At 38.5% G+C, this 137,173-nt stretch overlaps 2 protein-coding genes across 4 annotated transcripts; one reads left to right on the top strand and one right to left on the bottom strand.

The window, feature by feature from the left end:
* Positions 1-65,962: 65,962 nt before the first annotated feature.
* PDCD10 (programmed cell death 10) lies at positions 65,963-78,490 on the bottom strand. 3 transcript variants are annotated; one of them, XM_069864483.1, is made up of 8 exons: positions 78,404-78,490; positions 71,769-71,989; positions 71,089-71,142; positions 69,644-69,761; positions 68,874-69,000; positions 68,425-68,503; positions 68,094-68,176; positions 65,963-66,447 (listed from the first exon to the last, which is right to left on the bottom strand). In XM_069864483.1, exons 2-8 carry the CDS (start codon positions 71,862-71,864, stop codon positions 66,366-66,368), a joined length of 639 nt encoding a protein of 212 aa, XP_069720584.1. In that variant the 5' UTR covers positions 71,865-71,989; positions 78,404-78,490; the 3' UTR covers positions 65,963-66,365. The 3 variants fall into 3 exon arrangements, with proteins under 3 accessions (XP_069720584.1, XP_069720586.1, XP_069720585.1); XM_069864485.1 differs by lacking the exon at positions 78,404-78,490 and adding an exon at positions 78,217-78,316 and having other exon boundaries at positions 71,769-71,983; XM_069864484.1 differs by lacking the exon at positions 78,404-78,490 and adding an exon at positions 78,217-78,301.
* Positions 78,491-78,672: 182 nt separating this feature from the next.
* Positions 78,673-127,682, top strand: LOC138724959 (neuroserpin). The gene is made up of 9 exons (XM_069865400.1): positions 78,673-78,777; positions 104,646-104,913; positions 106,651-106,881; positions 109,875-110,069; positions 110,909-111,113; positions 117,536-117,633; positions 122,413-122,499; positions 123,528-123,617; positions 124,928-127,682. The coding sequence occupies exons 2-9, from the start codon at positions 104,664-104,666 to the stop codon at positions 125,002-125,004; spliced, it is 1,233 nt and encodes a 410-aa protein (XP_069721501.1). The 5' UTR covers positions 78,673-78,777; positions 104,646-104,663; the 3' UTR covers positions 125,005-127,682.
* The last annotated feature ends 9,491 nt before the right edge of the window (positions 127,683-137,173 follow it).

Genomic DNA, 137,173 nt, shown 5'->3' with positions numbered 1-137,173 from the left:
AGATTCCTCTGCGCTGCTAATGGATAAACAGTGCAACTGAATAAAGCAAAAAAAATGGTATTTCTGCTAAATGAAATTTTAATTCAATTTAATTTTAAAGTCTGCATAGCAAAATGAACAAAAATCCCATATACTCTATATCTCAGCTTAGCTCAGATTTCTTCCTAATCAAAGAGATAGCTTTGTAACTTAGAGACAGCTGACGATGGCTGAAGTTTATTTCAAACTACAGGAGTTTAACTACAGTGGACTAAATTCCAACAGATTCTCACATCAATAAATCCATAAACTCCAAAGGGATACTACTGTATATGTAACAGCTTACATCCTATTATCATAACCATGAACACAGATTTCATGCTAGACTGACTCCTATCCACTAACTAATAATTCAAACCAAACTGTTTCTTTTGAAGAATTCTTAATGTAATGAAGAATTTGCCAGCCATTACTCCCCATCCATTTTCTGTTAATTATATCAACTGAGACTTCTGGTCCTTCCAAACAATGCCTTTTATCATTTCACTGATTAGCTTAAAAACAACACAAAACAAAAACCCAAACCATCAAACTTTAATTGCCTTGTAAATCTGCTCTTAACAGTCCCTCTAAATCCAGCAGTCAGGTATATTGCTGTAATCTCAGTCTCCCAGGATGAATTTGTATTCTTCATGCCCCTATGTGTGTGACATCAACCACTTCAAACTTCACTTTCTATTTTTAAATAAATTATCCATTTCTGTGTTTAATGCCATACAACATGTGTAAAAATAAGATCATGAAAACCACATTAAAACAGCTAAATTATACTTCTGCTAAATTATTTTCCTATATTTTGACAGACACTGGAAAGATGTATTGTCACAAGTCAACACCTATTTCTACCAGGTGTGCATCTTCATTGTTTAACCAAGAACTATGAATTCAACTACATTTTAAGTAACTTGAAAACACAAAAGACTCTAGCAGTCTAGTCTCTGTCTCTCTAAGCAGCTTACTCAAAAAATCCCTCACATTATCAGGTATGTTTCATGAGATGAATACATAATTTTCCACTTATCATAGAATCATAGAATAACCAGGTTGGAAGAGACCCACCGCATCATCGAGTCCAACCATTCCTATCAAACACTAAACCATGCCCCTTAGCACCTCGTCCACCCGTGCCTTAAACACCTCCAGGGAAGGTGACTCAACCCCCTCCCTGGGCAGCCTGTTCCAGTTCCCAATGACCCTTTCTGTGAAGAATTTTTTCCTAATGTCCAGAAACTTTATACAGCTGCAGGAGTTGCCCCATGAGCTCCTGCAGCAGCATTGCCCAGAAGTCAGCAGAACAAATGCAGCAGCATGTGGGATAAGAACAGGTGGATAAACAGAGCAAAGTCAGCACTTGCCTTTATTACTTCTATCAAACTCTAGTCTCGGCTAAGTCAGGCTCACGGATTTCAAATGGTCAACAACAGTCCTAGAAAACAAAGGGCAATGCACAAGGGCAGACAAGAAAGGTATTAAGAACCTTGGTGTTAAAGCAGTAGGTTTGCTGTTGTTTAGTTACTGCTGGCTGGTTTTTGAGAAGACTGATGAGAGGTAGGAAGGACAGGGAAGAAGGAAACCGCCTGGAACTGTAACCCAAAACCAGACAGCCTTATGGAGGAGATGAAAAGCGCAGAGAACAAACACAAATTCAGTTCTAAGGGCACATAAAGAGCATTCCTGGGCAGAATTCAGGGCTACCTGCACCTGCCCCCAGATGCCCTCTCAACCTGATACCAAAAACACCGGCAAATAAACTCTCCAAGCCTCGTTCTGCAGTTTTAGAAAGCAAGCCTCCTTTATCAGGGCTGGGCATCACGAGGGAGTGATCTCCATCAGTCATGGGCAGCGAGACAAAAAGCTGGTTACATAATGTATTTCCCACTTAGATGAATATGTATAAATATTCCCAGAAATCTTATGTACGTTCTATTACTTTCCAAGGACTAATTTTAGTATCACTATGAACTTCACAATAGTCAAAACGTTTGCTAATTTGGAGCTGGCTCCAGCTCTCTGCCTGTCCTTGCATTAGAAGAGATAGGGCAAGACTGAAAACTGAGGTTATTCCAGAAGAAGAGACATCTGTTCAGCACAGATCAGACCAAACACAAGGTATTATCAGCTCCAAAGAGTCAACAGCGGAAACAAATGCTGCCTGAAAGAAAACATGATATCAGAATCATAGAATCGCCAGCTTGGAAAAGACTCATCGGATCATCAAGTCCAAGCATTCCTATCAAACACTAAACTAGATAAAGAAAACATGCTATCAGAGGGACATTCTCAGTTTAAAAAAACACAATTACTTCGACAAAACTTAACTCTACTTGAGCTTAAATGAAAAATATTCCATTTTTTGTAATAGCACCTCCTTCTTGTCAGGCTCACAGATTTCAAGTGATCCAGACAACAGCTCTAGAAAACACAGGGCAATGCACAAGGGCAGAGTAGAAAGGTATTAAGAACCTTGGTGTTAGAGCAGTAGGTTTGCTGTTGTTTGGTTACCAGTTGCTGCTTTTCCAGAAGACTGATGAGAGATGGGAAGGACAGGGAAGGAGGAAACCGCCTGGAACTGTAACCCAAAACCAGACAGCCGTGAGGGGGAGATGAAAAGCGCAGAGAACGCAAATTCAGTCGTAAGGCCACGAAACAGAAGCATTCCTGGGCAGAATTCGAGGCCACCTCCACCTGCCCCCAGACGCCCCGGCGTCACGGCCCGCCGTTCCCATGGCAACGGCGACGCCGTGCGGGGGCCGGGGGGGAGAGTCCATTGGAGGCAATAGGGTGGGAGAGACCACTCCATGCGGCGGGGGGGGAGAGTCCATTGGAGGCAATGGGGTGGGAGAGACCACTCCGTGCGGCGGGGGGGGAGAGTCCATTGGAGGCAATGGGGTGGGAGAGACCACTCCGTGCGGCGGGGGGGAAGAGTCCATTGGAGGCAATGGGGTGGGAGAGACCACTGCGTGCGGCGGGTGGGGGGAGAGTCCATTGGAGGCAATGGGGTGGGAGAGACCACTCCGTGTTGCCGGGGGGAGCCGGGCTGTGTGAGGAGCAAGATCATAGAATCACCAGGTTGAATCATAGAATCATAGAATCACCAGGTTGGAAGAGACCCACCGCATCATCGAGTCCAACCATTCCTATCAAACACTAAACCATGCCCCTTAGCACCTCGTCCACCCGTGCCTTAAACACCTCCAGGGAAGGTGAATCAACCCCCTCCCTGGGCAGCCTCTGCCAGTGCCCAATGACCCTTTCCGTGAAGAATTTTCTCCTAATGTCCAGCCTAAACCTCCCCTGGTGGAGCTTGAGGCCATTCCCTCTTGTCCTGTCCACTGTCACTTGGGAGAAGAGCCCAGCTCCCTCCTCTCCACAACCTCCTTTCAGGTAGTTGTAGAGAGCAATGAGGTCTCCCCTCAGCCTCCTCTTCTCCAGGCTAAACACCCCCAGCTCTCTCAGCCGCTCCTTGTAAGACCTGCTCTCCAGCCCTTTCACCAGCTTTGTTGCTCTTCTCTGGACTCACTCCAGAGCCTCAAAATCCTTCTTGTGGTGAGGGGCCCAGAACTGAACACAGGATTCGAGGAGCGGTCTCACCAGTGCCGAGTACAGAAGGAGAATAACCTCCCTGGACCTGCTGGTCACGCCGTTTCTGATCCAAGCCAAGATGCCATTGGCCTTCTTGGCCACCTGGGCCACTGCTCGCTTATGTTCAGCTGGCTGTCAACCAACACCCCCAGGTCCCTCTCCTCCAGGCAGCTTTCTAGACAGACTTCTCCTAGTCTGTAGCACTGCATAGGGTTGTTGTGCTCCAAGTGCAGGACCCGGCATTTGGCCTTGTTAAACCTCATGCCATTGGACTCTGCCCAGCGGTCCAGCCTGTTCAGATCCCTTTGCAGAGCCTCCCTACCCTCCAGCAGATCGACACTTCTTTGGAAAATGTCCACCGGATCCCTCATCCCCAAACACTACCAACCTCTCACTCTCTGGTTTTAAATGTCTACCCCACAAGAGAGATTTTATCCAGACCATGTAGAATCTCGTAGGCGCTGCCTGACCGAAACCGAATCCTGTGTCCACATAACAGGATATTGTCCTGTGGTACGGGATGCAACAATTAACACCTCACAGATTTGGTTGTGTCTCTTAAGTAATGAAGCCAAAAAGAAATACGGTGTGTTTGCAGAACCAGCCATGGAGACCAAAGCAATGAATTATACAAACCAGATTTGATAATAGTTACAGGAGATGCCACGATTGTTATAGATATGGAAGTTAAATAACGTCTCTAAAGGAAGTGGCTAGTGAAAAAAGTCAAAAAATATGAGCACCTAAAGGAACTAATTTGAGAATTAATAAATAAGTCATCTGTCAAATTTGTTGGCTTTCCCCTAGATACACGTGGAAAGTGGTATGCAGGAAATTTTGAGTTATTATTGGAAATGGGAATCTCTCTTTCCCAACAAGAAAAGGTCGCAAAACACCTGTCAAATAAAGCATTGCTTTCATCAGTAGATACCATACACATCTTTGCTGGCAAATCACGTGTATTGCAGAAATAATTGTTTTCCCGCTATATTTGTAATTCACCTTGTTTCACTAAAGATAACTTAGTTTTAATTTGGACATTGATGGAAAAGAGCGTGGAACTCATAATGATTACTAGCCATGATGTCATCACACCAGACTTGGCACATGTGGACGGGCCACCTTAGCTTAACTCGGAAGGGGATCACGTATTTTGTATGTGTTCTATAAATGGCTCTCTAAGCCCCCTTCCCATCAAGTAGACCGAGTGCTGCTGCCACCACACACCCTCCACCACCATCCAGCCCAAAAGGCAGGAGCGAGGGTCTCCAAAGATCCTGAGGTACAATAACACTTTTACAGCACTTCCCTCACTTTTAAGTTTTCACAGTGTTGTCACTTTCCCATCTCCCCCTTGATCAGGGACAGTCCTCCCAGGCCAGCAGAGTTGGAGGCAGCTTGGATCCCCTCTCAGCAGACAAACCCAGGTGTTTGTGGCTGTGCTGCAGAAGGAAGCCATGTCCTCATCCCAGCACCCATCCCAGTTCCCAGTTCCTTTCAGCCTTTATTCCAGAAGCTACAGCAAAACGTCCTTGTTTGTTTCCATATCTGGGTTCTTCTATGTTTTAATTCTAGCTTATTATTTATTTAGAATTTCATCTCTGGTGGCACCAATATATATACCCTTCCTGCTCGTTTAGTGCCATGCTTTAAGCAGCTAAATCAACTTAGCTGGTTGCAAGGCACCTTCACATGGCTTTTCATACAAGTCATCCCATTATTTACTGCTAACACTAACTTGTAGTTAGTGCTTAGGACCCAGAGAGCCACTGGCTTCCTTGTAATATTTAATTTTTCAGAAAAGCTCTGTGCCCACTGTAGCTATGTGCAGTTGTAGATCCGTGCATCGTTTCTTGGCTATTCCAGACCAGGTGTTTATGTGTCTTCCTCAAAGGATACCTAGAGAGTATTGCAAGATAACAATTTTTTAATCAATCATATTTTTTCAGTATATTTGCTTCAAGACTAGCCTTTCCAATTTTGACAGGTAGACCATTATTTATAATTGATTCTCCTTCAGGGGAAAAACAGTCTTTACAGAAAAGCTGGTGTTTCAAGAATAAGCACTCTGTTTATGATCCAAGCCAAGCTTTAATAAGTGCAAACTATTATCTGTTGGAAATTTATGTGCTCTAAGATGTATTTCATTTGGAAAATTTGCATTTGTCCCATATGTATTCAAGCTAGGAGGCACAAAATAACTTACAGTTTTTCTTGACTATATAATCTGTCTGGCAGTAATTTTCCATCATCATCCTGGTTGCAGTACAGTTTTAGAGATTTTACCCTGACAGGCAATTTGTGCTGAGAGACTGCAAAAACACATGTGTATTTTTTGATCTTGAGAAGGAATCATAGTTTGCATAATGAGTATCAATGTAAAAATACATCCTAGTACTCTTCTCTTTGAAACAAATTTCGACTTGTTTTCTGTTTGACCAAAACTGTTTTGGCGAAAAAGCAGAAATAAATGTCATCTCTTTTAACAAAATAATTACAAAGACCATGCAAAGTGGAGCCAGCTTAGGCTCTCCTGGAAGTAAACAGGTGCTTCAGAATGAAAAGTGGTATCGGCATCAGGAAAAACATATTATTTTTAGAAGATGTTTACACAAAACTCACCTTTTGAAACAACAAATACCTGAATATGGAAGAGGGTCTATAATCCTAAAACCTGGTGTCCGTATCCTTCTGTCCTGTTTTTGTTGTGACTGGAACAGAGCAGTGTCTGCTGTGTAACCGTGCCATTACCAACAGCTGATGCATATTCTGAACCTTTTTTAATGCATCATTTTGTAGCATTTAAACATATTCTTTCCTGTAGAAAAACGTGTTGTTAGTAGCCGTGTAAATACAGTGCTTAATATTACATATTAAACAATAATGCTTTACTGAAAGGCATTGTACATGGGATAATTACCTGCTGTCTTTAAAGAATGAAAAACTAATACATTATTCTAGATAAATTATGTCCTGATCATTGTTACAGTACTCAAGCCTACTTTTAATTAGAAAGTTTCCTCTGGGAAAAATGCCAGACTTTCCTTTTAGTTTATATGTAAGGTAATTTTCTGCAGAAAAATTGGCATTCAGCTTCCAAAATTCATACTGACTTTGTGAGCTTTGGATCAAGTACTTTAGCTGGAAAAATATAAAGAGACTGTTTTGTATGAGGTTTGGACCATTAGAAATACATACACGGGAGATGAAGTAATGCAGAATTTGGTGCTGGCTTTCTATACGTCACCATATTTTCTTAAGTTTCAGACATTTTATGTGTCTTCTTTGGTGTTCAGTTCTATTTGTTGTTTCTTTTACTTAAATCTGATTTTTGAACATAATTTTATATTTTTGCAATCAACTTTCAAAAATGTAGATCATACAAAATCGAGGAGTGCGTGCCTAATTTCTCCCAGAGACACTTTTCTTGAAAGTAAACATAAAGTTTATAAGGAAAAAAACAACTGAAATTCAACTAAAATCCATCTGGTGGAGTTGTGCTATAAGTTATAAACCTTCTGTGTTTCTAAAGGCTGTTGCTGTTGCCATTACCTACCTTTGTTCTCATATTGTTCTTGGCAACAAGAGAAAACAGAGTTGCTAACTTTTATGGGTTTTGTCTATTCACTTGTGGAATAATTGGAAGCAGTTTTTGCTGCATCAGGACTGAGGAACTCTAAAATTCTACAAAGTTTTCAAAAGATTTCCTCTGTAACTTTAGGTAAGGGGTACAGGATTCAGCCTCCTCATTGCCGAGTTGAAAGATGGAGAGCTGAAAGATGCACGGGGAAATAGGGGAAGTCTGTTGTGTTTAGTACTGGGCAATTTACAGGTTCATGAAGGTCAGTCATTTGGACCTTCCTAAGTCACCTACCTGTATCGCATTCCCTGATCCCATTTCCATACTGTAAGGCTCAGCCCTTGAGACAGATGAACATCATGGTGTTTGTGGTCCTCAGGCTTGATTTGGCCAATTTTGCTTCCACCCAGTCTCCTGCCATTCCCAGAGCAGATGAGTCACTAAGTACAGCTGAGAAGCTGATTGAGGACGAAAGCTGCCAGAGAAGGAGAGGAAGGTCCTTCAGAAGAGTCACAGAGTCACTCTCTGCAACCTTCTTTTGTCTGTGGTGGGCGGTAGCACCAACATACCTACAGCAGAGACTGATGAACTCATAGGGAGACACCACTTCCTGTGAATGTGAGGTCCCAAACACAAAACTAATTTTATTTTTTTGTCAAGCTCCTTTTGTTGACTTTCCGCAAATATTCATGTAGTTGAGATTCCACTTTCATGAACATTTGCCAGTTTTTAAATCTCATAAACCAGTGTTTGCCGGAAATGTATTTCAAATTTGCTCTGGAACAGCTTGTTCTTATGACCAGGCAACAAATGGAAATAACATTATTTTACTTACCCAACCATGCACTGCTAACACACTTTCAATAAAAGCAAAGTTGAGGAGACTGTGTTAGTTGGTCATTGTCAATTATTTTCTCCGTTTTGTCATACAGCAAGAAACTTGTTTCCCCCTTCTTCGACCATTTTTTTTTGCAGATACATATATGGAATGAAAGCTCACAAGCAATCAGCTGTGAAGCAACTTATACTTTTAGTCACATCAGATCCCATTTAAGATGGTTTGGAGTCTTAAAGCTATTTAAATGCAGGCCAACCCCTGAATAGCATAATCCCCTTTACTTGATAGGAGAGGGCTGGTTAAGTCTGGTGGGAAGACAAACACAAGCAGGGTGCACGTTCAAGGAAGACGGTGCTGGAAACACGACAGTTATCCAAGGACCTTACATGACCTTTTTGGTCACTGAGCTGAATGTCATGCTCTATGGCATAAAATACTTCAGCTTTTCAACCAGCCAGTCAGTAAAAACCCTGAGATCAAAGTCTCTATTACATGTTTGGTTTACTGTCAAAACTGTCCTTCACGCTTCCCAGAACTCCAGGGCTACATGGCCACATTCAGTAATTTTTTAGCACTTTTCATAAATAGGGATTTCCTTGGTCAGCCAGAGCTCCTTGTCTGATTAAAAACCTTGGGCTCAACCTTGGGCTCAGCTAAACACATGCAGAAATGATCTCCAAACTGCATGGAGGAACGCACATCAAGGCATCAGATTTTACCTGACAAAAAGAGATATTGTTTACCTTGAGGAGTGATGCAAAGAGTAGGTAATTAATTTGTGCTTACAAATGCCTTGAAGAAAAAACAGTAGTGCCTTTATTCACCCTGCTTCACCCCAAATTCAATCCAAAGTATCAAAAAGTGGATCCAAGTTTCAGGTTTATTGTGAGACCAGGTAAGTTACAGGTTCCATTACAAAGTTTAGGGCAGCTCTGTAATCTGCAGCCTATACACTTGAAGGTAAAGCAGGCTGATAACTACACAGAAAAGCACTTTGCAGTAATAAATGGAAGGGATTATTCTCAGTGCTTCCAACGAATACAGCTGCTGGATAGTGTTTTATTTGTTCACTTTGTAAAGATAAAAAAAATGAACTTGTCTTAAGCCGTTCATGTTTAAGACAGGCTTTATCTCCCTGGTTGGAGGGAAAGATTAACGCTTATTAAAGCCTAATCTTAATCAGAACCATTTATAAACAGGGCCTCAAATTGTCCAAAATATTTAAACATGATTAAATGGAAAGACTTAAGAGACCTGAAGTCTTAAGAGGAAACAAACCCGGAAGATTTATCGACTAAGATTAAAGTAGCTTTCATGGCAAAGCCTTAAGAAAATAAAAGGACATAAAAGATCAGAAGAAGGAAAATAGCAGCCTTTGCTGGTGTCTGTGCAATTAAGTTGTATATGTACTAACGTAGCTTAAGAAATTATAAAGACTTAACTGTTTGGTTGCTGTTTCATTGCCAAAGATAACACAACCATTTTCCTTTGTCTAATCTAATTTGCTTGTCTGGGTGGTTAAACAGTCTTTGCTTTTCATATGAAAAAGTGTTAAAGCATTCAGGCTTATTCAAAGTATTAAAAGCAGGAATAGCACCTTTTCCCAGATTTCAGGAAAGAGAAAACATAACTTCTTGTTTATATGTAGAAATTATGAAAGAAGCTGATCACGGGGTGAGAACAGGTGGCAACCATTGCCTTGAAGGCATTCCACATTTTAGCCCCATGACATTTCCACATCTGCCCAAGATCATCCTTCCCTTTTGCTCTAAATTTTCACCACCATAAGTGAAAATGATCTCTTATGCCCAAACCTATTAGGAGATTGGACATGAAAGGTCTTTCCTGCAAGGCTTTTCAGTAGAGAATCGGTGTGAAGAGAAGGATGGCAAGATAGGCACTGGTATATCCATTGCTGAGAGATGCTTGCTATCATATTTCATACCAACAATGGCTTTTCCAGATGCGTGCATCATGAGATGTAGCCAAGAAGCCTGAAGATTACCATATCAGTGCTATGTTCAAACAGATAGCAATTTTTTCAGGGTAGACCGGAAATTGACAGTTGGGTTTTTATGAAAGGATAGGCTGAATTTGGTTTGCTGCTTCTTCTCCCCGGTTACTGATATATAATGCATTTTTAAATGCTCAGGGTTATACAGATGTAAGTCTAAACTCACCTACATCCATTCCTTGCTTCCTCAGAATGACACCACTACTTTTCTTACCTGATATCCCAAGCCTCTCAGTGTTGATTCTCATACAGCCATTTGTAAGACTCTTCCTGCCTTTCCATGTCTTGCTGTTAACGTAAGTCTCATACAGGTCTCAGCTTTTTTGAGGCAGCATTTATCTAAACTGTACTGGATGTCTGAGGTGGTTAATAAACTTTTCCTTCAACATTCACAACTGCAATGTCTCAGATTCTCTGCATTCTGGAACAAGAAAAAACAAGATTTGGAAGATAATATGTCTAAGATTATTTTTGTTTTCAAAAACATGCACAAACTTCCTAGATAGACTGAAACTACAAAATTCTCATTTGAACTTTATGTATTGACATTCACTTGACATAGTTATTGAGTGCACCATTTTTGCAGTTTATTTCGGTAATAGCTTTGTAAAGCTTTTTCAAAGCTTTGCCAAGGTATTTCTGTGTCATCATCAATATTTTCTTAAAAAACTGGATATGAGAAACAGTAAATGGGCAGTTTATATGTGAATAAAGATTGGCTTTAAAGCAATACCAAATTATTTCTCATAGTAGAAATAGTTTGTCTATTTCACATATCTAAAAAAGTGAAAGTAGAAGACACAAAAAGGGATGCAGATCACAGTCAAATTTTACAGCCAGAATGCCAAGATGCCTTCTTTTAAAGAACTTTCACTGGATTTGCTTACAAATATGAGGAAATATTGCTTATTTAGCATGTTTATAGGGGAAAAAGAGAAATGCTTCTCTAGAGAAGGTTTTTAATATGATCATTAAAACCATTCCATCCAGCAGAAGTTTGCACTTTTGCTTTTGCTAGGCTTTGCAAGGCTGCAGTCTTGCCAAATTTTGCTGGACTTTTCCTGTTCATTTGTTTCAACTCCTAGATATTTAGTAAACTGTGCAAAATGTGATAAGGATCGTTTGCTCCTCTTGTATTAAAAGCTTTTCTTTGCTAAACCACTGCAATGGCATGTTAGAATAACAAATATCCAAAGCTCAGACTCCTCTTTTCCTGGGCTTTAGGGATATCAGCTCTTAGAAACAAATATCATATTGCTATCATTTCTAACTTGCTGAATAACTTTTAACAAGCTGTGCAGAAAGCACCATGATCAGAGAGACTTACTGGAGTCATTGACATTGAAATCAGTGCTTAGTGGGTCAGAAGAGGTGATGATGCAAAACTGATTTGTTCATCTTCAAAGTCTTTATTATGTTAAAAAAGAATTGCTGATATGCCAGAGTTACAGACTAAAACATTAGTCCTGCAAATATATACAAGTGAAGATTTCGCAGTTAGAAAATTATTGTAAAAATTATTCCAGCAGAGGAACAAGATCAGATATTTTCTTCCAATTCCAGCAAGCTGGCAAAAGAAAGAATTAGATATCAAGTCACAGTGTGAATGAATTAATCAATATGGATTTCAAATACATCTTGGTAATAGTTGTACTAAGATGAACAGACAATTATTGAATGGGCAAAGAACAGAATTTTTATTCTGAAATTCAAATTATCTCATCTTTTTAACATTTAACATATAAAAACAATACTTGGACTACTAAAAATTAGATTTTAATTTTAGAAAATTACATCTTTCTTTCTTTATGTGATTATTTCATGCCTCTTCCACTTAGTGATCTAACAGGCTTTTTTCAGCTTTTCCCCAAAAAAAGCCTGAAATCTACTCATTCAAAGCAAAGGGAAAAACTACTTAATGCTAATTGTTACTGTGAACTTTGTTTTTTCATCACCTACTAAATATCCTAAGCATTAGAAAATACCACAGTGAAACATAATGTCACAGAAAATTAACAATTCCATTTTCTTTACCAATTAAGCTGAACTTACCTACCTTTACTATTTATTTCAACACAGAAAATCTAAACGTATAATGTATAGGTAAACTACTGCTGCACATCCCTCAAGCTGACATAAAGTTGACTGCTTTTGTGCTACATGTTGGGGCTTATTCTGCTTTTGTTCAGTGGCAAACTAATACTTAAGGTGCAATTACTGATTTTGCGTTCTACATGTAGTTACTTACTTTCATAGAGACCTAAATAGTTCTCTAAATGCCAGTCATTATGCAAGACTCTCCATGATTCATTTCTGAAAGCACTCCAATAAAAATACCGATTGTGAAATCATTAAAAACAGGAATTTCTCTTCTTTTTATGGCATCCATTTGCTTTCTTCTACAAATGATCTGTCATTGATTCAGACTCATAATTTAAGAAGTATCTTAGTTTTTTAGATCCAACACAGATCATAAAACAATAGATTTTTTTTTTCATTAAAGGCATACTGTTAAACATCGCATTATAAAAGGGCGTTGGAAATTTCCTTTCTGCCCCTTAGCACCCATTTGCTGATTGACATCATCTGGTGCTGTAATGAAGTCCAAAAAATGCTGCCTCATTGTAGCGAAATAAAGAAATTAAATGTGATTACAATTCTCCAGTACAAACGCTACTACAGTGGTACTAAGGTTCTTTCTTGAACTCTGGATGAAGAACAAGGAAAGCTGGGGGGAAAGCTGAGGGGAAAGCCAGGATTCTTTCTGGAAAAAGTATTCCAATATAAATATTTGTTTTAATGCTTAATTATATTCATAAACAGTGAAAAATCTTAGCAGAAGGACTGCTGTGAGAGGAAGAGTAGCTGAAGATTATTCAAATCTCATACAATAAAGAAAATAACCTAGTAGGCTCCTGCTGTACTCTAATAATTAGAGGAGTCTATGACTTTTTCCTTTATAAGAACAAGTCACTTCTCCACTGAATGAAGAAATAATTTTTATTTTCCCTTTTTTTAAATCAGCTACCCAACATCCACTTTTAGGTCACAAAGACCACGCTGTGATTCTCCATTGTAAGTTGTAAATATTGTCAAGAGTCAGAATCTGCCACCACTGGCCACTGTTTCATCACTCTTGTGTAGTTCATCGTGCAGCAAAGAATAGTGACACTGCTTAGAGAAATACTTTGTTAAATCACAAGTTAAACACAATTGAGCAATTACAAGGATGAAAATTTGTCTCAGTCTTCATATGGATGTTGTGTAATATGCATTCTCTTTAAGGACCTAGCACAAATGATTATGGATAGTAATTGAAATAGCAGGAAGTTTTAATTTGTTCCACTCAAGACATGGCATTTCATTTTAAAACTTATGCAGAGGGCATATTGTAACTATATTTTGTTTTAATTGTAATTATTACTTCCCCTGTAGGCATTTGGCAAATGAAGGGCTTAAAATGGCCCATTTAAGTGACAACAGATATGCTCAAAACCAGTGGTTTACAACTGAAAATGTGCTTGCTGGTTAAGAATTAAAATTTGATACTAGCAAACTTCATCATAAAAATAAAGTCAATTTATCTCCAGCTCCCTATTAGCATCCTAACTAGATGTAATAACTCACTTTTCCTGCATTAAAACAAGTTCACAAGTGCCTTAAGGACCAGAGTACTAGAGCAGAAATTAACTTAAAGGCAAAATTAACATTCTTAAGGTGTAACACAAAAGCAGTGCCAACTGTCAGGACCCAGCAGCCCTGGGTTTACTGGTGCTGTGCACTGAAGCACTACTCACATTCTTTGCTCCCAGACTACAATATTCAGAAGTCAAGCAAACAGGGCTCTCAGTTTGTGCAAAGCAGGGGTTCTTGTCTTCACTGGGGTGGGTGGCAATGAGTCTAGAAGGAACTGGATCTTCTGCTTAGCAAAACCAATGGAAAAGTCCCCATGAAATCATAAGATGCAAGATGAGAGCTTGAAACCATGAACATCCTCATAATTTCTTTATGTTAATACTTCAATTTTTAGATCATAAAAAACAATGCAAAGAAGCAAAACACTAAAAATTTATTACATGATTGAAGATTTACTTCTACCTCTCCCTCCTGAATTTCAGTAAACCAATCTCAAGTCAGCTGAACTGTTGTACTTTTTTTCCACCCCTGCTACAGCTATACATTATGCAGAAGGGTTAAGACTAAATTGGACTCCTTTTTTGTGGCTGTTGCAAAATACAATAGTCCTCATGATTGTCAGATATGACATGATGGCTAGAATAAAGGTAAAAAAAGTTATGTCAAGTAATTGGTAAGTGATTATGGCAATAATTAATGTTTCATATACATGGAGAAGGCCACTTATATTAAAATATCAGTTCTCATTCTCTGGGAAGAAATGCTACATTGATACCTGAGTCATGGAGAACTCTTTCTTACTAAAGCTGCTTATGAGCTGCCTCTGGGCTGACACTATTTCACTCCCTCAGACAGTGGAACTCACTAGAATAAGCCTAAATGGACCAAAGTTTGCACTTAGAATGATTTATTATTATTATTGTTGTTGTTGTTGTTGTTATTTGCCCAGAAGAGTTGTAACAAAATTTGCAAACATTTCCTATGAAAAAATTACAGCAGTGTCAGCCATTACCTTTTAAATAAAATTAAAATCTAAAGCAGGTATCACATGGAGTCTGTCTACAGACGTCTGTCACTCCTATCAGAGTAAAAGATTTCTTTGCTTGTGTGAGCAGAAGCATTGACAAATGTGAAAATAATTTGTGTTCCTGGCAAGAATTTGTAAAACATGGCAGTACATGTCCTTTTGGAGAAGCTGATTATTATTTTTAAGTTAGCAGCACACCATCCTTCAGTTTAAAGTCCTTTCTATTAAAAATTTCCCTGCTAAGACTCACATTTCAGGTTGCAGTAATGGCCAGGTGCATCTTCAGAAGTCATTTACAAGACAGGGACTTTTTTCATGGTGAGTTCCCAATATCACAACTCCCTAAGCTTCACAAAATATCATTTTGTATAATGGTATTAAGAAATGCTTCTGACGGCTGGGAATCTAAAGAAGATCACTGATGTTTTCAGAGCAGCTTAGCAGCTTTCCTGTCCTTTACAGATTAGCAGTTCATGTGAACAGGCTACAGTGGTGCTGACTTCCAGTTTCACTAAGCTAAATCCTGAATCTGTCACGGATCACAAATCCATGGTAAAACAAATGTTTAGGACACAGGGGAAAGTGAAGAATAACTGGCAAAAAAATGATTCTGCAAAAGCTGTAGAGAATTTACCATCTGTTTTGTTTTCTATCCAGGTACTTCTGGGCTCTGAATAAGCTTTTGTGTCTTGGAAATTCACCAGTTTTCTAGCCATCTGAAAAAATTCCTCGTTGCTATGGCAATACCGTTCTTTCACAATGAATCCGTCTTGAAGGTAGAGGACATTGGCAAGATTAAATGTAAATCTGTTTGGTGTTTTTTTTTTTTGGTGGTGTGACAGAAAAAAGTGGCTGGAACGGGAAGAATTCCTTATCCCCCAAATAAATGTTACTAGCATCATCTTCATTTGAACAACATAAAGCAGCTGTGTAATAGTCCTGTTAGCTATCCACAAAATGCATCCATAATCCCCCAGAACTTGTGGTACAGTGACCAACACTGCTTTTTGAATGAGTTGCAATGTTCTGAATGTTGCTTTTATGCCTGAAGGTCTGTTTTAATGAAACAGAAAGTTAAGAGAGATCAATAGTCATCTCCGCTACCAAACAGCCCGTTAGTGCAATCTTTGTAAAGGTGATAGCTAAGAAAATTAAATGTCTTGAAAACTGGCAACATTCTTGTCAGGTTCACACAAAAGAGGATGGCTTGTCATTTTATGGCAAACCACAGCAGGTAGAAGCTACCTGCGGATACAGGCAACGGAAAAGAAGGCTGAACAGTGTGTGAAAAGAATGTGATAGCAAAGCACATTCCTTTTATTCCCTGTCTCTTTCTATTCCTCCCCCCCTCTCCTTTTTTTTCATGTCCTCTCTGCCTGCATACGAACATACCTCCAGCTAAAAGTAGCCTAGATCCTACCCACAAGATGAGCAGCAGGACAGAAAGACAGATATGGCAACACTTCACATCCTGCCCCCACTCAGGACCCTCCTATAAATATAATCTGATGGCAACCGAAGCTGCTATCAACCCTGCTTGTGTAGAGTGGAAAATAAAATGAAGCCACCCCTTCAGCATTAAGACCTAATCTATCCTTCTGCAACTCAGACATGTGCAGTGATTTATGGCCAAATTCATTCCACCCCTAAAATGCCCTTAACATCACAAACAGGCTCAGGAACTACTCAAAAAAATTAAAACACAGCTCAGCATAAGTATGGCAAATCTGTTAACCTTATGAGTTTCTTCAAAGGATAATACTGAATAAAATTAATTTCAAAAACAAAACACTAAAGAAAGCAATTTAAAGATAGTGCACAAATGAGATCTTTGGTTCTCTAATAAATTGATGCCAGGAGCTGAAAATATAAAGTGTTTAACCGATTGCTTCTCAGCATGAGTAGCAAGTTAGAGATAAAAGTGATTTTTTAAATGCCTTATGTGCTTTGGCTGTCATTATTGAGAGGACTCATATTTTGAAGTCTTCAACTTATCGATTATGTATTTGATTCTAATTCCATTTTTTAAGCCGGAACCAGCTGCAGTTCCAAAGTATCTCTACTGATGTCACTAGCATTACAGCTCAGCTGCTTTATTCTAGTCAATCAGCTGCTTATTACAGTCTATTTTTTCCCCTCTTAAGTTCCACAGTCATCTTACTCTATTTTTCTGATGTTGTCATTTTTACAACCTTTGCAGGAGATGAAATTCATTTAGTGTTGTGACCACCTACTGCCAGTGCTCTGCTCGTGCCATGTTCTATCAATAGGCGGCCTGAACAGAGACCTTTCCACCAGAGACTCACTGCAGGATGCTTGGCAGCAGTCAGAGAGACAGTATTTAACACAACTCGTCTGTTTTAGTATTTCTAATAGTGGGGGAACAAAACGTAATAGCTAGTTATCACCTGTCTGAATGAATATCGCATCATAGACCGAGGTTTTGTGAATACATGATAAAAGCCAGTTTATTTTAGCAAGTTAGTATTTCGTTGACTCTAGAAAGGGCTCTGGTAGAAATCAGTGGTTCAAAAAAGCATGAAATATGCTGCAGACCTTTTATTTCAAGTGCAAATCAGTGACTGTACATATTAATATTGTATTAAAATGATAAAAAGTAATTAAAAAAGACTTACTGCCTTTCAAAGTTTTAAGATACAAATTTTCCTGCTTTTAAAAATGTGAATTAATCTTTTCCATACAGGCTGCCTGCTTTCAAGAAGTATTATCAAAAACTGTGGAATTACACCGCAGTTCCACAAAGATACTGGTATAAATCTGACCTTAGGTGACATTTAAGGCCTAAGACTTTTTTTTCACTGAAGCTTGGAAACCCAAGTCAAACTTTTGAAATGCTACTTTCTGATATTGACTTAGAAATACACTTCAAAAGGATCACCAAGACCCACACAACACCTTTTTCCTCCATTCAAAGTACTGCCACAGCATATTTATTTTCTTTTATGGGAATCTTATTTATGACTGGACAAGCACTGTACAAAGAAATAGGATATGTCTAATGTGTTAACCCTAGAGTATAAACTTCAATCACATTGGGGAGCTGAAGGCAGGGATTTTAAAAGCATCTCACTTCAGCTCTTTCAAGAATTCTCCACCAAACCCATATTTCTGTTTATCACCTGCACTGTCCTAAAGGCATCATCTGAAAAAGGAATAAAACCAATGAGACTCTTCCCATTTACTTTAACGGGCTTTGGATCAGTGCCCAAACATGTTAAGCTTCAGAGATAAATACATATATTTAATTCAGTCAAGTTTTCCACAACAGCTTCTGTTGAGATCAATAACAAACTTACTGAGTTTCGGGGAAAAGAGATGATGTCCATGCTCACAGCTCTGCTGTGCTGCTGAAAGCTTAAGCAAAAGTACCCTGGATTTAGATAGTGGTAATAACAAACACAATTTAAAATATTTAGCCTTGTGTTAATAGCTGTCACTAACTGCTGTTGCAACACTGTCTCATGTGGATAACAATCACTAATACATTAACTGTTCCCAAAAGCCATTTAAAGGATTAACATGTACAACAACCTGGAGAACGGTATCACACCTCCCCAGAGTTCATTTTTAAAGTAGGTTTGCCTTGAAAAATAAAGACTAGAACAAGGACACAGCTAAGCTTATCACAAAAAAACAATTTGATTAATGCACCAAAGCCCACAACAGGCATAAACCTGCTTTGTACCAAGAGGCTGGTGCCCTGGAACAAACAGTGTTAGCTGGGCCGTTGGGTCTGCCTTTGGTAGGAAATTAATGGAGGGAACAATGTTTCAATTTAATGGGATGATGAGACCTTAAGAAATATTCGCTTCTATTCCAATTTACCTGACATTTGTGTTTACCTTGCAACCACTTTGAAACAGTGTCCAGAGCTCTGTGTTTGAACCAATATATCACACAGCATTCGCGATTATCTTGTCTTGTGTGGCTACATGAAGAATTGCTCTGTCCCTCATCCCTTTTCTTTCTTCCTATAGAAAAGGAAATCAGCAGAGATTGCTGTAATCCTCCTCAGTCAGCACAGGGGTTGCAATTCAGACCAGCCTTTATCCAGGGCACACTGTACAAATGCAAAAAAACCTCCTTCATCCATCACTAGCTGAGCAGGCATATGTGAACAGAACAGCTTTAGCCTAAAAGCAATCCAGTCTAAACCAAAGAAATATTGTGACATTAAAAGTGCTGGAAATATATTATAGAACATCTAGAAAGCTTTTAATCTGAATGAGTTTGAGATAAGACTGTTGTCACTTATGGGAATCGTCACAAGCATGTTTCAACCCAGTAATGTATTATGCAGTCTGTGTATGGTGTACCTATACCAAAAACATTATTTGTGGATGTTTTACAAACAGTCATTGTCACTCTGCATTTTTAAATTCAAGCTTGCTCAGGCTTTAAAGGAAAGATGTAGATAATGTTTTAGAAACTACTGTGAATGAAAAAAAAACCCAAACAAACAACAAAAAAACAGATAAAGGGGACAGTAGTTTAAAGTCTAATATATTACCATCTCCGAAGACTAGAAGCAGGTGTTGTGGGATAGCAGGAATCTTCTTTGTTCAAGAATACAGAGATTTAATTTCAAAAGGACAGAAATAATTAAGCTTAAGTCGCTGTTGCCCATTTGCACCTCAGACCTGCATAGCTCTGATCTGGGGCAGATGTGCAACAATTGCTTTCCATTTCTGGGAGGCAAGAAAGGGCATTGCTACAACAGATCCATTTTTTTAAAATTGGCCTCTGCTTGAAACTCCTCAAGTTTGAAATTAATTTTAACTGATATGAAGAAGAAAATGCTTTGTGTGAACATGGAGCAGTCAAAAGGGAAAGTACCCTCTGCTCCCACTGTGCTGGCAGATACATCTTCCTGTCACCCTTCATAATAATCATCTTTCTGCCTTTTCACACCCTCTAACCATACAGCGGTCAGGCAGAGTCTATCTGCTTCCACCCTGCAGTTAAAATCCTCCTGTTGATCCTTGCTGTACCCTTTACAAACCTACCTACATCCTGATGTGTAAGAACTGCTTGTTCCATTTCACTAAGCTATTTGATTATTTTAATTATCTAACTTAGAATTAGACTTTCTCAGAGCAAGGATAATTTTTCACCACTTAGAAAGCATCAGGAATCTAGTGTGTGTGTAATTGAGGTCCCAAAGTCAAGGACATTATGACAATAATATAGGAGAGCTGTAAAAAATAAGAGAAGTCACAGACAGACGATATGAGATACAGTTCTGGGAAAAAAAATAATGAGAATTTAAAGTTCTATTCTTCAAGTCTTTGGTTTAATTATTTAACTCTCCCCAGATTGCTTAACTTCATGAAGTTGTCCACTGATTCTTAAACCCATGGCATTAGGTGCTAAAATGGCTCTGAATTGCTTCACACATTTGATAATTACCCATTATCATGTTACTATGACACTATGTTCTCATGGGAGATATTATTTGCTTTGAAGTTTACATGATACTGGAGTAAAACAAGTTTTGCCCTTGTAAACAGCTGTGCTCTAAAGATTTATTTTTTCAAAAGCATACATAAACCTGAATAGCCCTACTGAATTCAGTGTGACTAACATCTCAAATCTTAGCAGAATTTGGTCTGGAAAATTACACATGCAAATTGTTCCACAGCAGAATATTTTTCAGATTGAGTTAAACTTGAGGATGAGCCAAAATGCTAATATTATTTCAGTAAGATATGTAAATTGGTTTGAATAAAGTCCATTTTCTAGTGTGAAAATATTTTCCAGTAGAAATGATAAGACAAACACTCAACCATATACTGCAGAGAGCAATGTTCCCTGAGCAGAAGCTGCATCTGAGGTTGAAAACTAGCTCACTGTTTTCTTCCTACAATCTTGACCTTGCTCCTTAAGGAATAGCAAAGCTCCCAGCAGAGAAAGAATTAAGGTTTGAGTTTTCAGAAAAAGTACTTCTTAAAACATTTCCATCAGCTCAGGCAAGGACTTGAATAGTCAATTACTTTCCCCAAATTTATCTGGAACAAGTATTAAACTATAAAATGTAGGAAATTAAATTGTCTACAGAGATTTCTTGTACTTCAGATTCATAAAGGAGACTAGAGTAAAACAGAGTCAGAATATTTTGGGGGGGAGTTCATATCCAAAGAAACATGAAATATTTTTCATTTTTCAGTCCAAGGGAAAAAGAGCCATGATTGCAATGATTTATGTTTTGACACCACCTAATCCAATCAAGCATCCAGCTCAGCTGCTAATTGTCATTCGCATACAGCTTCACAGATACAAAGAAATGTCTGACAGAAGTCTGAGATCAAGTTTGGGGTCAGTTCTCATTTAATCTGAATTAATGAATATCAAACCTCTGGGAAGGAGGAAGGAAGAAAATCCCTGCAATATGTGATTCGTCTCTGGCCTCGCATTTGCATTTCTCTTTTTAGGGTTAGAAAAGGAAACTCTTACAGAAAACCTTAAGTTGAAATAAGATAAATAACTGACAAATAACTTCACTGGACTCAGACATGATTTGATGAAATCTGGATTTGATCACTCCAAGAACATTCAAATTCCTGGAAACTTCTGCTAGACTTCATCAGAGCAATTATTCAGAACAGATAACCCCCACCCACCCACCTACCCCCCATAAAAATAGCCTTATTGATGTAAATTACTTTGATGGAAAACACGGGACAAGCTAGATAGATGGGACCCCAGTTAAGACCCCAGAGCTGTACAAGGATGAGATCCCAAGTAATGACTGAAAATGTTGCCACTAAGAGAAAAGGTAGCACATTGTAAAAAGTAATAGCATGTAGCACAGACAGTTTCAATCTGCGTATGACATTCTTTATATACACCTGACTTTGTAAGAGGAAGTTTATTTTTCTTCCAGCTTTGCTGGCTTCTTATTTCTTTTTATCGTGCCTTCACCGCACACTTGTTCACTGAGTTGCCTTGCGTTTTGTTCACAATCCTGAATTTCTTTTGGGAACAGGCTCTTCTCATCAAATACAGCTTCCAAGACTACAAAACAGGAGTGAATTCTACATTAAAATCAGTTTTACATTGGTGAGGTATATGGTTAAAATCAAGCTGCTGGAAGGAGTTGAAAAATAAAAGAGACAGACTTCAAGCACTGTAGTTAACAGAAAACAACACTGAATTTTCTGATTCCCGCTCTGCTGACAAGTTTAGCTTTTCATATTTTTCTCTCAGTTAGGAAACCAAGGCTTATTCTGTCTTGAGGACCACGTTGTATCCATCTCTCCCTCACACCCTTTGAGTTCATTGGCAAAGTCTAACAAAACTGATGGAGGAGTGAAGATCTCTGAGAATTTTTACAAAAGAGGAAAACAGATGGACCAGATGGAGGAGAAAAAGCCTTTCCCTTGGAGAAGTACAGCAAGGTAACCTTGATGCCTGTCAAAGAACAGGGGACTACTCTCCTTATTTGGCCCCCATCCCTGGGAAACCCTCAGCCAGAGCCAACACCTTATCGGGCACTGAAGTCAAACCCAGTCAATCTCAAGGGAGAAATCCCTGGGAACACGCCTTCACTGGTGCTTCTGTAAGTGTTTTATTTTATTTTATTTTATTTTATTTCTTCCTTACTTAAATCTCTATTGAAAATCAGCTAGAGATCCAAAACAACCAAAGTGAGAGGCTTCCCACCCTGTACATGTTGCCCATATTAAAACCCTTCCAGTGTTGAGCAGAACTTCACTTTTTACTTTTCATAGAGGCAGTTAATCCCCTGCTTGACTCAGGGAGATAGACTGGCCTTTTTTTTTCCTTTTTCAAATCTCCATTCTTTTAATTTACTGTAAATTCTATCCTGCCATTCAGGACTCAAAAACCCTCCATCAAATTATCCTGTATTGAAACAAGAACAATACGACCGTTCACTGAACAACTGCATGACTGAGAAGGTTTACCCTGCAACCATTGCTTAAATATATACAGCAGGCTGATCTTCAAGGATTCCTCCAGTCTTTAAGGACAAGAATTTTTCTTCTCATGTGCATATATCCCTCCAACTAAAGTCAGACTAGTTCATAGAATTAAAATATAATCTCTGAGCTGTTACAATGACACCTGGTTGTATCTCATTTGAGTGGTGTAGGCTGGAAGTCTGTTCTACTTCCTTTAGAAAAGAGGCTTGAGGAATTAACTTGTTAAGAATTTCATACCCTTGTACACTGTTAATAATCTGATGAGTGTGAGCTGCAAAGATCAGAATTGCTGCAACCATTTAGGCTGAAAGTTCACTTGTGTTTAAGAAGCTATGAATCCAGTACAGGAATAAAATTCAATCTTCACAAGTGATTGTTAACAGTGTAGAGACCATAAAAAATAAAATAAAATCAAAGGTGCACAATACTCACTGAGCCCGGCTCATTACTGCTTAGGCAGGAAACTAAACCCTTCATGCAGAGTAGGAAACCAAGCAGCAAAAAAGTCGAGACAAGCTTTTGTTCAAATCGTGGAATCTCACCTTACAGCTATAATTACAGATACTTAGCTCTTGGGAAAGCTACAGGAGTTTATCTGATGGTTTCAGTAAGCTTAGGATGAAACTCGCAGTGATTTAAAGGATTAGAATTTAGATACCGCGTTTCTGGCTTCAGGTAATTAAAAGGTAGATTAAACTCAAAAAAAGCCAGCAACCTAATGAATACATTAACAGTGGTTAATACTTAATTGGTGTATTTCAGATACAACAAAGCAATTTAAAGACACACTTAAATGTGAACATTTTTTACTAGAAATTGCTGTTTAAGTTAGCTGTGAAAAGAATCTGATACTATTTTACTGATACCCTGATGCAAAAGGCAGCAGAGTGCTGCTCTTGGCTTTAATGAGAGATGGTTCAAAGCCTCAAACAACAAATCAGTTTACAGTGCCTGAGTCTACAGAACAGCCACTGCAGGAACAATCTCAGTAATCAGCGTGCTTGAGGCAGGACTGTGTCCAGAATACATTAAAAATATTCAGTGGCACAAAATGGATTTCTAGTAACTATCCAGCTGTTTCCTCTATATAGTGGACACAGATAAGCCAAGTCCACTTAGAAATAAAATACAGGTTTACTAAAAGCTGTGCTTAATTTAGTTTGATAATGGTGGTATTCACACATAGCAATTGCACTTTATTCATGTTTTGCTTTTAAAATTGCACTGCCCACACTATTTTTATGATGATATCTCTCATTCTGAGCAATTCACAGTGATGGGAGAAGTGCAAGACTTATTCTTCTGTTGCTTGATGAGGACATTTTTTGCATAGTTAAAGCTAAAATAGCAGAAAAGTTCTGGATTGCAGGAACTGTCTATATTAAGAGCACAGTATTTCACACCTTGCCTTTCACAGGAAAAGCAGAGACAGGTGGGAGAGAGACAGGGGGTGGAGAGAGACAGCTAATGAAAATCTTACTGAGAAATAACATCCCTTGGCCAGATGAAAACAGGCACCTGATTAAAAAAAATTAAAGCTCATATGACAATTAATTCAGCTTCAAAGTATTTAATTTAAAGATCGCACATTCGGCCTTGTTGAGTCAGCAGCAAAGCATCTAATACAATCAGGTTCTTTCACCTCATTTCTTTCCACGAGCTTAGCTATCGACCTTCACTATCCATCTCACTGAAAGCTGATAGTGTCTCACAGAAGAGCACCAAACAACGACCTTCAAATAGCTGATATTTGTATCTACAAACCATGATCAATTGAACTGTGTAACGTGCATGGTAAGTGTCATACACCCTTCATACCAGGGTCAGCCTGCTACCTGTTATGTTTTGAAAGGAGGTTTTCTAAAGAATAAACTGCAAAGCAAATTGCAAAGCCATCAAAAAGCCTCATCAAGGATGCAAAGACACTAATGAATTCACAGCTCAACTTCTTTAATGAATCAAAGTAAGCAGTTATGCAAGCCTTGCCAGGAGCTAGCTTGACTTGAAGAGTAGATAGATGTCTCAGAACCAAGACAACACCTACACAGCAAATATCTATTATAATGAGGCTGATACTGGCAGCATTTTATTGGGGCTTTGTTTGCTTGTTTAACAGGAAAACTAAAGCAGAAAGTTGTGTCTGAAGGCACTTGGTAAAGGCAGAGCACAGAAGTAATTAGGTTTTTCCAGCCTTCTTTCTAGTACTATGTTTATTTTCAAAACATTTCTAACTTTGTTCCATTTAATCAAAAATTCCTTTTTAATGAGCAATTAAGTTATCACCAGGCACTTACACATTCAGCATTGGTCAGGGAAATAAGGAGTTCTCTGATGCTGCTGGCTTTTGACTGTAACTACACTAAGGAGAAAATTATTTCTCAAGTTAGCTGAAGCAGCATCTTGCCCAGCTGTCATTCTCCCATCTTCAGTTGCTGACAGTTGAATGAAGCTTATGTTTTCCAAACAGATTGAGGGAAGTATCTCATCTTATTAAACATCAGAAATTATCCCAGTGCAATATCCAAGTATCCCTCTCAGGCTCTTGTATGTATTTTAAAAAAAAAAGTTGTTCACAATTTAAAATCCTTTTGCTTTGTTCAAATTCAGAAATCAGTATTTCATACACATTTTTCAATTAACCTGTAAAGCCTGATCCAGTGCCTGATGAAAACAGTTCTGATTTTTCCAATCAAATCCAGTGGGTTATGGTACATGCCCTTACAAAGTAAGAAGCTGAGACAGGATTATATGTTCTACTACTTACTTGAAGCCTCAAATCAGCCACTAAGCAATAAATCTTAGAGTTCTCTATTACCTTCATCTCATTTTAGCACAGATGGTAAAAGCTAGTGACCTTTATTTTTCGCCTTTCTGTGCTGAGAGCTGAAGTAATGAGAATATAATGAAGGTCGTCTTATTTTCCAATAGGCTAGGAAGACTTAAGATTTTCAGTGCACCACTCCTCTGTCTTTTCCCTAAAGAGTTTCTCAGGGAGAAGAGCAAAGTTAGACTCATTCATGTTATCAATCTCCTTGAGACTCCAACATTCAATGACTTAAATGCACCTTAAAAATCCAGGTTTACTGAAAACCCAAATGTAATTTTGCTTCTATGATAAGTTAAATTATGTAATCTTCATAACATTACTCTACCAGATAGACAATATGATTACAGGCAAAAATGTTCAGAACCTCTGACCAGATGTATGAGATAAAATTGACTGTTGTTTTCTCCTTAAGACACAGTCAATTCTTTGCTATCTTTTGGGGGGGCGGGGGCGGAGGGGGAAGTTACCTTTCTTTCCTAAATCTAACTTCCACTTCAGTTAAAAACCCAAAACTCTTCCTGCTCTAGATGGATTCCTTCCTAAATGAGATTAATGCACCTAGTACAGTAAGTGATGGGAAACTGAGCCAGCTTCGTGAAGATAAATAATAGTGTTAATTACTACTTCCTTTTGTGAAAACAAGTCTGTACAGAGAGCAATGCAGGTGCTATGTTTCATTTGTTGCTGAAATGTTTAGATGTCATTAGAAACAACGATGCTAAGAGAGTCAGTTGGGCCCATATCAAAAGCTAAAACGTCCATTGTGCAGCTGAAATCAATCTGTACCTCGCTGCCAGTCACATCACTCACAGACTCCCCAAACACAGCAAATTGAATGCAAGCATCTCCCTCAAGGTCAGGCACACAGAGAGAATCTGTATCTATTGATCCAGGGAGAGGTTATCCACCTTTTGCTTGTGAATATCTACATTTAGATGTTCCACATGCTGTCGCCTTCAGTCTTTTCCTTATCTAGAGAGCGGTGAGATTCATCTGTATTTGAAAAGCACTTGGAGAAGGAAATATTGTATATATATAAATAAGCATTTTATATATATATATAAATAAGCATGAAGCAGACCTTTAAGGAAGATTGAAGAATAGAATTGTTACTGCCTGCCTGCTAAGTAATAAGCTTTAAACACAAAAACTCTTCACTGCTCTGCTTTTAGAAAGATATTTTTTACAACATGGCTGAAGAAAGAGGTTTGAAACTATGACTGTCCTATAGTAGGAAGGCTCTTACTCTTTTGTTTTATCCATCCTGAAAAAAACCACAAGATAAAAACCAGCCCCGGACTATTCTGTGCTTAGATGTACATGTAACTTGGGAAATTATGTCAAAACGGTTGTTTGCTACTTCACTGGTTCGTGTCATTTGGGCATTAAAGTTCCTTTCCTCTGTGAATTTTTCCCAGAAAAATGAAATACTTTTTGGCTAAAGTATAAATAGAAAATCCAAAGGGTAACATGAACCCTATCCTTTCCCTGAGATGGCCTTTCCTTTCAGAAGCAGCAGCTGTTTCCGCAATAGGATGAGTGGATGGGACACATAAATGTGCTTGCAAGTCTACGCAGTTTCTGTTTCAGCAAGCAGAAGTGACAGAACTAGCTGTAGCAATTTACGGTCAGATCAAAGCCCTTTAATTCTAAGAGAAAGTTTCATCACAATTTTGGAGGTCTTCAGTGCAGGCCGATAGTGATTTCAAATCATACATGTGACAACCCACTCATTGTGCAAATAGAAGCTGGATGTTTAGCAAGTGAGCCAGAAAGGCAGCTGACAGTAAAGTTCCTGATCATCTTTTATTTAATGAAGTTTTAATTGTGTAAAAATTAGTGACTGGTCTTGAGGTTTATACATTACCATAAACGTCTGAGGGTATGCATTTTTTCAAGAAATGCCTCACATCGCTGCAGATTTGGAAACTAGGACATGTTGATGTGTTCCCAAAGCAATTTTTACTAAAAGCACTGTTTCTGAGGAATCTGGCTCTAACAAAAGAGAGAATCCCTCACGAGGCCGCTTTCTAGTAAAATATTTACAAGAACACCCAAAAGCCATATAAAAATGTACCAAAAGCAGAACAACTTGATCTATTTATCCTTAGATACCTCTAAAAGTAAGAGAGAAAAAAAACTCTGCCATCCCCTCTCTAAAGTGGTTCACCAAAGCACCAGTTGGGCTGGAAGTCAGAAAAAGTGGCTGGCACCTCGCAATATTCTCTACCTTTATTGAGAAGAGGCAAAAATTGGCAATACCTTAGGAAAATACAGACCTCACAAAATGGCATTTATTTAGTAATTTGCTACTTTCCTACCAGAATATTAAAAACTATGATGCTGGAACCGTTTCAGATTTGATTTCTAACTGCTTTGTAGAGTGAAATCCAGGGAGAATACTCTGAAATTAGAGTCTAGATTTAAAGTATATTAAAAATGTTTTGTTTTTTTAACTCAGTGTTCTTTTTATTTGCTGTTCAGTCTTCAACAAATAAACACTAAATTTGCGAATGTTAACAAAAAAGTATTTCCATACCATAAATGTTTCAAGATTTTATGTTCAGGAAATGTAATGCAAGGAAATATTCTAGTACAATTGCATTTTACTCTGATTGTATTTTGTATAGTCCGTGCTACAGAAAATTATTGAAGAATGAAATGCCCAAAAGCATACCAAAGCAATAAAGATTAATACATCATATTTTCATCGGGACAAAACATTATCTTCTGCAATAGCATCTAACAAAACACAAATCAATTTTGAGAAAACAGAGTCTGTAAATGCAATAATAAACCTACGTACTCTGTATCAGCAAACAGGCACCGCTCTATACTATTACCTTTCCATTTGAAGTAGACACTTCCTAGCACATGGACAAGATGCACCCAGCACCTGGCATTGAGGCGATGCCAGTTAATTCCATTTTCTCTTTGCATTTGTGCGAATCCATGTTGCTAACTAGAGGAATGGGAAAGAAAAGCATGAAAAACTTGAGAAAGTACACAGATTTACTTAAAATGTAATTTCTGTTAGGTTAACAAAGGAGTAGCTCAAACTGGAGCCAATGTCAATGTTTTATTTGAACATGAAATCTTCCAACATCCGACAAAAAATTGGGTTAAAGGTGTCCTATGCTTTTGGCTTTTTCTCCAGTTTTGACATAATAGATCAAAGCATACCACTGTATAAACCCACCTTTTATAATTTACTTGAAAGTAAAATTACTGTTTATCCTCCACATCAGAATTAGGAGATTTCGCTCCAAGAAAAGGAATTGCTTTTCTTTCTGTGTTCATCCTTATCAGCCTTTTTTCTTGCACTTGTTTTGCAACATTCTTGGTAAAAGCAAGTAGTTCTTCAATTTGCTGATTTTTTTTACCCGAAAAGCATGGAGCAAAGAGTTGCTTGAAGCTTGAATAATTTCTTGTAGTCTTCAAATAAAATAGGCAGACTCTCCTATATATAAATATATCAGTTGTCATCCTTTTCCCAAAAGGAAAGAGAGAATGCAAGCACGCATCTCCTTTGAGACATTCTTAGAGTTATCGTATTTATTTCTACCGTGGCAGTTCTTAAAAGTGTTGTTTTTAAAAGTCAGAATAACTACCGTACCACAGCTACTTTTTATTTGAATTTCATATTTCTACCCTAGTATCGTCTAAAGAAGGAAAATGTTCTTAAGATATTCCAGCCTTCCACAGAATGAGCTAGTACAGCTGAATAGAAAGTGGGCTGGGTACCTTCTCACCTGGACCCAGGCAGCAGTCCTGGGCAAAAAAGAAAATACTTGGATACCTGAATAGGAGAAGTCAGGAAGCTACCCAGGGACCATTGCTTACTGGTTGTAATCCTGGAGGACTGATAAGGAAAAGTCTCCTGCTAAACCCTTTTTGTGGTGGGTGGGAAGTGGAAATGGTTTTATTTAGCTGCCTGGTTGAACGTTCCTTAAAGCCAGTTAAAGGGCTTCTGTGGACTCGACTCAATAGCTTAGACCTGAAGTTTAAACCTTGCTCCATTTTTTCCTTTGCTAAAAAAAAGGAAGAAAAGAAAAAAAAAATCTAAAAAGTGCCACAATTAAAACCCAATTCTTTTGCACCTGTACTATCAAATTAGAGAACAAAAAAGTGGACTGGCTTCCTTGCACTCTACTTTTATATTTGATACTTTCATCTGCTGCACCCATCAGGAGATACTGACTCGCTTCATCAGTAGCCATGACAAGGGATCCAGCTCCAGCATGAGCATCACCCCCTGCCATCAGCTGCCTCCCCAGGGCATTGCAAAGCTTCCATGGGAAATAAAGTTTGCTCCACATTCCTTGAAAACACAAGGATGCCCAAATGGACAGTCTGAGCAATTCCACATAGAAGCAGCCTCTGTTGTGCCTTGTTTCATTGTTCCAGTTACTTTTCAAATATCAAATGGCACAAATCTGCAATTAAATTTAATCCACAGGAAATATATATTGCAAGTTGGTTGCTAGACGCATTCAGTTCCCCGAGCAATGCAAAATGCAAAAGAGGTACAGCACAGAAAAATGCTCTTTCAGAAATTTAACCTTTATTTGCTGTTCATGAATATTGTAATCCAAAGTATATCTCTGTGTAAAAAGTTTTCTTTATAGGAGTGAAAGTAACAGGTGAAACAGCATATAGATGCAGTGGAAAAAGAATCATTAGCCTTATGAACAGATTTCTTCAAACACAGGAAATGTTTCCAGAGCTTTTCAAATCATTTTGTAGAAATATGGTGCAGATTTGGAGAGCGCCCAGCAAAAAGCAGAGTATATTTTTTTGCATTCTCAAGACAGAAAACAGCAGAAGATAGCAATACAAAACTAAAATGTGCCATGACGTATATTCTGTGCAACCTCATTGAATTTAGAGTGATTTCATGGTCTATAAATCTCAACATATTATAATTCCACCTTTGTTGCCAGACTGGGTTAAGACTATTTAAATTCCCTGTCAGTACCAGTTATGATTAAATCATTTCCCATAAAATGTAAAAAGGATCCATAACAAGACTTACTGCTTTGTTATTTGAAAAACTAGTCCAACATGCAATTAAAAACTCCAAGGTCTCCAAGTGAACCAGGTTTTTTTTTAGGAAGAGAAAATTAAAGATTGTTACATGCTTAATAAATCAGGGCCATTAATACCCCCTCTTTTTCCCTAAAAATAATTTTATTCATTATAGACAAATTGAGCCAAGCCAGAGTACAGAAAATACTTTAAAATCCCTGTCCATGAAATATTCCTTCTACTGTCTAGAAAGAAAAGCCTCATAAAAGCTTGCTGAAAACAATGTCAGACATTAAAATTGCCTGCAGACATTCTGTGCCTTCTAGAAGTCCTTTTTAAGCATAACCCATTGCTGTTTTACTCACCAGATATCTACAAGAGATATACCCAGCTTTTATCAAGGAGTTTGTGTTTGTAAATAGGCATCAAAAAACCTCACAGCTAATTTTCCCATTTTTTGCACTTAACTGCTTTATGAATCCCAATCTCTTTTGAAGAGAATTTGCACATTCGTACATTTTATTATAATGAGCTAAATTCTGCCACCCTTCATCACGATAAAGAGAATCATATCCCGGAGATTAATCACTGACTTTCAGTAGAACCATTCATTGACTAATGATCAAACTCAACAAACAAGGCTGCAGATGGTGGCCATATGAGATTCCTGGTGCCTTCTTTAATGAGCACAAAACACAGTCTCTACCTCATTTGCACATCCCAGCCACATCAATGAATTGTCTACACACAAGCAGCTGTCTGAACAGAAAAAGTTTTGCCTAATTACAGGGCCAGATCCTCAGCTAACATAAACTGTCCCCACTCCTTTTAGATCAGCAGAGAGGGATATATCACCTAAATATTTGGTTCACGACTTCTGGACAGGGTCTGTGGGACTGCAGAATTGTCAGCAGGCACCTTTTCCACCAAGCCGAGGCTTGCAACAACCAGCTCCCCAGCAGCATTAGCAATAATTCTGCACCATCTTACTCAGGATACCAGCAGCAGACTAGAGAATAGACCCTTAAAAGCTCAATAAGCTTATTGTTCCTTTGACATATCAGTGACATTCACAGTATTGTAAACCTTCCTCATCTAAAATATTTAGCTCCTTAGAGGCAGTCAGATATGCATCCTAGCTGGCGTGTACACGCAATAGATCACTAATTTGTTTCTTACAGCCCTCCTGGGTGCTGTATGTGCTGAGACAACTGCATTCCTGGAAACAGGCATAAATAGCTGTATTTATTTTCCCATCATACTAACTGGGGAGTTGGAGAGAGGGAGCCAGAATAAGAATCATGTAGAGAAAATGGCTTGACAAATACTCTCAGCACACTTCCTTCAATGGAGCACTCAGCATTATTTCTTATCTACTGCGCTACAATGTGGCGTGGGCCATAATTACGGATTTCCAACTGGCATGATGATTATTATATATTAGATGTTAGTCTGTAAAGACTGTCAAACCAATGAAATTTTCAGGTTTTGAGTAGCCTCCAGGGCAGGGCTCTGCAAGACTCAGTTTCGTGAGCAGTTAGTGTTATTTATAGTCTAGAACTAAACAAGGCAGAAATTAAGGGAATGCTCCTCGCTGAAGGTAATAATATGAAAATGCTGATGTAGATCTGTGCCACTAGACAGAAGCAATATTGAGATTATATTGAAAATGTGAAGGTGAACAGAGTGAGCACCACCTCAAGGCTGCTTTTTGTCACTCCGACAGGATAAAGTCATAAATAAACTCCCCCAGTCTACACTCAATTAGCAGTAACTCAGTAGCACCCAGGATACTATATGCACAGGGAGATACATGTCACCTCCAGCTCTCAACAAAATCTCTCTGATAAGTTGCTTTTCCAATTAATCTGGATCACAGAAGCTTTGGAGGATTGAAGTGAAGTTCAATGTAGGCATTGCCCATACCGCTATTCCAAACAGTTTTGCTACCATAGCTCCCTGGACTGAACAATGCTAACTTAAAAGGAATCAGCCAAACTTACAGGAAAAAGAAAATCTTACCAAACCTATACATACATGTGTTATATGAAAGATCACCACAAAAAGGTTTACAGAACTTATATTCCCATATGTGTGCAATACTGGTCACTGAAAAGGAAAAAAAAGGTGTTTTTTATAAAGATCAGACTATTAAGATATTAGAAGCAATTTTCCAAGGAAGTGAGAAATGGGTCTTAAGTTTTTTGGTGTTCTGTATATTGCTAGCAACTCGCACTCCTTTACTGCTTAACACCTATCCTTCGAAGGGACAGGGGTTGATTTCAGGTTCTCATCTCAGAACAAGACTGACTTGTGTCATCTAAGGGTAATGGAGAGTTGTGGCATGACCGCAAAGCTCTGCACTACAACCTTTACATTTGGGACCATCTTGGAAATGCTCAGTACTGTTTGCCTGTAGACTTTAAACTAGTCTACTGCCTGGATTTATTGCTTCAGTCTTTGAGATGGGAAGATGGGGAGAAGGGAAGCGTTTCTCACTGCCCCTATTAGGCAGTAATAAGGTACATTCTCAAGGGCTTTCAGTCCTGCCTTCTTGAAGTCAAGACACGAGGCTTTGGCTCGTATCTTTTTTCAGTGCTTGTGTTTTTGCCAATTCTAATAGCAAAAATTGAACTTGCAATCTTCAGTATCAAAAAGCATCTAAATAAATGGCTGGAATGCTTTTCCTGCTATCTCTGCTACAACAAGCTGCTAAGGAACGCACACTGACTAAGCCAGAGACTTATTTAAACAGCTAAAACCATACTGATTCAAATGAAACCAATGAGGAGTAAAGATTACATATAGCACTATATTTGATATCTTTTTCAATTTCTTTGTGTGTGCATTGTACTTTCATGCAATATTTGCTACACAAAAAATATTATTTTGGTGCCTGTATGATGATAGGAACCCAACTGCCCCTTCAGTCCCTCCACTGTAAATCACACACATCCCTACACGTGTCTGGGGAAAAACAATGCTTATATTTGAAACAAGATTGTCCACAGTACACAAACTCAATATAAACATACATGTGTCCTTGACTCTTAAAATGATCCAATTTGGTCATGCCATACAACTTGGCCACCAGCCAGTGCCTGAGCCCTCCCACACAGAGATAGAGCCAGCTTTGTGTGATAACAGTGGCACCTTCTTAGCTGATCTATGAGGCAATAAACATCCTGCTATCTGTAACTAGGGTAGATGGCAGTAAAATGCAGCATGGAGGATTCGATACTGATAGCGACCCCCCCCTCCCCTCCTTCAGCATTAGCTAGAAAATTGCTTCACATTGTTCAGGTGGAAGGCAGTAATTACCCTCATAAAAGAGGCACAAATAAACCAGTCACAAACAAATTAATCTAGTCACACCTTACTACTACAGAGAAGCATTTCATCAGCATTGTCTTCAACATGATTATTATTTCTAATAGGTTGAGCAGAATTTTGAACTGAATTGCCATAAAAATGCTGTCTGCTCACAAATCAAAGCATTAACCACTAACTACCACGAATACTCTTTCCCTACCAGCATTGAACATTGCTCTCAGCTTGTAGCTGTACCAGCCTAATGGAGTATGTGTTCTTATCAGCAGACATATCAGTGATGGTACTAATAGCATGGCTAAGAATGACCCAAACAGATAATCATATGAGTATGTCATAACATCTGTTACCAACAAAGTACAATGACATCCTAACCTCAAATGATATTCAGATCTACAAGTTGGTTATGTAGATGTTACCACCTGAAGAAGTGGTATCAATGATTTTCCAATGATCAGTGCTTAGAAAGATTTCAGTATTTACACAAAATTGTATGAAAGTTAAAGAAATTTCCATTAAGCATTTCACTGATTAAGTTATTTCCATTTGTTTATTGACTGATTGGAAAGAGAGAAACAGAACCAGATAGCAAAATTTATATCTCCCCAGGGGATAACAATATCAAGATGATACAGGTGGACATAGCAAAGTGACAATTAGGGAATAGATAACTTTCTTTGTACCTATGGTAATTTAATGAGATTGCAAGGTAGAAATAGCAGGTAGAAATAATCAGTAATTTTTTTTTTTTTTTTTTTTAATTTTAGGAAGAAAAACCGGCAAGTCATTCAAGTGATCCCAGCTGATAAATGGTAAGCTCAAGAGCCTAGCAGGAAGAAAAATAGCCTGATCTTCACCAAAATAGAGGCCTTCAGTCTAATGAGCAGATTACAAATAGAATTTAGTCTGTCTGCAACAATGTTTTGCATAGTACAACAATGTTTTATTGTCTGTAGATTGACTTTCTACTCACCGTGCCAAATAAAACTTAACTTTATTTAAAAGAATTAAAGCTATATCTACAACTGGAAAAAACCAAACTCATTAAAAGGACACTGCAGAAATGAAAACGAACTCCATCACTCTTATTAGAACCTTAAGTGCCTATGCAAGAAGGCAGATAAGTTATTCTTAAGTAGAAGAACATCACCTAGGATGTTGGTCCTATAGTGGACCATAAAGCCTAGGAGGACTGTCTGGCTTCAGAAAGCTCAGGCAGGATCTCAGTACTCGAGTAGATCCAGAAAATGTGCTGAGAGCTAATTCATGTTGTTTATAGTCACCTGTATTTTGACTGTACGTGAACCAGTTCGCAAGTCTCCTACTATGGTCAATGGCACTTCAGAGAGCAGTTCACCCCACTCATGTAAGCAGGCTAAGAACACAGCCTGTGCTGGTTGGAAACAAAACCTATATTTGCTGGAGACAAAAAAAAAAAAAAAGTCAAGAAAAAAAATCAAGACATTTAGATGACTGATTTTGGGTGAGATGAAGTTTAGACCCAGGTGTCAATTGAAAACCATCTAATAATGAATATTCTCAATCCATTGCAAATGTCATGGGTTCAAAGGGAATTTTAGCTACTTACTAGCCACGATTACTTTGCAGGCATGTGTGAGCAATGACAGTATGTTCCCACCTTGGACCTGGGAGTTATTACATAAAAGCTGTAGTACTATAAATACACAATACAAAACATATATAGGGGCAACATGCACCCTTGGTACTAAAAGGCATTTTTCCCCATTTTCCAGTGCTTTGCCAATACATCGAGCATGCTTTTGGCCATAACTGGGTTATTTTCCTTGCTGAATTTTTATCCTAAAAGGCACAAAAAGATATTTGTTTTGAAAGTTTCAAAGTAGACAAAAACACAAAAGCAATTTATCCCATTTTATTCCTCATCTCACAGTGTATGTGTATGCTCTCTGTGTGTCATCTTTTCAGATAAAGCAACATCCGTATTCTTTGAAATTCTAAGTTCACAAATGAAATGTTTGCAAATTATATCCCAGTATTTTTCATAATACTGGTATAAAAAAATTCAGCAGGGAAGTGCTTTTTATAATTTCATTTCTTTGAAGATCATAAACAATTTTAAAGTGCACTTTCTCCCCTATTATAAAGCCAAGAGAACAAAGCATTAGGAAGTCAATATTGCAGCAACTCTGTGCCGTAAACACCAATCTTGCGATAGTCTGAATATGGACAGACTGATGGCTTGAAACAAGATTTGTTGCACAGAATTGGTGCCTTGGTTTGCAAGAGGTATGGTAAGGAACTTCAACTGTGCTGCAGCCTTCAAAGCAATATTAAGTGCTGTGCAGCCAGACCTAAATCTTTTTCCTGAACTGAGTTGCCAACCAGCCAGTGAGTTACTAAGCTTTAAGAAAATTAGACTTTGATAGATTTTTATCTTAAAAAAAATGAAGCAAACAATACGTTTCAACAATATATCTTTTCCTGCTTTTTCTTATAACATATATGATACCTGTCCCAACATGTACCATTATCATCCTCTTTATCATAGAATCATAGGATCACCAGGTTGGAAGAGACCCACCGCATCATCAAGTCCAACCATTCCTATCAAACACTAAACCATGCCCCTTAGCACCTCGTCCACCCGTGCCTTAAACACCTCCAGGGAAGGTGACTCAACCCCCTCCCTGGGCAGCCTGTTCCAGTGCCCAATGACCCTTTCTGTGAAAAATCTTCTCCTAATGTCCAGCCTAAACCTCCCCTATTGGAGCTTGAGGCCATTTCCTCTTGTCCTGTCCCCTGTCACTTGGAAGAAGAGGCCAGCACCCTCCTCTCTACAACCTCCTTTCAGGTAGTTGTAGAGAGCAATGAATACCAGAATATGGGAGATGTCAACTCCTCTGTCCCTTCAAGTTTGAAATGACAGTGAAATCAAACCTCTAAGAATAAAAAAGAACTTACTATAGGAAAATGTTCCAATAATTTCAGAGCCAATAAAGCAATAAAGGTATATAGTAAAACCAAATATGATATAAGCTAAAAATATTAGGTGCCAGGTATTACTAAGTCAAATGCTACTATAGCTAAATCACATATCTCCCATTACGGATTTTTTTCTATTGAGAAACAGAAGAAAGGACCACTGACAGCATCCCTCATTTAATGGGCAGAGGAAACATTTTAAATTAAATGTTGCAGGTCATGAAGTAAGACAGCAAAAGAAGCTTGTATCAGAGGCAGGTTATGAGCCAACAGTATGACAGAAGTAAATTTTATCCAAATCCCCATTGCATCCATTTGCACAACTCAGTGTTTTGAAGGAAACTCCTGTTTTTCAGGTAATCCTATGCATATTTAGCAATTCTGATGTCTCCAGAACATGGCAGACTTGCTGGTCTTACACAGAGGCATCTGTTTCACGTGCAATAAGACTCAGGTACTGGGGCATTTGAGATTCAGCAAGTGTTATGTAGATTGCTTTGGCTATGCACACTGTCTAAGTACTAAGCAATGGTATAGTAATTAGTACTCTATTACCTAAGTAGTGTCATAGGTAGGTACATGTGTCCTCTGTTTCCTATCGGAGGGCTGTAGATGCCCCTCCAGCTTAATATCTCGTTGTTTGCTCAGCCACTGCTTACATGGCTTTAGAGGTCACTACCCATCTCCACTGAGTAGACTAAGGACTGAGGGAATATTCAGGTCACTGACATGCCCCCTCCACAATCAATGTACATTTATGTACATCTGAGTTTTCCCTGCACTAGCCCAACGTTGTGCTAAAACCCAATAAAATATTTGTCTATACATTGCTGCACACCAAGATGTGCTTTTCCTAGGCTAATATTCATTAATTTACAGTCTGGCTTCCACAGATCAAAATAGCTTTTCAAAAGATGCGGTATGGGAAAATATTAGTAGTACATCTAATTTTAAATGTAATATAATTAGTGCAGTGATGATTTATATTGACAGTAATTTCAAATAAGATGTATTTGATGTCAAAGCTGAAATGCCTTTCATCTATTGGTATTCCAACTATGCATATTTCATGGCAGGAATCTATTTCAAAGGTGCTGCATACATTTATTTTATGTAAATGAGATTCAGGGAGTCTTCATCGTCAAATTTCAAGACAGAAAAAATGAAATAGGGAATTCCCTTGATATATCATCCCTGCTGGAAACACTTGACCTCAGCTTCATGACACTAATTTAACACTCTAACTGTACTTAAAATTTGGACTTCCCCTTATTTATTGTTTTAAGAGCACCACCATTGCATCTGCTTATTTCTTATTATAACTATTTAAAATAGGACTATGGTATGGTAATGCTTTTTCAAAGTCGAAATGGAAGACAGGTAAAATACATAGATAACCTAATGGACCTAAGGATCTAAGATAGAACTTTTGTATTTAGACAAGACCTAATGTAGCATGAGAAGAAGCCTCTTTTCCAGGAAATGCATATTATTATGACTATTTATTAGGGCTTCCCATTTCTCTGAAGTAGTCTTCCGCTAAGAGCACTTATTAGACAAAGCCAAGAGTTTAATTCATGTTAACCTCAGTATCAGCATTCTGCAAAAATGGGGAAGGTGTAAGGGCACGAGCTTGATCTTTGTTACAAGACAGAGATCAAGGGAGCAAGAATGAAACATTTTTAAAAGAATTTGCCATTATAATGAGAAGCTTCTGCCTGTGAGGTACGATCAGATACCAGAAATACTTTGAACTGATACATTCAATTTAGACTGTCCTATTTCCCACAGCTACACAGGCTACACTCAACTTTCAGTGAGTTTGCGATGGACATAAAGCAAGTTCTCTTGTCCAGTCCTCAGGATAAGCCAGATATACAATGTTTTTGAAACCAAATCTAGTGACTTTACTTTCTAAAGCATCTCCAGAACAGTTAAGCAACGGCATGGACTAGTGAGAAGGCACCATGCTGGGAACCAAAAGACTGATTCCTTGGCCAGCTGAGCTGCTGAGTTTGTGCATTACTTTTATTAAGCCAGCAATCTTTCCACTACCACCCTTTGCTCTGCAGCACCGTGAACTCTCCGCATATGGATTTTCTGCTAGCATCTGCTGATATATCTAATATAGCTTAATATAGAGCTAGTAAATGAAATTGGATGTGTCAGAGCCAGCCCACTCTGAATAAGCCAGTTTGATCAGTAAGTTCAAGAGAGTTTAGCATGCATTCAGGTTAAAAATTAACAGTGCTTTATGCTGGTCAGTTCTTTGGGAAGCTGGTATTTCCACCTCAAATGTGAACGCCAAGGCTCAAGTCGTCTTAGCTCATATGACGGTTTGCAATACGAACCAACGTTTGAGAACATTATAAAGCTATTTACCGGTTATTGCCTTTTAACACACGAACATTCGAATATTCACTGCCGGTGTAGAAAGTAGCAGGTTATGATCTTTACCAACATAGCTCCCATTTCAAAATCTTGATCTTGCAATGACAAATGTACCACTTGAAGATACATCTCTAACTGATGAGTGCTCCAATTAAATGTCCTGCTTCAATTTTCAAGGGTCTCGTGCTACATAGGGCAAGGCATCATGGAGGCTTTCTAGGGACTGCTAGAAAGCTGTGCAAAAGGGCACAAAAATCCATTGAAGTCAGATCCTCGCATGGCTTCCGATATGGCCTCTCTCATTTAGCTGAGTGGAAATAATTGAGTAAGAAAAGCAGAATTTCTACCATAGGTTGCAAAGTCCTCAAAGTAAGGATTAAATGTCATGATTTATGTGTATATCTAGGGTTATAGACAATCAATGAAATCAAGCTCCATTTTCCCAATAGCATTAAGGCTCCAAGATCTTTCTCAGCAAGGCAGTGGAAAACAATATGCTATTGAGATTTTTTATTTGGGTAAAACTATTAAAAAAGCCAATACTTTGAAAGGCTAAAGGAGTAGGATGGGCTTTACTAAACCTTTACAGTTCCTGTATTCCCAGTTAAAATTCTCATCTCACTTGCATCCAGTGCCACAATGCTAGAACTCAGCATTCCCATGACAACCAGTAAGCAGTTTGATTTTCTCCCCACTGTCAGTCAGCAAGAAGATAACAGTAGATCCTGTGTTTGAGCTAATTACCTAGGGAAAAGCAGAAACTGCGATGAAATATAAAGTCTTGCTATATACATCTTCATTATAATAATCTCATACATATGTGCAGTGAACTTAGGAAATACTAAAATCTGAAATGCAAATCACAGAGTAGTTGGCATTGGTTTTTATTCCCCCTCCTCCCCTTTTCAATTCATTAAAAGCTTGTCTGATCTCACACTATTAAAGCTCCCAGGAAGACTTCCTCCTTTGGAATTATCAGCAGGGGTGAAGTAGGGCATCATCACAAATACAGCCACACGCCAATTACAATTCAGGGAATGTCTAACAGAAGCTGTTTGGTGGTTAGGTAGATCTTCCTTATTTCTCTCGGATAACCAACACCTTGAGTAATGAATCACCAGCCCTGAAAAGTGAAATTCAAGGAGACTGCAGCTCCACTTCAGAATTCATTGTTAAGATCAGATTTACAAGTTAGGAGAAATTTCATTTAAAATCCACTCTGATTGTCTCTTTTCTGTTTTTTTGATCAGTGGACATGAACTTGCTCAAAGACACCAAACTCCTACTATTGTTTACTGTAAACTTACATCAGAGTCACATCTGATCACCTTACTTCAATCCAAAGTGAAGAAATCGTCTTGTGATGCATCAGAAAGGGTAATTTCTAATTGCACTATGAAGGTTATAGCCCTGTTTTTATAAAACAACTCTGTCAGGCACATGGTAGTTAAAAGACATCATAGTGAGTCTTCTACACATCAGCTCATGACTGAGCCATTGTTTGTGTCAAGATTCTTCGTACTCACCCAGTGTTATTTTCCTCTCACATGTAAGACATGCACACTGCACCATCCTTTGCAAAGATATCACAAGAATTTTTCCTGGAAGCAAATGCATAACACTTTCCAAATCCTTTTCACAAAAGTTTCTCACTATTTCTCTGAATTTTTAGAAGACAGCTTTAAAAGTTGTATTTACTCTTAAAGCAACTCAAACCTAAGAATATTTCTCCTGGGTTCTTCAGACGATGAATACAACTAAACTTGCAAAACCTTATCACGTAAATTAATATTTGATCTTAACAGTTAAGGCCATAAACATAATACTAGTCTGTCCTAGCAACAATTGGTCAAAACTATCAGAAATATTTTCTCGTGTACTTATCAAAAATTTCATTGAAATGAGACAGTGCAAAAGCTGCCTTTCAGGTCTTACACAATTACTTAAACCTATTTGAGAAGCAATAACCTTCATAGTTACCAAATTACAAAGACTGCTTCTGCCCTTAAAAAAACCTCAAACAGAGCAATAACTAAACTCTTACTATAAGCAAATTTCCTTTCAACATGAATGCTAGTATTTTCTTACACATTCTAAGCTCTCTGCTGGTTATTGAAGGATACTGAGGGGGTAGAGGTTATTCAGGAAGGAAAGGAATGGAGAAAAAAGATACTATCTTGTATACTAAGAAATCATGCACTTTCTCAAAAATATACTAGGAAAATTAAAGGGAAAACAGATCATGAGAGCTATCATGCTTCACCAATATCACTGATTTCAGAAGGTTTTATACCTACATGCAATTTTATATATATATATTGCTTTATGACCAGCTGGCAGAATCAAGAGCACTGATCAGTACAATCACACAAAAAATGAAAGGATAGAAGTTAAAAGAAAACTTAAAAAATTAAAATATATATATATCCAAGGTACACTATAGTGAAAAGCAACTTTCAAGTGTCAAAGATAATTAGAGGAATAAGAGAGGAAAAAAAACAAGGAAAAATGTTGGTTCATTAGAGAGTATAGTTTTAGCAATGCCAAGAAAGCCAAAGTGTTCAATGCATTATTTAATTCACATTATTAAAGATGTCAAGCAGGAGGTTAACACCAATGACAGAAGGGTAAAAGCTCTCCCTGAATTAGCTCAGATCATAATCAGACAAGACGGGTGTTTTCAAAGTCCAACCAGTGAACCTAAAAATCTTAATCCTTATTGAGGAACCATGAAAAAAAAGCACAAAGCAGGAAACTATTGCTGAACAATTGCTCTCCCTGTCTGTTAGGACAGTGAGAAAAGAGATGACAAAAGCAAAAGCAGACAGAATTACTTCTGACCCAGAAAAAAAAACCATAATCAGGAATAACATAATCACACTACTGGTAAGCAGCAAAGGGCAACAAGAGGTGAGCAGTGGCCATCACTCACTCATTCAGAACAAAGCGTATCTCATCTCCTTTCACAGCATCACAGTAGAAAGAAGCAGTTAATTTAATGTATCTTAGTATTAGGCAGGCACTCTCCTAATTAGCTGTCAAGATGGAACTATTACAGGAGAGAAGCAGAGCAGGTGAATAGTCATCGTGATTTACCACCAAAGGGTGAGGGCACGCGACGTCACCGTGTGTCAGCAGGCGGGCAGAGGTCCAGCTCCCCTTGGTGACTTCATTTGCCATCTGGGTGATGGAAAAGATCTGGTGACATGGGTCTGGGAGGTACTACCTGCCAGAGGAGAAAGAATTAGAAGTCGTTATTATTGTAGCTGATATTCTTTTGCAAAACCAGGCAGTTAATGATATATTTACACATCTGCAAGGCTTGTGAAATATTAGAACTTGTAAGCCTTCCACTGCAACGTCAGTACAGTGCTGGACAGAGGTCCAGAGAAGATGTGGATTGAGGAGAGCAGAAAGGAATAAGTATGCGATTATTTTAGCAGAGAGGGGACTGAGTAAAGATACAATAATGAGCCCAAATTACCTGAAGGCTGTTGCGCTGTGAGAAGAGAATCACCTGTTGTCCATGACCACGGGAGGACAGGCAAGCATGGGAGACCTGAAATTGCTGGAAGGAAAATCTAGTTAGACATCAAAAAAGGCTTTTTAGAAAGCTTTTTCTTTCTTTTTTTTTCTTTTAGGAGAACATTGGTCTAAAATAAATTATTCAAGGAATTAATGGAGACTACATTACCCTAACTTTTTAATAGAACAGCTTTTAATGGCACAGGACTGCCTCATCAGACCCCACATCTCTGTGGTTGGCATCTGGTAGGCAGAGGCTTATGATCAGCTCATCTGAGGTAATTTAAACAAGTAGTGTGAGAGAGTAGTTCACATCTAGTGATAAAGAAATAGAAGGAAAAAAAATTAAAAGCATAAATTAAAAGAACTGACACCAAGAAATAGAAGATCTGCTGCTGACTATGTCATGATTGTCAGATAAAAGGCACAACAGATACAGAAAATGCAGTTGTAACACAGTATGAGAGAAAGTCAGAAAGGTAGGGAAAACAGTTTAGGACTGGGCAGTTATGGTTACCACTCCAGACAACTTCTAAAAACTAAAGAATGAAATTTTGTTATGGGTCTTGCAAGAGTTGATTACCAAAGCAGAAAAATACAAGATCTGTTTGACTTGACAAGGATTTCACAAAGTTAGCAGACTGTTATTTCTGTGAGGGCTTGCCTATTCAATCTTGCCCATGGTCAGTGCGCAAGCAGCTCAGGATATGATCACTCAGGATGGTGAAGGTAGCATTAAATTTAGCATTAAATCCTATGCTTTGCTTCCTAGCTTTTGCAGAGACCACTTTTCTGGATGAGAGGTTAAAAGAGGGGTTTTTTTCCGCCCTTTAAACAATTTCTTTAAATTTTTATTAATTGCAAACAATTTTCAGCGTATAGCTGCATAGTTAAATCTTGGTTTTAAGCCAGGCAGACAGTATCCTAACTGAATAACCTGTCTTTTGCAAGATGTGCTGGTGGAAATGGAGCCAATGGCTGGCCCTCCACATGTCCCAGTGCGATAAGAAATGAACTTCTATATTTTACAATTCTGTATCTATCAATAGATAATGTCGAATATGTCAAACTCAATAGACATACTTACTGGAACACTGACACTGATCAGTTTGAGAAAATCAGCATCTAAAATTGAATGAACAGAAGATGAAATAGCAGAGGGGGCAATAAAACACAGGGCAGGGAATATCAAAGGCCCATACCTCAGTGTAAGTGAAGATGTAAATTTACAGCCCCAAACCCACAGTTTTCACAGGCACCTGCCCTAGATGTACTTATCTTCACATCCAAGCATGACTCCAGATACTAAAAGGCAAAATTGGCTTTGGCAATAAAAACCACAATCCACAGGTCAACAAATGAGGTTTAAATCTTACTTACTACCTTAAATATCTGAGAGAATTAAATCTGTAATCTAGATCACATCCATTTATAGACACAAGACAGATAAGCTTTATGGAAGAGGCTGATTCATCTAAATAGACTACCAGACTTGTATTTTAAGCTTTTCTGAGATGATTTGTTCTCTTTTGCATAGGTATTATTTCATTACAAGCTGTCTTGAAGAAACGTTTAATTTCAGAAAAATGAACTAAAAATGCAACATTTCTTAGTAAAACCATGATGTTCACTGCAGCCAGAATTAGCTGTGATATTAAGCATTTTTTTTCCCAAATCACTACACCTTACCTTGTTCCTCTGAGCCTCTCCAGTAGTTACATGAAATGTTGTAAGAAGAATTAAGAAAGATGGATAAGTGGTACACAGCGAGCAAAAAATATATGCAACAATCAATAACCACTATTTCCCCCCAACTTAAAACAGAGATTTTTTTAAAAAAAATTTTAAATTTAGACTTAATTTCACAATGTAATAGTCCTGATAGAAAGCCCAGCCTGTTTCAGCAGTAGGTGTTTCCACTTGGCCAATGCTGGATTTTTTTTCCATGAGTTTTTATACGGCAATATTTTAGAAACCTGAAGGAAAAATTACCCTTTCTCCCCTTCACAGAATGCAACTTATCCACTACTCCTGCTGTAAGCATGACAAATATGCAGCAAGAGGCCCAAAGAAGTGTGTAGCCTAAGGAAACTAAGATGAAGAACTGACACAGGTCTCCAAGTCCGGGGCTTCTCAGTGGTGCTGCTTGGGTATTGCCCTCTTGGCAGCATTTTGTATTGCAAATTACTGTCTGTGCTTTGGGTGTTTATCTTTTCAGTGTTACATCAGACCAAATCAAATATCTAAATAAGACATACATTGTGCTTTTGAATACTACCACCAAAAAATCTTTATAGATGATTTTGTCCCCAAAATAAAACATCCAGTGATGCTGCTGTCTTAAGAGGATTAGTCATCCGTTCCTTTTAAACAGATTTTGTGGCTCACAGAGCCTTCAATTTCAAGACCTAAACTGAAAGCATATATACCTTGAAAACCATGTTCCTCTTGCTGAGTAAAACTTTATAAATAACAAAATTAATTTTATACTTACTATTCCAAATTGCTTTGAAGTCTTAAACAGAAAACATACAGAAATTGGCCCATTGCCCAGGGAACTTCTGCTACTCTCACAGTAAATGGGTATGTGTGTTTTATAGGAAGAATAAAGGAAGAACTCTTAGTCATTTATAAATGGGAGAGGATCTGCACTGGCAAAATACAGCAGTCATAGATGAAAGCCAGGTAGGATGGCAGGGATTAAAGATTCAGATTTTTCTGTAGCTTCTTCAGCCACTGCACAGAGTTAGGCTTACCTGCCATAGCTGAAAATAATTCCCTTCAGTAGCCCATTTACCCCAACATCACGACCAAGTCCTCTATCTCCTTATCTGCTCACTAACTTAGTCCATACGCGTGTACCTGGAGGATCTCTGAGAAGGTTGCTGTTCCCTCTTCTGGCTCTAAGCCTGCGCTGCTGTTTTTTTGTTATAGCAGGATACACCTATACTGAGCTAGAGACAAGCAATTTTCCACTTACATGCTGGCAAGTGGCATTTTGATTCTGCTTCCCGAGACAGAAAAACTCTCAAATACTGATCGTTCCTTTAGAGCCTGATCCAAATACAAACTATGTTTGAATATCATGATGGATTTAAAGTGCACGAAAAGCGATTTAGGAAAAAAAAATTCAGCCTACAATTTACCAGCATAAGCTCCAAAGATTCTAAAAGCTGTTTCAGCACCAAGTGATGGCTGATAAAAAATTTGCAAAGGGATAACTGCTAATCGTACAGGCTCCTATGAAGAGGTTGCATTAGCATCCCAATTAAGGAAACAGCAAAGTATCTTGTAAATAGAGTTTAAAATAATCTTAATTTCTCTTAAAGTTTTAAGAGCCCTATTTAGGAAACATTCATTTCTCTAACCTGAAAGCACCCTGTCCACAGGGAGAGGATTCTGAATTGTGCTTTCAGGCAGGTGGAGACAGATGGATGGCTTTGACAGTGGCTGCTTTTCTTTGGTATGAGGTTTGGTTGGTGGTTTTTTGTTTGGTTTGGTTTTCTTTCTTTTTAATCAGATTGTAGCACTGCTTCTATGTTATAAACATTCATTTGCGCCAAACAAATTGGTTAAAAAAAAGTCATAATACCTCATATCAGAACACAATATGCTCTAAGGTTTGCATCTCAAGCAGTAGATAAGAGAGACTGTTTGGGCTGAGCTCTAGAAAACAGTATCAGAGGCGTTCCCCTGTATAGCAACCCCGGCTCTTCATTGAGATGCAGGTAGTGCTTCAATACGAAAGACTGCAGTGCATCATTAAAGTACTGTGAAGACAAACAACACTCACGCTGCATACCAAGTGGTATTACATTTAACTTGATCATTTTAGTGTGAATACACACAGGTCTGCCACTGTGAGCCACTTGTGTAAAACGTGCTAGCAGAAACGGGTCTGCAATAATTAGATTTCATACATATTTCAGAATTAACCTCAGTGATACAGAAAGGTGGCAATAAAAGGCATTTTATAACCAAGTTTATTTGCAGTTGTCAGCCACATGAAGTCTAGCTTTCCTCAGAGATAACCCTCTAATGTCTCAGATTAGGAGTTTGACTTCTATGATGGTTATTTCACTGAAGCACAAGACACATGAAGATTTTGTATTTCTTTGAAACACCGAGCCTTTATCAGAAACTAAACCCCTTTCAAAAATGAAAGGCTGCAGTTCAACTAAAATCTAGGAGAAGCAAGACTACCCATATTTCTCTCCAGGGATTGTCGCAAAGCATCGCAGTTAGGCTACATCAATATGAGATAATTTCCTATGCAAAGGGTTGTTTCTCTCCATCCCTCTGAACTATCCGAAATCTCTCCCAAGAACACACCTTCAAGCTTTTGTCCAGGGGAATGCAGAAGGGTCAGTTTGCCTTTTTTCCTTTACTTGCTTCAAGATTGAATTGAAAAGGAAACAATTAAGTTTTCTCATTGCCTCTGACCCTTCTTCTCATTTCCTGCTCCATTTCCAGTAACATCAGTTCATTATTAACTGAAATAAAGGGGCATCTCTGAGCTTCATTAAAACAGAGAGAATAATGGGATATCAGATCTCTGGGAACAAGCCAGCAATCTTCTGGATACACAGCTGATGCTGAATGCCCCAGATCCTCAACACCTGTGAACATAATAGAGAAATCACCAATTACCTGCAGGTTTTGCTTCAGAATGGGATTCAGAAGCGAATAGCTCACACTGCAGAAGGTTTGCCTTGCTTACTATTTTCCTCATTTACCACTAAACACATTTTGGTTTGCTTTATAAAGAGATGCCAACCTCCATTTCCCATTATTATTTGTTTTGTACCAATAACCGGGGCCCTGTTCATTGCATGATTACACAATATATGTCTGTGAGATCCTGGTCCTACTCTGACACATTGTGGTTTGTGACTTCTAGATTTCTTTGCAGAAGATATTACATTTGCTGCATGGAGCTACAGAGAAGTTTGTGACTTCTGATATACATGGCTGTGAGGCAGGACAGCAGGGACGCCTGAAACAAAACACTTAGGGCAGTTGCCTGCGATTGCAAGAGAATCAGCTCAATGATCCCCATTAGCTCTTCTAGGCATCTGTTCTTAAGAAACAGTCTTTGTCTAGACATGCTTAGGTACTGCATGTTCAAAGGGTGAGAAAAAAGCAAATAGGTGATTTATCCAAGGTCACGAAGTAAAGGGCACAGTTTGTGATCAGTCCTGTTTCTGATCTCAATACAACGTCTCTTATAATGAATCACACTCATTTTCTTTTCCACAGTTCATGCCTTTCTCATCTGATGTGTCTGCATCAAAATGTATTTGTTTCATAATCAGGCAAAGGAGAGGAAGCTAAGCCATTATGCATAAAATCTCTTCCACACAGAAAGAAATTAGAGTTATCATAGAAAAGCTGAAACACCAGCATTGGCAGACCTACATTTTGCAAGAGTCTCCAAAGATCTGAAAATATTATACATGAGTTCTGTAACCAACAAGGTCAGTTAGGAAGTGGTACAGTAAAACTCTCCCACGGAATTATACAGGGACTGATGCAGGAGACTAGCAACATAGACAGAAATATCATGGTCTGTTGTGCACATAAATGAATAGGCAATTTCTAAACCAATATTTACTTGGTATGTTGTAAAGGGCTTTTAATAAGTCTATGGCAGTAACTGCTACACATCATAGGAAATTGCCCATTCGGCAGGGATGACAAGGGATCCATTCTTTGCAGCGTTCCTGGAAACGTACAACTGCAAGTAATCGATAACTAAGTGCAGACAAGTAATTGACACACAGGCTCCTTCCAGAGGGGCTCACCACACCTTTTTCCCTTGATCCCCTTCTGCAAGAGGCCATCCAGAAACGACAGAGATTTTACTTAATGAACTATCAGATATGAGTGATGACATCCTTGATATCTTATAATCTAAATATTTATTACAGTGGAATCATACATAATATTTTCTTCTTTTAATTCCACCTTTGATTACCTGAAATCTCACCAAACTTAACTTATTTGCCAAACCAAATCTTCTCTTTTTGCAAGCTGATTTGTCTTTTGAACATTTAACTGATGCGATAATTCACTCTGATGGGTAATATGCACACGTGTAAAAGAAATATTGGTACAACACACAGTCATAGACACCATAATATATTATGGTGAATTAGCAGAGAGAATTAACTATAAAATTTTTAGCATAATAATTAAGATGAGACTAGAAAGCAAGAGCATAAACTCTTTGGGCAGTACTGAACCACATAGTTGTAAATAAGACTCTCTCCACATAGCACTAATGAATTAATAATACAGGTTGCACTTGAAATAAAGACATTTAATGAAGAACTATATGTAACTATGAAAAAAAATGAGAAATTGATTCATACAGAACTAGGCATGTAATTAAGAAAGATATTAAACTTCATCTGCAGGCTGATACCAAGACCATTAAAGATGCTCTTTACACATTAGAATGAACTTCCTTTAGCTTGAATAAGCCCCAAAGATGCAGGATCCTGCAAGGTCCCCAGTGCTCATGCTTCAATACAAGACTGCCCACATGCATTTATCCTGCAAGGGCTTCAGTGGCATTGACCCTATAGGCTAAAAGTTGCAGGAGGTTCTCTGTTTCAGAAAGGACCAAGAAAGGAACCTGCTGTGGTGAAAAACGCAGCCCTGCACTATATACTATATGCAGATTATATAGCTAGGAGCCATACAAAATGAGTGAATGCTGGTAACTGACCTGGAATCACTACTTCTAAACCATTGCCGCTTCTTTCTAAGCACAGTTCTGATGTAGTTTCTCATAAATTACCTCAATTTTCTCTATGCTGATAGGCCAGTTATTCTTCACTCAGCAAAGCAAAACTAATATCTGATGTTTACAGTATACACAAATTATTTTTCCACAAATACATAGGTACTCTACCGTATGATGATGCCAGGATCAAATGACCCAAGAAATCTCCATGTTATTTTTTTCTAGTCAAAGCCCAAATGCATTTTTAATTTTTGCTCTGCAGTTTGTATGGAAAGACAAATGAGGAAGTTTAAAAGCCTGACTCTTGCTTGAGGACTCAAATCTGCAAGGTTGTAAGTGGCATTTATGGAAAGTTTTGCTTCACAAGCTTGGTCATTTGCAGTTTGTTACAAAGACATAAACTCATTTCTGACTAAATTGTATTGTAAGTCACGCTCCTCAGAGAACGTCTGACTAAAAGGTAATGTTAAAGTAATTTCCATAACATCAAACTACACAGCAAATTAAAAACTTCACAGAGGAGAAATCCAGGCGAAAGGAGCAGGCTGAGAAGGAAGACATTTCTTTATGGTAGTGTACAAAAGGGGAAAAGTCAGATATTGCTCTGAAAACTGCAATGCTAAATCTGTTTTTAAAAGCACAATGTTTGTTTTTCAGCTGTCTGACTATGTCTTATCTCATTCTGAGAAATAATTTTTAGGCAGTGTCCAGATACTCAGCAAAATGTTCTCAAAGGAGCAGCCTCCTGGCAGGTTCACATCAGCACAACCTCCATGGTTGGGGAGTTTCATTGCACAGGGATCTGGCCCCCTAAGTTATCTTGTAAGAAGCAAAATGAAAAAATTCTTACATCCTAAATAATTAGTTTAGTCTGCGCATACTCCAGCAATCATAACTGCTCCTGCAATAATGTGATATTCTGAGGGGGAAGATCATTTGATCATTCAAGAAAAAAAAAATTGCAGCCTTCTTCCTAGGAGGAACTGGCTGAACATTTGAACAGTGAAACTAGGGCAAATGGGTATAAACTGGAGAGGGACAGATTTAGACTAGACATAAGGAAGAATTTCTCACCATGAGAGTGGTGAGACAATGGCACAGGTTGCCCAGGGAAGCTGTGGCTGCCCCATCCCTGAAGGTGTTCAAGGCCAGGTTGGATGGGGCTTGGGCAGCCTGATCCAGTGGGAGGTGTCCCTGCCCATGACAAGGGGTTTGGAATTGGATGGTCATTACGGTGCCTTCTAACTCAAACTATTCTATGATTCTAGAGTACTGAAGACAGTAACTCAGAGCTGACAAAGGAAGATTTAACTCGAGGAAGGGGAAAACAAGAATACATTGTGTCAACCTTAAAATTTCTTCTCAAAGTAATTTCACTCCTGCAGCCTGGAGATCCCATCTTACAGGGAGGCAGTTCTTCACATTTTAGTATTACTGCTGTGGCTATTTTCCTTAATAAGACAGAAAGAGGGTTTTCTTACGAGAGATTGAAAGACCTAAACATGTACAACTTGGGTATGTGACAAATACGGGCGTGACTAAGTGTGAGAGTCAATGAAGGCAGCCAACATAAATAGAAAAAAAATCTGTTTAGTGCACTACAATGATTATGAATGTGACAAATGGTATGCAGCAAGGATGAGGGTAATTTATCCTGGATATTAGAAAAAGCTCTAACAGCGAGACTGAATTCATGTTCTGTGCTGTCAAGGGAATGGACTAAATGACATGAGAGGGAATTTTTCCTCCTGCAATTTCCATCATCTTATGATACAGTGATATATTTCTTTCCTACCTTTGCATTTCATTCAGGTCACACACAGGTACAGTGCTAGAACAAACTTCCTCAGCCAGTGGGGTGAAACCTCTGATGCCGCAAGCAGTATTTTTTAAAGTCTTTCCAGAAGTTTAATAATCTCTCACCTAAATGCAGTAATGCCAACAGGGTATTTTCTTGTTTGATAGTTTGCATTTTCTTCTTAACTTTCCCACTGGACAGCTGTACAAAAACTAGCTGCCCTAATGATAATTGCATATCTAAATCATTCAAGGCCAATTTAAATATGTTCTTGTGTCAGTACTGTCCTTTCACCCGACTCAATTTTTTCCACCCCATTTATTACTGTAAAATATATATGAATACCATAACAACCTCCCTCAACCTAGAAAGCCTTACAAAAAAATCCCTAGGCTTACAAAAACCCAGATATTTTCTGTGAAAGATTCTGACAAGAAGAACAAGGAGCCTCCCTTCTCATTTACTCAATAAGATATATTTTTTTTTATTTTAAAATCAATTAAAAGCTATTATGTATTATCAAAGTATAACATGAGTATCTCAAAATGTTAGAACGACTTCACGGTGATAAGCTGAGAAGAGTCATAAGCTCTATCTCAAACCTTCTATGTAGTGGTGCTTTTGTACAAGCACTCCAGTAGCCTGTACAGAAAAGAGTTATTGCTGGAATTTGGGTTAAAGAAGCAAATCTGTTTACTTACAAAACCAACAGCCATAGAAGAGCCACCACAAAGGAAAAATAATGCATTCAGTAATTTATCTATCCCTCTAACAAAACGGATTATACAGAAAGTTCCATGAATCAGTTACTGGTTACTGTTGCTACCAATTGGTAGCAGCATGTCTGATCGCTAAAAGCATCTGCTCTAATCTCTTCTCAGTTGACCCCTTTCCCCCTGGGGACTCTAAAAGGGCAAGAAAATAACTACAGGATGTTTACTGTTGTTCACAAATCTAAAATTGTATTTACCAAGGAGCCAAACAAGCTTTATTCAGAGTTTTTAAAGATCCAGTCTTTAAACACCAGTTTTTAAAGATCCCAAAATATCTTGTTATCATGCTTAAAATAACACATTTGTAACAAAATAATACACATTCAAACAATAATTCTTGATAGCCTGTCTTTGAATGCATAGGGAGAGCTCTGAAGCTGACACAAAAGCGTTAAGGCTTAGAAGACCAGTCCTAATCTCAACATAATTACTGAAAGATTGTGCCAACATGTAAAAATCATGCAAAAATCATGCAGGAAGATCAGTATTAAAAAAATAAGACACACATACACATATATATATTGAACTTTAGACCAAACTGATAGTTCTGGAAACTTCCCTGTCATTCAGGAATGAGTTTATTCCACTGTAAGGGATGAAGCATATATGCCACCACTCGCTATAATTTACAACTGTAATGACAAGAGTGAATTTCATACATTCTACCTAGCTCAAAAATGGTAATTCCAATAGTTTTCTGTTCCCTGGGGACTATATGGTGGTATTGCCTTCCCTATGAGCCAGTCACTCTGCTGAAACTCCAAAAGACCACCAGCTTCTTTCAGGTGATGTGCTGAATAGCTGTTCAATGGTAACAATTTTTGGTTGCTGGGCTCAACCTGGTCTGATGAACTTGGCTGGAAGCTCCTGTAGGTTATTAGTAATCTCCTAAACAGTTACGGTATGACACAGGCTCTACCTTGATCTCTTCAACTGTCCTTTGCCAATAAAAAGCATGTTTGTATTACTTTGGGCAAGGTGTGGGCCGTGGAGAATGAAGCTCTGGATACAATCCCATCTCTTTGTGATTAATTCCTATCTATACCAGTAAATGCTGGCTTTCATTGTTACGTTAAATAAAAATAAGAAATAAAGTGAAATTCACCTTATTAATACCTGTGAAGAAAAATAACAATTAATTCTTAAATCAATTCTACTAACACTTGCTTACGGCTACTTCTGCTAGTCAGCATGTTACATTAAACATCATGGTAGCCTAGACTGCAAATTATATATCTGAAGAATAACTTACTTCACTCTGGAGAATGAGGATCTCTGTTTTAAGAAATGTAAATATACCCTGATTTTCTAAGGTGCTAGGAAATCCACACTAAAATCTTTTCATATGGGACAGTAAAAGCAGAGACAGAATAACTCATGTATCAGCTTGGTGGCTGAAACCTGAATTCAAAAGGAAACAAAACAAAATCATTTTTCTCACCATGTTGTACAAAAAGCCTTCAAGCTGAATGCTGAGTTTTCTTCTGCTAGAAATGTTTTAATTCAGATTTTTTTTTAAGTCTATGCCTAAAAACTAAATTTCTAAATGCAATTTTTTTTTAAAAGGGGCAAAATTTGCTTTTGCAAGTGTTCAGCTAAGTAATCTCTGTATTTATTTTGTTAAAAAAAATATATATATTCCCCTGTACACATTCTTTTATTTTGCTAAAGTTAAGTACAAACTTTGACACATTTTTACAGGTTGTTTCAATCAGTCCAAAGTGGCACTTCTTATTCCAAAATAATTTTGTGGTTGAAGCAGCTCACTTTTAGCTTTACACAAGAATGGAGCTGCAGCATATTTGTTCAATATATCATCACACACTCCCGGTCACAACCTCCTTCCAAGCAATTTATAATTTATAAAGACCTCTATAGAACGATAAAGGGAATTACCCTTGCCTTACACCCTTGTGGTACATCACATACACAATGAGTTTATGCTATGCAGGTGCTTCAGCATTTACACCAAAAGAACCACCAGCACTATCTCTAGCAGGCTGCAGCCACATTATTCAATTAGAAAGTCAGAAAAGCCTGACTATGTCCCCTGCCACACACATGCACACCAAAAAAAAAAGAAAAGAGAAAATTGGACTGTTCAAGGAAGGGGAGAAGTTAATTTCTGGCCCCAACCACTGACCAGCAAAAGCTTGTGATGCATACAGCACAAGTATTTATGTGGAAAGCAGTAACCCAACAACCTTTAACCCTCTTTCCTTACATATAGATAAGCCTCAGGTATTTATAGACTTTATCTAATTTCCTGTCCCCAGAAACTCTCTTGCCTGGTTACACAATGCCTTCCAAGAACTCAAATTCCATCTTAAGGCCCTTAGGATTCTTTTTGCTCTAAGGTGGTCCAAAGAACACACAACTTCTTCTTCAAATAAGGAGGAAACCCCACTTTTAGTAGCTAACCCAACTAAAGTGATCGTACAGTCACAGTACAATCATATCAGCTTCTACCTGAAGCAATTCTCTTACTAGCTATTTCAAATATTTAAGTAGAGATACATTTCTCATCTGACCTTGATTAGATTTTGAAAAAGCCAAACCCTTAATCTCCCTTCACAAAAAGATTTATCAGTTCCCTTATCTTCTCAACTGCACTTCTCTGGTCTCATTTCCATTTGAGGCAAACTCTGTGAAAAGAAGTGGCTGGAATCATACATCTACTTTTCCATGTCATCTTACCGTTGTCCATTATAATTATAAAATACTTCCCTGACTATAAAAGTGTTGGGGATGCTTCACCTACTCTGTTTCAGAAGAATAATCATGGAATGCTTTCTCACAGCTCATACACTAGTGACCATAAACATTTTTCAATCAAGAGATACTCCTGAGATGTTCTGTGTCAAAGCAATCTGGCCTAGATTCATTAAGATATGAAACAAAGCCTGCCTTCCTTTCAGCACAGGACTCTCAAAATGTCATCTTCAGGTCTACAGGTGGACAGGCTGCTTAGAATCATTATTCTCTAGTAAAGAGAAAAAAACCAGTAAATGTTAGTTACTGCATGCATATGACACAGAGAAAGCATTAGAGCAATGGTTTTTCAACATACGCCTGAGTTCCTTTTTTCATTCTCAATAGACACAAGTATTTAAACCTTGATTAAGCAAAAGCACACAAAGATCTTGGCATATTGTAGCACATATTTAACCACAAAGACAGTACTTGCCAAAACATCCTCAGTGCTGGGTCTGCAAGTCTAACCTACAGGGGTGCTAAATGTGAAAACATTTTCTTCTGGCCCTTCTGGCACCACTATCTTCCTCTGATTTTCCTCTTTCTTCACTCTATACTACTTCAGACAACTTGTCTCAATTCCAAAACAAAATTTTTAAATATCTTTTAAATTAATTTGAGCAGCAAAATTTGTCATCTACTGTGAATAGGCTCTGAAGCTAAAGATTGTTTTAACAAAGCCAATTTGCCCTGCTCTCTGCTGTTTTCACCCTGGTATCTGCATGTAATGCTAACCAAGGATTAGGAAGAGGCAGAGTACTTGACCACACGACAGCTTGAAGTCAAAGGTCAGTCTGTTCTCCATCGTCATCACCTTACATCAAGGGATTTTTTTAAAGTTATTATATAAAAAGTGATAGAGCAAGTTATATTATTTTTGCATAATGTCTTTGTCACTGAAATTAAACAACAGCACTTTTTGCCCTTGCAGCATCAGGTTGGTCTATAAAAACATAATTCAATAGTTTGGACAAAAGAAACCTAGTTTCTACTTACATTACGTCAGTGATTTTGGGCAAAACTTTTTCCTTTCCTATTCTGTGAGTCATACTGTTTTGAACTCCAAGCTTTTTCACCTCTCATTTGTCTTGTATCTCAGCACAAAATGAAGTGCTACAAGACCCCACTCTGAACTGACAACTTTCACTATTACAATACGATAAAAACCCCTGCTATACTTCTCTTGCTGGAATAAGTTTGAAATAGAGACCACCTAGGAATAATTTTTCATAAAGATGAAGAATTTCTGCTGTCTTCCTAAAAAAAAGACAAGATGCTAAATATGGCATTTTGATCAAGCTCTTGATCTTTAGAAAAAAGATGAAGCTCGGAAATTATATCTATGGCATAAATAAAACCTATTTAAACATATAGGAAGGGTGGGTAAAGACCCTCTTTTGATACCCATCCCTCTCTTCAGGATAAGGGAGCTAGCAGACCCAGAAGCCCTTTGCATCTGGAATAAAGATGACATCTATGCCAGCATTTTCTTGGAGGAAGATGCATGTTAGCACACTTGATGCCACCTCTTGAAACCAAGAGAGGAAGGGCACATGGGCAGTAGCAATGAGTGGCTGCAAGATGTCCAAATAACATCACAGCCCACAGAGCAGCACAGCACTGCAGGGAACCATAGATCAATTCCACCCAGCACCGTGAGGAATGAGCAGTTTAGGATACTTTAGAATTTTCCTGCTCCAGGAAGAAAACATGCAGCAGACATTTTAATGGGATAGAAAACACTTTCACCTTTCATGCAACCATTTTCTGCAAATTATGACTACTCTTCCCCTAGTATTTGCTTCTCTGATTTTCTTCTGGCAATAAAATCTATGCACAAAACTACCTCAGAACTTTAGCTGAAAGATATTTATTTTATCTCAATTCTAAAATATTTAAAGGATATCACCTAGCTCTTGAGTGTTCCCATACTGTAAGCAAGCAATTTGCCTTTGCTTACACTAAGATGAGCTTCTCATGCTAAAGACTATGTAGCACTCTAAAAATGTGACACTCATTGGCTTGCAAATCTTTCCTTTATGCTTGAGAAATTTTATTATTATTACAGTAATATAGCTGAGATCAGGGCCCCATTGCGTGTACTCCTTAAATAATGAACAGGGAACTGAGGCACAGAGAAATTGAGCACGTTGGTTGGGTCAGACAAACGTCAGGATTGCTGGAACGACAGCCACCGTTTAAGTCAAGGCCACCCTTCTCCTCTGCCAGTCTTTGCTCTCGTGTCAGAACCACACAGAAACTAGAGATAAGACAACTGAACCATTGCTCATACAAAACCAGGATCACTTATGCCAGTCATACAGCAGAAATATAAAAAGAATGAACCAAATGCATGTACAAGTCCAGTATAGACTAGGTACACATGGTCCAGTATCTCTGTCCTTCCAGGCTCCAATCCAGCTATTACTTCATCATACTAGAATGGGTATAAATTCAAGCTGCTCGCTAGGTTGCAGGGATGTTGCCTGGCAATTCACAGGAGACATTTCCAGTTGCGTCATGTGCATCGTAAGATCTGATTTAATCCATTTAAAAGGGGAAATAAATCTTGTGGTGCCACAAATGGGCTGTCAGTGCGAAGAAAAAGATGTTTGATTTTTGTTGTTGAGAAGGGTTAAGAACAGGGACTTGTTATTCAGTAGGTGGTTAAGAGATATTAATGGGGTTTTATATTTATTTTCTAAGTGCCACACTGATGGCAATTCTGACTTGGGTATTGAATACTGTAGCACAAAGGAGGGATTTTTCCACAATAAGCCAACTGTCCCTCTAACAACGGTGAAAAAGAAAACTGAATCCTGTCTGTACCTGCAAATGTTACTGGATTTGATTTTCCTTTTCAGCTTGGAGCTACCTGTTGAGTGATAGTCTACACATTGGGGAAAAAAATGATGTACTTTGGATATGCAGTTATACAGAGTTTGCAAAACAAAGATACAGCCTCCTTAACTATAGGCACAACAACATAGTGTTGGTATGTTCCATAAGCTAGGAAGCAGTTACTGTGAGGTAGTGAGGAAGCAATAACAGGAGTTAGTTACGCTAACACCAGTCATGCCTGCACACCAATAATTTTCTACAGAAATAGGCTTCCAATTCTGCCACATGTGGAAATCCTTTAAAATACTGAAAGGCAGCTCTCAGGAATAATGTTCCAGTGTCATGCTATTTATAAGGAAAATTTCAATCTTTTTTCAATACTCAATCATGGAATTTCAAACACTGTCCTTCTAGTTTTCAAGTTCCATTCCTGATAGCATGAATTCTTTTGTCCAACGTCAAGTTCTGTCACTGAGATGTGTCAGCAGAAAAGCAGCCTTTTACTGCAGAGACTAATGACAAAGAATTTTCTTTGAGAAACATAGATTGTGTGTTGGCTTTTTGAACTCTAATAGCTCAGAGATAAAATCCATGCAAAATTATCTCTTCAGTTTCTGTTGCTAATTCAGCTGCAAAAATCTGAGATACGCAGCAGCTTTTACAACTCCTTTGCTTCACAGGAAGGAGATTTCAGCAAAGCAGCAACAGTCTTGCAATTCATCCTAAACATAACCACCCAAAACATGTAAATTCCCCACACGTCACACAGTGCCAATACATTCTTGCCTACAGAGCATATATTGTGTGGTTAGATTCTCACAGTACAGTAAAAGGCAATTAGAAGAGACACAGTGTCATCCTAATAACCAGATATACAGTATATACAACCAAAAATCTTTTCCAGCTTCTACTGTGGTGCGTAGCCACACTTTCATGAATTCAAATGAAAACCTCTTTAGACGTTATTTAAGGGTATATAATTAACTTGTCGTTATCATCCTCTGCCTGCCCCCACAAGACTAACACATTTCGGGTAGTTCTCAGAGGTCAAGAAAACAAAGTAAAGGCCAAGCTTTTCATTCATTTCCACCACATTGTTCTCCAAATAGTTTTTTGGAAATATAGAAGAGAAGTTTTGCCTGGGAGGCACAGGTAGCAGAAGGTATAGGTTTTGAATCAGCTTTTAAAAAGTCAGAAAACCCACAAAGCTGCCAACTCCTAAAATTTAGTTCCAGGTACTTGATTCAGAGAGACAGCCAATCTAGAGATTAACAGAAGCAATAGTAGTTTGCAGCTGGACCATTCCCCTAGTAAAATCCATTTACTTTAGGCATTTTTGATGATGAACTTTTCCACTTGTTCCTAAAGTTAGGTACAAAGGACAGTGACTAATACCTTGGAGGAGAACTGAAATTGGAGCTTGCAGTCTGAACACACAAAATGAAGCCCAGTGACTGCTGCTATGAAAATAAATGGCAGTGTGTAGGCGTACCTTGTACAAATGAACTCCATCCATTTTAAGCAGCCTCAAAGGCTACAGGAGCAGAAGAGTCTGGAAACAAATGAAAAGTCTGTGCTAAAAGTGAGGCCCCTGAGCTAAGGCTGTTGCATTGCACAGAAGGGCTATGGGCAGTGCAGGGATCCAAGTGGACTCTCTAATCCACCAGCCCTCAACCCAGTGACCACAGGCACTTGCTTTGAACCCAGGAGCTTATACTAACAGACATGTTTGTGGCCTGTAGAAATACAGAATGATTTTGTACCAAAATCATTATTTGAACAGTCAGGAAGGTTTGCACCCGATCCTTCTTACAGTTAGAACTGCAATTGGAGACAGATATGGCAGCTGCTCAGTGACTGCTTGAAGAGCTGGCTCAACAAAGCAACACCAGCCCAGTTTGGGGTAGGCTGTTTCCTCCCCTAGTAAAAGCAGCATGAGAACATCGTGCGTGTCCCTCTTGGCTCAGCACCGCTGCAGAAGGAGCACTGGTACAAGGTTACGCATCACACTTGACACCGAAGCAAATAAGAATTGGCCAGATGGCAGGTTTGATCTCTAATTATTCCAGTGCATCAGCCTTGCTGTTTAATTTGTGTCTAACAGACATGATTACAGTAGAGTTTTTTTGCACTTCAGCTGTATTTTTCTTACGCATTACTCTGCTAATGCAAGTTGCTTCCCTATATTGGCAGAGAATTGCAGAAGCATTATTGCATGTTCATGAGAAAAAGCTCCAGATCGAAAGAGGTCAACAGGTTGAGCTTCACTTACTTTGGCATCATCAGCTGTTGTTATTGCTTGTATTTCATGATATGAAGGTCTGTTCTTACAGTGGAAGAAAAAAAAAACCAAAACCCAAACCACTTAGCTTTTGTGTCTTGGTAATGTGGATATTTTCTCCTTGAAAATAACATCTCAGTTCTCACTGAGGTATTTATGACAGAAAATACCAACTTGCACAAGGTTTTACTATTAAATGTTTGCTTTGGTTTTGATGTTTAAAACTATGTAAAAATGCAAGTAGAACTCTGCTCTAATTATATTTTCCTTTGCCCTTTATCAAACAGATATAGATAGGATTCCCCCCCCCTCAAAATCTGCAGCAACCGAAGCTCTTTGTGAGGCTTCAGAGGAAGCTGTGTTAATTTTGACAAGTCTCATAGCAGCTTGGCTCCCTAAATACCAGTGTTAGCTTAAATGATCACGACTTGTCTACAGCTGTAGTGTCACACGTGTAAGGACTGTACTTAGATACAGCTACTGCAGAGACTGTTTAGGTTCAGAAGTTTACAAGCAGGACTGAGTTTTGCTTCTTAACCTTCACAGGCCATATTTATTATCCTTGCTGCATTACATCCTTGACAGGAATTTCTGCTTTCCCATTCCAAACCACTTAAGAAAACTCTGTTTGTCACTCATTAAGCAGATGTAGAAAGCCACACAAAATTATTAATGCCACATGGCTACGCAAACAGCAGTGAAAAATGGATACTACATTTTCCTCGATAAGCAATGCAAAATCCTTCCAATTAACATTTTAATTAGAAAATTCACTTACCATGAAAGTGTCCCGCATTTTCGTAAAGGTTATAACTCAGTCTGCTTTCAGATTCCACCACAGCATTTTTCACTGTGGCTCTATCAGAGATTAGATACCCAGCAGCAAAAAAGGAATTTAAGTGAATTATACTTGTAGCTCATACTTGATTCTCTTTATTTTAAAACTTCAGGCTCTCAGGCTTCTATTTCATCCATCGCTGGTCCCTGGAGACTAACACAGCTTTGGGGAAAAAAGCAATTACCTACCGTGAAAAGTCTAGTAGTTACAATTATGAAATAATAAAATGTCAGACATAACTCATTTAGATATAGGGTTTTAAACTTTTTAGTTTAATGAAATAGCACAAAGCATTTTCTAAAATCATTATATCCATCAGGTATGATGAACCCTTCGACCATGACACCATGTGCAAATTCACAAACATTTATGCAGCAGATTGAGTGTCCATTCAAAACCAGCAACTGAAAATCTATTTTGTTTACCTTGTCACTGATCATGTCTTGTTTAGTGCTGTAATTCCACTTGTTTCTTGAATACACTTAGTAAGTAGGAACACTTTTGTCTCTAGGGTAAAAAGAGCTTAACACCCACAACAACACTCAGTATTTTGCTTTCTTTCCTCTTGGCGCTCACAAGGGGCACAGTTCCTGGCAGTCCCTAGAAAAATAATTGAGCTTCCCTCCACAGTCACTTTGTTAAAAAAGGAAGCACCTGTGAATTTCAAATAGCAAGAAAGAAATTCCAAAGGAACAGCAATAACAAAGCCAAACTTTTCACTGAAGTTTTCTGACCAAACTAATCTTTGCCCAACAATGGACATTGGCTGGAATGGTGGACTCCTGAACTGCAAATTCTCACTGCATGTGCTGCCAGGAAAAGTCCTACTAATCTTAACACAGTTTGACCTGTCACAAGAAGGTGGGAGAGAAGGGGAAGAGATTAAACCCTTTATCCTATAATCGTATCCTCTGATAGTGTACAGGTATCATAAACACACTTCGAGCTTTTTGAGTGCAACGCAGGCACAAAAAATTCTTGCCCCTCAGATGTCACCAAGCTGCACTCCTCATCCTTACACTAGGCGTTGAAAAATCCATGTATTTGCACAGATCTTGCAAAAATACCTGTGAAGACAATCTGCAACATACGCTGAATTAGAAAGGAGAATCACACATGACCACCCAGGAATCAATCCTGGTGTACATGCCCAGTGAAGAGCTTTTCTTCTCCACACTCCACGAGTACTTGGTACAATAGTGTGTTGCCTACAGACCCTGCAGCATGCGTGTTCTGCTTCCTGAGCTGTTTCAGCAGCCGCAGAGCGACAGGGAAGGAGGAAAAGGCACAAATAAAGAAGGTACAGAGAAGATGCTTCTGCCATCCAGCAAGACAATTGCTATACATTGTACCTAGTCAGAAGCATCTTGCTTTTTCAGAAATCAAGCAATATGTCTATATCATAGCCAAGCTGTGAGGCAGGAAAGAGGGACAGAGAAGCCAATGGGTGTCATCTCCAGGAAAGTCTCTAGAGGAGCCAAAGCCTCCTGCTTCACCATGGATACACAATCTCCAATGACTTTGTTGCAAAATTCAAAGTTTTGTTACAGCACAAGGTAAAAAAATGTTATTTCAGCCTCAAAAAAGCAAATTTAGTATTGCCTACATCTCTTTTTAAAGGACCAGAAACCTGGGAATATGTATATTTAAAAAGTGAAGCCCAACATGGTACACAATTTATCCCAATGCCAAGTGAAGAAGGAAGAAGAACCGCTGGTTGCAGACAAGGTTAGTGAATTCTCCATCATAAATTAAATTTATGCAGCATATTAAACTTCAGTATTTGAAGGTGATTTTTTTTCCTTTGAGACAGTTTTAAAATGACACCTACCAAGAGGAACAAGGACAAAGCATCTAGTTTTAAAATAGATTTATGAGCAATGCTATATAGTACTTTTTAATTTCTGCAACAGGAAACCAAACTTGATAACCTAGGAGCATCTTTCCAGTCTCAATTTTTGGCACTAAGGCTGCTGCTAGGAGGTGGTTCCATTCATGAAGCATGTTTCCTACTTGTCTCAAGAGCAATGCCTGCCGAGAAGAGTATGAGGGAAACCAAAACAGTCGAGTCAAAAATGACAAAGAGGCCAAACACGCTGACTCATCGTGCAACGCTAGCAGAGTTCCCACAACTCACAAGTGAAAACTGCCTGCAAAACCTTTTTCAGAAGCTAACGGTCAGTCCCGTGGGAAGACAATCCAGACTGTGCATTGCAAAGCGATTTTGTCAAGCAGAACAGCGAGCACCCACGTCCAAAGGTAACTGATAATGTGGTTGTTGGTATCTCACACATTGTTACATTTATTTTATCTCCTCTTCATAATGGAATGATCTAAAACTTAAGATAGATTTGTGGCAAGCTTGTCTAGATAACCTTTTCACTCCACACCCAAGTCAGAGAAGCATGCAGTCTCTTTGTAAAATGAAGAGATAAGATAAATCAGAGATGCAAAATAAACAAGGCAAGTTGTCCCTTGACATGCAATGAGAGGTCTGAAATGAACATTAAGAAGGAACACATCAGCGGTAATCTAGATAAGATTATATGAAAAGATAATGCCTAATCAAGCCTGATACTATTTCATCTCACTGCCTGGATAAATAGTTCTGACACCAGAACACCATGAAATTTCATACTTAGCACTTTATCTCAACTCAAGATAAAGCTTATATTGAGCTGAGCACCTTGCACATCTTACAGACTCTTAAACAAAACTTTTTCAGTATCAAAAGAAGAAGCTTCTGACACAAAATAAGTCAATCTAAGCTTTCCTTCATTTCTTTATAGGCTGAGAAAGATCAAAACAATTAAGACATTTCTTTGCTTCATTAACAAATATACAAAGTTTTATTTTGTTTATTAGATTGGTTTTTTGTATGTTAACATTAGCATATCAATTATAACGCACATTCACAGCAGAAATCTTCTAATAGCATTCTGCAACACTAACTGCTGTATTAGAAATCCTTAAGAGAAACTTATTTTTAGCTACTCGGGTAACTTTAACAGTAAAGTGCAAAACCGCAATACAAATTAACAGACATACGCCCCAGCTCATACTCAGTGGAAAATAACATTTGTAAGACCACTAGATACGAATTCACTGCATACAACAGAAGAGTGTGACCTGAAGACAACAGTTTTCAAGTTTTCCTATTACCAGACATTGATTACAATGAACAATTTTCCATTGCTTTTAAAGTGTAACAAAAAGATCACAGTAAGGTCACAAAAAACCCAAAACATATTGGCCAGACTACCTGAAGCTTAGCCCTATACTTGGTACCTTTTACCTAATATAGGCTGTAGAAAGAAATGAACAGGAACAGTTCATTTCTCGATCGCCTCTTTGATTTTAACTTCAAGGAATCAATTAGCAGGACATAATACAGCATCTCCTTTGGGACCCAAGTCAATTTTGGGGGATTCGATTTTTTTTTTTCACATCATCTGCAAACATAAACATGATACCATTCAACTAATAAGGGCTTCCAACAGTAGCTACTGTAGTTCTCAGTCCAAGAAAATACAAAAAACCCTCAGAATTTTACTAGAATTAAATCCAATTCACAAACTCTAACCCAAGCTTTCATGTCCCTCCTTACAGTCACTGGTGCAGTCTCCCAAGTACAAAACACACTTCTTAAGATAAATGAAGCATCACAAACTCTAGGTGCCTTTCCCTTTCTTCTAACTAATTAGTTTTCGTTAAATCCCTTGGTACTACAACTTGAGTTAACATCATCTGCAAAACAGACTTCTCAACCTTTTTACTTACAACATTCAAAAGATGCAATTTAAATATTACTCTAAATTAGTCAGGCCACCTCCTTTGTGACTGCTAACATTGCTTCTCTTCTACCACTTCCCAAGAAATGGCAGTTTAGCATGCCAAGCTTTAATAACTAACAAGAAATTTTAACTATAAATTGTAGATGCATCCCTTGACTTGCTCGTAAACACAAAAAGCCACTGTCAAGGAAAAACAGCCTGAACAGCAAGCTTTAAGGGCCATGTCCCATTTTAAGCTTCTGTAACCAAGAAATTCACAATGGACACTACCAAGATCTCACTTTTACTTAACACTCTCCTTCACATTGCTGTATTTGACTATAGTCTGTGTTTTCATCAAGGAAACATTTCCATGCACAGATATATGGCAGAACATCCGGTGCTATTTTGGAGGGCTGCAGATATCATTTTCCCCTTAAGCAGAACACCAAATCTGAAGATCCAGCTACTGGACTCTGGATAAGGCACTTGCCCCATGTGTGTAATACAGCACCCAGTCAGCATGCAAGGAAAGTCTGGCTGTACCTGTTCATCATTTATACCTAAAGAAGGAATACATCTGTAGCAGTTGTGCTCTTTCAGTCTGAAGTGATGCTCCTGCAACAGCCTGTGCAGCTTTATCAACTGCATTCTTCCCTAAACTTACTAGTTATGGCCATGTAAATATATTGAAGACTTGTTTATTCTATGATAATTCTATTTCAAAATAAACTCAAGGTGCACTTCAAAGGGGCATGCAAGATATTTATCAGAAGTTTTTGTGAAATATTACCATGAAATCACAACGATAAAGTTTCAATCTGTCCATCAGCAGTTCTTAACCAGCCACCCAGACAAAATTTGTCAACTGAGGTCTCATGATTTCAGTCCCTGAAAAAAAGTTGCCTTATTGGCATGCATAGTATAGACATGACTAGTGCTACATGAAGACTTCTAGTCTCTCTATTTCTCTCTCCCCAAATGGTACCAATGTAAAACCCAGTTATCTTATGGTAAATTCATCCTTTACTGCATAGTTAGCTGCATATATTCAAAGCAATCCTCTGCTCAAAACTTCATAGTAGTTTAGGAGTAAAAAATTGTTAACTCACCACCAACAGAGATAGAGAGAAGCAGAATTTAGTTTCTATCAACAAAAAAAGCACACCTCACTTCTAGGTTTCTTTATTATTTTGCCAAAGACATTTTAATAGAATGATTCTGGTCTACTATTAGACCACAGACAAAAAAAAAAATCTCAGCTTTAAGGAAAAACCCTCATTATATACTGATTTGAACTGCCAGTAGCTTTAAGCACCCAAGTAGTTTTAATTTTTCCATTTAATGAATGTTCTGCAGTTCTAAAAAGATGAGTTATGCATTGTTGTTCACATACAAAAAGACAGTCTAACAGATGTAAACTATTTATTGAATATTTGCCACCAATATTGTTAAATACATAATTCTGCAGTTTTCCGCTTTCAAGTTAAAATGTCAGAAACAGAACACCAAATATTTACAATTCTTATAAGGAATGTTACATAATGACACATTAAGGCGTAAATTCTTTTGGCTTATAATTCTGAAAAGAATGATAATAGCAAAAAGTGATGCAAAATCTTCATTGTGAGATTATGATTAAGCTACAATGTTTTACAAAAATATGGTGTAAGATGGCAATAATCCCATTCAAAATCCTGCATTAGGCCCCTCAAGAGGGGCTGATAATTTATACAGTCAAAACTTTAAAATTTACATATAAAGGTACCCTATCCACCATTGAAAAGTACAACTCTCAACATATACAGTTTTCAGGCCACAGTTTTGAAGGTCTGGAGTATCAAGTTGGTTTGATGAATTAGTCGGTTGGCACTTATGAACACATTTATTGCCCTGTTAAAAGAGAAAGATATTGCTTCAGACTTTTTTAGAAACATGTTAGTCAATAAATACAGCATTAAGTTTGGACAACTAAATATCTTGGCATCTGGGCTCTGCAAACTGGAAGCATCTTGATGTTTTACCATATTGTGGTATACCCGAAGCTTACTGCTGGCAAACTGATAACCTTATTTACATAGTGAATCCTATAAAGACTATGTTTATTGGCAGGAACTTAAAGACTTGGGCTCTCAATCATGACTGACATATCAATCACTTAGTTCTGGGGTAATTAGCTAACTAAGAAAGAGTGCAGAGCAGATGACCATCGAATGCCTGTTCTTTTCAGAGCTGAACATTTAATACACCGGTAATTTCAGAATTTTCAACTCTTCCCTCAAGAAATACTAAGCATGTGCACACATGGAAGTGATATACTATTTTAGGTAACTTTTTGTTAACAAAGCAGTGGGGAATCACCAAGTTTTTCAACTCTGTCATGATGCCTGTAAGTGTGACTTTGGCTTAGTGCCATTACCCTGCTCCCACCAGAAAGTATCTTATTCAACACGCAGTTCAGATTTAAACTACTTCTGATTCCACAAGGATATGAAATACATGCTTCACGTGGAACTTTTTGCAATAATGCTAATATCTAAGGCACTTAAAGCTCATGCCCACACAACATAGCACAGCAGCTTCACACACAGCTAAACAAAGCCTGTCTCATTCAGTATGGCTGGGAGGCATGCACTACACATGCAACTCTTTTCCCATTTTTTCAGTCAAGTAGTTTTCTAATCAGTTGAGACTGCTTAGACATAGTGTGAAAACTTATCTACACATGTATTCAGTAATCATAAATCTACCAATGTACAAATTTCTCATTTTGTTATCATAACCAAGTTGAGCCCGAATTTCAACAAGAGCAAAAAAAGAATGCTTTAATAGGAGCAAGGCAGTACACATAACTAGTCCCAAGACTTTTCTCTCCTTTACTAGAGCACTATTCCATGGGTGCTCTTAGTCTTTGCCAAGCTCAATAGGACTAGACATGAAAGTTAGTTCCAGCTTTAAAACAGGAACACATAGAACAGTGGCACTGTCAAAATCTGAGAGGGATACACTCATCTGAAACAGTTGCTGCAGTGAAATAAACAGGTACAGTGACCTGAAAAAAAGCCTCAGTGTGAGGGCCAAAATGTTCAAATATAAAAAGATTAATCAGCTGAGAAATTCCAAATACTGCAAAACATTATAAGGAGTTATGAAGAAAATAGTGCACAGATGTTTAATGTTTGCAAATGATATTTCAAATAAGCAGATTACCTTTTTTTTTCAATAAAGCATTCGTCATTTTTTTGTTCTTGCATTTACTGAAAAAACCCCACACAAGGTCATGAAATATATACAAATTCAAAGCTAAAACTGCATATGGGTGTTGTACGGTGGTGCATTTAATAGACTAATTTTTCCTTAAAGGCTTTACAAAAGGAATAAAAGCATTTTAAAGTAGCTATGGTCTGAGAACACAGGAGAGGAAAAAATTAGGTGAGTCCTGAAGAAGGTAGCTTATGCCCAAAAGCTTGTCTTGTTTTCCCCTGTTGGTCAACAAGATCTTAACATTATTCAAAATGTTATTACAAAAACATACTTACTTTCCATCTTTAAAATAGGTTTTCAGAGTATCACTGAAACTTTTGGAGTATTTTACAAACTCTTTCTTTTGGTGCTCAAGTGCCTATGAAACAAAAACACCAGGAGCAGAGTCTTAATGCACATATTGTTTCATACAGTCAGAATCCTGATTTTTCTTAACAGACACACAGAGAAATTGCCCTCTTTCTATACAGCTGCTGAGACCTACCATACAACAATCTTGTTGTTAAACTATCGTGTCATGGACCTGTTGAGCTCTTCTATTCACCCAAGGAAAGGCTTCCTCTTATACTATTAAAAACAGGGTATAAAATGAGTTATCACACATACCCGCCGGTTCTGGTATTGGTATTTCTTGAAGACGTTATTTACTGTGTCAAGAAGTTCCTTTATTGCACTCGCGATGTCCCTATTTGGCAATAAAAAGATACCTTAAGTTATCCTACTCAAATGTTGGAATTTAATTCCATACTAGTAGTTAAAAACTTCTTAAAACAATCTCTACAGAACACGTATCAGACAGCATGTAGCAAGAACACATGCAAAGAGCTAGACTAGTGACACAGGAATTTAAGCTAGAAATCAGAAAGTTGAGTCTGATCAAGTAACATGGAACACTCATTTAATACCCTCAACACTGTTCACTCACTTGTAAGGACCAGGCTCCTTTCCAATGGGAACACAGTGCTGCTAGCATCTCTTACAGCATTCGAGTATTCAGATTTAAATACAAAGCTGGACCTCTCAATATGAAGAAAAATACATAATACAGTACTTACTTGATTGTCTGAAGAAACCTCACTCTGTCATTGATCTCATCAGGAATCTTACTAAGAATCTGTTTAAGTGCTCGTGCCTTTTCATTAAGATCTTGGAATTCTGGTTCTGGTCTTTCAATCATATACTCTAACAAGAAGAACATATTAAAAAAATACCATTAGTTTCCCCTCGAGTATCTAGTGACAGCTAAAATCACTACTTCATAAAACACAGCAGTATTACCATATTATATTTGAAGGTTAACAACAACAAAAATAGCCATGACCAGAAAACTGCAGTGAATATGCTCTGCATAAACACAGTGCAATAATAACCTCTATCATCACAAGTTGGAAAAAGAACCCATCTTACTTTAAGTGAGACACAGAAGACACCACACTAATGCAGCATTAAAATAAAGCCTGCTGTGTAGCCCCCTTTTCTGACAGTGTAACTACTGCTTTTAAGTTCAAGCCATGGAAAGGAATCTCAATATTATACTCCACATACGTCTTTTTCTTTTTGTTAGTAGTGCAAAAGGTGAACGATGCACCCCCATAAACAGTTCTAAACATTCCTTTTGTTTCTTTCTCTTATTAGTCAAGTGTGTTTCTTAAGGAAATTTAACTTCTCTGAAAGAGGTATTCAGAAAATACAAGTATTCTTCCACCACGCTGAAAACAAAATCTATCAAGAAACAAATAACCTCTTCTGAAAACAGATACGGATAAATGCATCTTCCTAGTTAAATGCAATGAAAAATACACTTATTCATCATAAGAGATATTACCTTCTACATCATCAGCTGCCATACGCAGAAGAGACTCTGTGAAGTTCACATCCACACTTTTTTTCTCCAAAATTTTCATAATGATGTCCTGTGTAAGACCTGGATTTTCTTTTTCAGCCTGTATGGCAAGGAAAATCTTTATTCTTAAATATGCAAGATCTGTATATTGCAATCACAACGGCAGATTTCATACAATTTGCTTCATATGCTGCAGGAGATCGTCAGAAACATTAAAAGTCTAAAGGCTTTAAACTATCAAGATTACATTGAAAAACATTCTTCCACTACAACATACATTTTTCTTGGATCAATTCTGTATAAACAATTTTTCCAATAAGACTTTCCTCTCACTTCAATTTGAATAAGAAACTTCTCTGTGAAATTCTATATTCTATTTCCATAAACACTAAGCTTTGAGACAAAGATATTGTATCCATTGGGATTTAATTCACCCAAACACAGGTGCTACTCCCCCATCTTCCACATGACATTTTACAAATGTGCCTCTTCTGAATCATATCATACGCTAAAACATCAACTTGAAACTGCTTTTTTCAGAAAAAAAACCTTTTTATTGACGACATACCTAAATAAACCCAAGCTAAACTGACACTGGAAGTATTCACACTACCTGTGCTGCTATCAAAAAATAATGCTGTGTTGAATGAGGATGTATGGGTTTTTTAAGCTAGTGCTACCATTTCCACCCATACCTCAGTATTTGCATTATCTGCTTTCAGCTTCACTCCTTACCACTAGTGCTAAAAACATTTAACTTGTAAGAGCTCTAGTTAAAACTTAAATCTAAGTGTACATAGACAGTTTTAAGTGTATAAACAGAGAAGTATTACATAGTTGCATAGCTCAAATGTTATGATATGTCACGACTACACTCATTTTTATTTAAGGAATTTCAACAGATCACCACTTCAATAATAAAGGAATAGCTGTATTTTCATTCTTTAGGAATATAATAAAAGAGGGAAAAGAATCTTTGTTCCATTCACTGTTGGATGCAGATACAAGCAGTGAACTTATCCTCACCCATAAAATAATCCCATTACAATTCTTTGTAAATCATTTTCTATGTCTGCTACATGCCTATTTCTCATAAGCACCTATTCTACATAATCTCGCCACACTTAGATTAAGTTTGTTACCTTCACTGACTGATTCCTCATGTAAGCCTTTGTACTACAGGGCCATGACAAAATTCTGCTTGTTTAAAATTGCTCAATATGCTTGTATAACTCATATTTGCACTTGTAAAATTTGCAGACATCTCGAACTGACAGTCTACACTATTGTCCACTTTATTTTGTCATTTTTTGACTATTGCATCAAGGATGCAGTCTTCAAAAACACAATAAGACAGCTGATTTTTTTAGCTTCATTATTTAGAGTTTACCTTTTAAATAATCATTCTGCAATATGTTACTTCTCACCTTAATAAAAGCTGCTCTCAGCGTCTGAGCCGCAGATAGATTTACTCTTTCTAGCTGCAATAAAAGTTTAGAGTTATTAGCAATTCTAATGTTACCAGAACAAACCAAGTACTCATGCCTTGCCTTACACAGCATAATGAATAAGTGAACTGACAGAAGCATTCAAATTACTGGTCTCAAAAAGTTAAGTGAGAGATACTATAAAATTTGATCCCAAAGAAAAGATTCCCACCCCAACAAAACATTTGTCATATTTGTCATACATCACATATTTTGTATGTATCCAGCTAACAGAAGTCTGACAGAAGCTTCTGAAAATCTCTTGATATCTGAGAATCTCTTGATATCCTATTCAATTATAGCCAACAGCAGTAAAATTAAAATGTATCAAGCTGTTTACTGGTACATGTTCAGTTGTTACGTTCCTTCATGCCATAGAATGCAGGACCTAAAAGTTTCATGAAAATCCCCTGTAAATGTTAAGAAAAAAGAACAGGGCCAAGACAACTACCAGTCTGACAAACATGAAATTGTATGCATGGGAAGAAGGGTAAAACAATGCATAGAAAGAAGACTGTGTTAGACACAAAGCTTCCCAGTCAAGACGAGCAACCTGTCACTGCGACCACAATTTCCAATATAACAGGGACTGTTATGTTCTAAAACAAAATGCAGCTTACCTCATTAAAGACAGGGTACATAACAGCATAAAGGGGCATGGAAACCATAGAAGTGGTCTCTGCTTCATTCTTCATCTCTTCCATTGTCATCCTCATTCAAAGACCCACTTCTCAAGGAAAACACTATAGAAGCAAAAAACTCCTCATTCACCGAAATGTTTCTTCTTTTTCCTCGTTGTGCAAGAATACTTGAAGAACTTGAAAAATATATTGTCCTTAGGCTGTGTGAGAGAAGAGCAAAAACACAAATACAATTATGAATGCTCACAACTGGCAGGCTCTAAAAACAAAAAGGCACAGAACAACACAGGTTCGTTACTGCCTAGAAACTAGGAATTACTTATGATATGACTTGAGTAAACATGGAAGGACTACTTCATGTAACTTGGAAACACTAACTGAAATCTAGTAAGTGAATAGGTACTTTAGAGAGCAAGATACTACCAAAAATGTCTTAAAGTTCTTACAGAATTAATTTTTCTTGAAAGACAGGATTTTACTTGATACGTATTACAAAAATCTTGCCACCACTTGTAAGCAGTAGCATCAGACTCCTGACAATTTACACATATGAAAGGCTTGAAACGTATTACATGCTGTAAGCCCCAAACGCATACAGATGCATTGTGACAATTAACAGTAAGACTACCTATAAATACTCCATGTTTTCACATATGCATCAAGCTGTGATTCTGCTGGAGATCAGTGCCTACTTTCTACCCACTTGAATTCCAAACACTACATCGTTGTTTTTATACAAGCAAAAGTCTTAAGTCATGTTTCCGCTCAGGGTGTGTCCATAACTATGTTAACTCAATGGAAAATTATTGTTCCAGCAACTGAACCCAGGTTTTGGAAGTTCTCCACCCAGTCCAGCTCATCATATCCAACATGGAGCGACCATTGCTCAGACCCAGAAATTATGTGGAAAACAAAAAAACTCACCCCACAGTTCATAAGAAGTCTTTGTTATAGGCTGCTATATTTTCTGTTCATCAGATTCTTTTAAAATATTTTCTATAAAATAATTGAGCTTAAAGACTTTAAGTCCAAGTTAGAAATAAAGATACACAGAAAGAGATTAAGTGTTTTAATTTTTAATTTGCTGGGAGTATTTAATGCACCTGAGGGATTTTTTTCTCCTAACAAGCTTCAGACATTGGGCATTTGTATGGCTTTGTATTGATTTTATTGATATTTTATTAAGACCTTAAAAGTAAAATTTTTAAGAAATAGTAGAAGCAACTACTGTAATCGATGTCACTTTCCTATCGTTTGAACAGGTTAAAAAATGCCAAGATTTTTTTTCAAGCTATATTGCACATTATACTCTGCACTGGCTAAAAATCTTCAGGCTATTTATATAGAACAGATATTATTTTTTCGCCCAGAGCAGGTATATTGTAGTTTAGCTAAAATTATACAAGTGAAAAGCACAGAGAATTCTGATGACTACAAATACCGCGCATGCCTCATCTGAGTATGAGATTAGGCAGCATGAATATACCCAAAAATGAAAAAACAAGTGAAGAAGTCACACTACAGAAACGGCCAACAGCTCAAACATGATTTGAAGAAAAATTAAACATGACTACTGTAAGAAGCAACAGCTCTTTATAGAAGTCTTTTGACATGGACTAATCAGTGCAACAACTCATCTTTGTTCCCCTTACTGTTCCAGCCCTTCAACACGACACATATAAGCAGATTCCAACAGCCACTGCACAGAATCCTGAGACTTCAAGAAGGGGTCTGTATGGATATGTCCACGTGGGTGAAATTGCAAAAATCACAATTCTGACATTTTCTTCACCTATCATAGGTATTTTACAGCTGTCAAGAATATGGAAGATACAAATATTTGTCATTCCTCAAGAAGTTCAATATCTTTTAAAACTTGTTTCAGAGCTACATAAATTCATGCAAACTCTACTCACATGGTGGGGGGGGAGGAAACTTGTCTGAACAAGTTTTCACCCACAACTGCAAGCAGAAGCCATTCCATTTATGATACATGCATATTCCCTGCACTAAAGACTCTAACATGTAAAGGGCAGCACGGATGGAGAGCCGTTTGTTTTTCTGATAGTTCTGTGTCTCTGAAAATTCAGTAAAGATATATACTCTTGCAAAATACTACACTAGCAAGCACCACTGAAGACAGTATTTATGGATTAATTTACTGCAAGTTTTTAATCTAGAGTATTGTATTCTCAACAAAATAAGTTTTTAAAACAGTTAAATCAGGTCATCGAACACAGTTCTAGTCTATGAAAAAGATTTTTTGATCATAGGAAGAAGGGCAAAAAAAGACAAAATAACCATTAGATATAATTACTTTGTTTTTATGAGTTAGCAGTATCCACAAAGGAAAGGAAATACTAACTGAAATGATGGATTTTTATGATTATGAAAAGCTATTACACTGTGGACTACAAAGAACTCATTTTCTCCTGAGTAGTTATAAGCTATTGTTACTAATCCACAGCACAGTTAAACCCCCCATATAAAAACAATTATACACCATCTATTACCTCTTTACCAGACACTGACACTCTTCAAACAAACAACAAGTCCTTGGATTTATACTAACACAAAGGATAGAAGTGTTGTGACTGAAGAGAAAGAGCTGGATTTAAATATACATGCACATGACAAATACATAAGTACATCAAATACTTTTGTTGCCATCATAAGAAATATATATAATGATATATCGCACTCGTCGTTCAGAACTCCAAAGTTCTCTTATTTTCCAGAGGATACAACACTGGGAAGCATCATGCTGCCATGCAAGTACCTGACTGCTAACACTGCCACACAATTTGTCCTTGCAGCTAAAGATGAACTTCTTTACATCTTTCAGATAAAACTTGGATGTGCCACAGTCTTTGCTAGTCTTGAATACAGCGATAAAACTTTTCACAAAAACATCCCACATCTATTAGCATTTAGCTGCACTAAACCACACACAAATACCTTTGAAGTATGAATCCTTTTTATGGGCCAAATTCCCACGAAAACTGAAGTTTCTGTCCTATTATTTAGGTAAATTATTAGAAAGTCCACTGGCCTTCAAAATGGTCCAAAAAAAGCCCAAGTTTAACGTACATTCTCATACAGCAACTAGGAGCTTTCAGTGTTTCCTCTAGTGTGTGATCAAAAGCAGCCACCTGCATAGCTGCCAAGTTTTATGGCAGCACTGTCTTCTAAAAGCTTAACTTCAGTTCACTACAATCTTAAAGAAGTCTTATTTGGGATGAGTTTATCCTAGTTTCACCTGCCAATTGTTGTTTTTACACACCCCACCCCCCACCCCCAAAAAAATGGAATAAGATTCCATGAGAAGGTGATTCATTAGAACAGCATAACATAGCCACATGCTTTAGAAAATCCTGGCAAATTGCTGTAAGATGCAAAAACTCAGCTGGCAAACTTGTTAATCGGTCTGAGGGGAAGAAAACAAGGATATAGTAGGATACACTGTCTGGAATAGACAGACTGCCAAATTTTAACCTGCGTGTAAACCTGATCATCTTCGTTATAGCGATCCCACAGGTTCAAATCAGTATACACATAACTAGAAGTCACGCTTCACGCTACATAATCAGATGAAATCAACCATCAGAGAGAATGTACAGAATGATATAGGGAATTTAAAGAGAATCTAAATTTGAGAACTGTTAAGGCGCCAGCTAATACAATACTGCTGCTCAGACTTAAACCATCAAGCACATCAAGCTGTATGCCAACACATGTCAATATGTGTACTACAAAAATAGTATAGCATATTCTATACTAACATGGCATATACATTTTCACTGTCAGTACAAATCTTATATCCTAACCTTTAACTTCTAACACTAACATTATCCCAACTATTCAGCATACATAGAGAGAACCGGTACATTTTAGATAAGGAAGGATTCTTTGACAGACCTATTCTCTCATATCCATCCAATGACATTTTAAATTGTTCAACTAAAGCGTAAACAGGAAAAAAACCACACTTCGCAAAATGTACAACTATTGCTGGCAGTATCTAAGGTGATAATCTGCTTTCTCTAATCTGTGTCCTTTACTGACAGACTTTTGGTCATGCACTAAAAATCAAGTAGCAGAACTGAAGAGCTACTTAGTAAGAATATAGACATAAGAGACTAAGTGATCTTCCCCAAATCCACACCTGCCCATTGGCCGGTGTGAAAACAAGCAAGGTATCCATGAAAAGAAAGCTGTTCGTTTAACACTACCTTTTGATACAGTGTTTAGAGAAGCCAGCACAGCCTCATGACTACAGCTTTTGAAGAGTTTTAAAACAGAAAAATTAGGTATCAGTTGGCAAGATTTCAGTCTTCAGTAGAACTATCTATACACTGATGATGTTTTCCCTTCTCCAGGCTCCATCTACCATAGATATGGAAAATCTTTAGCCACCTAGACACTGATACTCTTTTTCAGAAAAGTACTGAATAGGAACAAGGCCTGAGGCAATGATCTGCCAGAATGATTATTTCAATAGATGGTTTCAGGCAAAAATTACAGCCCTTTCCTTCTAGGAAAGGCTATCCTTACTGACAAGAAGTTCTGTGACACTTTTTGCAGTGAGGACACAAAAGTAGGTTTCACCTTTAACCCGACCTGAGACTCCTGAGTTACTAGGAAAACTAATTTAAGTTGAGGAAGAAAGACTAGAGGAAAGGAATTAACAGCATGAACTCTATCCTGAACTTAGCGGCAAAAACTGGCTTCTGTTTGTAGAACCAATGTGCATGGGAGGAGAGAGTTTAGGTAATTTACTAATCAGTTTCATAATTCACAGAAGAAGCAAAAAATTGCAGCGTATGCTCTTTTAACTTAATGCACACCCCCAACACAGCTTGGTTAGCCATGTTTCCCTTATTACTGGTCACTTAAAAGAAATCAAAACCCTACACTCCTTTTCCTAGTCAGATTGTACCTTACATGCCAGCACTATATTTCAAGTACAGACTGTAATTATTTCCCGTTCTATAACTCAGACTATATGGAATCAAGCATAAAGGCTCCATGCTGAAGATACAAAACTACTTTCTTTTTGAAGCTGAGGTGACTTTGGGACAGTATAGTTTAACTCATTGGAACAGGCATATAGATCAACTCCAATGGTAACAAACTCTGTATTTTAAAATCAGTAAAGATAACAAGAAACTTTAAAAAGGTACTCTACTGTACTGATTCCATATCCCTCTAAATTTTACACCCAGCAGTTTCACTAAAGAGTTAACAAAAGGAATGTAATCAGAAAATAGCATTTAAATTTAGAAGTATCTTTAAACATCTCTTGCTAGAACAGACAGGCAGTTTTCAAACATCTCCACACACATAATAGCCACTTACAGCTGAGTTCACTCTTGCAAACCTTTTTGTTATTGTAAGAACAATCTGTATGACTAATTCAGAAATCACACAAACTGCAATAAACCCGAGATGTCTATTTTTAGAATTGTATCAACTTAAAAAAAAAAAACAACAACAAACAAAATCCAAGCCTACTCTTAAGTGAGGCTTACGATCAGTTCATGTTCTTCTGCAATACTGAACTTCAAAATGGAAGTGATTTAGTCTGTCTTAATACTCCCAGCTTTTGTCCCTGAATACTAAATTACACTAGTTGACAACATTAGAATTATTTTACAGTATAACTGAAAAAGGCCACGGTTCTTAGCACATGTAATCAAAATGTGTCCCTGCTTCTCTTTCAAGTTCTTTTTAAGCACGTGAAAGTAGAGCTGTTACTCTAGCAAACGCTAATAGGCCAGACACAGTTTCAAGCACACAAACACATTCTGACAAATCCACAAACACCAGAGGGCAATTAGGTCCACCGGTAAGAGCAGCACAAACCAGGCCAAAGCCTTCAGCCACCAACCTGTGCCCCAGAACGTGTAAACTACAGGCAAGGCACCACAAATTCACCAGCTAAGTGAGAAGCTCAAAGGGACTCCAAGTCTCCCCGGGGTCAGAGAGCAGGGCCCGGCCCAGGCTCTCCACTGTCCCTGCCCGGAACCTCGCTCCCCGCGGCGGCCAGGAAGGCACCGGGACGCCCGGCTCTCCACCCGCCTGGCAGGCGCTGCCGGCGGCCGCCTGACAGCTCCGCTCCCACCTCGGGCCGAGCTAAAAATAACGCGCAGCGCCAAGCCTGCGCTGCCCGGGCCCGGCGTCCTCCCGTCACCCTGCACCCCCCTCGGCGGGCCCAGGGGCCGCGGACCGGGCCCCCCCGCCCCGCCTAGGGCTGAGGCCTCCAGCCAGGGCACCTAAAGCCGGGAGGGCCTAGAACCCCCCGCCCCGCCGCGCCCCCACCATGAGGCGAGAGGAAACGGGTCCCACGCCCAGCGGGGCCAGTCCCTCTCCCCGAGAAAAGGAGAAGAAGAGGCAACCCTTCGGCGAGGGCCGAGGCCGCGCTCACCTGAAGCAGGACCTACCGCCGGGCCCCGATGCTGGAAGGAGTTTTACGCTCCTAAGGCGGCGCAGCCCCGAAGGGCGAGCCAGGCCCTACGCAAACACACTAACTGTGCGTCGTCGTCGCGTCCCCCCCCCCGCCCCTTCTAAACGCGCCGAGGGGAGAAGGGCGGCGGCAGAACACGGCACCTCACCTCCCCCCCGCTCTCCCGTGGGCTCCGCCGCCCCGCCGGAAGCGCCCGCGAGGAGGAAGCGTCCGCCGCTGTTAGCACACACCAGGCGTTGCCCGGAACTCACCGGCGGCCGCGCGGGCCCCTGGGGTTTGTAGTCCGCGCGCCCCCTTCCACCCCGGCCGCGACTCCAAGTCCCACAGTGCCGCGCGGCGCGGGGGCAGGCGGGGCCGAGGAGCCGCGAGCGCCCAATGGGAGCGCGGGGCGGGGCGGCGCGGCGGGACTAGCCCGGCGGCGGCGGCGGGGGAGCCGCACACCCGCGGCGGAGCCAGCTCGTCCCCGCGCGCCTGGGCGGGGCTCCCGAAGCGGAGACAGAGCTTCCTAGCGCTCCGGTCACGGTACGTGTGTGCGGGGAGCGGGAGGGTGAGGGCGGTCCCTCCGCCCCACCCCGGGCTGGGGCTGCCGCCGCGCCCCGTTAGCGCCCGCGGGGGAGAGGGGCTGCGCCCGTCGGGGAAGGGGGACAGAGAGGGAGAAGGAAAAGGGGAAGGGGAGACAGGGAGTAAGGGGGAAGGAAAGGGGAAGGGGAGACAGGGAGTAAGGGGGAAGGAAAGGGGAAGGGGAGACAGGGAGTAAGGGGGAAGGAAAGGGGAAGGGGAGACAGGGAGTAAGGGGGAAGGAAAGGGGAAGGGGAGACAGGGAGTAAGGGGGAAGGAAAGGGGAAGGGGAGACAGGGAGTAAGGGGGAAGGAGGAAGGGAAAGAGGAAGAGAAAGAGAAAGGACTGCGCCCGTCAGGGAAGGGGGAAAGCGGGAGGGAGGAAGGGATAAAGGGAGAAGGAAAAGGGAAGGAAGATAGGGGAAAGAAGGAAGGGAAGGGGGAAAGAGGAAGGGAAAGGACTGCGCCTCTCGGGGAAGGGAGAAAAGGAAAGGGGGAAGTGGGATGCGCCCGTCAGGGAAGGGGGAAAGGGAAAGGAAAGCGGGTGGGGATGAGCCCTTGGGGAGAGAGGAACAGGGAAAAGGAGAGGGGAAAAAGGGAGGGAATAGGGAAAGGGGAAGGGGTTGCTCCCGTCGGGGAAGAGGGGAAAGGGGAAGGGAGGGGGCTGCACCTCTCGGGGAAGGGAAAAAAGAAAGGGGAAGAGGCTGCGCTTGTCAGGAGAGGAGGGGATGGGGCTGTGCCCGTCGAGGGAGAGGGAAGGGGACCGGGGGTGGTGCGCCCGCCCGCCGGGAAAGGGACTGGGAGGGTGGGCGGGGACGGCTTGTTTGGAACCGGGCGGCTTCCCCGCCGGTAGCAGAACTGAAGAGCGGGGGTAGCCGAACGCCCTCAAATTCCCTGTCGCCTCGCGTCTCCTGTCCGCCAGGAGCGGGTGGGAGGAAGCGACTCAGCCCCGACAGCGTGTTCTGAGCCGAGGCTGGGAGCGCTGTGGCGGCGGGGCTGAGCCCCCCCTTCCCTTCCCCCCCCCCCCCCCCCCCCCCCCCCCGGTGCCGGGAGCGGGGTCTGGGGGTTCCCGGCATCACCCGGCTGGGGCTGCGCTGCTGCAGCCCTTTCGAGGGGCTCCTCTGGTGTCTGGCACTCGGGTTCTGCCGGTTTGTTCTGCGCTCTGCAGGCTGTATCCCAAGTATTTTGTCTTTGGGCTATTAAAAAAACCTACGTCAACTTGTGTAGTTGTGTTACTGAATGGTTTTTTTTGTATTTAAAATTAACTCTGAAGCGCTGCTCGGTTTTGGATTTATATTTGCTTTTGCATTTCTGATGCATCAGTATGAAAACTTGCTTTTTTTTTTTTTTCCCCTTAAATACTGATGAGCATTACCTGATGCTAACAAGGCACGTGAGCTCCGGTGCAAACATGTGAGTGAGCAGATAAAATATTAACTTGTCAGACATCGGCTGTAAGTTGCTACAGTAGTGAGGTGGCAAAGTGGGAAGACTTTCGTGTCTGTCTGTGGAACAGATGGACCTTGTGCTTGCATCCATTATGTTACCGATCCCCATCACCTTTGTGTAGGTGAGCAAGAACACCAGGGGATGTGAGAAAAAAAAAAAAAACCTGGCTGGTTATGTTTCATTAGGTGTACAGAGTTTTCTTCTTCCTGCACCGCCTTGTTTTGTTTTAATCGGACCTTTGTGTGTTCTCTCATATATTAAATACTCTACACATCTTGTAATTAAAGGACTACTAAAAACTCAGAAATGTGTATGAATTGTGTATAATTAATCACCTGCTATCTCCAATTCCCTGATTCTTGTCTCATCGTGTTCTACGTGATCAGTGTTTAAGTCTGATGGAAAATGATGTTGCTTTGCTGAGTCGGGAGACATTTACCAAGGCTGAGCCAAATGCAGGTCTACAGTACTTACCCTTTCAGTGAAATTAGTATGTTTTAAAGTAAAGCTACAAAGCAGCAATCCTACTGCTGCTACCACTTAAATTAGAATATGTTATCCTCCTCCATGAAATCAGTGTACTTTTCCAGATTCTCTCTTTTCTAATAGCAGTGATGTCTTGGGCCAGTTTCATATTTTCCTATTTTTATGTGCATTGTATTTTTCAGAAATGTTGTGGCTTGGTTGAGTGTGATGAGGAATAATTGTTAAGAAGGTGATAGAGGGAGGGGGAGTGGTTGTTGGCTTTTTCTTTAGGGTTTGGTTTGTCTACAGATTTACACAGGGCAACTTGGAGTAATACAAGGTGAAGGCTTGTGGCAATGTCATTTGCTATTGAATGTGGTTAGGAGTCCCACCGTTTATCTTGACAAGACTGTCCATCCTGTGTATTCAAATTCTTAAGATGAGTTTCAGATAGAGTTTGGGGTTTTAGATTAGTTTTGATGTTGTCTCCCCATCTACCATTTCCAGTGAATTATTTGGTTGAGTGTAGGTGGAAGTATTCATGAAGCTGTTGCTCATTACTTTCATACTTATTGTTGAAACCGCACAATATCCTGTGTCCTAGTGAACGCCTTAGCTGCAGCACTGCCAGATCGAGTTGATCCAGAAATGGCCTGGGATTAATGTGCCTCTCAGCTGTTGAGTGTCTGGCTTACATCCTTGCTGGAATGTTTCTGTGCTTGTTCTTAAGACTCGGGTCTTTCGTTCCTTCCCCTTTATCTCTTCTCAGATGGGAGTGTGTATGTGTTTGTGTAGTCTGGAGGAACTCTAGGAGCACATGACTGGGAATGCCACATTGTTGTAGTAACCTTTGAAATTTATTCTGTGGATGTAAATGTCATATTTTCTTGTAGCTTAATTCAGCTTCTCATTTGATTGTGTTACAAAATGTATCAGCGAAGAGGAGTTATTGACAGTAGAATTCTTCATATCAAGGTCTAGCTACTCTTAGTTCTTTAAAGTCCTTTTCAACTGACATCTAATTCTTTCTCTCAGAATTTCAGATTTGTTATTTGGTTGCTCATCATCCATGAAGACATATTTTTTGTGTGGCTGAATGCCTTTTAAAGTAACTTCTGACAATCCATGTAATGTGTAGGCAATGTGTTATTCCGTCTTTGTAAAACACAGGCTGAATATCAATTAATGTAGAGTATGTCTGTCCTATACAGTCTTAAGGCAGTCCTTACCTTCGTTATGCTGTAAGCTCAAAATAATGTTCAAAATTAGTCCATAAAAATGGCTTTAAAAAATAATGCCTGATTATTTTATGTATGCTTGCATATCTATGACACAGTTGGTATCTCTGTTTGTCACTATAATGGGTAGATGGTGGGGAAAGTTATTTGTTTAGTTCACTGTGATTAGTGATGACTTTGGATGTTTTCTCAAATATATGAAAGACCAGAGTAGTTAAATTTGGAAATATCTTTAAAATTTTGGGGTTTAATTTGTGCCTTTTGAGTCCCATCAGTCTTGTGACTGGATAGCACTAAAGGTTGGGGAGCTTTGGGTGGAAATAATGTAATATGCATTCCTGCAGAAGGAAAGAAACACTTTCTGAATCTTGAATGACTAACTTGACAGCATAACTTGTTTTCTTTAGACTTCTTTGTAAAGTTGTGCTGGATATGATGAAGTTATCCACTTCAAGACAAAGCAGATGTGGTTCTTCAGGACATGGTTTAATAGGCATGGTAGTATTGGGCTGATGGTTGGACTTGACAGTCTTAGAGGTCTTTTCCAACCTTAATGATTCTATGATTCAAACAAACAGGAAAAAAAATCTACAATTAAATTACAAGGGTAAAGTTTTGGATTTATTGTGAGTTCAAGTGGAAACTGAAACTGTGCCATGGGGGTACACATGCAGTGGGGTTTCTAAAATACACTAAACCAAACTCTCCTTAGCTAGGAATGATCTCTCCTAATCTTGGGAGGACTTCAGTTCCTTTGCTCTTCTGGTTTTTGTTTGGGGGACTTACCCATCTGAGAAGGGAGAACTGTCATTTCCTTTCAAACTTCTCTGAACAACTTACTTAAGGCTTTGCTGTGTTTTTGGAGTTCTGACTGAGTTCTGAGAATTTTGCTCTTGACACCACAGAAAGCATATACTTTAATTGCCTTTCCAATAAGATAATATGCCCCAACACTTCCTCATTAATTGGACTTTGCATCTGGTCCTTTTTGAGCAGTGATGCTATTCCAGCCCTTGATTTTTCGGTAAAAGTTTGGAGTAAGCTGGAGAACTTGGATGTGTACTCTTCAATGTGATTTTTTTAACTGACCTTGTCATGTCAAGGTAATGTTAGGAGCAGGGGTGCTTTGCTAAAGACAGCCTGTCTGAACTCCTCACCGTCACTTAGCCACTGGAGGCTGCCTCCTGCCTTTGCAATACAGCAAAATGTCGTTTTTCAGTAACTGTTTCTATGTCTGAGATAATGTTTCCTGCCCTGGTGTTCCCCATGCATCTCAGTTAGGTAAGCTGTAGTCAGAAAGAAAATAGTTTAGAGATTTAGGACATCTTTTTTTAATTGGTACACTAAAACTGCCCTTTTCAAATGCTTTTCTTTTCACATTTAAATTAAAACAGTTCCTGGAGCATTTAATGAATGTGTACTTCATGTAGCAATCTGAGTGTTCTGAAGCAACTGATGTTTTTTTTCTCTGCTGTCTTTTTTTTTTCCCTTTTCTAAAAAATGTTTGCTCGAGTTTCTAAACTATTTAAAGATATTAATCAAAACCTAAGACAACATGAACAGCTTACTGTAATATCAAATCTTCCACTCAAGATCCTAAGGAAAAATCCCTAGTTCCCTACCCAAATTGCTGTAATTGTATGTAAAGCCTGTAGGTGAATGATAACCTTTTCATCTGCAAAGAGAAATATGAGAAGTGGGAGGAGGAGAGGGAAGCCAAATTATTTTTACTGTAAATATGTCAGTTTATTGACTTGTTAATTTCAGATTTATTCAAAAAAGCAGGAGGAAGAAACAGTAATGTCTGCCAAAAACAAAGTAATTAGTGGGAGTTGAAAGATGTCTAATGATTCTTACAAGCACTAAAGAGGAATAAATGAGTCTTTTATAAAACTGGATATGGACTTTTAAAACACTGTAGTAATTCTATTTTGCCTTTAAAAGCACGTGCACTTACATATGGTGAATAAAAATCTCTTTGTTAAAGTAACATTGTTTATTGACAGTAATGTTACAGACAACAGATTTTTTCTTATTAAAAAACACAAAAGACCAAAACCGACTCCACACTTCTAAAAGAAAAGTTCATATAATGACAAAGCTGATGCTTGAGTTGAAGATGACAAAGAGGGCTTTAGTTTAATGCTTAAAGTACACCCCCAGGTTCTAGTGTGAAAATCAAGATCTTATTTCAGAACTATATGGGCTATATACAATTTTTTTTTTCTTTTTTTTCCTTGTCGTGTGACTCTGGCAGTGAACCAGAACCCATGGACGCATCTGTTATTCCAGTTCTCTCTATCTCAGGAAGCTATTAGTGGAGGTCTGCAAATCGAGGAGCTGGGAAGAGGACAGCAGTGTCTCAGTCTCTTGCAAGAAGGCAAGCTGTTGGAAAGAACGCCCATCTCATGCTTATGCTGTAAACGTGGGAGGTGCAGACTGGAACCCTCTTAATTCAACACTGCTTTGGTCTTTGGTTGTTATGTTCTTTCTTTTCATCCTGCAGTAATGTTGACCTTAGTATCACAGATCAGGATTATGTGTAGTCTGTAACTGCTGGTAGTGAAAGTCTGAAAGGGGTGTTTTGCCTTTGCCTTTGGTCATTCCTTTGCATCGAAACTGGGCCTCCTCTTCTCTTCTGCCACCTGCTTTATGGGTCTGGCTGAATGCCCAAGCCTGACCGCAGAGATCTCCCCAGCATGGCCTCTGCTGTGTTCCTGCTGTGTCTGCATGCCAGCCTTTGCTGCTTTTAATCTCCAAGGGCCCACCACCATCTGGAAGTACCACTGCAAGGAAGTGAAACTGGATGGAGTACCAGCTGTGGCTGCCTTTTTAGAGTAAGCAGGAGTAGTTTTATTACTGCCACTGGAAACTGGCAGTAATAAATAAATAACAGGAGTCTGTGATCCCACCATCATGAGAGCTTGTTCAGAAGTGTTTGGTTGAAAGGTTTTGTTTTTCTAAGCTGGAATGACTGATGAATAGCTTCTTCCTGTGTCTCCCCCTGCTCTTTGTTTTACAAGCTCAGGTGGGTCAGGTGTGTAAAGAACATCTCTAAATACCTGTTGGGGATTCAGCAAGACACGAGGTAATAGCCTTAATAGAAGTGTGATGTCTGAGAGACAAAGCAGCCCAAAACAATGTTTGTTGTGCTTAGTAGCTCTAAGTGTTCTCCTCCTCCTTTCTGGAGACAGGTTCTGGTGTCCCATGTGCCATGCATGCCTGAATGCTCCTCCTTAATGCACTTTCCTCTGTGTGCTCCTGCCATAGAATCATTAAGGTTGGGAAAGACTTCTAAGATGGTCAAGTCCAGCCATCAGCACACCACCACCATGCCTACTAAACCGTGTCCCAAAGTGCCGCACCTACATGTTTTTGGAACACCTCTAGGTATCCTATTCCACCATTCATTCAGTAAAGAGATTTTTCTGAACAGCCAATCTTAACCTCCTCTGGTGCAATGCATGCTACAGCCATGCTTGTTCTCAGTTTCCTGGATGAGAGTGCCTTTGATTAGTCCTCCTCAGCATCTATGAGGCATAGAAAAGGTCACGGTAGCACAAAAACCTGTGTAGATTTTAGAGTTTTTCAAGACTCTACTTGCACAGAAGCTACTCGGTGTAATCTGTAGCTGACATGTTCCATCTGCTCTCCCTATCATGTGTGGAAATACTAAAGAAAGAAGGATATTAGATATATGAGGACATAAGAAAAACAAATATCAGAAAAACAAGCAGGTGTAAATGTCTAATTATGGGAGATATGGAGCAGCAGGGCATATAGGGAAGACATCTATGAAAGTGAGTAAGAAACAAATTGACTGCAAGGACGTTTATTTTGAGGGAGTGATAGGCACGAAGTGAAAAAATGCCATTGGTAATGTGAGGGAGGAAAATGTACACACAATATCAAAACACAGTACGCTTGTGAATTTGTTGTAACTGATACCATTTCTTCATACATGAATTGACAGCAAAGTACCCTTTAGCATGAAAAGGACAAGCTTTCACTCAGTCACAATGAAAATTAATATTTCGCAGCAAACACACTAGCATACCTTATATTTGAAAGGAGAAGAAAGCAACAGGAATTCAAATCTGCCTGTAGCAACTGTTACAAGGAACTGGGTCTGATACAATATCATCTTTATCTGTAGTGATAGCCCTAGGGAGGCAGATGTATGATAATATATGTTCCCACTTTTTGTCATTTCAGGATTGGTAGAGACTAATTGAACTGATGTTCACCATCCTCGCCTAATCCTTGTCCATGTAACCATCTTATCTTTGAGTTATTACTTAATTCCTTAAGAATTGCAGAGCTTTAGAAGTATCCCTAGAAATATTGCTGAAGCACCAAGAAAGCAAGGACAAAATTAAATTTTTGCTTTCAGAGGCTCTAGGATTATCCTGGAAGCTCAGAGAAAGTAACAGCAATGGATAGGATAGCTTTAAAGGAATAACTAAAAGCGCTTACTTGGTTTTAGATTATTTGGTAATGGACAAGTAATTTAATCTGTACTTAACCTGTGTTTCTCCAGCATAGAATGGAAACAGACTTTGCCTGCTCATGAAATAAAATCCAGTAATGAGTGTGAGGCATCTGAGTATTAGTATGTTAAAAGGTAAAGGTCTATTTGAATGTGATTAATACTTTTACCAACCTTAATATATCTGTGTATAAGCTGTGTAAGCAATAGGTGGCCATATCATTTATCTGGCATGGAGGTGTTTTCTGTCTTAGGGCAGCATGGTATAGATTTTGAGAGATATTAGATCATTCATTTTACTTACTCTAAGGATAAATGGTAACATTTATCATAGACTTCCCATTTTTATTTCTTTAAATCTTTAAATACAATGATTGAATAACACTTTAAAAGCTAACAATTGCAAATCCTACGTATTGTTTGAATTGTAGAGGTATATTGCGCTGCCCTGATCAAAGAAGTGTCATCAATAGACTTACAGAACACATAGATGTCATATACTTTCAAGGAGGCCATTAGAATACAGCATTCATTTAGAAAATATTTGAGATAATAACATTTCATTCAGTCCTAGAAAAATTCAATGTTGAGTTGAATTTCAGTCAAAGCTGTGAAAATACTTTATATCCTTTTGAAACAAGAAATTGTGCCATCGCTGAAGTCTTGCAAGGTTGTATATAGACAGGAAACAGTGTATTAACTTGAAATTTCCATCTTTTTTCATGCTTAAATGGAGTAGGTCTGAAGTCAGTTCATTCAGCAAAATACCAATTTGGAACGACTTTACAGAGCTCACTTGAGGCAACTTGCTCTTGCTAGTTCACTTCAAATACAGATTATTGAGCCTACTGAAGATTTTTTCATTTTACATTTTTTTTCATTTTTAAATTACCACTTACTTTATTTTCTTACATTTTACCTGGATAAAGAAATATTTTTTTTCTGACTGTATTCTGGCTTATATGAAATATAGTTAATTAAGACATGCTATACTTTCTCCCCAGAGTCAATGTATAATGTTCAGCTGGCCAACTTGCATGAATAATCCATCACTGTGAATCATTAATTTAGAAGACAAGCTATGGTAATTGATGTCTTTATGTAAGCTATGGAAATGCTTAGGGAAATAACTTATTTTTCTTGTTGGTACATTTTTTAATTTGTTTTAGAATATGGGCCTGAGTGGTGTTGGGTTGTGGCCTCTGCAATAGATTCACCTGAGATTAACTGTTTCTATGGGAATGTCATTATCATGTTTTTGAGTAAAAATTAGAATATTTTTTTTCTAAAAAACCTATTAAAATCATAAGACTTAACCCTCAACTAATCTTTTGTGCATATACTGGATGAACCACTGTTTAAGTTGTGGAATTCTGTAGTAAAGAGTCCTGGCACAGTGTTACAGCATCATCGGATGTCCTGAGTTAAAAGGGACCCACAAGGGTCAAGTTCAGGTCTTATCCCTGTATAGGACAGTCCCAGCCTTTACACCATGTGTCCAAAGGCATTGTCAAAATTCTTCTTAATATTGTCAGGCTTGGCGCCATGACTACTTCCCTGGGGAACCTGTTTCAGTGTTCTACCACCCTCTGAGTGAAAAACCTTTCCTAAATCCAACCTAAAACTCCCCTGACTTGTCTTCCTGCCATTTTCTTGTGTCCTATCTTTGCTCACCAGAGAGAAGAGATCAGCGCTTGCTCTTCTTTCTCCACTTGTGAGGAAGCAGTGAAGTGCGATGAGGTATCCACTAAGTCTCCTCTTTTCCAGGCTGCACAGACCAAGTGACCTCAGCCACTCCTCATATGGCTTCCTCTCTAAACCCTTCACCAACTTTGTGACCCTCTTCTGGACAATCTCTGGTAGCTTGATATCTCTTTTTATGCTGTGGTGCCCCAAACTGCGTGCAGTGCTCGAGGTGGAGCCACACCTGTGTGGAGGGTAGAGCAGGACAATTGCCTCCCTTGGTTGGCTAGTAATGGAGTGCTTGATGCACCCCAGGATATGGTTGGCCCTCTTGGCTGCCTGGGCACCCTGTTGGCTCAATATCAACAGTAGCCTTTATGTGGTAAAAATGCTTCTCAAAAATCATGGCACTATTCTATGTGGTAATGCAAACAGGGATTGCAAGCACTAATACACACTGTATAAGTTGGTATTTAGACCCTACTATGTCCTGATATGTTGGAAGTGATTACTTGATGAGTTAATAGCATGTTTCTGAAAAACCTAAGCATATCAAAGGCTGATGATATGTATATTTTTTTGAAGATTTACACTTAAAGATAATGTAGCACACAATTCATAAAGTTCATTTATATGTTAAATTATGCTGTAACCATCATGTCTGTATGGTAAGAGAAGTTACTATTTTTCTTTCTTTTGTAGGAATCTACTTTTGCTCATAACTGAAATTTTAGGGGTTGCTAGTCTACAGCAATACATAGCAATTTACAATTATTTTGTGTGTCTTCAAAATGAGAAAGATGCAGCTAGGTCAGTATCTAACTGGGAGCTGACAGCTCAGTTGTGTTTTAGTAGCAGCTTAGGTGTGGAATATCAATAACCTGTAATGGCAGTGTCAGGTTACTGAGGTAAAAAAACCAAGTGGCAACAGTTTTTGTATTATTACAGATCAAGGTAGTTTCAGCATTTTTTTTCCTCTCTTTTGTTGGTCTCATCTTTGAAAACAAAATGTCTCTTCTATCTCTATGTCCTGTGTCAGCAACCAAAGGTGTTTGTCTTCAGTTTGAGACTTTTAAACTTTGTACATTGTATTGCAGTTACAAAGGCTATGTAGTCCTCCTCAAATAGGCATTGTTTTTCATTACAAAAAAGGAATTTTACAGGCTTATGAAAGGTTTTTAATGCATGTACACACAGATTTCACATATGCAAAACGCAATAGAATTGAAGTCTTACAATTGACTTTAGTGGGTCTTGGATTGGAAGTACGTAGTACTGGAGTGTCTTCTGTTCCATAGAGTGCACTTCTTAAATACTTATTGTGTGTTAGGCAACTGAAATGCAAAGTGGACCTTTTCTACATATAGTCTTTAAGATGTGAGGATTCTGAAAACAACAAGGTATGCTTTTGTGTATTCTTGCTTTATTTATGCTGGAATATTTATCTCCTATTTAGGCATCAACATAGAGGCCTGTTGTCTCATGTGCATGACTGCTCCGGGTTGTTGGCAGCTGAGCCCTGGTGTGCTGCACTCTCAGAAATCCAGCCTTGAATTTTGACTTTATATATAGGAACAAAAAGAGAACATGTTTACAATAAACAGCCTTTGAGTTAAATTCAAATAGGCTTTGCCATTTTGGTTCCATTTCTTAAGGTATGAGAATCATCATTTTGCTGATAGCTTCAGTTTGTCAAAATGGTAATTGCTGCTTTTATAGAGTGAGGTAAACCATGTTCATTAATAATTCCTGTGGATGTGTAGTGACCTGGCCCTGGGACATGATGCATGATTTGGTTGTGTAGTTAAAAGTTTTTGCTCCTATGGATTGAGTTGCTAAGTACACAATATTTTCTTGAGTCACAGTCAACAGTCTCTTGACTCCTAACATGCTTGTCCAGCCTTCTTAAAAGGGATTTAGTGGATATGGGTAGATCTAAAGACCTCCCCAGGCAACCTATTCCTGAGCTTCATTATCTTTGCCAGCAAAGTGATATTATTTACGTCTAGCCTGACATTTTGGTACTACAATTTGAGACTTTTCTTGTCCATTCGACCAGGTGCGCAGAATCAGGGTGGAGTAATATTTTCACTTTTATTTTTTCTTATCCCTCCAGGATTGATATTGAAGATAGAGATTGGAATAAAACATCCTCAAAGTGGTGAAATTTGAGCTTTTAAATCCACATTATTTTCATACTTGGCTACATCAGCTGACAACATTGTTAGTCCAATTGAAAAATAAGCCCCTGCCTAAAGAATCATAGCTGGACTGGTGTCACAGTCAAGCTCAGGAGAAAATTACTTAGCTATAGAAAATACTTCTGATTTTTGAAAGGCAATACTTTTATTTCACAGTTACTGGCTTAATCTCCTTGACAATTGATTAGCGATGTCATAAACCAAGTACATGATCTGAGACACCCACAATTTCATGGTGACATTACAGGGAAAAATTTTTAGTATGCATTCCTGGATAATATAATCTCAGCAACTGTTAGAGGGAGCAGTGAGTTACTGATGTCAAATAGCAGGCAAGTATGATTGTAGTTCCCTTCCTGAAAGAGTGTAGCAAAAAGACAGTGGTGAGACCTATGAAAATCTGAACAACCTGAGGACTTTGGAGGTAGTTACTGCTGTAATTTTGTAAAGTCATGGTCTGACTGTTTCTGTATAAACAGGTTAAACTAGTAGAACCTTTAAAACAGGTACAAGGAAATGTTTGTTTAATAAGGGCACAGTAAAGATTTTTTTTCCTAATGCAGGCTCACTGACTGGGAGTGTAGGCAATGTTTGAGGTTAGGGATCAGCTGTGGCCATTCAGGCTTGTAATTACAGTGGTGATAAGTATGTTTTAAAGTCTTGCAGTACTGAGAGGTTTTTTTAATCCATTATTTTACTAGGCCTCTCGTTGCCCCTCCTAGCACATCATAGCAATTCCTGAAAACCCCATGAATCATGGGAAAGCAAATGTTAGGCTATTAATTTCTGGCTATATAGAGACATAAATTTAAGTCACACTGAGGCAAGTGTGTGGTAATGTCTGACATCATTAATATTGTATTTAGCAGCCTACAGTAAGCATACAAATATTACAACTCTGTGCAGTGAAGACCAAATTGTTTAAAGTCTAACTTTATAATTTAGCATTGGGGAAAAGTGTGATGAACTTTTAGTCCATTGTTAATAGGCTCAGTTAGTGTGGACTTCGGGAGCTAGAAAAGACATGTCCCTTGATTAAGACTTGATGTTTGCTGCAATTGGCTTGCCTGTATTTTATAAAAACAAGCATGAAGCCAATGTTTCAGCTGATTCCTGTTTGCTTTTTAAGCCATGCAGAAATCTGTGCCATTGAATATCAAACAGGATTGGACATGATACAGTTGAGCTGCTTCCACCTGTACATAGGCACTGTACTATGTAAAACAACAAATCTTTGAGCATTATCTTCTACTTTGGATGACTTTGAACAAGGAAGAAATAAGCTGAAAAAAAGCTTTAGATGGATAGTTTCATGCTGCAAGTAATGTTTCCTTTTAAATTCTACCACAGTGCCTGGTTTGTTTTTTTTCCCCTCTTGTTGTAGTCATGATTTTAAACAGTATGTCATGTATCACAGAGATAAACTTTATCTAATGATGTGACAGGTGGTTGAGGTATAGATTCTAGTTTCCACAAGGTTTACAGTTCATCTCTGTCTGCTTCTTCAAGGATTAACGGATTCTTTGTGCTTTTGCCCATTTGCACACTGGGGTGTATTTGGATTCAATAGAATAACTGTTCTGTGGTGTATAACTAAAATGTGTGTGCTTTGAGCAGCACTTCTCATAGAGCTGCACCAGCTCCAGGAGGTCTGTATAGGGCAACACATCCCTGTTGATTGTTTGCTTGTGAGTTTGATTCTGAGATATTAGTTGAAAATTAAAATATCTTTTCTGCTGTGGCTGTGTTAATGGAACTGATTGGTATAAACTGGGCCTAAATTCCTTGCTTTGTGGTATAGCTGTCCACCTTGCCTGCTTAACAACTTAATTTAGACATAATGAGGAGAACTTGTGGAAAGCTTGAAAATTGTGATCTTGTATACAAGCAGCCCAAGTATTCAGGTTAGCCTACTTAGTTTTCAAAGCCACGCTAATTAAAAAGATTAACCTAATTTTTAATAAGAAAGTGTGTATTACCCACCAATATAAAATATTAGACGCGCATGAATCATATATATAATTCAAAAAAATGGGAGTAGTATTACAATTCCTCTAACAAAAGGCATATTAACTTGCCATAGGGACTAATAGAGGAAAAACTGAAGACTTTCTGGAAAACAGGGAGTCTGTTTTGGGGAGGAGGAGGCAATGATACTTTAACTGTTGCTTTTCATTCTGTGTGTGGGAAATGACTTGATTAATTTCTATGAGGTATTGGAGATTTTTAATTATAAAAACTGTTTAAAAATCTCAACCCCAAATCCAAACCCACAAAAAACCAGAACCAACTAACCAAAAAAAACCCACAAACACCCTCTGTAAAACACTCCATGAATGTGTTTATAGCAACTGGGAGATTGTCTAGATGCAAGCCAGTGAACAACAGAAGTGGGCTGTATCTGCAGTGCTTCATAATTGCTCTTGTTCATATGAATTCCTTTAGCATTTAGAATCAGTTATCACATGATACAAACTTCTCTGTGTGGGAGAGTAAGCAAGATTAAGACAAATTCAGCTCCCTGCATGTGGTGTTTAAATGGCTCATCATCAAGAGGATACTTGGAACAGCACCGGTTCTCATAAACACAAACCAATGAGGCCTGAACAATGATCCACAGAAGGGCGCTTCAAGGCTTGATTCCACCTTCCAGGCACAGCGTGAATCCTGGGCACTCAACTGAGCTGTTTTGTCCGTGGTGAGCCAGAAGAGATCTATCAACGGGTATAGGTCTACAAGGCCAGGGTAAACAAAACTATTAGAACAAAAATATGAATATTTTCTTCTCCCCTCCCCCCAAAAGCATGATAAGCCTTCGTTTTTACCTCTAACTGAAGAAGCTGTATTTCTTTGGCTCTTCTGTATGGTCTCTTGTGGATGAAATACCTGCACAGCAGGGATTTTTTTTTTTATCTCGCTTTCTTTCCATTTCCAACTTTCCCATTTATCCCTTGAAACTGCTGCTGTTCCAAATATTCTCTCTGAACAATTTCAGCAACACATGCAGGGCGCTCAGTTTGCTTCTTGTCTTTGTACCCTGCCAACTCATCCAGCTTGAACAGTATGAGGCTACTACTCCTTCCTTTTTTTTTTTTTGTTCCCCTTAAGCTGGTGCATTCCTGGATGTTTATGGAGAAGCAAGAGGGAGGAAAGCTTTGAATAATGGTGTGGGGAAAAAAAGTGAGGATGTTAATGATGTTTCTTCCCACGACCACACACTAGCTGGTTCTTCCTCCTGTCCAGATTGTGTGATCAGTTGCCTATGTTGGTGTTGTAATCGTGTTTGTAATCTGGCAGATGCCCTGGTTGCTTTTCCTCTTTTTAAGATGTTTGCAGAGCTGCTCTCAAGTGGAAGCAATATAAAATTGAAGAATTCATGGAGATAAGAGAGACAAATGAAAATATTTGAAAATACATGAAAGCTACTAGCAGAGCAGATAGGAATGATGCTGAAGCCTGAGAGGCAAGAATTTGAATTGGCCTTAGGGCAGAAGGCAGAAGTTTAATTTTCTTCTCCACGTGGTCTTTCCATGCTTCTTACTCCTTTGGGAAGATGAGTGATCAAAAAAGAAATTCTTATCATATGCTTTATTTGGAGTTTTCCACTGTGTGAAATAGAGTGAAAAATCCTGCTACTAGCTGAATTTTGCATCCAGATTGTTCTGTAGTTTTTAAGGGGGAAAAGTCTTTATTTTGTATCAGGTGTTAGGTTGTTATCTTAGAAATATTTTGAAGTGGTAAAGCTTACATAGTAGTACTAAATTTTTATCTTGGTTATTGATTTTGTTGAAACTTACTTGTCCATGGATTCCATTTTGCTGGCTCAGAACTCAACACCCTTTGAGTGAGTCTTGCTTATTATACTTTTCTCTCAGATGTTTTTGTGCAAGACCAGCTTTACAGGCTGTTTTCATTTTGATTTTTCTATCAACTGTGGCTCTGTTGGTCAGGCTCAGTACCTTGCCAAAATAGCTCATTCAGCTGGTTTTAAATACCGTCTGTCATGGGTCCTGTCCAGCTTCAGCTGCTGTGCCAGGACAGCTCCGTGAACTGGGGGTGATGACTGGCTGGCTGGCCCTGGAGCAGCTGCCAGGGCTGCTGGGGCCACTTCACTGGCAAGCTCCGCTGTGCTGGCAAGTCGGTGTGGGCCGGCGTGTGGTGCCGCTCTGTTGCCAGGACTGCGGCTGTCGTGACACTCTGATGTATGCACTTGCTCCTGAGGGGAATTGTAGCTGCTGGAAGCTCACCAACAGCTATGGCCATCTTGCTTCTTCTGTATAGAAGCAGAGTGTGAAGCCAAGAAGCATTAGAGAAACAATGTTTGTGGACTATAAGTAACAGTCCTTGTAATGATGAATCGCTGTGTGTAATTGATCGGGGTATAGCGTCTACTTTTAATGCTAGGGTTAATTGTTATTTTTCTTTTCTAAAGCAATCTGTATATCTTATTACTGTACTGTAAGAGACTAATTTTGATCCAAGTAGTGTTAACAGCAGTGAATGTTATCTTTTGGCTGTGGTACCGTTACTTAAATGTAAATGGAGCCCAATGTTGATTGCAAGTCTGAAGCTGATATTGTTTTGTAGGAAGGCAAGCTGTTTTCTATGTCACACTTGCATTCGGTTTATGAAGTGATAGACTTCTTTTCTGAAATCCTGATATATTTTAATTAACTTTCCTTATCTCCTTGACGTAGCTATATCCACTGCCTGATCTGTTTTCTTCTGAAGCCCTTGTGAAGGAAAGTGAATGTTGTTTTGAAGGTTTAAAATCAGCTGTTGAAGCTTGTGTAATGCCAGGCAAAGTATATAGTTTAATGTAACCTATCTCAAGTGACTATGCATAAATATGAAGTTGCAAGGACAAGTACATGGCACTTGCAGTGAATGAGTTTGGAATACACTTTAAATGCTTTCACAAAATATATTATTAATATTTCTTGGTTCTGCTGGAGCTGAAATATCATAATGCATTACAGCAATGTCTGTGACATAAGTGACAGCTTTCATCACTTATAAAACTACACTCCGGTACATGCAGTAACATCGCCTTTAGACTTAAACTGCAATGATTGCATCTGGCAGTTGCATATGGTGAAACTTAGCTACTGCCCTTTTAATTAAATTATAGTCGGAGGCTTGCTTCTGGGAGCTTGATGATCAACTGAATTTCACAGTAAAATAACAGAAATGTGACTTATTGTAAGTAAGGGAATTTGCAGTACATACAAGAGCAAGCAAGAAGCTGTTCTTGTGTATAAAATAATGGATTGCATTGTGCCATCTCGGCTGCTTCTGGTAGAAAATGACCACTACAGAATCGGATCATACCCTTCCTCCCCCTTCCTTTCCCAGACTACCCAAAGAGGGTCTAAGGCAGAAAAAATAATGCTATGGTCTTGTTCTGGGGTCTTCCCTAAATGGTTGCACTGCAAGGGGAGTAGTACGTTGGTCTGTTCATTCAAATCAAAACAAAAAAAAAATTGCCAAAAGTAGAAGCTGCCAAATTGGTTCTAGAGAGCCTCTAAGCCCCTACTTCAGCTCCTGTGTCTAGGCATTGTCCTTCCTTCCTTAGTAAAATCAAGCCAACATCTTTACCACAAGACCAAGATGCATGAAAGTGACCTCATTCAGAGTGCTGTACAGGACTGACAACCCACCCTGAAACATAAATACATGTAAAAAAAAAAATCTGTGCCTGATTAAGCTACTTCTGTGGAACTTGACAGGTAGACTCTTGGCTTTTGATCTGTTGAAAGCAGATCCTGTATGGTGTTTGTTTCTAGTCTTGAAGCTCACCCCAGTCAGGCTTTGACTTTCTCAGAAGGGCCATGTCTGCACCCCCAGTTCTGGGCCTGTAGAATTCCCAAATTCTCTAATACTTCAATTTTTCTCCTTCACAGAGCTTGTTCATTTTGTATTTTCTTATTTGTAGCTCTTAGTTTGTGGGGCACGTTGTAGCTGTCACAAATAAAAGCAATCTGCTGAAGAATTTCTAAAAGATCTTTTTTCTAGACAGAGGAAACAAATGGAGAAATTGTACATGGGTCCTTGCAACTGTAAGCCTTGTAGTAGTAGTTCTTTAAACAAGACCACCTTTTCTTAATTGTCTAGACATGGATTTAGATGTTTGCTTTAGGCTATTCTAATTTAAGTATTTTGGACATGGTTTCTCAGCATCCCTTTTTATTTTTTAATTGGAGCAGAGGGATTATACTTGAGGAAGCTCAATTAAGACAACTTTGGCTTGTCTAATTGCCTCAGCAGGTTTGTGACTCAGTGCCAAGCTCCATGAAATTTTAAAAACATTTGGGATTTAATGGTAGGAATTGTCAATATGGAATTGTACCGTTTTCCTTCCTTTCAGGTTTTCTAGAAGCTGCTGGTATTATGGGGTCATTTAAAAAATGAAAATAAATAATCCTGAGGAGCATGCTTTGATGTGTGTTGGAGATCAAGGTTTTAGTATGGTGCACACTGAATGACTCTTCGTCTTAGTCACTATGTAGCAGAGGTTTAAATACCCCAGTATTTGTTATATTATTATTGTGCTGCTTTCTAATGAAATTAACCTCAAGGTTTCCTGCTCCAGAGGGCAGTGACTCTATACTTTATAGATGGTGATAAAATCCCATAACTTTGTTACTAATGTTTATGCAGATAGAAATATGGATGTTGTTGCATGTCTCTGAAACAAACAGATTCAGACAAGCTTAATGATTCTAGATGTGTCTATAGAATCTCTATTTGACAAGGTCTTATGCTCACATTAGCTAAGGATAAACTTTTTTTGCAATACGGAAAATGTAAATACATACCCTAATATGAAGGAATTGACTTGCTGGCTAGAAGTGATGCATACTATAGCTAGCTAGCATTTATGTGCCTGCCTGGTATCAAATAACATGTATGATTTCTTATTGTTGTCACTACTTCCACCAACCAAACTACTTCAAAGTACTTTGGTTATTAGGAGATACCTTCATGTACTGCTTGTATTGTCTGTGATATCTGCAAGTTAAAACATTTTATGAACGTGTAGTTATTCTCCCATTTCTTTGGGTATATTCTTCTGGCTATAAGCAATAATGTGTCATAAAATGTGTCACTGTTGGTCTGAGAATTGTTATTGCTGTTTACCTCCTGTCACCTTCAGGGAGGTGCTTCTGTATCTCAGCTCCACATGTGAACATGCCCTAGTGGACTGTGGAAGGAGACCCTTGTAGTACTTGATGGGATGTAGGTTTTTTCGTTTAGATGCCTGATTACAGCAGTTAGATTTTGCACTACTGTTCCGTGTACATCTGCCTGGTTTTACGTGTTATGTAAAAGAAATTATTTTTCACGTTAAGTCAACTCAGGTTATAGCTTTGCTTCACAGTACACTCCATCTTTCCCTGTGCTGGAGGGAGAGAGCAGCTGAATGATTGGGAGGAAGAGGATGAGGAACTGCTACTTTACTTTTGTAAAACCATAATGTTCCAGGTGTTGGGGACACCTTTTGCTCCAGTAATACTAGCTGGAGATGCAGTTTTTGCCCAGTCTTTAAATAAAAATCTGAAAGGTTGGATTCCTGGACAAAGCAGGAAGAACTATTCCTGTATTGATTGTTCTGCAGTACAAACTTAGCAACTGGATTTGTAAAAACCTTGAGATTTGTGGTGGCAGCCACATCACCCTTGTATTGCAGGGCAACATGCCCAATGCAAGCTTAAACAGTCCTGGAGCATTTCCTTGTGTTCCTCCTTCGGGTAGCCATGACAACCACTACCTTGTCCTGGTGAAGAGCTAATGATCTTGTTAACTGCTCAGTGTGTCTCCTCTGCTCAACTGGTGGTCACAGGGGTTATTTTGGGGGGAGAGTTGTGTTGATTTTCAAAGTTATTATTATTAGATAGTCCCACTCTCGTTGTTATTGTGTTGTTTGAAGATTGCCAGGAAGAGATCATCTAGAGTGAAGGTGCCTGTAGCAATTGTGTCTTTACAAACTGGCAAAGCAAGAAGGGCTGAAGTTCACCAAACTTATCTACCCTTTCAAAATTTGTCTGTCACACACACAATCTGGTTGTTGTTAGGTTTAAGGGGAAGGAAGATGCATCCAGCTCTTATGCAGTTGGACAGACAGTGATGTTTTCCTTCTGACCAACAGGGCTTGATTCCTAGGTAATTTAATCTTGCTTTATGAAATGCCAGACTTCTGTCTGTTCCTGCAGATGCCCTTATTTATGGGAGGGAATGTTATGAATCCTGCAACAGCACTTGCTTTTCTCTCCAAGCTTTTTTTTATACACTGGAGTCATCAGTCTTTCTAGTTGTGCTTTCCACACCTTTGGTGTTTGTGTATAGCCAAGAGTTATCTTTATGGCAACTAATCCTAGCTTAGGCTCTGTGTGCTGATGAGCTAATGCAATATCTCACAGTTTATTTTGTAGTTTTTCAAAGCCATAAATTAGTTTCTTTATAAAACCCACAGCTTGCAAAGTTGTGAAAGACAAGGAAATTATAAACCCTTTTTGCAACCTGTCTGGCATGCACAGGGTACAAGAATTCAACCCTTAATTGAATTTTTGGCACCTTCCTACACTGAGTCCAACTTGTACTGTTTCAGAATTTATGGTGCTTCTTGTCTGTAAACTCAGTTTGAATTTGTCGTGATGATACCTCTCAAAATATCTTGGTTTACAGAGGATACTTGCCCCTTCTGCATTTTTCTGAAAAGCATATGTAATGAGCTGAATAGTTCAGAGTTTGTGGGTGTGAGGAGGCGATGTTGTTCCACTTCCTCTTAGTCATTCCAGCCTTATGCTTGGGGAAAGGCAAGAGCTATGGTTAATCAGCCCTGTATGCTAGCCTAGGAATCTTTTTCTTCAAACATTATTAAAATTGGTGTTCCTTCAGCTCCTGCACAGATTGTCTGTGCTGGCCACAGGGCAAACAAACAGGAGTGCTACCTTTACACAGAGCTGGTTATGACCTTTTGGGAAAATGTGGCAGGCTGAATATTGGAACTGATGAAATCTTTACAAAAGGCGTCTGAAATTTTGAATGGACAAGTTTCCCAGGGTTTCAACTAGGCGTGACCTCAATGCAAGTAACTACTGAAGGGCATAGCATGCAGGTTGAGGGAGGTTCACTTCCCCCTCTACTCTGCTCTAACGAGGCCACATTTAGAATACTGTTCTGATCAAGAAAGATAAGAAACTACTGGAGAGAGTGCACGGAGGCCATGAAGATAATCAAGGGACTGGAGCATCTCTCTTATGAAAAGAGGATGAGTGAACTCAGTCTGTTTAGCCTGGAACAGAGAAGACTGACAGGGGACCTTGTCCAATGCTTATAAATACCTTATCTAAGGGGTGGGTGTCAAGTGCGTGAGGCTAGAGTGTTCTTAATGGTGCCCAGTGACAGGGCAAGGGGAATGGGACACAGGAAGTTCCACTTGAACATGAAGAAAAGCTTCTTTACGATTAGGATGACAGAACACAAACAGGCTGGCCAGGGAGAAGGCATCTCCTTCTCTGGAGATATTCAAACCCCACCTGGACGTATTCCTGTGCAACCTGCTTGAGGTGTCCCTACTTTAGCAGAGACATATTCTCTCATAGTCTCATATTCTGTGACATATCAGGAATCTCTTTTTAAGTAATACGCGAGAGAAGTGAAAAAAAATAAGAAAAAACAGAAAGAGAGCATTTTCATTTGAAAGGTACTAAGAAACTGAAATCTGATACAGACCACTGTGCAAAAGAAGAAGCCCCTAGGCAAAACAGAGATATCCCTCTACTCAGAACAGAAGCCCCAAAAGAATCATGCAGGAATGTCAAGCTGAGCAGAGCTGATGTTCAGTTATAGGAATGCGTGTGTGTTAGAGGAGCCCATTTACACTGAAGTTGTGGTAAAAGTCACCAGATAACACCTGCACAGGTATAGCTGTGCAATAATCTCTCATCTATAGTTACAGATGTTTCTGATTTTTTTTTTAATAATACTGCATTGTTCTATTGCTGTTTTTTTCCCTGAGAATAGTTGCAAGCAAGAACAGAACTAATACTCTAACCACTGTAGCAAGTGGTGATTTGTGATACACAGTTATTCTTCAGGGGTAGGCTATTGTAAGGAGAGTGTTTGTTTGCACTGCTTCTTCGATCGCCTGATAGGAAAGAGTGGTGTTCATGTATCAGTTAAGATTAAATAAAACAAAACTTAGATTCTCTCTGAGACTGGCCCTCAAACAAGAAATTCATTTCTTTGGTCTTATCCTCTGTATGATTGAAGAGTGAAGGTAGTTTTAACAGCTTTTTTCATTTATATAGGTAGCCACTAAATGCAAAATGTACACAGTAACGTTTGAAACTGATGGTTCTTAATTTTATTTTTTTTAAACATTGTTCAATGTGGACTTTGACTTTTCAGCTGATGCTGTTATTTAACTAGATTTCGCTGGTGCAGAACAGCAATGACAGACTTCACTGCTGATGACTGAGGAAGACTCTAAAAGAACTGACTAAGAAGTCTGATGATACTTGTGGGAATTGTTTAACATCCTGGACATACATTACACAATGTTCAGCTTCATTTCTTTCACTTAAAGTATGTTTGTGAATAGCGTACAGTCAATTTTAAAAATAGTCTCTGTACGGCTGTGGAAACAAAACAGAATGCCCTCGACTCTTGCTGAAGAGATGCTGAGAACATGCTGCACCATAAGTGCTCAGCTGTTCATTGGATCAAGACCTGCTGCATGAAGAGGCATGAGGAAGCATAAAACCAAAAGTAATATAGCCTAAAGGAAGGCAGAATCAGAGAAGCAGTAACTGTTATGACTAGAATGATAATTAAGAGCTGGATTCCCAGTTGTCAGTACAACATTGTACGCTTATACCAGAAGTGCAGAAGAACTGAAGAGTTTACCCCAGAGGTCTCGGGTTAGGCGGATAAGATTAGACTGTTTTCTTGGCTGGTAAGGATTGATTGGATGGCTCTTCTGTTTTGCAGTCTGTTCCCCACAGCCCATCTCCCACAGATCTTCAGTGTGCTTTAAAATATCTTCCCGTACATTATACTCTTATTCGTACATTGTGAAAAAGTTTTATTTTTAAAATATCTTGAGAGCACTGCCAATAAAAGAGCTGCTTGCATCCTCTGTCAGTAACCTGTGTGCTCGCTTCTTCCTCCCTGCCTCCCTTCCGTTTCCCTGGATGTGTGTATGGGGAACTTCTAAGCTAAAAGTGAAGTGGAAGGGGAAGCAAGGGGAAATCTCAATTGTTTAACTTTAGTTCATTCCTCCTGGGGAATTTATTTCTTCACAGTTTAGCCTCTTCCGTTGCCATCAAGGGAATTCAAGCATTTATTTAAAAATAATTTTAATATTGGTACTTTGTCTTGTAAGAGCATTTCAGTATGAATCTTGTTTGTCCACCGTTATGCAATTTATTTTCTGTGCAATAAAATGATTAAAAATAATATAACTTCATTATTTCACATGAGGAGCTTTTCTGGTCAGGAAGAAATATTACTTTGATTTGTATATAATTTTGGATTTTTAGATTCAAATAATCTAACCTGTACATGTTAAGCACTTCATTAAGATGTATAAATTTTACCCCTCCTTCCCACCTGCAATTATTTAAGTCTGTCTGGCAGTAGCACATACGACAAAGATTGCTGTTGGAGTGCTGAATAGCTGCCTCTGCAACTATAAAAAGCTGGGGAAGTTTCCTTTTTTAAAATTGAAGATTATCTTATGGCTGTTGTAACCCTGTCAGGGTCTCTAAGTGAGCCTAAACAGTTCTTGATAACAAGGCAGGGGAAAGCTTAACTATCTGTATAATTGCATCTGTGGCAAGTACCGCAACTGGTTTGTGTAGATTAGGATGTGAGATTCCACAAATTCATGGGCCAGCGTAAGAGCCAGGATGATGCTTTGGTTCTGTCCTTAACAAAGGAGAGATGAACTTCTGTTACCTCTTCTTTTGAGTACTGTTTCTGACACTGCTACAGAGCTCCTGTGTGACCTAAGTTTATAAGTCTTTCTCACTTTACACAGCTTTTAGGATGAGACATCAATACCTGGGCTCAAGTGCTGAATGAAGCTTTACATTATGTAACATTAGGAGAGATGTGAGCTGGTCGTGTTTGTTTGTTTTTTTTTTTTTAAATAAAGGAATCTAGAATGCACAAATTCACAAAGAAAAAAGAAATCCAGTTATTTTGTATAACAAACCTTAGTATCATTAATAATTAATGGACAGACAAAAAAAACCTGACTGCTATTAAGAAAAGTAGTTATTGGGGAAGTTTGTAATATGTTGATAGTATTTTGGAAAATACAAAGATTGTCTCTGTCTTTAAATTGCGATGGTCATGGCTCAGACTGAGGTGTTTTCCACTGGGCAGCAGTGAAGTGCTGGCTAGTTTTAGAAGCGTGCTGAAATATGTAATCATCAAGTAAAACACGATATGAAGCTGATGTTTTAGGCTTATATGACTTATTCTGTGCAGTTCTTAAAAAATCTCCACTGAAGACTCTTTTTCTATTTGGTATTTTGCTAAGAATTGGAGGAATATTATTCTGGTGGTCCAGAGAGATCAAGTGATGCCAGCGTAGAGGAGGGTGTATTAGAAATTGAGAAAAGGGGCATACTTCGTACATATAGGGAAGCAGTCATCAGAAAGGTGTGGTGCAGAGGAGAAATAAGGCCATAGCTCCTGTGCCATACTAGAAGCCTGTCCTTTTTCCCTGAAACACACGTGACTGCTGCATTGGTTCATCTACTTAATTTTCTCAGTGAAAAAAACAAACAAAAGGCTGGTCTGGGGCTAGAGGACAGGAGGAATCTTAACTAGTGACTGCATCGGTTGCTGTCAAGGCATGTACGTGTACTCTGTTCCTTTTTCTATCTTCTCAGCTATAAAATATGAGAAATAATGCTTAAATTAAGTATCATTCAGCATTGTGTGAGTTAATTAGGTAACGCTACCTAGTCCTTTGAAGATTAAGTGCGTGATATCAATGTTGGATGATGCTTGCTAAGGGTCTCTGTGTCGGGTGTACAGAAACCTATGGCAACTGCAGGCACAGGAGAGCTGGGGAGCAGAAGGCAAAGGCACTTGGGCTGGTTGCATGCAAACTGGTTTCAGTTGAGCAACAGAATAACCCATTCACACTAATTTGTTCCATGCTGACAAGCCCTGCAGACTGGCGCAACAACATGCAAACGCTTCTGGACTAAATAGCTTAGTATTGTTCTCTCTTACCTACTGCTTCAGGAATCTTTGCTTTGTGTTAGAGGCACATTGTAAGGGGCAATTTTAGAAAAGGAGCTGAAATGTAAGCTCTGGCTTTGTGTCTCTAACCCAAGGCGCTTGGCAGCAGTGAGTCAGATGCCAAGCTAGCATGGTGTTTAAAGGAAAAAAAAAAACCAGAAGGATGGCAACGTAGATACAATGTCTAAGGAGCTGGAATTTTAATGTCAGTAGTTGTGTGATGAGCCAAACTGGGATGGAGAATGGATTAGTCAAAAGCACTAATGCTAACCCTGTTTTCTATTTAGTTTACTTTCTTGATTCTCCTTTTGGATCTCTCTCGCTAGAGCGTGCAATAACTTAATCCTCTAAAGGTCTCTGAGCAGGTATTGTCTCTTAGCTAGCATAACTACCTAACCTCTCACAATTATATACTAACAAAAGGAGTTTCATTTGGTATCTAAAGTATTTAAGAATTTTTGTCTGCTTGCCGTGTTGCCCAGCTACAAAACACATTAGGGTAAGTTTCCTTTGTGACAGGTGTCAGCAAACTCTCTTACGGTGCTTGAAATAGTTTTTACCAATTTGGGGCTTAAAGTGACTTAGATAAATAAATTGCATTTTACTGGAAAGTGAGATGAAAGAAACGTGGATTTATAGATCATCTTGGTGAAAAAATGCAGAGATAATTCAGATACTGTTTCCAGATCAGTGCTGCTTAACAATGACAACAGCAAAAGTAAAAAGTGAAATTAAGAAAGGTGTTGCTGTCTTAGTTGTCTTTTTGCTGTGGAAGCTGTGTTGTTAAATCTGTTGCTGAAGGATTTAGAAGCATAGTCACGTAATGAAGTAGGTTTGGGGCTTTTTTTAAATAGGTCATTGCTTCAGTTTGAACACATATATATTAATTTCTTCTCCAAATAACTGCATTGTGCATTGAACTCCATAACTAGGGTTTTTTTCCACACAGATTTAAGATTAAGATTCTACTGTTCTTTTTTTTCTCAAGTTAAATATTTTATTACTTAATCAAGGCTAACTTTTCTCAAAAATTTTCTTGCAGATCTTAAAATCTCAAGACATGTATTTCCTTGGACTGTTGTCTTTGCTTGTTTTGCAAAGCAATGCCTTCAAGACAAGTCTTCCTGATGAAACCATTGCTGAGCTTTCTGTGAATGTCTACAATCAGCTACGAGCTACAAGAGAAGATGAGAATATTCTTTTCTCTCCTCTGAGCATTATATTGGCTATGGGAATGGTAGAGCTTGGAGCTCATGGAACCACTTTGAAAGAAATCCGACATTCTTTAGGCTTTGACAGCTTAAACGCCGGTAAGGCCTTTTAGTCATGTTTTACAATGGGTCTTTTTGTCTTAAAGAAACAAATGCAATGCCTGAACAATGGTGGAAGTGGCCTGCTAATGTCCAATAGGCTTCTTGGCATCCTGTTTGGTGGACTGACCATGCTGAAGCATACTTCAATACGTTCTGCATGAGCTGAGAGATGCTAGTGGGCAACGCTGGCTTGTGCATCTCAATCCTAAACAGTTGTAGCTAACTGTTGATCTTGGTGTCCATCTGGAAAATAAACTTGCCTTTGCCGTTAAAGTTATAAGAAACGTTTCAGGAATATCCTTTTTAGGGATTATAGTAAAACCTGAGAAAGAAAGCAGTAGTTTTAGCAATAACTTTTAAGAAAGTATGAAAATCTTAGTAATTTAACTGGAAATGCCTCTTACATTGACACAATGTTTGATTCTTGTAGGTGGAACCTTTAGTTAGGCAGGTAGGTCCTTTACTCTCATTCTGTGTCGCTAATGTTCTGTCTGCATTGCATAATGTCAGTATATTAGCTAATTAAGGAAATAAAAGCATCATGGCAGTTTCAGCACAATATACCACATATTCCATCAACCTTTCTGGGAAATAGGAGAGAACAATGCTACCACACCATCTTGTTGGTAATACAGGATAAGCTCGGTCATGCATCTGGATGTAGTGCTGTGCTTGGGAGTGCAAGCGCAGTGTGAGTGCAAGCAACTGTAATATGACTGTAAACAGAGGACGTGAGTAACTGGCAAAAGATGACTTTGAAGAAGTGATTTCTATGAATTGTGATGTCGAAGTAATTGGTTTGAAACCTGAACGAAACTTCTTATTGGCTTAACATACTGGCCTTTGAGTCTTCTGTGTGAGGATCCTGGTGAGGAATTTCTGAATACAGAGTTTAAGCAGTGTTTGACAGTACCGCTGCACAGATGATCCCTTTCTGTGGAGACTGCAGCACATTTTTATTTCTGCTGCTTTATTCTAAAACATTGTTAAATTACCCCATAGCTATAATTGAAGTTATGCAGTTGATTTGAGCTGGGCCATACGCTGTTCTTGCATATAACTGATGTTCAGTGGAAGTAGTCCTGTGATTTCTGCTTAGAGTATATCATTGCATTCAATTTTGAAGTTGGTTTTTGTTGGTTTTTTTAATTAAAAATTTCAGCTTCACGTAGATAATGCAACAGTACAAGCTTCCTCTCTTAAAACAGACTACTGTAATCCTACCCAGGAATCCTACCTCATTACCCAAGCAAATGATTCTCTACTAACCCATGCGTAATCCTGGGAAATCCTAGAGCTGGGTATTTTTCGGCGAGAAGTCCACGAGGAAGTCCTTAGCTCTAAAACTTAAAGTTCATTTTTCCTTAAACAACTGGCTTTTAGGATGTGATGAAGTTTCTGTTAAGGATTCGTGATGGCAAAATGTAAAAGTATGACTTATAAGAATTTAATTACTCTTTGGGTGTTGAAAGGATTACCATTGCTAGCTGTGTGTGCGATGGGATTCAAGTTTTTCATTAATAATGCTAATTCTAGGTAATAGAAAAATAAGCTTTAAATAATATATTCTACTTTGTAGATTGTTCCTTCAGACCTGAAGACGCGAGTAGGTTTAGAAACAAGTTTATTAAAAAAAAGACTTTTTTTCCCTAAAAAGTTTTTGTGAATTTCCAGCAGAAAAAATATGGAATAACTTTCTTTTCTGAAACATTGAATCTGCTTTTGTTTCCTCAGGTGAAGAGTTTACCCTCTTGAAGGACTTTTCTGATATGGCAACTACTGAAGAAAGTCATTATGTTCTGAATATTGCAAACTCCCTCTATGTACAGAATGGATTTCATATCAGTGACAAATTTCTGCAGTTGGTGAAAAAATACTTTAAAGCTGAAGTTGAGAATGTAGACTTCAGCCAAAGTGCAGCTGTAGCTACCCACATCAATAAGTGGGTGGAGAATCATACAAATAGTAAGTCCATGTGATTCTTTTAAATACTTCCTTCAATAAGTGTTTGTGTTTCCGAAGTTAGATAGTGTTGTTGAATTATTGCATTGGCTTTTATCTGTTCCATTTGAGACTAAAGTACTTCCTCCCATAAAAAGAATTCTAGTGTCGGCACTTTGTGAAATTATATTTTTTTTTCTTGTGCAGGAATGATCTGTCTTAAGAAATATTAGTCATTGCTAATCATTAGTGATATCTACCTGAATACTGTTTCCCCTATCTTACGATCTTACAGTACCTGTAACACTTATTGAAGGAGAACATTTTAATGGTTTGCATTTTAATAGTACTTCAGTACTGATTTTTGGTATTGAATTACAAAAGAATAGATGAGTACTATTGCTAACTGCAGAACCATTGTCTACAAAAGGGGTTATTGGCACGTGCGTTGGATGTGTAGCAAGGCAGCTGTTGTACTCTGCTCCCAAGTAACAAGCCATAAGACTATAGGAAATGGCCTCAGGTTGCACCAGGGGAGATTTAGGCTGGATATTAGGAATATTACTTAACCAAAAGGGTTGCCAAGCACTGGAAGAGGCTGCCCAAGGAAGTGGTGAAATTGCCATCCCTGCAGGTATTTAAAAGACATGTAGATGTGGCACTTGGGGGCATGGTTTGGTAGTGGACTTTGCAGTGTTAGTTAAGGGTTGGATTCGATGACCTTAAAGGTTTTTTCCAACCTAAATGATTCTGTGATCACTAGTGCTTTGAGGAACTCATAGTTACATGGTACTGAGAAATAAAGTACTATGGAATACAAAAGATCATTTTGAATCACAAAATCAGGTCCTCAAATTTAATCATTTCCAATGTGGGAAAACAAGATGGCATGTTGAGAGAGTAGTTGATTTTAGGAAGACTGTCAACAGAGTTTCACAACAAAAATTTTCAGCGGGGGAATAAGCAAAAGATAACTGATATAAATATTCATATCCAGATCAGCGTGGCGTAGGGCTTGCTTTGCTTGGTGAATCCCAGAGATGTGATACTTCGTGAATACATGCAGATTCTCAAGGTGTGGGAGTGAAGTCAGTCCCCTGTTGTAGGGATTGGAGTATAATCTCATTCTTGTTCATCTGGCATTCTCTGGAGTTTGATATTTTAAGAGTACTTCAACAGGGATCTGGCTCTATCATCAGTTGTACCACTGAAAATTTGAAGGTATCAGAGTCCCCTATAAGGAATTAACACGTCACTATATTATCTTTTAAAAATCCATAATGCTTTATGGAAATGTATGCCACCATAGTGGAAGAACATCTCATATAATGCTTTTATTCTGTTTTGGAAATGATCTGGTTTTTCCAAGGGAAAATGGCAGCTATTATATTCATAATAAATTCTGCCCTTTATCTCAAGCTACAGAAATAGCGGGAGTATAAATGATGCAGCAGATTGCAGAATGTTTTCAGAGAAACATGGTGTCTGAATGAATGAGGAGTATAATTCTTTCTTTTAGAAAGAACAGCAAGTTTTCCTGATTGCCACCTGCCACGCATGCTGTCCAAGCTCATAACCATTGCCCCGGAAAGAACTATGCAGAGCTAACTAAGGCAGCTATGGGGCTCTCAGTGTTAGGTTGCAATAGTAACAGTCCCTCAGCCTGGTCTCTGACCGCTAGATCTTGTTCTCTTTTGTCTGCCAGCTCTGACGGAGGAGGCTCATTTTCTCATTAGGAAAGGGGAGCAAGATAGGCAGGTTTCCAATTCTGGCATGTTAAACATGATGGGAGGCTCAGACCAGAAAAATAACTGTCAAGGTTTCTCTGGTCAGAAAAATTCTTAATGTTACATTAGTGTATTAACAAGATGTGGCTGAAAAATATAAAGGAGCATGATGTATCAAATAGAAATGGGAAAACTGGAAGTGTATTCATTCTTAGTTGTTCCTTCTTTCTTTTCCAGCCACAGAGTGTGAGTATGGTATTGTGGGTCACCACTCATTTCCACGAAAGTTCTAGATAAAATGAAGTACAAACAGCAACTCGGAAGAAATATTTCCTTGCGATACATAAACATCACACCAGTTAGTTGGTGTGATATGCTCCAGAAAACAGAATTAATCTGTATTTTAAATCATGGATTAAGAAGCAATAATCAGACTGAGGAATGTGTTTATTCTAACACTTTGTCTTGCATTGTCAAATGAAAATAGAAATGAACAAGAACACTATCTGAAATAGGCTGTAATTCTTTAAGAATAATGACAAATCTGGTCAGTGCACCAAATGTAACAAACTCAAAATTATTTTGCTGAAAAGGAAGCCATTTGAGATGAGCTAAAGCAGGTAGCAGACTGTTTTCTGATGTAAATGATTTACTGAGGAGTGGGAGCAAAGCAGCTGCTATGCTCAGCTGATATACCTCCCATGAATAGAGCAGATGCTAGATAGCTTTTCTCTTTTGCTTTTCAAGAGCTAATGTCAGTGGAACAAATGCTGTGAATTTAGCGGGGGGGGGGGCGGGATATGATTAGTCCTTACTTAGAAATCAGTAGGACATGACTGAAATTGAATACTTCCTTCAGAACTGGCCCAGGTGAAGTTCCAGTGGGTTTACTTGCACACTTCAAATTAAACAGTCATTTAAGTGCTTCTTTGGATTGGAGCCAAAGCTTGTAGAAGCTCTAACCTTAAGATGATAGTGCTGAACTGTATTATAGCACCAGTGTAAATATTCCTTAGGTGACCCCATTTCCATTTGGTTTCATTATGGAGTGTATTTATGTAGTGATCTAGAAATAGTTGACTAACATATACTTGATCAAAGGGTTTGGACACCTACACTGTGATTTAGGTTTACAAAACACTGGCAGTTTAATTTGAGATTTAATGGAACATCTGAATTGGAAATTACATGTTAGCACAGCTTTTTATTTTCTTGCATTTTTCAAACTATCTTAAGTTTCGATTTAATGCTCAATTTGATGTGCAGACTGACAGTTGGTTTTCTTCTTAGATATGATCAAAGATTTTGTGTCTTCAAGCGATTTTGGTGCTCTAACTCATTTGGCGCTCATCAACGCAGTCTACTTTAAAGGAAATTGGAAATCACAGTTCAGACCTGAAAATACAAGAACTTTTTCTTTCACTAAAGATGATGAAAGTGAAGTGCAGATTCCAATGATGTACCAGCAGGGAGAGTTTTACTATGGTGAGTAGGCATTTTAGCTATTTAGCACTAGTCTTCCCATTGTGAGTTTGTTGCAGTAAGACTCATTTGTGGTGTTGTCTGTTCTTTCATCAATAATTTTAAATGTGATGTTTGTCCAGTAAAGGGACTCCAATTTTGATGTCTTTTCTTAATGTGTTTGTGTATTATAACTAGATAGCCACACTTACTTTTTTAGGTATGTGTTTGGTGCCATATGGTGGGTTTCAGAATGTTTATCCATTATATCTATTCTCTTTACAATTATTGAACTAGTGCTACTCCTCACTAAAATATTTTTCATGGTGTTGTGCTAAATATTATAATGAATGTTGTTTGCTCATTACTGTTGTAATATCCTTATAAAGGTAAAATAGGGGTTTTTTGAAGAACAGAGCTAATGATCATTGTTATCTTAAGTCTGAACTCCAAGTGGGTTCTATAGTGTCTAGCATTGGCAGTATTTCACTCAGTCTCATGATTGACAAATTACCTCTCCTGGAAAAAAAAAATCCTCTGCCCATTTCCATGAAAGTCTTGGCAGTCTTAACAACTTATGGACTCCTTCTGTCTAACCAGTGGAAGGTAGGTAGTAGGTTCAGATGTATGATTATCTACAAACTGTGTGATTATATAAGCTTATTTTTTTTAAGAAAGCAGGTATAAGCTTCAAATCCTATGATGAAGAAACTAATATAAATTTTATACAGAATCAAATAGAGGGTCGATTTTATTTCCAATATATAGTAAGTACTGTCTAGTACCAGCCTATTTTTCCCATATCTCCAGAAAAGAAAGAAAATAATTCTAAAAGCTTTTTTGTTGTTGTTTTTATTTTGTAGGAGAGTTCAGTGATGGCTCCAATGAAGCGGGTGGTATCTATCAAGTCCTGGAAATACCGTACAAGGGAGATGAGATTAGCATGATGATCGTTCTTTCCAGACAGGAAGTTCCACTGGTGACATTGGAACCACTGGTCAAAGCCTCATTGATTAATGAATGGGCTAATTCTGTAAAGAAGCAAAAGGTGGAAGTGTATTTACCAAGGTGAGAATGTGCTTCCATGTCAATAGAAGGGGAAAGACTGTATTCAAATTGATCAGACTAGCAGAGTAGGTAAAACTTGAACATCTTGATCAAGTCTGTGGTTGTGTAGCACCCAAGTGAAGGTTGCTTCGAGAAGAAGCCCTGGGGGGAGTGCAGGGCAGAATGATGGTTGTTTGAGCAACAGATGAGCACTGCATCTGCATCCCTTTCATACATAAATAGCAGAAAAGAGCATTCTGTCATCAGGAATATATCCACCCCGAATGATGTTCAGAGTATTGCAGAACTCATTATGGATAAGTTCTGTTTATATAGGAGAAACATTGCAAGTCTGAATTAACAAAAATTAAAAGTGTTTCATGTAAATCAGATTTCTGTGTTGCTAATTTTAAAAGTTCTAATGGTGTATGTCTGTGTAGATACAAATGGTTGAGTGTTGAGAAGAAATTCTGTTCAATTTGTCTTTTGTCTTTTTCCTTAGAGGAGCAATAGAATATCAAGGCATTAGTACCAGAAGGGATGAAACTTCTGTCAATTCATGTGTAGACATAAGTTGTGTGTGCTCAGTGGCATATTTGCCCACGTACACCATTTGGTCACCTTTTCTAGAATCCTGTTCATCTACGTTCAAATATTTTTCATACGTGTCCTGCACTTGACCTGGTAACAGACTTCTTTTACTACTGAAAGCCACTCATTACATATAGTTGGATCTTGATGTCCTTTGAGTGACTCATGATTTCATTGAAGTGCTTATATAAAAAAATGGCACCAGTTTGATGTGGATCAGTTCTCTTTATTCTTCTTTTGTGGCACTATGCAGCAGGTACATGGCAGCAGAAAAAATAAACCACAGTGAATTCTTTTTGATTATTAAAATATTTCTTAGTTTTGAGGTGACATGGAGATTTGAGTTTGTTGTATTTCACGTGTAAAAAGCAGGACAAGAATCCCTGCAGTGTATCTTATCATTGTCCTTTCCAAAGCAAAGACTGCTTTCCAGAAGCTAACTGCAGCTGAGCACAGTAAGAAGGGGCTACCCAGAATAAATAGGGTTGAGATGGGCTGGTGCTGTCAGAGTGCCCTGATTCCAACTCAAGATGGAATTCCATATCTCTTTAAAGCCGCATACATGAGTCAGAGCGGGGAGGGAGGGAACAGCAGCATTTTGGAGCTGTTATTCTCTGCCCCAGAGTTTTTCTTTTGTAAGTCGTATTTCTTCTGAAGAAGCAGGGAGAGCTGCAAAGAGCTGCATTGCAGGTTTTATACAAACTGAACCTATTGTACACTATTCCTTGTTTTGAGGGTTTGGTTTTTGTTGAGTGGCTTTCTTTTCTCTCTATTGGAGCTTCATGTCCCAGAGGCTTTGGCGTTAACAGTCCACTGAGATGCAGGAGAGCAGCATTTCTCCTAGACTTTCTCCTGCAGACTTGGGAAAGCCTTACCTAGAAGTTAATGAGAAGTAAAATACAAGGATTCTTCATTCCCTGAAGTTTTGCTTTTATAACTGGATTATTTCCATGTCTGTGCATCAGGTGCTGAAGTTAGGCACCTTCTCTCAAAGAATTTCTAGAGTACAAGATCCACAACAGAAATCTCTCTCCATTGATTATATAGGAAATCTTTGAAAACTAGCTTACAAATTTAAGAAGCTTAGATTTCTGAGGTTAAATACATGAATGTCATTGGAAACATATTTCTTATGTTTGACTTGAATTAATTGGGTTTTGTTTGCTTCTAACCAAAAACAGAGACTCAAAGATTCTCTGTAGCCAGATTCTCAGAAAGGAGTTTGAGACTTAGTTTTTGTGTGGATGTATAATGTTTGTATTTATTCCATCCTCCAGCTAGTTGTCATGCCTGTGCCCCTATCTAACAGCCTGAAGTATCTTCGTAAACTTTTGTGAATTAAGGCTATACAAAGGCAAAACAGGTACAACCATATGCTGATCACCTTCCGTATTTTCAGATTATAAGAGATAACTGTCATGAGCTTGAAATTCCATAGAGTAAAACTGCAGTTTCCTTACAAAAATTCCAAAGATTAATTGCATGCTCCCAAGGTGTTAGATTTCCGTTGAGAATTCAGAGGTGATCTGCAGGATTTTATCAATGCTCTAAGTAAACTCTTCGTAAATATTTAATGCTCTGACTCAGAAAGGCATGTTATGAAATGTGGCCGGCAGGCTCTGTCCACTGAGAAATTGAAAGCAGCAGTGGAATAAAATTAAATTTTTATATCCTGAAAAATGCTATCTCATTATAAAGTGAACATTTTTTAAACTTGTACATTTGTAATAGGACCTGAATGACTAGCCAAAGCAGAGTTAATCACAACTTCCAAATTCCTGTCTGCATTATCTGTGTGCAAATGGAATTGTGTATTATTCCTCTTAATAGCAGAAGAGAGATTTGTACAGAATTGTTAAATTATACTTTCTCATTTTCATTTTCAAATCATTGTTTCCAGCTTAACCCAGACTAAAGTGATCAACATATTAATCCACTTGTTGCATAGAAGTGAAATAGACCATGAATCTAATTTACAAAGCTGTCTCTCTAACATAAATTATTTGAAGAGCATCAGAGGAACTAGCACCTAATAACATTGCTACAGTCTACATATCTCCTCTTAAGGATTGTTCTAGTATGCCTGGCTTTCTATAATGACCTTTTTCCTTTTTTTGTACATTTAAAATATCTTTAACTTCTTAGACAGTGTTGAAATCACAGGTTTCTTTAGCTGAATGTTGTTTTCTCCAAAAAAAAGCACAACCCTGAAACAGAAAAAAAGACTTTCTCATTTTAATATGCTCTCTTGAGTCTGATGAATCTTCTAGAACTGCTTAAGTGCAGTCAACAGACCACTCTGTTCTGGTCCTATCATGAAAACACCTCAACTTTTCTTCAGTGTCTGAGCTTTCTCAGTCTTCTTCCCTTTGTGGTTTTTAATGCTCTTGGTTGCAACTGTTCCATGACTTCTGATGCTTAAGTATTGAAACTGATTTTCCATGGTAGCTTTAATATCAAAAGCACCTAAAAGATTGTAGGAGAAAATACAACAATCTGGTTTATTATATGCAACAAGCATTGCAAAGAACTATGTGTCAGGGCTAGTATCATGTAGCTTGGCATTTCTAAAGTCTGGAGGTACAGCAAATGCCTGGCTTGGGAAATGAGATTGAATGTCTCTTCTGTGTTCTAGGTTGTCAGCTTTGATTTTGAATGCCTACATCACTGTCTATAAGTAATGCAAAGAAATCCAAGTATGACTGGAAGATAACTCATCCTGAATGTTTATGTCACTTTGCATAGCCTGAAATTATATTTCAAAGTGTAAAATAGCCCTTTTATTTTTCAAAAGAGGGTAGTTTTGATGTCAGCTAAAATATTTGAAATGTCATTAATAGCTTATCTGTAACCCACACTGCTCTTCACAGCATGTGAGGAAAGGAGGGGAGATGCTATTTTGAATAGTGGTTTAGAGTGGTTTTTACCAGATGACAAAACTAAATGGGAAGAAGGGAAGTAATTAGTTTTATTTTTGTAAAGGGGTAGTTTGGTATTTGTACAGCTGATGTGATATTTTCGATCTACTTTTTGTCATAAAAAGCAGGAACTTGCTCTCAGAGATATGGTAGAGACCGTCAACCTGTTCAGTATTTGCTTTTCCAAAGGTTTCACTCAGGGATTTAGCCCCTGTCCAGTAATTTAGTGGGGGCTACTATTGCTCACTTAGGTATTCTTTATCAATGTAACCAATTGACTTATTTGCATATTCCTTTTTTTCAGATGAATATTCAATTGGGGCTTTACTGGTTAGTTTTGGTTTGCTTTTCAAAAACAGCTCCCAAACCTCTTCCTTGATTAACATGCAAAAGCATCTTTTGTCATGCTTTCTTTCTGGGTCACAATTCATCGATTACCAGATAAGTGTGTTTTCTCTCCAGTGGTCCAGAGACTTAAACCCACCAGGTTTCCTTGTATATCTTATGGTGAATCTCTGCAAATGGAAAAATACTTTTTTGTAGTTATTTTTCTTATTTGTGACCTTAAATTTTGCTTTTTGTTCAGCTTCTCTTTCTAATGTCCTATACTGATTATTCTTTATTGGTTTGATGTTGCTACTAATAGCTAGATTATCTTGAAAGCTGGATACATTTAATACTAATTGTGGTGAAATAAAAGCCAAAAAAGGGGAAAAAATGGCCACTCTAAATTTTAATAAAATGCATTTTAACAGTAATTTGCCTTTTTTAAGGTAGGTAGAGTTGGATCTGTTTTTCAGAATGTTGCATGGTAGTTTGAAAACAGAAGGAAATACTTCTGGATTTATTCAGTGTGTGCAGTCAGAACCTGTTTTGCTTAACTCTTGTTAACTCTGGTATCAGGAATCGAGTCTTAATTCACCTTTATTAGGGTTATTACTGAAGTCTCTGAATAGATCTAGAACTAGTTTTTAGGTTTGGAGCCTGTAAGCCAGTAGGAAATCTGAATGATTGAGCAACTTGCAGATTTATCAGTCAGCTTAGAGCTGAAATTGTGCAGCTCCCTGTCTTCAGTTTGTGACCAGTGTGAGTTTCCACAGCTTGAAGAGGAAGAGTGAGTGATGATTCCCCTTGAAGAATGCTATTGGCACACGTTTCCATTTCCTACAGTGCTCTTTCAAGGTCCTCTTCTCTGTGTATCTGCATCTCATTCATTAAGAGAATGCTATCTTTTTTTTTTTTTTTTAAATGCTGCTACACTGACTGATGCAGAATATGCCAGAACACCATAAGCTTCCTCCAGTACATAAATCTTTGTTAGTCTCTTCTGATTCTTTTGAGAAGTACTGTGTTTTATCCAGGCGTATCCTGGAGTTCATGTGCACTTGCAGTGCCACCAGTGATTTATTGATCCTGAACTATCTCCAGATCTTGTTTTAACTTGCATAGGTAATGACTAATATCTATTCCATCATAGATTTTTAGCTTTTTATGTAAGCTCCAAGTTCATTATGAATGTAAATTGTGTATTGAATTTTTCTCATTCTTTGTAAATTTTGTGAGAAAGCTCCACTTGACTCTTGCCTAGTTGTTTTTCAGTATTCAGACTATTCCTTTTTAAGCTGCCAAGGCTTGTAGGTGCCAAGGTATCATACATTTCAGCTCTTCTTCAGCTGTTCTCCACTCAGAGTTCTGACCTCTGCTTTCTTATGAAAGGGAGGTGTTCCTCTATACAGTCAGGCAAGTTTAGTCCTGAAAAACAATTATTGAGAGAATTGCATAGAAGCACATTTTATTCTATTATTAGTTCTAGCACAGGTCAGACCCTTCACTAAGGACTGCAGTGTAATTGCAGAGTTTTCTGGCTGAATGGCTTGGTGGAGAAATGACAACACTGCCTTATGGTCTATGTATTTTGTGTTTTACAGTCATAAACAGTTACTGTCAGTGATTTAAATCACTAATAATTTGTTTGGTCATTCTACAAAGAACCCATAACTCACCCATAAAAAAACATTTATAGTTCATCTCTTGTGTGTATGTAGATTTTTGATATTTTCTGGCTGGGGCTGCCATTCTTATTTTTCTGAACATTTCTTTGTTTCTCCAGCTGTCCAGCCTGTTTCTACCCATGCATAAAGGACTTGAGTCTTTTTTCTCTCACTGACACCAGGCGTAACTTTTCCATGGTTGAAAAGAAGTCTTTGTAAATGCAACAAGCTTTTGCCCAAAGTCTTGCCCTCAGGATTAATCTCATTTTGTCCTTCCAGTGCAGTAATGTAGCCTAGAACATGGCTTTGCAAGCTCACCCTGAAATCCTGCCAGGTTATACTCATGTGCATTTGTTTTAACAACTGCTTGTTTTCCCTGTTCTTTACTCACAATCAAAACCCAATTAAAATTTTGCTACCAGAGTAATTAGAAGCTGAGTCAGAAATGCTTTATATTCATGTTCATAACTGCTTGTTGTTGCTTATACTGTCTAAATAAAAACGGAGAATCTTTCTTTCCTACTCCTCCTTTGACAACTGCTGTCTGAAGTTTGTGCTGTCCTTTGCCTTTTTGATAATCTATTCTAGTGTGTCTCTGATTAAATTCAGTTTTTATGGTAAGCCTTTTGTATAAAAAGCAAGCATGTACATTAGATGCTGCATCATTTTGCACTGAGGTTTTATGGTCAGGGAATGTATATTCCATTAGCATATTTTTGATTGCTTATGCATTAGGGAAAAAAAAATCCACCTGTAAAAAGCAAGCCAATTTGTTTGTAAGCATTTCTGTAGGAGGTGTCACTACAGTATAGTGCTAGTGCTGAATCTCTTTGTTATTTGCCTGGGCATTTCAATTGTCTTTACCTAGAAATTTTGACCTTCTAATAATAAGAAGTACTGCTTACATTCTGGGCTTTTTGTAATTTTCTATTCTGTTCTCCAGGTTTGCAGTAGAACAGGAAATTGATCTGAAAGATATCTGGAGAGGTCTCGGAATTACAGAGGTGTTCAGCAGTAGTGCTGACCTCACGGCAATGTCTGGTAAGAGTTCTTGTGGTATCTCTTGCTGTATGTGAGGAAGTACTGAAATCATCTAAAGATTCACACCCAGCAAACTCTTCAAAGTGGTTATGTGGGGAAAAAAATCCTGCTAGCAATTTCTTGAACCCTTGAGATTTTTGCAGAATGTGAGAGTGGGCTCACTGTAGGAGCGGTTGAGGTGGGGAAGAAGTCCATTGGGGGAGGGTGGGGTGGATTTTTGACCTGGGAAAGTTCAATCTGAGAATTTCATAATTGGATCTCATTAGAAACTTAGAGAAAATGTAATTCTGTGCAAGAGGCAGATCCACCTTACCACAATATATGGCTTCAATGCCTTGATGGCAAATGGGATTCACACCACAAGCAGGTTGTCATCTTTTATCTCCAGAGGCTATTTGTTCACCGCATTAAGAGCAGTAAGCTGTTGTACAATTAGTCATCTCCCCAGATACCTGCTGTGTGGAAGCACCACAGGAAAGAAAGAGTTCCAAGATAAAAGCAATTTAGTCGCATGAGCTGCTTACCTATTTCAATGTGTCAACACTTCATTTTCAGAATTTGTAATATGCAATATATTTAGAAGTTCAGGTGAAAATTAGTTATTTATGTTTTTATTACCTCCTAAAATATATTAAAGTGGCACAAAAGGCAGTTGAGTCATCTTTGCTGGAGAAGTTGTTTTGGTTTTGCATAAAAGAAGAGCCAGGCAAGCAGTGTATTATGCATGGTCTGTCTAGACCTGAATTTTGGCAAATCCATTTGTTCTCTGTCTAGCACCATGTGCCAGTATGTGATTGCTGCTCTTCTTGTAATTTCTGCTGATATGCAGCTCCCTGTATGTGGTTCTGCTCCGTGGGTTACTGCTTGATCAGCCAGATAGATCCTCATCGATGGGAGGTACCTGTTCTTAATTGTCTGTCTCTAGAAGCAGTCACACCCGTGTGGCTTATTCAAAATAGCAGTAAAGAAGGTGAACCTTCCTCTAAAATCTACAGCAGAAATGTTTGTGATTTTCTTACCTTTTTCATTTTGCTGAGTTTAAAATATTGTTTGTAGTGTATCTTGTAGCTTATTCTACTGTTTTGCTGTTTTCATTTTTCCACTGAAATTGTGGGAAAAGCTAGAGTTAGCTAATATGAAAACAGTCTGAATAAATGAAAAATCCATCTTTTAAAAAATACCATTTTTCTGAAGAAAAACACCTCCAATTTCTGCTCAATCCCAGAGAAAAGTAAGCTTTCCAATAACTTTTGGTCTATATATATAAAACTGTTTACCTGAGGAAAAGTACTAAGGAGAATGGAAAATTCACAAGGGAGGCTGAACCACAAAGGCAGTGCTTGTCTCATATGTCATTTCACGTAAAATTCACCAATATATTTGGGGACTAATTCTGTAGTCTAGAGGCTAGCAGAAAGATTGGAACTAACTTGTGTTTTAATCCATATGACCAATGACTTCTTTAAAGTTTTATGATTTTTACAGTTGCACTGTACGAAATCAAAACACCATGTTTTGTATGTCTGAATGAACTCCTCTGCCATTTAAAGACTAACTTATTTATTAAGTTATGTAGAGCAGTGTATGGAGAGAATTAATGAATTTTACTGGAAGTTTTTTGCTTTTAACTTAAAAGGTCTTGTGCCCACCAGTTGATGAAAAGGTCATTCATAAATTACGGATACGGAAATGTTTTTAAACTAATATCTTTAATAAAAAAGCCTGCTGTTGCTGCTATAGAGATGAAACTTTAAGTAATTAAAATATAGAAAGTGTTTCTTATTTCTAATTTTCCCAATGAAAAACAGGGAGGGAGGAGAAATGTTGAAAGCTTGCTTTTGGAGATACCTGAATAGTATGTCAGGTGTCGGAGAGGATGAAGCTAGTTTCATACATCTCAGTGTCAGCCCTCTGGAACATCTTAAACTTTGTGAAGCCTGAAATGCAGCTGTTTGAACAAAATGTTTGTCTGAACACTTTTAATTTTGAAAGATAGGAATCATAAAAGATCTAAGGAGATTTTTGAGAAATTCTGTTGTATTTAAGATTCTCCTCCCCCGCTCCTGGTGCTCTTACTTTTGGATTATGGTCAAGGAAAACCTGCAATTTCAACAATGGCCCTAATCCTGTAATCAGATCCAGGCACAGATTGTTAAATTCAGTGAAATTCTACATGGGTTTCATGGCTATATATCAAATTGCAGGATTACAGGTTTAATGGCTATAAATCAAATTGCAGGATTACAGATTTATTTTTCAATATTTATAATTTTTTGATTTTTGCACTCAATCTGAAAAGTGGAAAGAGGTAACTCTGCTTCACCTTCTGGGATGTCTGGAGGGTGAGCAACCAAAGAGAAAGTATTAATCTGGGTGCATTGAAATGTTACTCCTTTGCAGAAATTAAGTTCTTTGTCAATTAACACAGATGAGTAGGAGGACATTCCTATTTGGCTGTCTAGTTGCATATATTCTGACTCTCACTTCCAGGAAAAGACTTTGACAGGTTTTACTTCCATCTCTGACTCCATCAGGTGTTCAAAATAATCTCGATAAAATAATAATAATCTTCTGATATTTGGATTTATGATTTACACGGCAAGTAAACTTGTTACTGGAGTATTTTAATACCACTTAGGACTTAGTATTGAAATTAGTTCAAGCATAAAATTCTCCTTCCCTTTCAAATTATACTAATCTTTCTTACTTTTGTGTGGTGCCCTAAATGGCAACTGCTTGTTAACCCCAAGGTGACCTGCATTTCAGTAAGCAAAGTGATCTTAATGACTTGCTTTCACAATACAACACAGTTAGAAGAGCCACCACTCCAATAAATAGTTCTGTGTCTTGAATGAGGCAGATATAATTTTTCTGGGACAGCCTAGAGGAGCCAATAAGCCTGCGTGCTTTTTTAAAATGAGACTTGCAGAGCAACGAGTTGGCAGCTATGAGTAGGAGTTTGCAAGCATATGAAGTGTAATGACAAATTAAATGTGATGCTAACGGAGTCATGTACATTAGAAGTAAGCCTCTGATCACTCCCACACATTAATGGATATCTAGGTTAAGGTCCCGCAGTAAACTTCGATACCAGATCTCCATGGGACTTTTCCAAGATGCAACGATCAAATCATGTTGGTTAGTATGAAAATCCAGATTCAGAGGAACTTCTAGAGAAGAATGACATGCTAGTAGATACTTAGGTAAGCCCTACCTTATCCATGCTGAAAGCTGTAAACGGAAGATGTATAATAGTGACAAGATATGTATAAGATTGAAGTATTGCAGTCAGTGACTTGACAATCATAAAACAGAGCAAAGAGAAGAGTGCCTGGACACAAGGTAACAGTGCTGTGCTTCCGTATGGAAAATAGATTCATTCACTTCAGGGAGAGGTGAATGAGAGGGATGTGATAGTGTGAGAAAGTAAATTGGCATGTGGAATTGCTCTTTCACCATCCAAGGACAAAGATATCCAATGAAGTGAAAGGCAGCAGATTGAAGCCAAATAGAAAGCATTTCTCTTATGGAAGACTTAAACGTAGAGATATTAGCTGAGAGTTTCTTGAGGTCATGAGATTGGTAGGATTTAAAAAACAAAATGCTTCAGAGATATCAAACCTATCTATACTACACTGAATATTATCATTCCATATATTCTGTGGATTAGAAACTTGGTTTAGGGTGTAAGGCACATGCTGGGTGAGAGGATCTTTTTCTTTTCTAGGTTGTGCTGTAGTTTTCATCTGTAAGACTTCTTGTATCTTGTACTGAAGCAACAGTAACACTATAGCTGGAGCAGTGTGCTAGACTAACTGGACATACTGGTCTCATTTGCAGTGGCGCTTGTATTCCTGTCAACGAAATACTGTTTATTTAATACTCGGATCCTGAATACATCTACAAGTAGGCTTACCATTATATCTGATGGTAAATGTTATTAATGCTGATGCTATCTGAATTAAGGTCTATAAGCTCATAAAATGGAGAACAATCTCCTGAGGTGTCTAGTGTTCTGATCAGAAACATACCTCAGCGTACCATAAGCACCACCACACTAGGCAGGTATAATAAATGTATCTAATCCTTGTAATATCTTTCTGATGAAACTTTGTCAAACAGATTAAATGGTGTTATATGTCTTGCTTCCTGCAAGGTGCTGAGTATTCACTAGATCTGATCATTTGGCCACTAAAAAATAGCAATGAAACATTCACTGACTTAAGTAGGAGTAGGCTTGGACCAAAATTAAAATATGGACAAAGAAGGATGGAAAACAAACAAGACTGAAAAACCCTAGTTCCACGCTGGGTTTTGCACTGAATATTTATCTTCGGCTTCTTTTAAATATAATGTCAAGAAGAAAGAAAACACCAAGTTTTCCTGGAGGAAGTCCGTACTGCACCTAATGAGGAAATAAAATTCTTTATTTAAGTATTTGGTATATAATGTCATAATCTTTTTTCCCAATGGTTGCGTTTAAAATCTTGCATTCAAAGACTGTCTTTTACTCTGGTATACTGGTGCTCTAGCCAGTGCCAAGCTATTTTAATACCTGTAGTGTATGAGAGCACTACAAATTTAAGTCAAGTAAATGGTGCTATTAAAGGTATTGGCAGGTGTTTTAATGCAGCTGCTATGCACAAAGGCTGTTACCCTTCCCTACTGATAAAGAAGATGGATAATACTGTTGGGGCTTTTGACAGTGTTTGGGGTTCTTTTTAAATACTTCAGTCTCAGTGTTGAGCCACTTGAAGTATGTTTCCTTTTCCTCTCCAGATAATAAAGAACTTTACCTTGCAAAGGCATTTCACAAGGCATTTCTAGAAGTTAATGAGGAAGGATCAGAAGCTGCTGCTGCCTCAGGTACCTGACTGAAAAGCGGAATTAAATCAAATGTCTAGTTATTCTGCATTAATTAATTTTTTTAAACTTGCTGTACAGCCAGGAATGTACAGCATTACAGAGGATTCTGGGAATGAGAGGTGTTATTGTTTTTTTAAATATGGTGTTAAAAAGGAGTTTTGATGATTTTGTGGAAAGCTTCTTCTTTATTTTGCTTCTGATTGTCAAAAGGATAATGCAGTTTATATTTTCTTTATGGAACTTAAGCATTTGTAAGTTTTGATCTGCTCATTGAGGTGGTCGAAGACATTTGATCCAGAATAGTTAGAAGCTGAGAGTTGTTGCAATTGCATTTTTATAAGCTTATATACAGAGGTGCAAAAGGAGAAGTTATAAATGCAAAACCATTGCTGGCCCTTATTAATGCAAGGAGGCACTGCATGCGTGAGGGTTTTTTTAACAGTGCAGTGAAAGTAAATGAAACACTAGGAAATATTGATGTCCTGGGGAAATCCATGCATATACAAATAAAAATTTAAAAAGACTCAAATTCTGGAGATTCCCAGATAATTTTACTTTCAGCCTCTGCGTTATTTAAAGAGTCATGCTAAAAGCTGCAAGATCAGCCCATTTAGTTTTTGAATATTCCATAGTTATTAAGGGTTGCCTTTTACTATCAACTGCAGGCTTGGAGCTGTTTAAATTGGGTCAGCAGTGCTGTCTAACTTAATGCATTTTTTTTCTGCAAGTGAGCGGGAGTCATAACTCCTTGTAAGACTCCAGATCTTAAAACTTATAAGCTGCTCCCTCAGCCTGGGAAATTGCACCACTCTCCATTGTTAATCATTCTTAAAGCAGAAATAAGCCTGCAATTACTCCATAGGTCTCCTTCACTTTCAGTTAGATTTTTCATGCTACTTCTTGGTGACAATTAGTGTTGAAAGTGTGGGGCTTATTCAGTGTCTGCTTATGAGCTTCACAGGTGTCTTTGAAGAGCAGGAGAATGTACAGTGATATTTAACAAATTGTCTGTGTTCTTTTTCCTTTAGGAATGATTGCTATTAGCAGAATGGCAGTGCTGTATCCCCAAGTTATAGTCGATCATCCCTTTTTCTTTCTGGTCAGAAACAGAAGAACAGGTGAGAACAGTGCAGACTCTTCCACATTTTTCACAGAACATCAGTATACAGAAGTAAATTGTATATTTTGATCAATGAACTGGCATTGTGATTTTTTTTCTTGATTTGTCTTAAAATACCTAATATTGAAAGACTGACCCTTTTTATATCCCCTTAATGTTTCTCCAAGTAAGATTGAAAAATCTGACATAATTCTGAAAAATGTTCACAATTATGTGATTAAAAACCCTGGGGAAGGAAAATTCACCATTTTTCTTCAGAGAACACAGTGTTACTGCCTTGAATATCCATAATCATTGCCTTCCATAAGAGTTTGGCTGTAGTAAAGGCCAGTGAGATATGTTCCCGGTAGCGAGTGATTTGCATAATGGACAGATATTACAGCTATGAATAATTCTGTTGTGCTCTTGAAGCGTTCTGTGGCAGGTGAAGGATGAGAACAGCACTCACTAGCAAAATGGGCAATGCTTAATTAATTCCTTAGTTTCATATTTCTAATTTATCTTAATGATGCGGATGTGACTGGGTGACGAAACATTACTGTGCATCTACAGATTATTGTATGGGTCTGTGTGTTGTGGTATTTTACATGTTCTACCAGCAAACTCCGGTAGCTTCAGTTTGATGGGGGTTTTTCTGTATTTGAGGTATTGATGCCATCGTAGGTATCAATGTTTATTAAACCATTTAGATAGCAGTAATGCTAGAGTCACTTGTGTGCAAGCATGATACCTTCTCTTTAGGGTTTTTTCTTTGACCAAAACCAAGTTGAGTATCCTTACTGTTATGGACATACAGTTAGGCAAAAATTTATCTAGAGGGTAATATCTGCCCTTTTCAATACTCAGTATACAAAAATCTCCCCGAAAAGAGGAGTTTAAAACAGAACATTGTAGGGGTTGGTAGCTTTGGGGCAGTTTTTAATGTTACACAGGCCTTGTTGCAAACAGAAAGGGGAATTGACAACAAAATAGTTAAAGCCTGAAAGCTTGTTAATAATCTTGAAATCTAAAGCTGGAAAACTTTTAAAAAACTCTGTGATGGTTACCCTTCTTCTCAAGAATACCTTAAGTGCTCGTGATTGACCAACTGTGTTACAGGTTGCATAGAGATGTATAAAATGGGAAAGATTCTCTGGGGCTGTTGATCCATTGCCTTTCATGGCTACTAAGTTCACAGTCGTGTGTTCCTGTAAAAATTGTGCACCACATGCTCTAGAAGTTACTATCAGTATTTGTCATCTTATAACCTCTCAACTTTTCCTTTTGGTTCTGACATCTTCCATTCCTCCCTTTGCACATTTTCCACAGGTACGGTGTTATTCATGGGAAGGGTAATGCACCCTGAAGCAATGAATACAAGTGGCCATGACTTTGAAGAGCTTTAACTGCCACCAGCTACCAAAAAGAGGAGATAAGCACATAAAGTTTGAAGTTAATATATTTGAGGTTTGCTGTGTTTTCCCCCAAGTTATTGTTTAAAATTCACTCAGATCTAACTGTGCAAGTCAGTTTCCAGAGGAAAGCTTATGGTACTGAAATACTGGTTCTATTTCTGTCATTGTGATTGCTGTGTCCTTAAAATAAAGTTGTGTACATGTCAACAACTGTTTCTTGTTCTAGCGGATTGTAAAGCAAAAAACTGCCAATCCATTATTCATAATTTTTTTACAGTCCAAAGATTGACTTGATCAATGAGACAGGAGCAGAATGTGTGCAGCTCTGAATAATGCAAATGGCAAACCTTGATGATAATTTATAGAGTTGAAGAGCTACATCTGGAAAATGTGATCTCTTCTTTTAAAGTAGTAAACAGACTGCAGTACTCTGTCTCATCAAAGTTAATGGAACAAATTAAGCCTAGTGGATTTTATTCTAAAAGATAACTGTGGTAGACTTTGTGAACTCTCCCACATGTGATTCTAAAATGTTGCTTTTATGAATGCTTCTGCATGTGACTCTGCAATTCACCTTCAATAACTGTTGATGCCAATAAAATTTGACCGCATGAGTATTTGAGACTAGTCAGTGTAGAGTAGCTATGTGTGTGACTGAAGTAAAATAGTTGAATATTAATGTCATTTGTGTGGATATATTTTTCTCCCGCAAAGTAGTTGTTCTCATTTAACCTAAGCTTTGCAGTATCTCACTTCAGGGACCTAGAATGATATTTCACAAAGTAAAAAAAACACCCTTAATTTTAAGTGTCTGAAAATGTTTTATTCATAAATAAATGTCTAAAAACAACAAAATACTTTTTATTCCCCAGCTTTTTATTGAGAACAAACTGACAGGAGAGTGACACATACCACAAGTAAATATTAGCAGAGGAATTAGTTGCTGTTTCCATTTGCCAGAGGAGAAATATCAGTTCTCACCGGAGAGGCATATAATTATTTCCTCCCTTATTGTGCAAAATATAAAAAGAACAGAAGTTATTAAAAAGGGTAAGAGAGAATAGGAGAAAAGAAGGGATGAGCTTCTTTGAAACAAATCATAAATACAAACTTTTGGATAATAAGTGGGTTTCTTCTCAGTCAATAGGAGTTTTGTCTTTTGAATTCTATGCTGGCAAATGCATATTGGCTGAACTTTAGTTATAGGTTTTTCTGGCATATGTCCACTTCAGAACAACATATATATTGCTCAAGAAGTTATTCATGCAAGGAGAACTTTCAAAATTTGACGTGTTCACTTTTTTTTTTTTATACTGCTGGTGCAATTCATGCAGGTCAAACAGCAAGGTGATGAATGTTCTCCATGGAGGCTGGTTATGCTCCCTTGGAGAAAGGGCATTTGCACACGTTCCTAGCCCTTCCTCCTTGAATTGTTTAGTTCTGTAGCACAGAAGAAAAATGGAGCTCCTAAGTGTATTGCTGTTGTTGGAACCGTTAGTGTATTATAGTCTGGACTTGGTGAGAGAATTTTTGTATTAAAATTTAGAAAAGACTAATTTTAGTGCTCTATAGCTACAAATGTTATGCTTGGGAGTGGAATAAAAGGAGTGTTTCTAGGAAGGAGCAGGGGCTAATTCGACCAAGAAATCAAACTAGCCTCTCACTGCAGGTATAACCAGGGCCTTTGGCATGGGATTACACAAGGGCTGGTTCTTCATCTTTAAATGATTTTATGAACATCACCTAAAGTCTGTAAAGGTGACCCGTACACTAAGGGTGTCTTGTGGTTTTAACCTTATGGGAGCCTGATTTTTAAGCTATTACATTTTTTCAGGCTGATTTTTGAGGTGTTCATTTCTTGTTGGAAAGACATGAGAAAGCAGATGACAACCCTCTATTTTCAGTCCATCAAAAATTCCTCCTGATCAGTTTTGTTTTTTCTTTCCATTAGTTCCTTGCAGCGTAGAAGCTTCATACCAAAAGGAGTGCAAATAGATTTGAACTAAAACTGTGGAATTATGGAAGGACAGCTGCCAGTCAGAAGTATTTATAGAGGATATCAGACAAGTGCACAGACTTCTCTAGCAGTTGGACTGAGCATAAATGTAAGTGGAATGGTGCAGGATAGCATATTCCAAATCTGATTCTAAGAACTGCCTAAATGGGCATATAGGAAAACCAGCAGAAGCAGAAATGCAAACAATAGTTGCTTCATTTGATGCTCTCCTAATGCTTACAGATGCAAAATAGCCATTTCATGTTTCTTGAAAGTTGGAGACTTCTCTGGTTTTCAGCAACGTGAATGTATTTATTACAAAATAATGCAAAGGTATTAGTTGTAGACCACAATAAGAATGGCTCTCAAACAATACTGTTTTTCAGTAGTGATAATATCTTAAGTACTATTATCAATTTATTGAGGTATATGAATACTATTCTGTTGTGGGTTTCAATCTAGATTTTGTGTAATGTTCTTTTCAAAGATGCTGTTACTTTTTCAAGGCAAAACTAGCAAAATAACTTTTATCTTTTTGTTTAAATTTTTTTTTGTTGGGGGAATTTGTCAACAGTGGCTCATATGTGAGTTTAGGTGTATAGTCTTGGAAAAAAAAATTAAAAATTGTATTTTGTGTTGGAGGCTACATCAGAAAATAAATTACTGAAACTTCTGTAGTTGTGCTGTGTAAGTGGACCATGATGTGATGCTGTACTTGAGATCCTTCTGTGATGCAGATGGAGTTTAAGCATGAGATGCAGTTGCCTAATGCTGTCATCTTCTTTTTCTTGCATACATGTACTGGAGTCCAGGTGGAAGTGTGTTTCAGAGCTGTAGTTGGAAAGAGTCCTTTCCCTACAGATCCTTTTAGGATGCTAGGGCTGGAGACTGACATATAACTGTTAAGATCCCTCTGTTACATGACCTTGAGCACCAAACAGTTTTTCTAGATTAGTACTGCGTTCAAAAAAAAATTTGTCACGTTGTATGAATTAGTGTTTTTCTTGCTCTTTCAAGCACTGATTTTTCGCTATCCTTCCACAAGCTGTATCCATGGCAAAGTAAACTGTTGTATCAGTTTCAGTGAATTAAGCGCATGACATTCCTCCAACAGATAAGACTTTGGTGTTATACCAGGAACAAAAAAAAAAAAAAAAATAGTTAAAGCTCTTGTGGCTAATTTTTATGTTTCAATGATGGACAAAAGAAGAAACCACAAGATGTCACTCTATCCTAAGAAGCTGAGAAGTGTATCTCATTGACAGTGATCCTATGTGAGTGTTGGAAAGCTGAATATCTTGGGTCTCAAGTGTGTGCAGGTCTTGGTAAAATCCATCCACTTTACTTTCCCCCCTCCTTTCCTGCTTTACATACACTAATTAAAGAGATGGATGATTTACCCATAAAACTCAGTGCCAGGAGAAAGAGAACAGAACCTTAACAACTTAGATAATACCAGCAAGAAGTGAGTTGACTTCCTTTGTCATCTACTCTGCATCTGCTGACACATTTGCTGAGAAATTGTAGATTAATTTAGCTTATAAAACTGTTTGCAGTCCCCAAGAGATTTGGATTAAGCTGCAGGGGTCCAGACAGAATGAAGACTTTGTATGCTTACTCTGGACCTTTGTTAATAGGTTCAATGGTTTGGTTTCGGTTTCCAGCTGGCATTGGTTAAGTTCTACAAAACAAATTTACACATGGAAAAGCATTTGCCATACACAAACACTGCTGTATCTCTGTCACATCCAACGACCTGGGCTTCTCAAGTGATATTCTCTTTACATGGGGCTGCTCTTAAAACAACATCCACATGAATGTGTTTCATTTCGTAGCACTAGTTAGAAGCTATTTTAGAAATTATTCAGACTTTTTCACCTTACAAATGCAATCATCAAGCTCTGTTAATGACAGTGTCTGGAAGTCAGGCAGCTAGTAGCTCTTAGATAGGTGCAACTCCACAACAAGCACAGCACAATTCAAAATGTTGGCAGCTGTTCCAAAAAAAAAAAAAAATAGAAAACAACGTGGTATGCAGCAGTCTTCATGGTGTTTTCCTCTTTCAACTGTGATCAGATAGCCTGAAAGGTTGTTTTTTTTTTTTTTAATTATGTGTTTGCAGCACTGTGTTCTGGAAACTAGGCTGGTGGGTAGTGGCCATAAAATTCTAGGTCTGCTAGGACCTGACTGAAGAAATAGATGGAAATCATTCCTCCAGCTGGGCAATTTAGCCCATTGCCTAAGTTGTTGTCTTTTTAAGCCACACTGAATCACAATATGAATGATGTTTCAGATGTAGCCCATGCTTTGCTGATAATAAATTGGTTTACTGTCAACTGTTCTAAACACACATCTTCTCTTCCTTGTGAAAGAGTCATCTTTGGGACAAACTGAGGGAATTCTACAGAAAAATTATTCTGTATTAGTGTAGAAGTGTTTTTAAGTGAGGAAGAAAAAACCAAACAAAAGAGATCTGGCTGTGTCTAAACCATGTATTTTGTGCTCATTAGGGGATTGGAATTGGCCATGGAAAAATCCTGTTTTTTCGTTTAAGAACAGTTTTTTTAAATGGGCTTCAACTGCTCCTCTGAGTATTCTAACACTACCAAAAGAGTTTAGACTCAATCACAGTTCAACATTTTTACTCTATTTACATGTAATTGTTAAGAGTCACGTTTTAAGACAAACCAACTTTCAGTGCTGGAATGCTTACAAGTGATTACTGTATGATAGTATTGCCTGAGCAAAATGAAAGAAATATGTCAAAATATACTAAAAAAAATACAGAGACATTAAGAAGTCTGTCTTGCCTCAAGACCTGTAAGGATCACGGTGTACACAACATCAAATCTCACCAGTAACCAACAGTCTGATACAAAAAGCCTATTTATATAAGGCTTTTGCAATTGTCAATATACTTTTTAAATGGTATATTCCTAAAGATAACAGCCAGAAAGCTGGCATATTTTGATACAGAAATGAACAAAATTTTTGAAGGTTATTATGAGAGAAATACTGGTCTTAAAATTTATTAGCTGTCCTGGGAGATGTTCTCTTTGGGTCGGGCTGCAGCTTGGAATGACCAGCATGTAGTGACAGTCTGTTTTCCAGGAACAGGACTGTATAAAACTCTACTGCCAACTCTGAACCGAGGATGTGTCTTCATCAGCTAAGCTGCGATTAAAGCCCTCAGTGACACACATAGAGAGGTAAAAGAGGCCAATTCTAATATTGCTGCTGCCTGTTTTACACGTGTCTCCATTGATTTTTCTTCTAGGGAATTTTCTCCTTGCTCTAAACAAAAAGATAATGGAGACAATGTGCTACAGTTTCTAAGTTCACTTCAGATTTTTTGAACAAATTATTTGCAAATTGTTGCAATATTTCACTGCTAGGCTTACTGACACAGTTTCCTAGGGTGCAAGTTGGCACAGGCTAACCATGGGTACTTTTAGTTCATTTATTTTCCAGTGTCATTCCAAGTATAATATGTATATGCCTATGGAACAAAGTGTTCTGAAGAGGCAATCTCTTGGTTACTGAGCTCTTCAGTCATGGCATGTGGGACAGAGAGCTTTGAATCATGAGTAAAATAGCTTTCCTTATATCAAGCACTGAGAATAGACGAGGGCTTTACCAGTTCTTCCTCTTCACTGTGATTACAACAATGTAGGCATAATAAAAATGAAAAAACTACTATTAATTTCAGTTGGGTTTGGACCACGTATAGATTTCTCTTCTCTCAGGCTTCTCTCAAGCACGAGGACGAAGAACCATGTGGGAACTGACACACCTGTGAATTTGTGTGATTAGTAAGAACTCAATTCTTGCCCACTTAGTAAAAATGACTTCAGGCCATTAGCTGAAAGTATGAAATGGACTCCTAATCACAGCATTTCTACCAAAAAAAAAAAGACTATGAACATGCAAGTTGTAGAATTTACAAAGCTGTATTCTCTGTGTCTGCACATGTGCACCCACTCTATTAAATGTGGACATGCTATGAGTATCACAAATACTGTTACAATTTTATGTTATAATAAATAAGCAAAACCTAACCTAAATGTTTGCCTGAAACCATAAGCTAATGCAATGATGAAAAGATAATGAAGCCGCTCTGTTCTTCATTTAGGGGCTGGAGGACTTTTCCTTGGTGCAGGATGTCATGGAATAAAAAGGTTGTTGGCCTTTCTGCCTTTCTCAGTAACTGTTTAGGGAGCTTGGCTTTCCTGGTTTCTGTCTTTAGGTCCCTGAGGAGAAATGAAATTAATTCAGACCTCTTGGGATAGTTGGCAGCATGTTCTTCTGCCTACAGTCATTGCACAGAGAATTCAAAGGTACATCTGTCTAGATAGATGAAGGCAGAAAATCCTGAGGAAATAAAGGGATATCAGCATCTAAAACAATGGGCAATGGCAAAGCTCAACAGCCACGCAGCCACTGTCACCACAGAAAGCCCTGAAGAGATGCCACAACCCTTGAGGAGCTGGCGAAACTCAGTCCCTTATATGCTGCCTCTGTATTACCTCACATGTATTTTCTAGACGGAGCAGCTTGCCAGTAGATTTACCAGCAATGCACTAAGAAGTACCTTTAAGACAAGTTAATTCAGGCTCTCTTAGCCTTGATAACACCTGCTTAAATTATGCTTCCTTCTATGAATGACGAGAGATTATATTTTGATAGTTCCATGACAAGTGACTTCCAAAAAGCACCATAGAAGGCTATTTTCTGAAGGGCCATTAACCATCTGGCAGCCCATTTTCCACCCTTCATTGTAAGTATGATAATCTGAACAGTATTCAAGAAAAAGGCAGATCGAAGGCTTTGCTGTTTCTGCAGAAAACGCATCCTGACAACTCCATAGACAAAGGTTTTCAAGTGGCAAACGTTTTACATTTATATCTCTTGGTGCTGTAAAGCCCTGTTTATTTTTTAGATTTTCTGTACAAACCCTTTTCTTTAAATAGAGCTTGGAGATTATTCATTTTGCAGGTGTGTTCACATTCAGCACAGACACGTGGTAGACACAGTCTCTTAATAAACTAAGCGGGGGGTCTATGACTGTTGTGCTTTTGTGTCTCATGCGATGTAAAGTATGGCAATAATACTGCTGGTGACTTATGCTGCTGTAGCACTCTCTAAACCTGCACAGACACAGCAGGTAGGACTCAATTTTCCTCAACACAGTTGATAGAGGAGTATAAAGTCAGCATCTTTGCTTCTTTGCTTGTTTACAAAGGCTTATAGTGATAGGACAAGGGGCAGTGCGTATAAACTGGAGAGGGGCAAACATAAGGAAGGATTTCTTCACCATGAGAGTGAAGGCACTGGCCCAGGTTGCCCAAGGAAGCTGTGGCTGCCCCATCCCTGGAGGTGTTCAAGGCCAGGTTGGATGGGGCCTTGTGGGAGGTGTCCCTGCCCATGACAGAGGCATTGGAACTGGATGATCTTTAAGGTCCCTTCCAACCCAAACTATGATTCTATGATTCTGTTGTCTATCTCAGAATTTACCTAGAAGCTTGCAGGTGAAAATTTTGCTTCATATGGGACAAGGCTGTTGTGTAGGAAACTGCTGTTCTACCTGCTTGTCATCCAAGACCTGGGATCCAAAAAGAAATGGTAGCTTTGCCTCTGCTGCAAAGCTGGAATTCCTTTTGGCTTCTCCTCAGCCTCTGTGCCTGTGGTCACCAGAGAAAGGACTCAACTAGCATTGCTACAGTCAGATGGTCTGCATGCCCACACCTCTTTCCCATGAAGGGGAAGATGCCGAGGGATGGTGGTTTGAATAATACGGGTTTGCTCCAGAACGCAGCAGAACTGGTCTGGGGTCTGCCCATTTGGCTGTTGCCCAAGTGACTCATTCCAAAGAAAATAACATTGCTGGAAGAGGGACGTTAACCCTCATGCTGTGTGATGGACAAATAGAATTGGTCTAATGCCCTTAGGGCTGGAAAGGAAGAATCCTGCTAGTTTGGCAGTGCCATTTAAACTGTCCTGATGTCTTTCTAAGACTGAAAATATGATACTGTACGTTGCCAGTCATAAAATGAGATGGAGACTCATGTGCAGTTACCCACTGTGTCCCAAACTACTGTCCAAATCCCTGACTCACTTTGTTGGGCCAAAGTATCAATGGATTTAAGTGGCAGAAAAATCCAGTGAACAATCACAGCATTTAAAAACAAGCCAACAAATATGAAGCATTTGGGAGCAGTAGCTGATATTCCCTCAGAAATGTAACACATGAATTCTGTAACCATAAAAAGAGATTTAATTTTGTTTATTTAAACCAGCCTGTGTTTTGCTGTGAGCATTAATCATCTGGTGTCACATAATAGCAGACTATGTGTCACACACTGAATCCCATCTCCTGTGACACTATTATGAATATTCTGGATGTACTCCACAGCTGTAGAAAGAAGTACTTCATGCCTTGGTAGCTGTAGAGCAAACACAGTCTTGCAGCTTCATTTTGTATTCAGTAGCTCTACAAAGCAGCAAAGGCAGCATGCAAAATGAGGAGGAATACTACTGAAGCTCAGCTGCTGATCTTTCACAACTCAACTGCAAAAACTATGAGGTCTGAAAGAGCACATTGAAGTACAAGTATCAGTAGAAATAGTAAACTATCTTAATCAGGAGAATTACATCTGGTCACTTAGTTTTTTAATGCAATTTGTTTGCCTGAAGAAGCAACAACAGCACATCGTATTTCCTGCTTCCCCCGGTGCAAGTCAAGGAGAAAAGAAAACTTGTATTTCCCAGCTGCTGAAATTCAGCATGGAGCTGGCAGAGCAAGACAAAGCGGAGCAGCTGAAAAATGGGTTTAGTTGATGTTTGAGACTGGTTCAGTGGCCTGACACATCTGTGACTGGAGAACAGAGTGACATAAGGCAGTTTAAGAGCACCTTCATAACCCCCTGTTAGCCCAGCAGTGGACTTGGAATCTTTCAAGTCCAAAGAGGAGGATGGAGCTGACTGATATGTTTTTTAATCCTTTTTCTTCCTTAAAGAAAAGCTGGTGCTTCTGTCACCTCATCTCTGTTAAAGCAAAAATTTAAGGGCTGAGGAGGGAGCAAACCTATGAAAAAATATAGATTTGTTGTCAGAGGAGATTTTGGATGAAAAGAGCTAAAAGCAGAGAGATGCACTGGATGAAGTCATTCTATTTCAAGCCAGTGGGTTGCCTTTACTGGACCCTGATTGAAACTAATCAGTTGGCAGGAAAGACTAATGCATATTGATAGTGCACTCCCTTATCAGTGATTACAAACACATGCCCTGGGAAGTTCCGCCAACAGATTTGGTCTCCTACGGTACCAGAACTCAGGCAGAAAGATGGAATTGTGTAGAGTAAGGGGCAGGGCTTCATCCAGCTGGAGATAGTTTAGGGTCTTCTTGTCTTTTGGATGTATATGAGGCAAGAAAGCCTTCTCTGCTGAAGTCCGTAGACCTGATTTAAAACAGATACTTCAGTCTGTGCCTTGTGAATGCAAAATGCCTGTTACTCAGAAATTCCCCATTTGGAGAAGCCAGCACTCACACCTGCTCATCAGCGGGTACAAATACTTAGCTGGGGAACAAAGCAACGGAAGATCAGTCCCAAGACTGCTTCAATATCCCCAGTACGGCTGAAAGGAGAATGTTGAGTAGCCCTCCGGGTGCATGTACTGTGGTACAGCAAATGCAGTCTCTGACTTTGACCAGAAACACATTTTCATTAAATTTAATTTCTTTTGGCAGAAGAGGCTGGTTTTTCACTTTAAATGCAGGAATTGTGGACAGCTACAGTGTGTCTGTCTCCTTCCTACAAAAGCAGCACTGGAGAGAAACAAGGCTGTTTCTCCATCCTTGTCACACAAAGCTGCCATTTTTTCAAACTGAAAGCGATTGGGAGCAAATTATTTGGATTTTCTGACAAAAGCTGCACAAACAAAACACCTTCAATAAAAATAGATGGTTTTTCTCATAATGTTTCTCTCTTCCTTGTGATCACAGGAGGCCCAACTTTCTGTTTTCAGCTGGTAACTTCTTCATTATCCTTGCAGACAGTGAATAACAAAGGTTTGTTTGAACTATTTTTTTGGCAATAAGACTCGGGGAAAGAATAGGGCTAAAAAAAAAATCTGAGATGTCAGGAACAAGTTCTGCCTGTATATACATGTTCGTAGCTCTCAATTCCTTCTTTGGCTGCAATAGGGACAGGTGTCTCTGAATTTTAAACAACTGAATTATGTTTGTCATTCAACTGTATTGCTTTTGCATGCTCTCCTGTTCTTTCACTCCTTTCTTAGCATATGTAGAGCAGGGTAGTATTTCCCATCTTGGCCCAGCACTGGAGTAACTTTAGGCAAAAATGTAGTTCAGTAAAACATATTGGAACATTGAAACAAAAGTAGGAATGGATAGATCTTTGAAGAGTAAATACATTTTAAAGCACTTTGTACTGAAATTCAGTGCTCTTCCACAAAATTTTCATCTGTATAAGAAAACTTACACTCTGTTCCCCTTCCTGTCTATGCACATTAGTTACATATGTGCATGTGTGTGTAAAAATGTACACGCTCACATGCAGACACAAATATATATACACATACAAAAATGCCTATCTGTAAATGTACATGTAAAGCAATTTGCTGCGCAAGTGGAGTTTGGTCTATTGCATATGCAAACACCTAAACATATTTCAGTACATGAACGAAACCAATGTACATGTGGCAGGAAGATACTAGGGAGAAAGGGAAGGAAACATGCAAAGTATTTCAGACAAAAGGAATGGCTGTCCAGTATAAAAAAATTGAGAACTGCTGGTATTGATAATAGCAGACTGAATGAGTCAAATATACTATGACTAGTTTTCCCATTTCATTCGTAAAGAGATTATGCCTATTTATCTTAAATATCTAACATATGACAACTTCGTAAAACCAGTGTAATACTATTGTGACTCCTAAGTATTCCCATATTTGCAAGATCCAAGTTTCAGAAAGGCAGGATTTTCATGGATGAAGTGAAATGTTTTTTTCAATATAATTCAAGTAATCATTTCTCCACCAAAAAAATAAAAAGGGAAACAGCTCTTCAGCAGTTAACAGCAGTTACATAAATAAATGCAATAATTTATGGAAGTACCTTGGCATCTGCAATGATGGAAGTTAGATAAGAGAATAACCAGTTAGTTAGATAAGAGAATAATACTGCTTCAAACGACACAGTGCAAAAGGAAGCAACAAAGCTGGTGAGGGGGCTGGAGAGCAGGTCTTACAAAGAGCGGCTGAGAGAGCTGGGGGTGTTTAGCCTGGAGAAGAGGAGGCTGAGGGGAGACCTCATTGCTCTCTACAACTACCTGAAAGGAGGTTGTAGAGAGGAGGGAGCTGGCCTCTTCTCCCAAGTGACAGGGGACAGGACAAGAGGGAATGGCCTCAAGCTCCGCCAGGGGAGGTTTAGGCTGGACATTAGGAAAAAATTTTTCACAGAAAGGGTCATTGGGCACTGGTTGAGTCACCTTCCCTGGAGGTGTTTAAGGCACGGGTGGATGGGGTGCTAAGGGGCATGGTTTAGTGTTTGATAGGAATGGTTGGACTCGATGATCTGGTGGGTCTCTTCCAACCTGGTTATTCTATGATTCTATGATTCTATGAAGCATGCAAGACTGCAAGAGGAAACTGCTTATCAAAATGAATTCAGAATGATTTTCATATGATTAAAATTACCCAATGAAACTTACATTTAATAACTTAGGAAGCACTTAATGAATGTTGCATCCCATCAGGAATTAATAACAATTAACATATGAAAAGATGAAACATGAGATTCATAATAAAGATGTGAATGGAGGCAAATGAGACTGTCCTGCTCACATCAAGAGTTTTTGTCTTTCAGTGGCTTCATCAAATGTCTGATCTTACTTGTTTCAGCAGCTTTGGATAAGATGTCTTAAATTGTGAGAATGAGGCAGAAATGTCCTTTGGGCAAGTCAAGACTGACAGAAAGCTCATTAAAATGGATGTTGATTTGTGTATCAGTTTCAATGAGCTGTAAACCATGACCTATGTAAAGAACTGATCAGTTCAATCTCTTGTGAAAAATCTGGCAGGTACCTGGCAAATACCTTTCGGGTTTTTTCACTATGCACACATAAGTTTGGTTCTGCTCCAGTTG

The sequence above is a fragment of the Phaenicophaeus curvirostris genome, chromosome 10 (assembly GCF_032191515.1).
Source record: "Phaenicophaeus curvirostris isolate KB17595 chromosome 10, BPBGC_Pcur_1.0, whole genome shotgun sequence".
Taxonomy (NCBI): Eukaryota; Metazoa; Chordata; class Aves; order Cuculiformes; family Cuculidae; genus Phaenicophaeus; species Phaenicophaeus curvirostris.
Note: the sequence above shows the minus strand (reverse complement) of the source record. Positions and strands in the feature narration are given on the sequence as shown.

Excerpts from the sequence above, each read along its gene's own strand:
- LOC138724959 (XM_069865400.1), top strand. The coding sequence starts at position 104,664 with ATGTATTTCCTTGGACTGTTGTCTTTGCTTGTTTTGCAAAGCAATGCC. Across the intron at positions 106,882-109,874 it reads GGTGGAGAATCATACAAATA|ATATGATCAAAGATTTTGTG; the intron begins GTAAGTCCATGT and ends TTTTCTTCTTAG. Across the intron at positions 122,500-123,527 it reads AGAAGCTGCTGCTGCCTCAG|GAATGATTGCTATTAGCAGA; the intron begins GTACCTGACTGA and ends TTTTTCCTTTAG.
- PDCD10 (XM_069864483.1), bottom strand. The coding sequence starts at position 71,864 with ATGAGGATGACAATGGAAGAGATGAAGAATGAAGCAGAGACCACTTCT. Across the intron at positions 68,504-68,873 it reads AGGTTTCTTCAGACAATCAA|GGACATCGCGAGTGCAATAA; the intron begins GTAAGTACTGTA and ends ATTGCCAAATAG. Across the intron at positions 68,177-68,424 it reads ACCAATACCAGAACCGGCGG|GCACTTGAGCACCAAAAGAA; the intron begins GTATGTGTGATA and ends TTTGTTTCATAG.